This window comes from Anolis carolinensis, chromosome 6 (assembly GCF_035594765.1).
Source record: "Anolis carolinensis isolate JA03-04 chromosome 6, rAnoCar3.1.pri, whole genome shotgun sequence".
NCBI classification, from domain to species: Eukaryota; Metazoa; Chordata; class Lepidosauria; order Squamata; family Dactyloidae; genus Anolis; species Anolis carolinensis.
This window is the reverse complement of record NC_085846.1, coordinates 5,757,219-5,879,114: the sequence shown is the minus strand read 5'-3', so window position 1 is coordinate 5,879,114 and position 121,896 is coordinate 5,757,219. Positions and strand designations below refer to the sequence as shown.

Below are 121,896 nucleotides of genomic sequence, written 5' to 3'. Positions count from 1 at the left end.
ATAGCCCAATTTGATGTTTAATAGGCTTTTCCTTAACCCTTCCTTATTATCCAAGATATTCGCTTATCCAAGCTTCTGCCGGCCCGTTTAGCTTGGATGTGAAACTCTGCTGTATTTGTACACCACTTTTCCTCTACCAAAGAAGACTCAAGGTAGGTTGCTGTAAGTTTTGGGGCTATCTGGCCATGCTCCAGAAGCATTCTCTCCTGACATTTCGCCCACATCTATGGCAGGCATCATCACAGATTGTGAGGTTTATTAGAAACTAGGTAAGTGGGGTTTATATATCCATGGAATGGCGTCCAGGGTGGGAGAAAGAACTCTTGTCTGCTTGAGAAAAGTGTGAATGTTACAATTGCTCACCTTGATTAGCACTGAACAGCCTTGCAGCTTCAAAGCTGGGCTGCTTCCTGCCTGGAGGAATCCTTTGTCGGGAGGCGATTAGCTGACCCTGATTGTTTCTTGTCTAGAACTCCTTTTTTTTAGTGTTTTTATTTATTTACGCTGATTGTGACTCTTGTTTTTACTGAAATTGCTGCTTTTTTAATTAATGTATTACTGTTGTGTTAGGTTTTGTATGATGTTTTGCACCTTGGTAACCACCCTGAGTCACTTCGGACCCAGTATTATTATTATTATTATTATTAATAATAATAATTTACTGTCCTGATTTTAGAGTTTTTCCTTCCCCCAGACAGGAAGCAACCAGTCTGTGAAGCTGCAAAGCTATTCAATGCTAAGCAAGATGGTCAACTGCAACATTCACACTTGTCTCCAATAGACAAGAGTTCTTTCTCCCATCCTGGACATCTCACAGATATATAAACCGCACTTGCCTAGCTTCCAATATATCTCACAACCTCTGAGGATGCCTGCCACAGATGTGGGTGAAACATCAGGAGAGAATGCTTCTGGAATATGGCCATACAGGCCAGAAAACTCACAGCATTCCAGGCATGAAAGTCTTTGACAACTCAAGATTCAAAGTTTTTAAAACAGGCCTGGGCCAACTTGGGCCCTCCAGGTGTTTTGGACTTCAACTCCCACAATTCCTAACAGCCTACCGGCTGTTAGGAATTGTGGGAGTTGAAGTCCAAAACACCTGGAGGGCCCAAGTTGGCCCAGGCCTGGTGTAGACCCACCCTAAGCGAACTGCAATTCCTTTTATAGTGATCATAAAGGGGACAGTGATAAGAAAGAAAAAGTCCAGACCAAAAAACTGCACAAGAACTTCTATAATCAACAATGTCCAACAGTAAAATTCCACCAACAAAGCTAAGAAACTTTCAGATCGAAACAAAAAAAATAATAGAAAACCAAGAAACCTCCGTTAAAGCTGAAATAGACCACATGTTTCCCCCTTTGTTTGCTCTTTGTTTTTCTGCCGAGGCAGGAAAAGCTTGGCCACGTTTCTTCCCCCCCGCCTAACACACGACGTCCCGCCTCTTCCGGCGCGCGTTCCACGAAACGTCACGAATGACACAAACTGCTTCTCGAAAAATCCACCGGATGTGGCCACGTAAGGAATTCACAGTCACAAACGTCTCCGAACATAAAATAAAATAATAAAGAACATCCCCGTTGATGGTCTCCACCCTCATGTCTTCGGATGATGAGATGGAGAAGGCTGGCCACTGTGTTCGTCGTTCTTCTTCTAGCAACTAAACGAGGAAAGGACCAACGATGGAGAAACAAGCAAGTGAGCTCCTTCCAAAGAGTTGAGTCCAAAACGAGTCGCCGAAAAGTCAACACAGGGATGTTGTACCCAACAAAACGGGGCGGAAGGGATCGTTGCTAAAGACTAGCGTTGGTGGCCACCAAGGACATGAAAACGAACCCAAGGAGAGGTGGTATGATGGAGAACTATTGGTCCTTCAACCCTTTGATTTAATTCAAGGGATGGAGGAGGTCCACAAAAATGGGCACATGCCACCTTTGTGGCAGAATCAATGTTCTTAGATGGAGGAAGGAACCCAGCAATGGAGAACCTGCCTTTCTGTGAACGACTGGGGATGACTCTCCTTCCAGGAGAAGATATCACTAAGAAGGAAATACCAAGGAGCCCAAATTATGGTTGGCACAATAGTGAAGCTGTGTAATCCCTTTCAAGGTTTGAATCCAAGTAGGGGTGGTATGATGGAGAACGATCCGTCCTTCAACCCTTTGATTTAATTCAAGGGATGAAGGAGATCCATAAAAATGGGCACATGGCTTGGCACATGCCACCTTTGAGGCAGAATCAATGTTCTTAGATGGAGAGGAAGGAACCCAGCAATGGAGAACCTGCCTTTCCATGTTCAACTGGGGATGACTCTCCTTCCAGGAGAAGATATTACTAAGAATTTATGTTCTTAGATAGAGAGGAAGGAACCCAGCAATGGAGAACCTGCCTTTCCATGTTCAACTGGGGATGACTCTCCTTCCAGGAGAAGATATTACTAAGAATTTATGTTCTTAGATAGAGAGGAAGGAACCCAGCAATGGAGAACCTGCCTTTCCATGTACGACTGGGGACGACTCTCCTTCCAGAAGAAGATATCACTAAGAAGGAAACACCAAGGAGCCCAACTTATGGTTGGCACAATAGTGAAGCTGTGTAATCCCTTTCAAGGTTTGAATCCAAGGAGGGGTGGTATGATGGAGAACAATCGGTCCTTCAACCCTTTGATTTACTTCAAGGGATGAAGGACGTCCACAGAAATGGGCACATGCCACCTTTGTGGCAGAATTAATGTTCTTCGATGGAGAGGAAGGAACCCAACAATGGAGAACCTGCCTTTCCATGTTCAACTGGGGACGACTCTCCTTCCGGGAGAAGGTATCACTAAGAAGGAAACACCAAGGAGCCCAAATTAGAGTTGGCACAATAGTGTATTCCCTTTCAAGTTTGAAATGTCAGGTTTGAGAGGCACATGGAAGGGGTCAGCCTTGGTCAATGGTGGCTCTGAAAGACAATAACGTTAAATGGAGATCCCCTTGGTGTTTCCACCCTTTTTTGTCCTATTTCCGGCCACACCAGCATGGACCGAGGACTTGGCATAACAAAACAAGAAAGCCAGTGTCCATTACGGCAAGGAAATTGGAGGGTGAAGACCGTGAACGCTGTTTTGTTTCCTAAATTAATTTGAGCGAACGGGCACAGGTCGGTAAGTAAGCTTCCCAGAGAGAGCAAAAGTTTTGCTTTCATTCTGGGTGCTGAAACATAAATTGGTTATCCTTTAATGGCCTTCCTTGCAACTTGTAAGTACCACTAGACTCAATGATGGGGGAGTTTCCTTCTTGCATTGCAGCCACAGTTTCTCTTGTTACATTCCTTTTAGAATCTAATAAGTAACTTTACGTGTGGTTTTCGGCACACAGAAGAAAATAACCCCCCAAATTTGTAAATCTGCGTGATTATGTTTCGTTTTGAATAGAAATGACTTAAAATGAAAACGTTAAGACCAACCACGGTGGACTCTCGTAAAAGCCACTAACTTGGGATGGAAAGCGCAGAAAGGAAAGGATGGGCACAGCCCTATTTTGTTTGTTTTTAAAACCAGTGGTAGGGGGATTTGCCTCCATTAAGCTCACTCCGGTCTGACAGGGAGCGGGTTCGAGTCCTGTCCCTCTGTCCATCCGTCCGTCCGTCCTAGCCGGGCCAAGAATCCATTGAAAGGGGAAGGCCACTGAGCGGTACAAAAGGTCCACGCCTCCGTTACATTGGCAGAAGGGGGTCCGAGTTCGGGTCACCCCTCCTGTGTGGGCGAGGGTGGCCCAGGCCAATGTGCGTTGACCCCATGTGCGCAACGAGAGGGGCATGAGGTGGCGTCGGCGTCCTGTCCGCCCTCCTCGTCTACGGGAGGGGGAATCCAAGACGCGGCCAGAGGGAGCTCTGCCGCCCGTCAGTCCGTCTGTCCATCCGTGTGCCTCCCCCACCTCATACTTTGTAGTAAATGTTGGCGGGGCTCTGCGGAGGCATCTCCTGGACGATGTAGACGGGGTGCCCGTAGTCTCCGCTCACTTTCTCGTAGTGCGGGCAGAAGGCGCTGTCTGAAGTCCTGAGCGGGATGATGATGTCGCTGGGCTCGGAGCCGTTGTTGTTGCCCCCGCCGCCCCCGCCTCCGCCGCGCTTGGGGCTGGTCAGGGTGCTGAGCGATAGCGGGGGGTGGTGGGACTCGCTGTGCTTGGCCCGGCGGTGGCGGTAGCACAGGGCCCCCGTCACGGCCGCCGCCACCAGAAGCACAAAGGCAGCCCCCCCGGCGGCCCCGGCGATGATGGGCACGTTGGACTGCGGGAGGGGGCCATTCTCACCCCGCACTTTCCCCGTGGTGTTTCCCGTTGGGGGTCCTGTTATGTGGGAGAGAAGAGGGGAAGAGGGTTGAAAAGAGGCCTCTTAGAGCATTGCAGTTCAAAAACATCCAACCTAGCAGTTAATAATAATAATAATAATAATAATAATAATAATAATAATAATAATAACAACTATGTGGCCCAAATGATTCATTGGAACTTATGCCTCAAGTACCACCTGCCAGCAGCAAAGAACTGGTGGGATCACAAACCTACAAAAGTATTGGAGAATGAGCACGCAAAGATACTGTGGGACTTCCGGATCCAGACTGACAAAGTTCTGGAACACAACACACCAGACATCACAGTTGTGGAAAAGAAAAAGGTTTGGATCATTGATGTCGCCAACCCAGGTGACAGTCACATTGACGAAAAACAACAGGAAAAACTCAGCCGCTATCAGGACCTCAAGATTGAACTTCAAAGACTCTGGCAGAAACCAGTGCAGGTGGTCCCGGTGGTGATGGGCACACTGAGTGCTGTGCCAAAACATCTCAGACGGCATTTGGAAACAATAGACATTGACAAAATCACGATCTGCCAGCTGCAAAAGGCCACCCTGCTGGGATCTGCGCGCATCATCCGAAAATACATCACACAGTCCTAGACACTTGGGAAGTGTTCGACTTGTGATTTTGTGATATGAAATCCAGCATGTCTATCTTGTTTGCTGTGTCATAATAAAATAAAATAATAATAATAATAAGTTTATTTATATCCCGCCTCCATCTCCCCCAAACGGGACTCGGGGCGGCTTACAGCAAATCAGATACAAAACAATGATAAAATAAAATATGAAACATCAAAGAACAATATTAAAAACCAATAATAATATATACACAGCAGCCGAAAAAACACAACGCAGTATTAAAACATCGAATTAAAAACAATGAGGTTGCAATAGCGGATAAGCTATTTGAAAACAAACGTGAGTAGATCAATAGGAACAGCATTAAAAGCAGGGAGGTATTTCGGCTCGGCGTTTGATCAGAAAAAGGAGGAAATTTGCAAACAAAGAAAGCTCTTCAGCAAGGAGATGGAGCGACAGCACTCCCGGTGGTCGGAACAAAGCACAACCTCCAAAGATGCCGAAAGATGGGAAAGCCTATATATACCTCTATCTGTTGTCTATCTTATCATTGTTATAATTGCCATTGAATGTTTGCCATATACCGTATATACTCGAGTATAAGCCGACCCGAATATAAGCCGACGCACCTAATTTTACTACAAAAACTGGGAAAACTTATTGATTCAAGTATAAGAAAAGGATGGGAAATGCAGCAGCTATGGGCCAAATTCAAAAATAAAAATAGATATTAATAAAATTGCATTATTTGAGGCATCAGTAGGTTAAATGTTTTGAATATTTATATAAAACTGTAATTTAAGATAACAGTAAGACTTTAATAAGATAAGACTGTTCAACTCTGAATACCTATATATTCAAGTATAAGCCGACCTGAATAGAAGCCGGCCAGGACCCTCACTCAAGTATAAGCCAAGGGGAGCTTTTTCAGCCCTAAAAAAGGCTGAAAAACTAGACTTATACTTGAGTATATACAGTATGTGTTCTGTGATCCGCCCTGAGTCCCTTTCAGGGTGAGAACAGAATAATAATAATAATAATAATAATAATAATAATAATAATAATAATAATAATAATAATAACTTTATTCTTATATCCCACCCCATCTCCCCATAAATAAATAAAGATAAATAATAAATAAATAGGGTCCACTTAGTGTTGGCATAGTGAAACTTTGGCCATCCCTCCAGGTGTTTTGGACTTCAACTCCCACAATTCCTAACAGCCGATAGGCTGTTAGGAATTGTGGGAGTTGGAGTCCAAAACACCTGGAGGGAGGGCTAAAGTTGGACCATACCTAGATTTGAAACTAGCTTCAGATTATGGTGAAGAGACAACAAACTTCCATGAAAAGTACAAAGAAAGCTCTTAATGTGCATCAATACTCTGTCATTCGTGTAATCACCATTCGGGCCCCAAATTGGTTGCAAAATGCCTATGTAATCATCTGCCCAGCGAAGTCACTTTATTCCATACCAGTTTGGTAATGATAGTATAGATCTGGTCTTTTCAAAGGCTGAAAAGGAACAAAGGTGAAAAAGCAGAGCAAGAGTTCTTTCTGCACCTTAAATGAAACCATGGGTAGTCAAAATTACTGTTTTAAAGCAATCGTCTGGGCTCTGGGTTAAAGCCAGGTTCAAGGCTGTTTACTTCGGGATGGAGCTGAGAACTGCACTTTTATGGGTCTCAGAACAGAAAGAAACATCTCCCTACTAGTAGAAATAGAGCAAAACAAGGAGATGTCTTAGTTAAATGCTTTTCTTAACATACTAGGGGTTTGAGGGAAGAGGTTGCCCACCATGAAAGAATAGGTTCCCTACTTACAGATATGGCCTGATATAATCAGACCAGAGAAAGCCATGGTTTTGGTCCCATGGGTTGACCTTCACCACGGTTTGAATGTAAGGGTTTTAGGTCACCCAACAGGATAGGATAATGGTAGGATAATAGAATGGACAACAAGGTTCATCTAGTCTGACCTCACTGTTATTCCAGAATACATATAAACTGAAGGTGCCCACCCAACCTCTCCTTTAAGACTTCCAAAGAAGGAGAGTCCACCACCCTCATCTTACATTGAGGTGGAACCCTTTTGACTGTAAGAAGGTTGCTTGAAGACCTCCAAAAGAAGGAGAGCCCACCACTATTCAAGTTCTTACTGTCAAGAAGTTCCTCCTAATGTTTTGGTAGAACTTCTTGATGGTAAGAGATGTATAAGAGATGTGTAGTCATGAAGTTCCATCTTAAATCGGGGTGTAACTCTTTGACTGTAAGAAGTTTGCTTGGAGACTTCCAAAGGAAGGAGATTCTATGATTCTATGAGAGTCCACCACTCTTCTAGTTCTTACTGTCAAGAAGTTCCTCCTAAAGTTTAGGTAGAACTTCTTGATGGTAAGAGATGCCCACCCAACCTTTACTTAAAGGTCTCCAAAGAAGGAGAGTTCACTACTCTCCATGTTCTTAAAGTTAAGAGGTTCTTACTAACATTTAGGTGGAACTCTTTGACTGTAAGAGATGTCTAACCCAACCTTTGCTTGAAGACCTCCAAAGAAGGAGTGTCCACCACCCTCCAAATTCTTACAGTCATGAAGTTCCATCTCACATCTGCTTGAAGACCTCCAAAGGAGAGTCCACCACCCTCCAAGTTCTTACAGTCATGAAATTCCATCTCACATCGAGGTGGAACTCTTTTGACTGTAAGAAGGTTGCTTGAAGACCTCCAAAAGAAGGAGAGCCCACCACTATCCTAGTTCTTACAGTCAAGAGGTTCTTACTAATGTTTAGGTGGAACTCTTTGACTATAAGAGATGTCTAACCCAACCTCTGTTTGAAGACCTCCAAAGAAGGAGAGTCCACCGCCTTCCAAGTTCTTACAGTCATGAAGTTCCATCTCACATTGAGGTGGAACTCTTTGACTGTAAGAATTTTGCCTGAAGACCTCTAAAAGGAGGAGTGCCCACTATTCCCGTAGTTCTTACTGTCAAGAAGTTCCTCCTAAAGTTTAGGTAGAACTTCTTGACTCTAAAAGATACCCACACAAGCTCTACTAGAAGACTTCCAAAGAAGGAGAGTCTACCATCTTTTAAGTTCTTACAGTCAAGATGTTCTTACTAACATTTAGGTGGAGCTTGCTCCTCTAATGTTGAGCTGGAATGTCTTGGCTCTTTTCTTGTTTGTGCCTCTCTTCATAAGTTGTAAGCTGGACCTTACAAGAAAATGTCATCTTTCTAAGCTGCCTCCTATCAGCAAGGAGAAATGTCAGAAGATCGCGGGCCTTGTTCCTTCAATGTGGATCAGGTTGAGGGGCATCAAACGAATGAGCTTTTGCTCCAAACCACCTACTTTTTGCATGCAGGACCTACCAAGCTTAGCATATCCCCTCCATCCCCATTTGGAATACTATAAGAGGTCCATGTGTCAATTTCAGAGTATTAATACACCCCCTCCAAGAACCCGTTGGGTGCCGCCGTCTCCAAGCTGCAAAGGAATCCCAGCTTAGCCAAGGAAGGTGCTCGTTAGTGTCTGTCGACTCTCGTTAGTGGAGCTAATTGCCTCCCCAATACCTCCCCTGGCCCAGCTTGGCAGGGTTCAGCTCAACCATCAAGATCAATAAAGCTCAACTTAGGCAGTTCATGGAGGGCGCGGGGGAGAGAAGTTGCTCTCAGCTCCTGCTATCTGAGAAGAAAGACGGGATGACAAGGCTTTCTCCGTCTGGACCTGCTGGTCTGAACCAAGACTCCCTACCCAATAGCCTCAGTATCAACTCCTGTAGACGTGGCTTCTTACTCTTGTGACCCTTTCATGGGTTATGGGCTGGATAATTAAGGAAATAGTAAAGAAGAATAGCTATGGGGAGGCACTCAAAAGGCCCAGGTGGTTTCATAAATGGGATGCAAGAAATGGCCATCTGCCAGGAAAGTTTTATAGTGTCTTCCTGCATAGCAGAATGGGATTGGATTAGATGGCCTTTGGAGTCCCTTCCAACTCTGTGGCGCTCTGGAATGCCTCAGTTTTGTGTCTGTTGAGTTGATGATTGTAACGAATCTTGCCTACCTTACAGGGTTGGTGAGTTGCCTGCCATGCAGGGCTGGTGTGGGGCCATTTGCAGGCCTTGCTTGCAATAGCTCAGCAGAGAAAGGGGAGGAACAATCAGGCAGCCATTACAGTAAGTGTAGTCTGATTGGCTGATGCAAACGGGAGATTGGCGGAGCCAAAGTGACAGTTGGAGCAAGGCAGCCAAAGAATTATTTTTCAGTTAATCAGTTGGTAAGTGGGAGTTTGAAGTGTGAAGATAAGTTTTGGGAACTGTGCTTTTAAAAAGAAACCTCTTTGAGGAATATAGTTAAAAGCCTTCAGGAAAGGAAGGGCTGAAAACTATATTGTGACTCTATAGTCTAGAGTGTTGGTGTTGAATCCCAGGGGAAGTGGATTTAAAAGTTGAAGTTGTCCTGTTTGTGTTTCCTGTGTGAAGGAACATATTTCCACAGAAATCATGTTATAAAACCATCATTTGTAAGAGGAGAGCCTAACTTGTTATTGAAACCGCTACACATCTTTACTGTTCAAATATAAATAAGCAACAACTTCTTGTTTCCCTCGTATAAAGTGTCTCTTGTGACTCTCTTAATATCCTAATATAAAAGAGGCTCTTGAATATAACAGTGGTTGAACCATTAGTAGAGGAGGTGGGTTCGAATCCTCCATATTTTTGGTGACAGCTGAAATCAAAGCCCCTGCAGTTTTGGCAGATCTGAAAAATCCTCTAAATTCATTATTTTGAACACCAATCTTCTTTGATCTTCTTGCCTACTCTTTGACTTATAATACCTTGGCAATCCCATTTTTTCCAGTTCCTATATTGAAAAAGATCGAGTATTTATGTAGCCTCTCAAATCCATGGGAATTCTCTTCCCAAAAAGTAACTTTTACAAGCTCTGGTTCTCATTGAATGGTGGTTATGTGATGAAGAAAACAGAAAAATGGTCAAGGATTGGGAGGTCTCTGGAAAAACTATGTGTGTTTGGGTGGAGTTTTAGCTCTAGCTAATACCGTTTGAGACCACTTTAACTGCGATAGCTCAGTGCTATGGAATCTTGGGAGTCATAAAATGGATCTACACTACCATATAATACCGATGATCAAATCAAATAATCCAGATTATTGGCTTTGAACTGGATTGTGTGAGTCTACACAGCGATATAATCCAGTTCAAAGCAGATAAGAAATAGTTGCTTACCTGTAACTGTGTTTCTTCAAGTGGTGATCTGTGAAATTCGCATATATGGGTTTCCTTTTGCGCTTGCATTGTGCAAGCGCAAAGGGAAACCCATATGTGCGATTTCACAGACACCACGAAGAAGAATTCAGATTTTATATGTCAGTGTAGTTGAGGCCATAGTTTCACAAGGCTTTAGCATTCCCTGCCAAAGAGGGCTTGTGCCTCGCTGAACTACAACTCCCAGGATTTCATTGAGCCTGGACAGTCAAAGTGGAGTAAAACTGCATTCATTCTATAAGATTAGATGCATTAATTCTTGGGCTGGTCCTACCCTGACCATATCATGCCGTTCAACACGCTCCAAGCTGCATGACGTGGTCAGGGCTGAGCTATCCTTGCTCTAAACTAAGGGGGGCAACCTCACACTATGGGGCAGCGGAGGGGCATGATTAAGGGCCGTACCTGGGTTCATCTCCTTGTTGGGCTCTCCGCCGCCTGACGTCCCTCGCTCCTTCTCAGCAGGTGAGTCTGGGATGGACTTCTGGGATTTGGAGCCTGTGTTGGGATCTGGGGGGCAAGGGCAGAGAGAGAGCGGCGGTCTTATATAGGGCTGGCACATGGCCTTGGGGCGAAGGACCCCGATTGGAACACGGACCCCAAAAGATGCCCTGATCTTGATCCTCCGTCCAAACGTTTACACCCCGATCCTGTAGCATTTCCCAACCTCTGGTCTTCCAGATGTGTTGGACTTCATCTCCCAGAATCTCTAATCATTGGCCAAAGAGGCAGAGGCTCCTGGGAGTAGAAGTCCAAAACATCTGGAGGGCAAGAGTTTGAGCATCAAACAAAGTCTTCAAGTAGAATGTGTTGTCGAAGGCTTTCATGGCCGGGATCACAGGGTTGTTGTATGTCTTTCGGGCTGTGTGGCCATGTTCCAGAAGTATTCTCTCCTGACGTTTTGCCCACATCTATGGCAGGCATCCTCAGAGGTTGTGAGGTATGGATAAAAGTAGAGCTTCAAGTAGAGCTTGTGTGGGTATCATTTAGAGTCAAGAAGTTCTACCTAAACTTTAGGAGGAACTTCTTGACAGTAAGAACTAGGGGAATGGTGGACTCTCCTCCTTTTAGAGGTCTTCAGGCAAAATTCTTACAGTCAAAGAGTTTCACCTCAATGTGAGATGGAACTTCATGAATGCAAGAACTTTGGAAGGTGGTGGACTCTCCTTCTTTGGAGGTCTTCAAGCAGAGGTTGGGTTAGACATCTCTTAAAGTCAAAGAGTTCCACCTAAATGTTAGTAAGAACCTCTTGGCTGTAAGAACATGGAGAGTAGTTAAACCTTCTTTGGAGACCTGTAAGCAAAGGTTGGGCGGGCATCTCTTACTGTCAAGAAGTTCTACCTAATCTTTAGGAGGAACTTCTTGACAGTAAGAACTAGGAGAGTGGTGGGTTCTCCTTCTTTGGGAGGTCTTCAAGCAATCTTCTTACAATCAAAGAGTTCCACCTCGATGTAAGATGGTACTTCATGACTGTAAGAACTTGGAAGGCAGTGGACTCTCCTTCTTTGGAGGTCTTCAAGCAGAGGTTGGGTTAGATATCCCTTACAGTCAAAGAGGTCCACCTAAACATTAGTAAGAACTTCTTGACTGTAAGAACATGGAGAGTAGTGAACTCTACTTCTTTGGAGACCCTTAAGTAAAGGTTGGGTGGCTCTTACCTTCAAGAAGTTCTACCAAAACTTTAGGAGGAACTTCTTGATAGTAAGAATTAGAGTTCAAGTCCAAAACACCTGGAAGGCCCAAGTTGCCCATGCCTGAACTAAAGGCTTTGTAGAACTACAACCCCCAGGATTCCATTGCATTGGGCTGTAGCAATTAAAGCAATGTCAAACTGCATCAAGTCTACATTGTAGATGCACCCATGGTCATGGGTCAACCTTTCAGTGATACAGAATTCTGCATGGTTTGGGGCATCTAATAGTATGGCAACATTTAAAATAATCTGTGGGCAGATACTACTTGGAAACTGGATACTGGAATGACAATATGGAAAATGAACAGAGGTGATGGGAATCTGGGTTGTTGTCCCTTATAGGAAAAACTAGCTCCTTTTCTAAGACAAACAAAAAAGATTCTGAGACCCCATCTACGCTGGCATATAAAATCCGGATTATCTGCTTTGAACTGGATTGTATGGCAGTGTAGACTCATATAACCCAGTTCAAATGTGGATTATCTACCTTGATAATCTGGATTATATGTTAGTGTAGAAGGGGTCTGTGTTTGCAGTTGCTAATGCAGTGAGAGAGCTAGGAAAAGTTACTTTATTGGACTCTAGTTTCCAGAATCCCCCAATTAGCCAAACAATTGCACCTTCAGCCACTAGGTGGCAATAGTTGTGAAGCATGGCCATGATTTTCCAACCTTTGGTCTTCCCAGTGTTTGGGACTTCACTTCCCATAATCCCCAAAATTGAGGAAATCTGGGAACTGAAGTCCAAAGCATCTGGAAGGCCAAAGGTTTTTTGGGGCCCAAGTGATGGCTCTATATACATTGTTCTCCAGGTGGCTGAATGCACTGAATCTCTCTCTCTCCAAAAGTTCCTTCTGCTGGGAGGTTCTGTTCCTGATCCTATCGCGGACATGTGCTCCGACAACTCCAGGCCTGCCAAATGTTTTCCCTCTCCGCCCACACGCGCATTTTAATACATGATATAATTCCACCCTCGACAATTATTTAAATCACCCTGTTTTCTGGCCACAGGGTTTGAGGCACCTTAAAAAACTTTCTTCTGGAGCGGAGGCGTTGGGAAGGGAAACTATCTCCTCGGTGAACTCCATGAACAACAGGATCCGAATCCGAGGCTCCCACCCCCAAACTCCTTGGGGATCATCTACACTGTGGAATTAATGCTGTTCCACACCACTTTAACTCCCATGGCTCCATGCGATGGAATTGAAGGTGTTGTAGGTTCACGACATCATTAGCTTTCTTTTCCAAAGAATGCGAAAACCTCACCAAACCACAACTCCCATGGTTCCACAGTTCTGGCAGTTAAAGTGGTGTCAAACTGCATTAATCCACCAATGTGGATCCCAAAGGCAGGTTAGAGCTGTTCTGACTTACGTTGCCCGACTTTCAGGACCACTTTCATGCCTTTGGAGAGGCAGGCACCTCCTTTCATGTTCTCCAGACCTTCCTGGGTCCCATCAGACGTTGCTGCAAGAGAAGACAGAAACAGGAAAGAATGAGATTTGTGTATGGGATGCAATAATATCAGAGTAGGGAACAGGCTGTTAGGGATGGTGGGAGTTGAAGTCCAAAACACCTGGAGGGACAAAGTTTGCCCATAGTTTCAATAGTTATTTACCAGAAAGCCCCCAATGCTCAGAAAAGTTTGTTACAGAACCCATCAAAGTACAAATCCCAAGGTCTGGATGTAAAAGTGGAATCAAAGTGTTATAACTGTGCAGTGTGGACACAAGTTGAAGTCATATTTTAGGTCTGCCACCAAAAGAGGAAGAAGAGGGTTTTTTTTGGGGGGGGGGGGAGTTAGTCGCATTTCGATAGTGATCCCTCTTGGCTGGAGCTCCCTTGCGACAGCTTATGCTAATTGTTCCGCGGGGAGGCAACAGCTTTTTAAATTACTATTTGACCAAGTTTTTTCCATTGTCTCGACAGACGTGGGTTTTCTTCGCTGCCGGGTTTTATCCGACCGCCACAAATTCTTTCTCTTGGTAGCGGCGCATGATTTCGCCGGTTTTAATTTCGATTGTATAATCCACCCGGAGAATACTGAAGGCCGGCACAGACGGATCCAAATAAGTACATATATATATAAATAAATAAATAGTGGGCTGATCAAGGTGGAGACCAGAAATGGATGTCTCAAGGAACATGCTTGATTTCTCCTCCACGTAGGATGGCATGAATGGAGACGACAAGGGGAGGGATGCATCTACACTGCGGAATTATTGCAGTTTGACACCTCTTTAGCTGTGGTGGCTATGCTATGGAATCTTGGGAGCTGTAGTTCTACAAGGGGTGTATCAACACTGTGGAATTAATACAGTTTGATACTCCTTACTAGGCATGTCCGATTGATGGAAAAAAAATGTTTCAATTCTCGTTTCTAAAGTAGAGGGTGCCGGCACTTTGATATAGAAAGTATTTCCGAATTTTTCACCCAAAAATTTTGGATATTTCCAAAAATTCATAATGATTCTAAATGTTTCTAAAATGGCAGGCGCGCATGCGCAGTCGCAAAAAAAAAAAAGGAAACTGGAGGGGACTTTTATAGGGCTCTCCCGCCCTCATTTCTTGAGCTATCCTCATCAAATTTTGTACAGTGGGAGATCACATTCAATAGTCTTTGCTCAACAAATTGCAGAACATTTCCTATCTTTTATGATTTTTTGGGGAAAAGATTTAACGAAACATTAAGACACATTTAGAGAATGGGCCAACGATGGTTCAAATTACATTGCTGGTTGCGCCCAGGGACAATGTCTCGGAACTCGATTCAAAAAGTGAGAACAACCCGAAATAATTCCGACATAAGAATCAAAATGATTTTTTGGACAACCCTACTCCTTACGTTGTCATGGCTAAATGCTATGGGATCCTGGGAGTTGTAGTTTTAATAATAATAATAATAATAATAATTTTATTTTTATATCCCACTCCCATCTCCCCCAGGGGGACTCGGGGTGGCTCACATGGGGACAAGCCCGATATCAACATACATTAAAACAATCATAAATTAAAACCAATATAAACAATAAAACCATAGTTTTGCAAGGTAGACTGCGTTGGATAATACAGAACGTTGGATGAGCGAAGGCTGGATCAGCGAGATTCTACTGTATTTGCTAAAGGTCTTGCAAAACTGCAACTCCCAGGATTCCGTAACGTTGAGCCGTGGCAGTTCAAGTGGGGCCAAACTGCATCCCTTCCCCTGTGTGTAGATGCACCCACGGCCTCCCCGCCCAGACATGCCGCAAAATGCTCCGCAGGGTCATTTAATATTTAAACAAGACGCCGAATGTTTGCACAGACAAGGTTTCCCTCGTGACTGGGTTAATATGCCAGACACTGCGGAGATGAGTAAGGAGAACGCCTCGCCAAGGTCAGGAGAGGGTGCGTCTACACCGCAGAAGGAACACAGTTTGACCCCACTTTGGACCGCCCTGGCCCAATGCTATGCCATTACGGGAGGGGGAGTTCAGTGCCCTCTTTGGCATAGAAAGCTGAAAACAATATCTCAGGAATCCATGGCAGCGAAAGTGGCATCAAACTGCATTAATCCGGCAGTGCAGGTGTGCTCCTGCCCAACGTGAAGCCCACAGAGATGCAAAGGAAGGAGACGGCACAGAACAAGCAATTCCAGCAACTTGCAACTGACCCAGATCTGTCCAGCTGCAGGCGAGGACGGTAGCTGCATCTACACAATAGATAGAATTAATGCAACTTGACACCACTTTCGCTGCCATGGCTCAATGCAATGGGATCCCTGAGAGTTGTAGTTTCACAATGTGTTGTCGAAGGTTTTCATGGCCGGGATCACAGGGTTGTTGTATGTTTTTCAGGCTGCATGGCCATGTTCCAGAAGTATTCTCTCCTGACGTTTTGCCCACATGTGGGTGAAACGTCAGGAGAGAATACTTCTGGAACATGGCCACACAGCCCGAAAGACATACAACAACCCTGTCATTTCACAAGCTCTTGAGTATGTATTTTAACCTGTTTTGGTATGATTACCTGGACTTGGCCCATGTTAGCCGCCCCAAGTCCCTTCACGGAGATGGAGGCAGGGTATAAAAATAAGTATAAAAATAAAGTAGTAGTAGTAGTAGTTGTTGTTGTTGTTATATTATTATTATTATTATTATTATTCTCTCCCATAGAACATTTAGAATGATGATGATGATGATGATGATTATATGTATATCCTGCTTCTTTTCCATTTATTATTATTGTATGACACAGCAAACAAGATAGATATGCTGGATTTCGTATCACAAAATCACAAGTCGAACACTTCCCAAGCGTTTAGGACTGTGTGATGTATTTTCGGATGATGCGTGCAGATCCCAGTAGGGTGGCCTTATTATAATAATAATTATTATTTTCTCTACCATAGAACATTTAGAATGATTATGATTATGATTATATGTATATCCTGATTCTTTTCCCCATATGTTGTTGGTGTTGTTGTTGTTGTTATTGAGCCTTCTCTGCTGGTGCCTCACCAAGCTACAAATTCCAGGATTGCATAGCAATGCACAGTTCAAAAAATTAACCCTTGATGCTGGATTTACACTGCCAAATAATCCAAATTATCACATCAGATAATCCACATTATCTGTTCTGAACTGGATTATGTGAGTCCACACTGCCATATAATCCAGTTCAAAGCAGATAATTTGGATTTTCAATGGCAGTGTGGAAGGGACTCCACTTTGTGTTACATACTGGATGAAAGGCTGGTATTAGTGATATATATATATATATATATATACACACACACACACACACACACACACACACACACATACATACACATACTGCATTTGATCAACGGTATAGATCAGTCATGGGCAAACTTGGGCCCTCCAGGTGTTTTGGACTTCAACTCCCACAATTCCTAACAGCCTACCGGCTGTTAGGAATTGTGGGAGTTGAAGTCCAAAACACCTGGAGGGCCCAAGTTTGCCCATGCCTGATCTATACAGTTGATCAAATGCAGTTGGACACTTCTTAAACTGCCATAGCTCCATGTTATACAATCCTGGGAATTGTAGTTTGGGGATTCACTAGCACTCTTTGGGAGAGAAGGCTAAAGACCTTATAAAACTACAACTCCCACAACTCCGTAGTCTTGAACCATGGCAGTTCAAATGGTATCGAAGTGCATTCCTTCTTCTTCCAAAGGTCCGGGGCTTTTTCATCCCAGCCTGGAAAACTACGAATTCCTGGGTTATAAACCAAAAACTCCATGCAAAATTTCAGGAATAAATGAGCCCATCCCACTGGGGATTTGGGTCCTGCCGCCGGCAGAGAAAACTCAGCCCGTTGCTAACTTATCCTGAAAAGCAATTGGCTCCGATTACAAAGGGTTGGAAAGTTGGGTTTAGGGATGTAATTCTTCACTAATTTAATTCCCCAAGGAAGCAACAAGTTATTTTAGCAATTTCTCCTCCACCGGTGAAAAGGTCTTTAAGAAACAGTACCATTTTCAAAGACTATTTCGACCCTGTGACTTAATTCTACCCAAAAGAAGTGTTTGTTTGCTCAGAAAACAAAATTTTCTGTACAGAAAACAAGTTTGAATGCAATCAATCCTCTTTCCTGCACAAAAAGAAAATTCTGCAGAGAAGAGGTTCAGAACTGTGAAGATTGGCCCCTTCTACACTGCCAAATAAAATCCAGATTATCTGCTTTAAACTGGATTATATGGTAGTGTAGACTCATATAATCCAGTTCAAAGCAGTTAATGTGGATTATTTTCTTTGATAATCTGGATTATATGGCAATGTAGAAGGGAGCCTTCTCTTCTATCCAGGAGTGCATCTACACTGCAAAATTAATGCACTTTGACACCAACAATATTGTTGTTGTTGTTGTTGTTGTTATTTATATCCATTATTATTATTATTATTATTATTATTATTATTATTAATACAGTAGAGTCTCACTTATCCAACACTTGCTTATCCAATGTTCTGGATTATGCAACGCATTTTTGTAGTCAATGTTTTCAATATATCATGATATTTTGGTGCTAAATTCGTAAATACAGTAATTCCAACATAACATTACTGTGCATTGAACTATTTTTTCTGTTAAATTTGTTGTATAACATGATGTTTTGGTGCTTAATTTATAAAATCATAACCTAATTTGATGTTTAATAGGCTTTTCCTTAATGCCTCCTTATTATCCAACATATTCGCTTATCCAACGTTCCGCCGGCCCGTTTATGTTAGATAAGTGAGACTCTACTGTAATAATAATACCCCTCTTTATCTCTCCCGAAGGAGACTCAAAGCAGCTTACATTAAAACGGTAGCTGAGAGTTTTTCGGACTGTATGGCCCTGTTCAAGTAGCATTCTCTCCTGACGTTCGCCATACGTCTGGAAAAACTCACAGCAACCCAGTGATCCCGGCCATCAAAGCCTTCGACAACACATATAGCCAAATAATTTAAAATATACAGATACGCAAACATTAAAACAGAATTAAACATAGCAGTCTTAAAAATTCACAGTTAAAATTCATATTCAAAGCTAAATTTGAACTGCCGTGGCATTGAGCATAGTGGGAGTTATAGTTTGGTGAGGCACCTGCACTCTGTGGATAGAGGAATATACTGCTGCCTGGATCTAAACTGCTCCTTCTTTGGAGGCTTTGAAGCAGAGGCTGGATGGCCATCTGTCAGGGTTGCTTTGAATGCAATTTCCTGCTTCTTGGCAGAATGGGGTTGGATGACCCATGAGGTCTCTTCCAAAGTAAGTAAAGACTTTCTGTATATATTTCAGATTTCAATATCACTGTCAAAAATACATAGTATGGTTTTACATAGGATTTGAGCTACATTAGAACAGTAAAGACAAATATCACTTAAGTAAAACAACATTAAATATTAAATAACAAAAAAATTCTATTCTATAAAAATCCAGATTATTTCCTTTCAACCTGGGCTGTGGCGCAGCTGGCTAGTAACCAGCTGCAATAAATCACTACTGACTGAGAGGTCATGAGTTCGAAGCCCAGGTTTGGTTAAGCCCCCGACCATTAAATAGCCTGGCTTGCTGTTGACCTATGCAGCCCTGAAAGACAGTTGCATCTGTCAAGTAGGGAAATTTAGGTACGCTTTATACGGGAGGCTAATTTAACTGATTTACAACATCATAAAACTGCCAGCAAAACACGAGGAAAGGAATGAGGAAGTACAGCCACTATTGGACGGTGAAGCAACAGCTCCCCCTGTGACCGGAATTGTGAAGCTGGAAAAAAAAAGTTAAATGCCTCTGTGTCTGTCTATACTGTATGTTGTTTGTTTGTTCGCATTGAATGTTTGCCATATATGTGTTCATTGTAATCCGCCCTGAGTTCCCTTCGGGGTGAGAAGGGCGGAATATAAATACTGTAAATAAATTAATAAATAAATAAATGGCAGTGTGGACTCAAATAATCCAGTTCAAAGACAAAAATGTTGATTATCTGATTTGATTATTGGACTGTTTGCTTTGATAATATGGAATATATCAGGGTGTAGATAAAGCCTGGGTGTTTGGCAGAGTCTCCATCTCCAGAGGTTCTCAAGCAGAGGCAGGATGGACATCTGTTGGGTGGGTTTTGTATGTGCCTTCCTGCCTGGCAGAACGGGGTTGGACTGGATGGCCCTTGGGATCCCTCCAACTCTAGGATTCTATGGTTCTGATGGTGAATACGCGAGAAGGAGAGGCAAACGAGAGGGGGTCGCGTGCGGGAGGAGTGCCGGGCTCTCTCTCGCTGGCAGATGCCGGGGGCGATGGGAAGCCGGGCCTGTCGGTTCGGTTTAGACGCGCTGCGATGAGCCTTCACAAAGAACACGGCGGGCCAGTCGGGGTCCACCCTTCGTAGAAAAGGCTGCAGACGGGACCGGGCCCATAGCTCCTCTCCCCAAAAATTAGGAGCAAGCATCACTGTTCGGACTGGTCTTGCTTTTCTCTCTCCTCCTCCTCCTTCTCTTACGTTGCTTCTCCACTGACCAGTATAATCATAGCATCATACAATCCCAGAGTTGGAAGAGACCACAAGGGCTATCCAGTCCAACCCTCCCGACAGATGGCCATCCAGCCTCCAGAGAAGGAGACTCCACCGGACTCCCAGGCACCATATTCCACTGCTGAGCAGCTCTTGCTGTCAAGATGTTCTTCATAATGTTCAGGTGGAATCTCTTTTCTTGCAGTTTGAATGCATAATGAATCTATATACAGTAGAGCAGGGGTCCTCAAACTTTTGAAGTGGAGGGCCGGTTCATGGTCCCTCAGACTCTTGAAGGTCCAAATTATCATTTGAAAAAAAATACAAACAAATTCCTATGCACACTGCACATGTCTTATTTGTAGTGCAAAAATCCCCCAACAACAATTATTTATTTTTTATTTACTACATTTATATCCCACCCTCTCTCACCCCGAAGGGGAGTCAGAGCGGCTTACAAGTTGTATGTACATACAATATATTATATTATTAGCATAGCACAATATTAGCATTATATATTACTATATTGTACTATACCACTATATGGTAATATTATTAGAAATATTAAATTTAATATATAATGTATAATTAATATTATATTGTATTATTATTAATATTATTATATTGTATGACATTATAATATTATTAATAATATAATATGTATACACAATATATTATATTATTACTATAGCACAATATTGGTAAATGAAAGAACAATACAATATTTAAAAATAAAAACAATTTTAACCAACATAAACCTATCAGGATTTCAGTGGGAAGTGTGGGCCTGCCTCTGGCCAATGAGATAATCAGGTTAAGTAGGATTGTTATTGTTGTGTGCCTTCAAGTCATTTCAGACTTTGGGTGAGCCTAAGTCTAAAACTGAGGGTGGGGGCCAGGTAAATGAACTTGGAGGGCCACATTCGGCCCCCGGGCCTTAGTTTGGGGACCCCTGCAGTAGAGTCTCACTTATCCAAGCTAAACGGGCCAGCAGCAGCTAGGATAAACAAATATCTTGGATAATAAGGAGGGATTAAGGAAAAGCCTATTAAACATCAAATTAGGTTATGATTTTACAAATTAAGCACCAAAACATCATGTTTTACAACAAATTTGACCGAAAAAGCAGTTCAATGCGCAGTAATGTTATGTTGTAATTACTGTATTTATGAATTTAGCACCGAAATATCATGATACAGTAGAGTTTCACTTATCCAACACTCGCTTATCCAACGTTCTGGATTATCCAAGCCATTTTTGTAGTCAATGTTTTCAATACATCGTGATATTTTGGTGCTAAATTTGTAAATACAGTCATTACTACATAGCATTACTGCCTATTGAACTACTTTTTCTGTCAAATTTGTTGTATAACACGATGTTTTGGTGCTTAATTTGTAAAATCATAACCTAATTTGATGTTTAATAGGCTTTTCCTTAATCCCTCCTTATTATCCAACATATTCACTTATCCAACATTCTGCCGGCCCGTTTATGTTGGATAACTGCATTGATATTCTTGTTGCTATTATTATTATTTATATCTTGACTGGCTGTGCCCGGCCACACGTTGCTGTGGCGTAGTCCTTCGTGACTTTCAAGGTGGCCTAGAAGGAATTCCCCTGGGTATGAAGCAGCCAGGCTTTGAAGTTGCAAGGCTATTCAATGGTATTCAAATTGGGATTTTTCTGGCCTTGTCTCTGTTTTCTTTCCTTGGAAAGTGATGAGTATTGTGTCCAAATTTGGTGTGATTTGGCCTAGTGGTTTTGTTGTTAACTCAGTCCTACAAATGTACATTACATTTGTATAGACAGTAGAGTCTCACTTATCCAAGCCTCGCTTATCCAAGTTTCTGGATTATCCAAGGCATTGTTGTAGTCAATATTTTCAATATATCATATTTTGGTGCTAAATTCGTAATTACAACATAACATTACTGTGTATTGAACTACTTTTTCTGTCAAATTTGTTGTATAACATGATGTTTTGGTGCTTAATTTGTAAAACCATAATGTAATTTGACATTTAATAGGCTTTTCCTTAATCCCTCCTTATTATCCAAGATATTCACTTATCCAAGGTTCTGCCGGCCCGTTTCGCTTGGATAAGTGAGACTCTACTGTATTAACTTTTCTTATTATCTTATTGTGTTTTAACCTGTGCATTTTGTGCTAATGTATTTGTGTTGTTATTTCTGTAACATTGTGAGCCGCCCTGAGTCCCCGCATGGAGATGGTGGTGGAGTATAAATAAAGTTATTATTATTATTATTATTATTATTATTATTATTATTATTATTATTATTTATTATGACACAGCAAACAAGATAGATATGCTGAATTTCTTATAACAAAATCACAAGTCGAACACTTCCCAAGTGTCTAGGACTGTGTGATGTATTTTTGGATGATGCGTATTATGATTATTATTATTATTATTATTATTATTATTATTATTATTATTATTATTGTATGACATAGCAAACAAGACAGATATGCTGGATTTCGTATCACAAAATCACAAGTCAAACACTTCCCAAGTGTCTAGGACCGTGTGATGTATTTTTGGATGATGCGTATTATTATTATTATTATTATTATTATTATTATTATTATTATTATTATTTTGTATGACATAGCAAACAAGACAGTTATGCTGGATTTCGTATCACAAAATCACAAGTCAAACACTTCCCAAGTGTCTAGGACTGTGTGATGTATTATTATTATTATTATTATTATTATTATTATTATTATTATTATTATTATTATTATTATATATGACACAGCAAACAAGATAGACATGCTGGATTTCGTATCACAAAAATCACAAGTCGAACACTTCCCAAGTGTCTAGGACTGTGTGATGTATTTTCGGATGATGTGTGCAGATCCCAGTTGGGTGGCCTTTTGCAGTTGGCAGATCGTGATTTTGTCAATGTCTATTGTTTCCAAATGCCGGCTGAGATCTTTTGGCACGGCACCCAGTGTGCCGATCACCACCGGGACCACCTGCACTGGTTTCTTCTTCTTATTATTATTTACTATTATTTTTATTATCATCATTATTACCTTTGCAGGTGGAGAAGTGAATAGGTTTCGCTGCCCATAACGTTGACAAAGGAGCCACTTGCAATGTTGGGACATGCACACCCTTGTCATTTCCTCTTCCATCACTTCCTGTCCAACGCGGAACCCCAAAGCCGCCTCCCTCCTCCTTTTCCCCTTCTATTTCTATCCTTTCTTTCTTCCTTCCTTCCTTCCTTCCACTCAGCTGTCTGGCGCATTCCCCTCATGCTTGGTTGGGCATAAAATCATTTGACGGGGGAGAGAATAAAAAGGGAAAGGGAAAAAAAACGAGAGAATATCTGGGTCAACGAACGCCTTCTTGCCACCACCGAAAAACCCACCGCCTCGGCCCCGACGCCCCTCAATAGTTTTGCAGGAAGAGGGGCATTTATTGGGGCTCAAACGCCCGACGACGACAACCTTGAATTGCATCTCCTTCCGAAAAAAAAATAAAGAAGAGGAATAAACGATAATAATTGCGCTTCCAGATGGGCCCCGCCTGCCCCATAGGAGAGGCAATGGCGGGCAAAGAGCGGGTTCCTTTCAACGCGAGTGTCTCCTTGCCCAGGGGCATCTGCCAGGCTACAAAGCGGAGGCAGAACTGAAGATGGAAGAAAGGCAGGAAGTGGATGGAAAATATATATATTCATACCGTCTGTTGCAGACTTCCACATGCACAAATACAGTCTCTCCAGAAATGTATATATATAATTCTGGAATTATCATATTTTTTGCATTAAAATGCATAGTAGACTCCCAAGCCCCATCTATGCTGCCATATCATATGATGCAGTCTAACTGCACTGAAATGCATTATGTGAGGCCACAGATTGCAGTTCCACAATGCAGCTCAACTACATGGAAATGCATTCAATGACAGTGTAGATCAGGCCTGGGCAAACTTTGTTCCTCCAGATATTTTGGACTGCAACTCCCACAATTCCTAACAGCCGTTAGGCTGTTAGGAATTGTGGGAGTTGAAGTCCAAAAAAGTTGCTGCTGTACCTCAGCAAGTAGCTGACGATTTTTCTGACATTTCAGAGGACGAGGGATTTGATGGGTTCCAGAGTGATGAGTCTGTCTATGCTAGGAGAGAAGTGCATCCAGATGAAGCTGATATTCTGGATTCAAGTATTTATTCACAGGCAACCAGAAACAAGGGAAAGTGAAAGTCCCGGGTCCCCTCGGAAACAGCCTTCCTCTGATTGATAGGGAGTTCTCAAGAGAAGCCAGATTAGGCTTGAGAACAGAGGGAGTGAAAAACAGACTAATTAGACACTCTGAGAGAATCCGTGAGAAGACCTTGAAGCCCAGGTGCGTTAGGCACGATCTCATGGCTTCTTGGTCAGACTTAAATTAGATTTATTAATCAAAATTGCACTATGAAACTGCATTGTACGGCACTGTACATGGGATCTTGGATAACCAGATGCCAAGCAAACGGAACTCTCAAGTAACCAGCATAAGGAAAATCAAAGAAATAATCGAACTTCTTGACAGTAAGAGCTATTCAATAGTGAAATATGGGAATCTGATGGAGTCTCCTTCTCTAGAAGTTTGTAAGCAGAGGCCGCATGGCCATCTGTTAGGAGAGCTTTGATGGTGTCCTCCTGAGTGGTAGAAAGGGGTTGGAGTGGATGGCCTTTGGGGGTCTCTTCCAACTCTATGGATTGCCAATCACTTAGCACTTTATATCTGCATTCTGTTCATTCAGAATGCAGAATTACATGGATTTTTAACTGATTCTGTTTTAATAGAGGTTGTTTTATCCAATTTATATCCCTGGTTTATGTAATGTTATTATTGTTTTCATGTTGATGTATTTTATTTTATGTATTATGTATTCCTTGTATGGCATCTTTGTGTGGTATTTTGTAAGCCGCCCCAAGTCCCTATGGGAGATGGTGGGGGTATAAATAAAGTATTATTAACACTATGATTCTAACCCTTTAAATAAAAATCTGGTCTTGTAGTTCAGTAAAACAGGAAAACTGTGTTAGGTATGTCTTTTAATAGATTTATTTCAAAACTAATCTCAAGTCAATACAGAGTTTATGGTATAGTATAGGATGGGGTATAGTATTAGACCTGTTTTAATGGTAACTCTCAAGTAACCAGAAACTACATTGATCAGTGTTAGGGATTCCTCTTCTTCAGAAGAGGAAGAGGAGCAGGAAAGTGTTCATGAATCTGAGGGGCAATTGGAATCTGAGGAGGAGATTTTGCAAGTACCCACATTTCAGGAGAGGCGAAAGGAAACAGAGCAGAGACGTCGTTCAGCTAGAATAGCTGCCAGAAATGCATCTGAGTAATTAGGAACTGCCCTAGCAGCTGTGAGGGGACTCAGGGCTATAAAGCAGAAGCAGGTGCAGCCAGCTCTTGCTAGTAACAAACGGACTCTAATGCCTAAGCCTTTGCTCCCCTTGTGCCTGCTTCAAGTCTGCATCTGGGAAACTGCTCCTAAGGATTTATTGCTGTGTCTTTGTCTGAAGTAAGACTGCTATTTGATTTGGGAATTTATCAGAGACTAAGAACTGTGTTTACCCTAAGACTTCCTTGCTTCATTTTGCATTGTTCCAGTGAATGTGCTGTTCTTTATGTTTTGCTGACGTAAAGCAGTTTTCATTGACTTACCACAGTGTTTTAAGGCTGCTCTTGAAAGACAAAAAGTGCAATGGTTCCTTGGAGGAATGGTAATAAGTAACTATATGTTTTAAGCTTGACTATTGTATTTTATGGATTATTGTTAATGGTTTTAGATGTGCTGCTGTTTTTATTGATTTGCTTGGCATTAAATTTGCTGGTTGTTGTAAGCCGCCCTGAGCCCCCTTGGGTGAGAAGGGCGGGGTAGAAATGTTGTAAATAAATAAATAAATAAATAAATCTACCAATCCTCATGAGTGCCACTGGTTAACAGAGGTACCATCAACAGTTTGAAAACTACACTATAGGGTCAGTGTAGACTTGTATAATGAAGTCATTTTGTGTGTGTGTGTGTGTGTGTGTGTGTGTGTGTATGTGTATGTATATATGTGTGTGTGTGTGTGTGTGTCCGGCCACGTGTTGCTGTAGTGAAGTATAGTGGTATGGGAAATAAAGTATTGAGGAATTGGTGGTAGTTAAGGTAAAAGGTAAAGGTTTTCCCCTGGCATTAAGTCCATTATAAATGGGTTATACAGCTGTGTGGAAGGGCCTTGAGTCTACACTGCCATATAATCCAGTGCAACTTAGATAATCTGTGGAAGAGGCCTAAGTGAGGCATAACTCGGCCTGTCCCCTGGGCTGAGTGGGTTGCTAGGAGACCAAGTGGGTGGAGCTTGGCCTTCTAACTGGCAGCAACTGGATAAAAACAATTATTCCTCTCCCTCTAATTGGACTTTATTTTTCTTTCCTTTTTGTTGTATGAACGTAGAGGCATGGATGAGGGGTTGTGCTGCCAAGTTTAGTGTTTCTGGAATGTGTAGTTTTGTTGTTTTGTCCTAGGTCGAAATTTCATTACCCTTTTATATATATAGATAAACACACACACACATACATACATATACACACATATACATATATACACAAACACACACATATGGGATTGTGTATACATAGACATGCCGAAGTCTGTAAGAGACACTGTGATGAAAACATTGCTTCCTAAAACTCTTTACATCCTTATATCCAAGCTGGTGCTATTTTCCATAGTGGGATATAAATAAAGTAAGCAAAATAATAATTAAATGTGCGTATAATCCCATACACAGCGATATGGGGCAAAGGGACTGGTTCCCCACTTGTCCCTTGCAAACAGAAGCATCTCGGGGACAATCCACTGGGGTCCAAAGATGCCCATATAATTACTAGCAACTCGTAAGCCATGGAGCGGGAATGGAGCTACGGAAAAAGTACGGCGAGGCAAGCAAGATGGGCCCTCGGCCACCCCACCACGGTTGCCACGGCAGTGTAGTCAAGTTGCCAGCTCGCCCCGCTTTGCCAGGAGACAGTTGCCACGGCAACAGATGAAGGACCACCCCGGGTAGCTGGAGCAAATGGACGGGAGAGGGATGCTGTGGGGCGGAAGAAGAGCCAAAGGACCCTTGCGGAGTCCATTCAAATACTATTCCCAATTTTTTTAATTAATTAAGAGTGGGTTTCTTCCATGAGCCACATCTCAAGTCCATGTTGTCCATGGGATTGGTCAGAGCGGCCAGCATTAAACACTCTTCTCTAGACATATCATAGCAGTTTGGTACCACTTAAATTGCCACGGCTCAAGGCTAGGGGATGCTGGGAGTTGTAGTTTGGTGAGGCCCCAGCACTCTTTGGCAAAGAAAGATTGTAAAACTACAACTCTCAGGACTCCAAATAATTGCGTTGTGGCGGTTCAAGTGGTGCCGAACTCCACTCATTCACCCCTTGGCAATAGCTTGCTATGCGTAATTTGAGCTTGGGCTCCCAAGGTTCTGTTTGGCAACACTTTTCACCCCTCTTTCCTGTTCTCCTGACTTGGCCTCGTGCCTTTCCTGACGTCCCGGAGAGAACAACTGCTGAGGTGGCTCTGAAAACCAAGAGTCGGCCACCTACAGACACCCCGAGGCTGGGGAGTGTCGCTTTAAATCCGGGGAACAGAACAGAGCTTCCCGAAAGAGAGGCAAAGGGTGCTTCTACCCTGCAGAATTAATGCAGTTTGATGCCACTTGAACTGCCATGGCTCAATGTTAGGGTAATCGTGGGAGTCGTAGTTTAGCAAGACCCCAGCGCTAACTGTGATTGTTATGTATTTTATATTGTTGTATTTTATATTGTGTATTTTATACTGGTGTATTTTATACTGGTGTATTTTATATTGTGTATTTTATACACAATAATAATATTTTTGTGTTATACACAATAATAATATTTTTGTGTATTGTGTAAAATATTTTATATTTTATTGTATGTTGTGAGCTGCCCAGAGTCCCTTCGGGGAGATGGGGCGGGATATAATATATAATAATAATAATAATAATAATAATAATAATAATAATAATAATAAGGAAAAACTCAGCTGCTATCAGGACCTCAAGATTAAACTTCAAAGACTCTGGCAGAAACCAGTGCAGGTGGTCCCGGTGGTGATCGGCACATTGGGTGCCATGCCAAAAGATCTCAGCCGGCATTTGGAAACAATAGACATTGACAAAATCATGATCTGCCAACTGCAAAAGGCCACCCAACTGGGATCTGCGCGCATAATCTGAAAATACATCACACAGTCCTAGACGCTTGGGAGGTGTTCAACTTGTGATTTTGTGATATGAAATCCAGCATATCTATCTTGTTTGCTGTGTCATAATAAAATTATTATTATTATTATTATTATTATTATTATTATTATTATTATCTGATGGAGGAGGCTAAAAACTGTAAAACTATGGCCCCATCTACGATGACATATAAAATCCAGATTATCAGCTTCGAACTGGATTATATGGTAGTAAAGACTCGTATAATCCAGACAAAGCAAATAATCTGGATTATCTGCTTTGATAATCTGGATTATACGGCAGTGTAGAAGGGGCCGAGAACTCCCAGGATTCCATACCATTGAGCCACAACAGCTAAAAGTGGTATCAAACCGCATTCATTCTTCAGTATAGATGCGCCTTGTATTAATTCGACAGTGTAGATGCAGCCAACGAAACCCAGAGCTACCAAATTTAGGTTGGATCTAATTCACATTATCAAACCAGACAATACATATTTTCTGCTTTGAACTGGATTATATGAGTCAACACTGTCATATAATCCATGAAGGGCTGCATTCATTCCACAGTGTAGATGCAGCCAAAGCGACCCAGGACAACCCGACTTACTGATGATGTAATAATCCTGGTTGGTCTTGAACTCGTGTCCCCAGAGGTTGGGGCTGTACTCCTGGAACTTGATGGTGAAGCGCATGTCGTGCTCGGGGCGGTCGCAGGTGAGGAGGAGGTTCGGGGTGCGCAGGATCTCGCAGCGCTCGGCTTGCTCCGTCTGGACCAGGTAGAGCTTGTAGTACTCATAGTCCTCGGTGGAGAACGGGCCCAGCGGCACCGAGCGCGGGCAGATCAGGTCCAGGCGGTCCCCGATTTGGGGGTACAAGACATAGCCCCCCTCGTTCTGGAACCTGAAAGAGGAGCGAGACCGGAAACTTAGCCAATGGCAGCAGGAATCACTATTTAAAAAAGGCATCAAGATTCAACAACAACAACAACAACAACAACGTAACACAAATTTTGTTCCTGGGTTATAAATGTCATTTCCTAATTGGTTCTATCATAAAAACATGGGAAAAATTTATTAAATTTCACAAACTTTTTGCTAGAGGGACATCCTGCAACACATTTTGTTATAGTTTTTCCAATGAATATCTCAAAGTCTCAACCAATTCGACCTAGTTTGTGGCAGTTACAAAAACAAAATTTCTGGAGTAGAACAACTCCTTTCAAAGTAAGTGATGCACAATTAAACAGGAAATAATGCTTACAAACCAGGAACAGAAAAAATTCAAATTGTGTTACATAGTTTAATAATAATAATAGCAATAATAATAATAATAATAATAATAATCACGCAAAGATACTGTGGGACTTCCAAATCCAGACTGACAAAGTTCTGGAACACAACACACCAGACATCACAGTTGTGGAAAAGAAAAAGGTTTGGATCATTGATGTTGCCACCCCAGGTGACAGTCGCATTGATGAAAAACAACAGGAAAAACTCAGCCGCTATCTGAGTTTGAACTTCAAAGTCTCTAGCAGAAACCAGTGCAGGTGGTCCCGGTGGTGATGGGCACACTAGGTGCCGTGTCAAAAGATCTCAGCCGGCATTTGGAAACAACAGACATTGACAAAATCATAATCTGCCAACTGCAAAAGGCCACCCTACTGGGATCTGCACGCATCATCCGAAAATACATCACACAGTCCGAGACACTTGGGAAGTGTTCGACTTGTGATTTTGTGATACGAAATCCAGCATATCTATCTTGTTTGCTGTGCCATAATAATAATAATAATAACAAAATCCAGCATATCTATCTTATTTGCTGTGTTATACTATGTCATTGTGCCTGCCATAGATGTGGGTGAAACGTTAGGAGAGAATGCTTCTGGAACATGGCCAGACAGCCCAGAAAACTCACAGCAACCCAGTGATTCCAGCCATGAAAGCCTTTGATAACACAATTTTCAGTCTGTAAAACGGCACGTCGATTGGCATGTTCAGTTTTCACCAAAATATATTGTTTCAAAATTTCCAGAGGGGAATACACTCCATTTGTATAAAAGCACTGATATATATATATATATATATATAATTTATATCCCGCCCTCTCTCACCCTGAAGGGGACTCAGCGTGGCTTACAAGTTATATTTACATACAATGTATTATATCATTAGCATAGCACAATATTAGCATTATATACTACTAGATTGCACTATATTACTATACTGTAATATTATTAGTATTATTATGTATAATATATAATTAATATTATATTGTATTATTAGTAGTATTATATTGCATTAAATTATAATATCAGTATCAATATTACATGTATATACAATATATTATTTTATTACCATACCACAATATTATACACACACACACACATCCAATTCATTGCTGGATTCGGCTTTCATCTCTTAAAAGTTTTAATAACTTTTTGCACACGGGAGCCTGTGCGATTTGAAGAATGCGCTGAGTGCTAGCAAACGTGTCGGGACAATGAAACGGCAGCTTTCTCCCAAAATAAAGAAGTTATTTGGCTGTTCGTCAACTGATTGAATCTGCATCTGTGCTTTAAGGAAAAAAGGTCCAAAGCGAGAGGAGAAACGGTTCTCTTGGACACTATAATATAGCAGATATTTCCCCAAAGGAGACGTTGGTATCATGATCTTCTTTTTCTCATTCGCTTGTGATGTTTGAACTGCATTATAATGGTCAGTGTAGACCAGGCGTGGGCAAACCTGGGCCCACCAGGTGTTTTGGACTGCAACTCCCACCATTCCTTATAGCTTCAGGCCCCTTCCTTTTGCCCCTCATCATCGGAGGTTCTGAGGAAACCATGAAAATGAACAAAATCTGGCTACCAGTATTTGAAAACTCTAAAATCAGGGCAGTAAATAAAGAACAACACTCATTAAACAGGAGAATTCCAGACAGGAAACAATCAGGGCCAGCTAACACCTCCCAACAAAGGATCCCCTCAGGCAGGGAGCATCCAGGCTTTGAAGCTGCAAGGCCAATCAACGCTAATCAAGGTGGCCAACTGCAACATTCACACTTGCCTCAAACAGACAAGAGTTCTTTCTTCCAACCTGGACATCATTCCAGAGATATATAAACCCCACTTGCCTAGTTTCCAACAGACCTCACAACCTCTGGGGATGCCTGCCATGGATGTGGGCGAAACGTCAGGAGAGAATGCTTCTGGAACCTGGCCCGGAAAACTCACAGCAACCCAGATTGTAAATTGCTTTGTCACTTTGTAGCAACACAAAGCACTTTGTCTGGCATAACATCCTTACATTCATTTTAAAATTAAAAGTACACAGTGTATTCAGAATGTAATTGCAAATCAAACCTCCCTTTGACAGAATTGTATCTTTTTGTTGCAAATGAAGTTACTAGAAAAGGAAGGAAGGAAGGTCTCAACTTTAAGAAACTTTTTGTTTTGTTTCTGCCAGTTTTGAGAAGCAGGTAGAAAAACCAAAACAAACACAAGAAACAATAGAAACCATCAACAAGAGTAAAACAAAGGGCGTAATTTTGTTTCCACTAATTCTTCATACTGTTAAGCAGGCACAACACAATCAGCCCCAGAGGGAAAAAACACAGAGAAAAAGAAAAGAAAATCAAGAACTTGAACGGTTTGATATTGTACAGACTTCTAAGGAAAACTCTCCCTCTTATATAGCCCTACCACTGGTCATAAAGCCAGAACTGTCTATCGATCTATCTATGTCTTATTCTATTATCTTCCCATATATTTTAAATTGTAAGACACCATTGATTGCAAGATGCACACTAATTTCAGTACCATCAACACCAAAAATACAGAAGATACACCTATAATTCTAAGATGTTTATAAAGGGAAAAAGGCATCTTAGAATTGAAAAAAATATTCAGTATGTATGTATCTATGTAACGGCGCTCCATGCAGTCATGCCGGCCACATGACCTTGGAGGTGTCTACGGACAATGCCGGCTCTTCAGCTTAGAAATGGAGATGAGCACCAACCCCCAGAGTTGGAAACGCCTGGACTTAACGTCAGGGGAAACCTTTACCTTTACTATGTATCTATCTATCTATCGTTCTGCGATGTGTCTGTCCGTTTATCCATCCATTCTTCTATGACCAGTGCTATGGCAGCCTATTCTCTTACATATCAATATATCTCTATCATTCCTCTATCTATCTATCTTGCCTATCTATCTATTTAACCCATTGTGCCACTGTGACCTCTATTTATCATGCCTGTCGGTCTATCTATCTATCTATCGATCGATCGATCGATCTATCTTTATATCTTCTGTCTGTCTGTGTCTATCTGTCTGTCTATCTTTCTAGATATTTTCCTATCTATCCATCCATCCATCCATCCATCCATCCATCCATGACCAGTTCTATAGCAGCCCATTCTCCTATGTATCACTACGTCTATCTCTCTATCATTCTGCTATATCTATCTGTCTGTCTATCTATCTATCTATCTATCTATCTATCTATCTATCTATCTATCTATCTATCCATCCATCCATCCATCCATCCATGACCAGTGCTATGGCAGCCTGTTCTCCTACATATCACTATATCTATATCTATCATTCTGCTATCTACCAATGTATCTGTCTGTCTGTCTGAGTTCTAGTGCTATGGCAGCCCATTCTCCTATGTATCACTATCTCTATCTCTCTATCATTCTGCTATATCTATCTATCTATCTATCTATCCATCCATCCATCCATTCATCCATCCATGACCAGTGCTATGGCAGCCCGTTCTCCTACGTATCACTATCTCTATCTCTCTATCATTCGGTTATATCTATCTATCTATCCATCCATCCATTCATCCATCCATGACCAGTGCTATGGCAGCCTGTTCACCTACATATCACTATATCTATATCTCTCTATCATTCTGCTATCTACCAATTTATCTATCTGTCTGTCTCAGTTCTAATGCTATGGTAGCCCATTCTCCTATGTATCACTATCTCTATCTCTCTATCATTCGGTTATCTCTATCTATCTATCTATCTATCTATCTATCTATCTATCTATCTATCTATCTATCTATCCATCCATCCATCCATCCATGACCAGTGCTATGGCAGCCTGTTCTCCTACATATCATTATCTTTATATCTCTCTATCATTCTGCTGTCTACCAATTTATCTATCTGTCTGTCTCAGTTCTAGTGCTATGGCAGCCCATTCTCGTATTTGTCTGATTGTCTGTCTATCCGTCTATCTATGACCAACACTATGGCAGCCCATTTCATATTTCTATTTATGACTAGTGATTTGGCAACCCATTCTACACTTAGGGCAATACTACATCAAGAGTTCTAAAACACAGGTCTGTACTTCCCAATTGCCCGGTTTGTTGCTGCAGAATTCTGGGAAATATCTAGATATATAAATATAGGAAAATGGACTGCCATATGGGTCATAAAGCTAGAGCTGAGATAGATAGATAGATAGATAGATAGATAGATAGATAGATAGATAGATAGATAGATAGATAGATAATAGATTATAGATAGCTTTTCGTGTGTCAGGAGCAACCTGAGAAACTGCAAGTTGCTTCTGGTGTGAAAGAATTGGCTGTCTGCAAGGACGTTGCCCAGGGGATGCCCAGATGTTATGATGTTTTTGCCCTCCTTGTGGGAGGGTTCTCTCATGTCCCCGCATGAGGAGCTGGAGCTGTCAGAGGGAGCTCATCCGCGCTCTCCCCGGGTTGGATTCGAACTGGCAACCTTCAGGTCAGCAACCCAACCTTCAAGTCAATGGGTTTATCCCACTGCAGTACTGGGGCAATGATAGCTATCATCATCCTATATATATATATATACTAGCTTGGAAACCTGGTGGTGCCTGGGTTATTTGAAAAAGGCATTATTTGTCTTTGATCGTTAGGTATTCTCAGTTTGGAGTGGGTGAACTACAATTCCTAGAGTTGTGGGTCAATCCTCCCAAAACCCTGCCAGTATTCAAAGTTGACATTTTGGGTCTGTGTACCAAATGTGGTTCAGAGCAGTGCTCTCTGGATGGGGGTGAGCTACTACAACTCCCAGATTCCCGGGGCAATTGTCCCAAAACATCTGTCAGTATCCATAGTAGGATATATTGTGTCTATGTGTCAAGTGTGGCCCAGATCCGTCGTTAGCTGAGTTCAGTGGTCTTTAGATGCAGGTGAACTACAACTCCCTAAATCAAGGCCTATTCCCACAAACCCCTGCAGTATGTTCAGTTGGTCATGAGGCTTCTCTGTGTGAAGTTTGGTCCTGGTCCATTGTCGGTGGGGGCCACTGTTTCTCTGGATGCAGGTGAACTATAACTCCCTTTTCCCCAAACTTGTTCAATATGTTCTATTGGTTATGGGGACTCTGTGTGCCAAGTTTGGTCCTGGTCCATCATCGGTGGGGTTCAATTGCAGGTGAACGATAAATCCCAGTATACTACTACTCTCAAATGTCCAGGCCAATTCCCCTTAAAACCCACCAGTATTCAAATCTGGACATATCAGGTATGCATGGCAAGTTTGGTCCAGACCCATCACTGTTTGGGTTCACAGCATTCTGGGTGTAGGTGAACTACAACTCCTCTACATTCCCCAATAGGAGTGACAGTGCTCTGATTTGATGCAGGGTGAACTACAACTTCCACCATGTGGACTCAATCCCCCAAACTCCTCCAGTAAGTGTAGTTGTTGCTCAGTTCTGCTGTGTTTGTTCTGCAGACAGATTTGAAAGGGAAGGGCAGTGGGCGGGGTCATGCAAATTCCACCCCAATGGAGAACCCTGGGATGCCTGCCTGTGGTGGAGGACAATGCAAAAGCTAGGATGAAATGGTCCCCAAATGAAAGCATTCCTTGGGTGGTGGGCCATAGTGTTTGGGAAGGACATTGGCAGGGGTTGGGCTGCATGTTCATGGAGCTTGCTGTCACCGAAATGTCAGTGGAAAGGAGTGACTGGGTGGCTACTCAGCCCTGGGAACTATAGCCTGTTCATGGAAGCCGGGGGCTGTCTGCGTGAGCCCCCATAAACAGCTGCATTCTCTGATGAGTCTCCTTTGGGGTGACACCTTCTGCTGTCAGGAATTCAGTGACTGCATGTATCTTAAGTCGCATTGACCAACCGCCTGAGCAGGGTTCCATACTTCGCACTTTAACAACACAACTGTTCAATGCTAAGGCTTCCCACCAAGTGGAACAGGAGAGGAGAGTCTACTGAACAAGCCAAGACCTGCCGCAGACCAGGACTGCTATCTGTTGAGGATTTACGAAGGTGGAGGCATTACTTTTCATTCAACCCTCACATTCTTAGCAGGGAAGGGGTCAAGACCTGTGCCACATACACACATATGAGTTTTCACTTTTTTTATGGAAGGATTGGATAGGATAGGATAGGATAGATGGGATAGGATAGGATATGGATATGGAAGATAGAAGATATAGATCAGGGGTCCTCAAACTTTTAAAGCCGAGGGCCGGTCCACAATCCTTCAGACTGTTGAGGGGCCGAATTATCATTTGGGGGAAAAAAACCAACAAATTCCTATGCACACTGCACATATCTTATTTGTAGTGCAAAACAACAATAACAATGAAAGAACAATACAATATTTAAAAATGAAAATAATTTTAACCAACATAAACCTATCAGGATTTCGATAAGAAGTGTGGGCCTGCTTCTGGCCAATGATATAGTCAGGTTAATTAGGATTGTTGTTGTTGTTGTTGCGTGTCTTCAAGTGATTTCAGACTTTGGGTGAGCCTAAGTCCAAAATTATTTATTTATTCATTTACTACATTTATTTACTACATTTATATCCCACCCTTCTCACCCCGAAGGGAACTCAGAGCAGCTGTATGTACATACATACAATATATTATATTATTAGCATAGCACAATATTAGCATTATATATTACTATATTGAACTATACCACTATACTGTAATATTATATGTAATATATAACATATAATTAATATTGTTATATGGTATTATTATTAGTATTGTATAAAATGATAATATTATTATCAATATTATATGTATATACAATATATTATATTATTAAAACTGATATAAAAATATTATATTATAAATGAGGACGGGGGCCAGGTAAATTACCTTGGAGGGCCGCATCCGGCCCCCGGGCCTTAATTTGGGGACCCCTGATATAGATATATGGATATGGATATGGATATAGATATAGCAGTCCATTCTTCTGTCTATATCTATGTCTCTCTGCATACAAACACATTTGCAGCCTGGAACCTGGAGAATCCCTGGGGAAATGCATTAAGAAATACGAACCGCAGACAGAAAACTTTCCTTTCCGAGGAACCCAAGCTTTCCAAGATGACAACTTTCCCCAACCACAAATCAGAGCCTTTTTCTCTCCCACATATATATAATGCAAATGCCACACTTGCTGACCTAGCGCTGTGACCACACATATATATTTTTGCACGAGAAGGGAGGCACGGATGCTTCCGATCTCCACCTCCACGTTTCCCACCTCCAGGTATTTTAAGGCACCAAACGGAGACCTTCTGACTGGACCAGATTCAAAATACACAGATCCATCATCCCGTTCCAACACCAAAAGGAGATTCTCTACTCTGAATCCTTCTTTACACCTTATATAATAGGTCTGGGCAAACTTGGGCCCTCCAGGTGTTTTGGACTTCAACTCCCACAATCCCTAACAGCCGGTAGGCTGTTAGGGATTGTGGGAGTTGAAGTCCAAAACACCTGGAGGGCCCAAGTTTGCCCAGACCTATTATATAAGGTGCATCTACATTATACAAATGCAATATGACCCTACTTTAAAGGCCACGGATCAATGGTATGGGAGTCATAGTTTTGGCAAAACCACTTTTTAGCAGGGAAAGGGTCAAGACCTTGCAAAACCACAATTGAGCCATGGCAATGAATTAAAAAGCGGTGCCAAACTGCATCAATCCCACAATGTAAACGGATCGGTCGGTAGGCTGTTAGGAAAACTGCAAAATATATGCCTGCTATATACGAGAGTTGAATGAAAAGTAATGCCTCCACCTTCGTTACTTGGGTTTGGATGGGAGTATTTTGATAAATCAAACACAGAAATAATTATTAGAATGTGCTGTTTAACCACCACTATTCACTTTTCCACATAATCACCAGACGATTGGATACATTTCTGCCAATGATGAACATGTTTTATGAAGCCATCACAGAAGAAGTCGACACGCGGTTTCCGCAACCGCCGTCTCACAGGACCCATCGTGCACAGACCTTCCGAGAGCCAAGCAAAGCAATAATGTGACCCATACATTCTTGTGAAATGCCGATTATGCTTGAAATGTCTCTCTGAGCGATACGACGATTGTCCTGAATCAATCTGTCAACCTTTTGCTTGTGTAACTCGGTGGTTGCTGTCCCAGGACAGCCAACTCTTTGCCTGTCACGCAAGTCAGATGTTCCCACCTCAACATCATTAAACTTACTCGCCCAACGACACACAATCACCATAACCACAATCACCATAAACAGCTTGCAGTCTTTGAGGAATTTGCTTTGGGGTGACACCTTCCGCTGTCAAGAATTCAATGATTGCACGTTGCTTAAGTCGCATTGACCAACCGTCTGTGCAGGGTTCCATACTTCTCCCTTTAACAACACAACCGTTCAATGCTAAGGCTTCCTCGTCTGCGCAGGGTTCCATACTTCGCACTTTAACAACACAACCATTCAATTCTAAGGCTTCCCGCCAAGTGGAACAGTAGAGGAGAGTCTACTGAACAAGCCAGGACCTGCCGCATACTAGGACTGCCATCTGTTGAGGATTTACGAAGGTGGAGGCATTACTTTTCATTCAACCCTCATATTTTTGCAGGGAAGGGGTCAAGACCTTGCAAAACAACAATGCCATAGCACTGAGCCATAGCAATTAATTAAAAAGCGGTGCCAAACTGCATCAAATTATGTCTAACTATACTTTGGTCACTATTTTATTTTTACTATGTTAATGTATATAATTGTATTTTTATTTTCATGTGTATTTATCTTCTGATTACTGTAATTACCCAAGTTTGGTCCCATGTAAGCCGCCCTGAATCTCTTCAGGGAGATGTAGGCGGGGTACAAAAATAAAGTTGTTATTATTATTGTTGTTATTATTATTACAGTAGAGTCTCACTTATCCAACATTCACTTATCCAACGTTCTGGATTATCCAACGCATTTTTGTAGTCAATGTTTTCAATACATTGTGATATTTTGGTGCTAAATTCGTAATTACAGTAATTACAACATAGCATTACTGCGTATTGAACTACTTTTTCTGTCAAATTTGTTGCATAACATGATGTTTTGGTGCTTAATTTGTAAAATCATAACCTCATTTGATCTTTAATAGGCTTCTCCTTAAGCTCTCCTTATTATCCAACATATTCGCTTATCCAGCGTTCTGCCAGCCCGTTTATGTTGGATAAGTGAGACTCTACTGTATTATTATTATTATTATCAACCCTATGGTGCAGATGCATTAATCGATCACTTTAAGAGGGTTTGTGTGTCTGGCTCCTAAGTCAACAAAGAAACCCTTGTCCTTTTGGACCGCAAACTTCCCCAAATCCCTTCCATATTTGAGCAAAGAAAATGTCATTTTTCCACGCTCCGCTCTTTAAAGAAGCCGGACTTGTATAACAAACAAAACACTATTGGATTTTTTTTTGTCTTTAAAGAAAACCCAATTGACCTATGCTTGGAGGCCTTTGCACGTGGATTTTAAAAAGCCTGGGCTCCGCTCCTCCCTTTGCCAGGTTTGGTAGTATTTTTCAGAAAAAAAAGGAAAATTGGGGGGGGGGGGGGCATCATGCCTACCGTTGCCATGGCGACGCATGCCAACTAGGGATGAAGGGGCTGAATGAATGGAGGGAGGGGAGGCGGTGGGCATCTCTCTCTAGGACCCAGAAGGAGGGGAGGATATTGCATTACTATTATTTCTTTTGCAAATACTAATGCAATTTTAGCCCTAATGGTTGACCTGCGGGGGCATCAAGAAAAGGAAGCCCAGTTCTTTACCAGCAGGACTTGTTGCTTTGCAAGCAGCAACAGCATCCTCCTCCTCCTCCATGCATGTATCCCTCCACCCCCTTCTTTGGAGACCCCTTCCCCATCTTTGCTGGCCCCCTTCCAAGGCATTCTTATCCCAAATGCCATGGGGTCATGGGCTCAGCTGGAATCGGGGGAACAGGGGAGAGGAGACGGAATGGAAAGTGACAGTTCAGGAAAGGAGCTAAGGAGCAAAAGGGGAACCCCATCAGGGGAGGGGGGCCCGGACCCCCTCCTGAACCTCCAGTTCGACTCAGCAGGGCTTTGGCCTTGCAGAAATTCCTCTCCCAGACACACACACATCATATAAATGCCAAAACCCATGTAATCAACGGGTGGAAGGGAACGGAATTAGAAATATGCAATAGCAATTCCCAATGTTTAAATATTGCATGTACAGTAGAGTCTCACTTATCCAACATAAACGGGCCGGCAGAATGTTGGATAAGCGAATATGTTGGATAATAAGGAGGCATTAAGGAAAAGCCTATAAAACATCAAACTAGGTTATGATTTTACAAATTAAGCACCAAAACATCATGTTATACAACAAATTTGACAGAAAAAGTAGTTCAATACGCAGTAATGCTATGTAGTAATTACTGTATTTACGAATTTAGCACCAAAATATCACGATGTATTGAAAACATTGACTACAAAAATGCGTTGGATAATCCAGAACGTTGGATAAGCGAGTGTTGGATAAGTGAGACTCTACTGTATATTCATAACTGGTACAACTTTCAATAGGGAATGTATAAGGTAAAGGTTTCCCCTGATGTTAAGTCCAGTCGTGTCTGACTCTGGGGGTTGGTGCTCATCTCCATTTCTAAGCCAAAGAGCCGGCGTTGTCCGTAGACCCCTCCAAGGTCATGTGGCCATAGGCATGACTGCATGGAGCACCGTTACCTTCCCGCCGGAGTTGTATCTATTGATCTACTCACACTGGCATGTTTTCGAACTGCTAGGTTGGCAGAAGCTGAAGCTAACAACGGGCGCTCACTCCGCTCCCAGGATTTGAACCTGAGACCTTTCGGTCTGCAAGTTCAGCAGCTCAGTGCTTTAACACACTGCACCACCACCAGGGGCTGTGTGTGTGTGTGTGTGTGTGTGTGTGTGTGTGTGTATATACACACACACAGTAGAGTCTCACTTATCCAAGCTAAACGGGCCGGCAGAAGCTTGGATAAGCAAATAACTTGGATAATAAGGAGGGATTAAGGAAAAGCCTATTAAACATCAAATTAGGTTATGATTTTACAAATTAAGCACCAAAACATCCTGTTATACAACAAATTGGACAGAAAATGTAGTTCAATACTCAGTAATGTTATGATGTAATTGCTGTATTTACGAATTTAGCACCAAAATGTCATGATATATTGAAAACTTTGCCTACAAAAATGGCTTGGATTATCCAGAGGCTTGGATAAGCGAGGCTTGGATTAGTGAGACTCTACTGTATATATATATATATATATAGGTTGAGCATCCTTGACCCAAAACTCTGAATTCCAAAAGGGTCTCCAAAGTTGCATATGTACCACATTTCTTTGACACCACCAATTGTAAGACACACACTAATTTCAGTACCAACAACAGGGAAAAAGGTATATCTATACAAATAATATAGTGAAAATATTATATATATATATATATATACACACACACACACACACGCACACACAAAATAATAAAAGTGAAAATCTGTATGTGTGTATGTAGCAGGGGTGTCCAGTTACACAAACAGGCTCCTGCCTCCACAAACAGCTAGAGCTCCCACTACTCAGGAGACACCAATGGCTCTCCCTCCAGTGACATGGCAGGTTACGGCGAGTGCCATGAACATGCCCAAGAGCCCTCCCAACATCCTCCACAAGCACCATCCTGCCCACCACCCAAGTGAAGGCTTTCATACAGGGACAATTTCATCCTAGATGTTCTATTTTTCCTCCACCACAAACATCCCAGTGTTCCTTACTCTCTCCATTGATGTGGAATTTGCATGACCCCGCCCACTGCTTCTCCCATAACCCTTTCCTATTCTTTTCTATGGCACACAGCAAATAGAGGAATTGTACAGCAACTGAACATACTAGAGAGGTTTGAGGGACTGACTCCACATGATGGAGGTTGTAGTTCACCCTGCATCAAGGAAAAGCACTGTGACCCCCTTTGATAATGTACCTGGGCCCCATTTGGCACACAGAACCCCCATGGCCAATGAGAAATACTGGAGAGGTCTGGGAAGAATTCACCTTGATATATAGGAATTGTAGGTACTGGGATGTATAGTTCACCTGCAATCAAAGAGCACTCTGAACCCCACCAACAATGGACCTGGAACTAACTGGGCACAAAGAGGCCCCATGACCAAAAAAAAAAAAAAATACTGGAGTGGTTTGAGGGGACTGAATCACCATAGTGGGAGTTGTAGTTTACCCTACCGCTAGAGAACACACTGAACCCCACCCATGATGCATCCAGAGCAAACTTGCCCAGCAGAACAAACTTTAAGTACTGATGGAGTTTCACCTGGCATGATGTGAGTTGTAGTTCACCTGCAGTACACAGGGGCCAGGCTGTGGCGCAGGCTGTTGAGCAGCTGCAATAAATCACTCTGACCATGAGATCATGAGTTCGAGGCCAGCCCATGGAAGGGTGAGCACCCGTCAATTAAAAATAAAAAATAGCCCATGCTTGTTGCTGACCTAGCAATCCGAAAGATAGTTGCATCTATCAAGTAGGAAATAAGGTACCACTTATAAAAAAGTGGGGAGGCAAGTTTTAACTAATTTACGACCTGGAATGAGGAAGTGCCATCAGAGTGGATGATGAAGCAGCTGCTCCCCCCTGTGGCCAGAATCGAACATCCCCTCAGAAGAAGGTTAAATTGCCTCTGCGTCTGTCTGTCTCAGTCTCTGTTTGATGTGTTTATGGGCATTGAATGTTTGCCCTATGTGTGTATAATGTAATCCGCCCTGAGTCCCCTTCGGGGTGAGAAGGGCGGAATATAAATACTGTAAATAAATAAATAAATACAACTTTATGCATTTTAAACAAGTAAAAAATTGACTTTTTAAAATAACCTGGGCAACACCAGGTACCCAAGCTAGTGTGTGTGTGTGTGTGTGTGTGTATCTCCACGATTCTAAGATACAGCCCATTTTTATAAATGTTTATATGGGGGAAATTAGGCCTTAGAATTAAAAAAAAAACAATGGATATACAAGATGAGCATCCCTTATCCAGAATTCTGAAATCCAAGAAGGTCCAAAATTGCAGATATAGATACATCCAATAAACCTTTGGTTGGGGAATATGTATATATAGGTTGAGCATCCCTTATTATTGGGGAATATTGAGATCCAAAATGGTCAAAAATTGTACATACTATGTAACATTCAGTTGACTTTTGGTTGAGGATATACGTATACATTGAGCATCCCTCATCTGGAACCCCAAAATGGTATACAAGGATTTGATGTTATGTTTATGGAGTATATACAGTACATTATTTAAGCTATTGATGCCTCAATTAATGTAATTTTATTGGTATCTATTTTTATTTTGAAATTTACCAGTAGCTGCTTCATTTCCCACCCTCGGCTTATACTCGGGTCAATAAGTTATCCCAGTTTTTGGTGGTAAAATTAGTTGCCTCGGCTTATATTCGGGTCAGCTTATACTCGAATATATGTGGTAAGCCACAGCGAATCCATTCGGGGAGATGAGGCGGGATATAAGAATAAAGTTGTTATTATTATTATTATCGTTGTTGTTGTTGTTGTTGTTGTTTTCTAGCCTGGAAATAAATAAATAGATAAATAACTGGCAGTCTAGAAAAAGATCCCTGTTTTGTAGAAACCAGCACTCTGTTTGTTCTCCTTAGCCCCTCACTCAATATTCCCCTTTGGCCCCTGCTCTCCAATTCCTGGCAAGTGAACCTGATTGGCTTTTTCTTGGTTAAACATTAGAGACCCCCGCCCCCTCCTTCCTCCCTCCTGTGTGACCCTCCTGCCTATGGCTCGCTCTGTTCTGTTCCGGCTCAATGGAGAGAGACGCTTTCTGATTCCTATCATCCTGACGACCCGGTTGCTGCATGCAGCACCTCCCTCTTAATGAAATCATTAACTCCCCCTCCCCACCTGGACCCCAAGGAGGCCTGCGTCACATCATCCTCCCCTTGTTTCCAGCAGAGATGCAGCTGCTGCAGGTGGGAAGAGCATCCCTGCAGGTTGAGCACCAAGAGAGTGCAATACAGGGTGGAAAAGAATGACATGCACAGATATAGAAAGAGTGACACTTGGCTGGAAAACTTTTCATGTGAAACAGAACTAGGAAATGTGAACATGAGCCAACGGCGTGATGCAGCAGCTCAAAAAGCCAATGCGATTCTGGGCTGCATCAAGAGGAGGATAGTGTTTGGATTAAACGAAGTCATAGTCCTACTCTATTTTGCGTTGGTCTGCAATAGCACTGTGTCTAAAGCAGGTATGCAAAAATCTTGGTCCTCCAGGTGTTTTGGACAATAACTCCCACAACTCCTAACAACCGGTGGCAGAATGAGGTTGGACTGTATGTGCTTTGGGGTCTCTCTCAATTGTATATGTATGATTCTATGATTAAAAAGGACTAGACCAGGCATGGGCAAACTTTGGCCCTCTGGGTGTTTTGGACTTCAACTCCCACAATTCCTAAAGACTTTGCCAAACTACAGGCGCATGTACTCTATTATTATTATTATTATTATTATTATTATTATTATTATTATTATTATTATTATTATTTTATTATGTCACAGCAAACAAGATAGATATGCTGGATTTCGTATAACAAAATCACAAGTCGAACACTTCCCAAGTGTCTAGGACTGTGTGATGTATTTTCCGATGATGCATGCAGATCCTAGTCGGGTGGTCTTTTGCAGTTGGCAGATCATAATTTTGTCAATGTTTATTGTTTCCAAATGCTGGCTGAGATCTTTTGGCACGGCACCCAGTGTGCCCATCACCACCGGGACCACCTGCACTGGTTTCTGACAGAATCTTTGAAGTTCAATCATCATCATCATCATCATCATCATCATCATCATCATCATTATTATTATTATTATTATTATTATTATTATTATTATTATTTGATACACAACAATATGTGTACACAGCAAACAAGATCACTATGCTGGCTTTTGTATTGGACCACACTTCCAAAGTGTCTACAACTATGTGATGTATTGGCAAATAATGCGTGCAGATGCAAGTATATTATTATTATTATTATTATTATTATTATTATTATTATTATTATTATTATTATTATTATTATGTTTATTTACATTCCACTTTTTCTCTCATAAGGAGACCCAAAGTGGCTTTTTGCAAGGAAGGCTAAAGGCTTTGGCAAACTACAGGCGCATGTACTCTGTATTATTATTATTATTAGTAGTAGTAGTAGTAATATTTAATACACAACAAGATAAGTACACAGTAAACAAGATCACTATGTTGGCTGTTGTATTGGATCACACGTCGCACACTTCCCAAGGGCTATGTTGTGTATGGGCGAATAATGCGCGCAGATCAGATCCGAGTTGTATTATTATTATTATTATTACTATTATTATTGACACAACGATATAGTCTGAAACAGCAAACAAGATAGATATGCTGGATTTCATATCACAAAATCACAAATTGAACACTTCCCAAGGGTTTAGGACTGTGTGATGTTTTTTCAGATGATGCGTGCAGATCCAGTAGGGTGGCCTTTATTATTATTTTTTTATAATCTTATAAATAATATTATTATTATATTATTATAATATAAATACAATTATTATTATTATTATTATTTTATTATGACACAGCAAACAAGATAGATATGCTGGATTTCATACCACAAAATCACAAGTCGAACACTTCCCAAGTGTCTAGGACTGTGTGATGTATTTTCGGATGATGCGTGCAGATCCCAGCAGGGTGGCCTTTTGCAGCTGGCAAATCGTAATTTTATCAATGTCTATTGTTTCCAAATGCCGGCTGAGATCTTTTGGCACGGCACCCAATGTGCCCATCACCACAGGGACCACCTGTACTGGTTTCTGCCAGAGTCTTTGAAGTTCAGCCTTGAGGTCCTGATAGCGGCTGAGTTTTTCCTGTTGTTTTTCGTCAATGCGACTGTCACCTGGGATGGCGACATCAATGATCCAAACCTTTTTCTTTTCCACAACTGTGATGTCTGGTGTTCCAGAACTTTGTCAGTCTGGATTCGGAAGTCCCACAGTATCTTTGCGTGCTCATTTTCCACGATCTTTGCTGGTTTGTGATCCCACCAGTTCTTTGCTGCTGGGAGGTGGTCCTTGAGGCATAAGTTCCAATGGATCATTTGGGCCACACAGTTGTGCCTCTGTTTGTAGTCTGTCTGTGCAATTTTCTTACAGCAGCTGAGGATATGATCAATGGTTTCGTCAGCTTCCTTGCACAGTCTGCATTTTGGGTCATCAGCTGATTTTTCGATCTTGGCCTTAATTGCATTTGTTCTGATGGCTTGCTCCTGGGCTCCGCAGGTGCCACCTTGACGTGGTGGGGGGGCTTAACTGCTCCAATGATGACTGAGGGCTGTGCTGGCGGTAGTGTAACTACCGGCAGGTCCAACCAAGCCAGAGAGGCCTCAGCTGAGGAGCAGAACTAAGAGCACCTAACCCATTAGCATTATGGAGAATCAAACCCAAACGAAGTCTATACTGGCTCGGTCGTCGCCCAGGATAAAAAGGACCGCGGTGGATGCTGCTGATTCTGGACATCCATCGACAAGTGGGCTACGGAATCATCAAAACCCAAATGAACAGTCACAGAAGCGGCAGAAATATACAATGCCAGAAAACCGCACTATTATTATTATTATTAATATTAATATTCCATTTTTTATCCCATAAGGAGACCCAAAGTGGCTAATATTAAAAGCATCACAATACAACTTAAAATATACAAATAGAATGAACAAATGTCACTGTAGTGGCTCAATGTTATGAAATCCCGGGAGTTGTAGTTTGGTGAGGCACCGGCGTTGTTTGCTGGCAAAGGTTTGCCGTTGCGAAACTACAACTCCCACTTAGCCATAGCAGAGAAAAGTGGGGTCAAGCTGCATTCATTCTCGAGAGCAGATGTACCGTACCCTCGTACAGGGAAAGCGACGGATGCATACAAATGCAGTTATGCATTCGTAATCAGTCCTATTTTGGGCCAGTGCGGACGCATGATTTCTTGGCACAAACTCAGCTGCAGCGAGCGGCCTTTGGAGAGGAACCAGTAAGTGCTTAGAAAGCAAATGGGAGGCGGCGGGGCGGAGGGATGTTTTGCAAGACCCCTGGGCCTTCTGTGCTGGTATTTTTCTCTCTCTCTTGCTTTCGCTGAAAGAGCCTCCAAACTTTTTTCCAGGCCACTGCCTTTGGATCGCGGAGAGAGAGGTTTGCGTCTTCTGGCAATAATTAACGGGGAAAGGCTGGGCTGGCAGGGTCACCGGCCTTGGCTCCTCTGAACTGGAGGAGATGGATCAGAAACAGAGAATTGAAAGCGGTCTGGAAGGAGTTTTAGTTTCAGGGAGGAGGGGAATATTTACGGCACTTCTCACCTGACCGCACAGAAACCAAAGTCCTGCACAAATCCCCAGGTTAATTGCAGACGGCCTCCAAAAAAAGAGGAGCAAAGAAAATCAACTCTTACTTTTTGTTTTTATGTACTAATTCCCAGTAGATAAGGATGCATCTAGACCAGGTATGGGCCAACTTAGGCATTTCAGGTGTTTTGGACTGCAACTCCCAGCATTCCTAACAGCCTCAGGCCCCTTCCTTTTGCCCCGCAGCCGCTTAAGCGGCTGCGGGGCAAAAGGAAAGGGCCTGAGGCTGTTAGGAATGCTGGGAGTTGCAGTCCAAAACACCTGTATGGAGGGCCCAATTTGGCCCATGCCTGGTCTAGACTGTAGAATAAATGCAGTTGCAATTGACCACCTTGATGTGCATTGAATAGCCTTGCATCTTCAAAGCCTGGCTGCTTCCTGACTGGGGGGATCCTTTGTTGGGAGGTGTTATCTGGTCCTGGTATTTTCTCAACCTTTCCTCCTTCTAGCTGGAAGTCTTTTAGCACCATAGGCACTGGCTGGTGACGGAGTGCTGGAAAACTTGAAAACTTTTGATTCAAGCTGAGCACCAAAAAGAATAGTCATGACGCTATGTGTTTTATGAATGTGATTTTACTGTTATGGATTTAATTTTATATATACCATAGTCAAAGGTAAAGTTTTTCCCCTGACATTAAGTCCAGTTGTGTCCGACTCTGGGGGTTGGTGCTCATCTCCATTTCTAAGCCGAAGAGCTGGCGTTGTCCATAGACACCTCCAAGGTCATGTGGCCACTGGCATGACTGCATGGAGCGCCGTTACCTTCCCACCAGAGCGGTACCTATTGATCTACTCACATTTGCATGTTTTCGAACTGCTAGGTCGGCAGAAGCTAGGGCTAACAGCAGGCGCTCACTCCGCTTCCCGGATTCGAACCTGCAACCTTTCGGTCTGCAAGTTCAGCAGCTCAGCGCTTTAACACGCTGCATCACTGCGGGTTCTTAATTTTTATATATATATATATATATATATATATATATATATATATATAACTTTATTTTTGTACCCCACCTCCATCTCCCCAAAGGGACTCGGGGCGGCTCACATGGGGCCAAGCCTGGGGATTCACAATAAACAGAGAATAAAAACCACATCAAAATAAAATACAAAATTAAACACAATTAGCATATTAAATCAAAATGGTGACCATAATATAGTTAAACATAATTTAGGCACCAGAGTAAAAGTCATAAAAACAAACCAGGCCAAAGTACAGTCGTCATATATGCTGTCGTCATATTGTTTTAACTTATGTTAATTTATGGGATTATTGATGCTCGCCCCCCGATTGGAAGCTGTTGTATTATTATTATTGATTGTTATTTTTAGTGTAAAGGTTTTATTTTGTGTAATAATGTGTTTTTTATACTGTTGTGTGCTGCATGTTGTTGTATTATTGTTGGGAACCACCCTGAGTCCCTTTTGGGAGATAAGGCAGTATATAAATAAAGTTTTATTATTTTATTATATTATTACTAGCTGTGCCCGGCCACGCGTTGCTGTGGCAAAGTATGGTGGTATGGGAAATAAAATACTGAGGAATTGGTGGTAGTTAAGGTAAAGGGTAAAGGTTTCCCCCTGACATTAAGTCCATTATAAATGGGTTATGTAGCTGTGTGGAAGGGCCTTGAGTCTACACTGCCATATAATCCAGTTCAAATCAGATAATCTGTGGAAGAGGATTAAGTGAGGCCTAACTCTGCCTGTCCTCTGGGCTGAGTGTGTTGCAAGGAGACCAAGTGGGCGGAGCTTAGCCTTCTAACTGGCAGCAATTGGATAAAAACAATTATTCCTCTCCCTCTAATTAGGACTTTATTTTTCTTTTCTTTTTGTTGTATAAACGTAGAGGCATGGATGAGGGGTTGTGCTGCCAAGTTTAGTGTTTCTGGGATGTGTAGTTTTGTTGTTTTGTCCCTGGCCGAAATTTCATTACCCTTTTATATATATAGATTGTTTTATCTGTTGAGCGAGTTTGGTCCCCTTGTGAACTGCTCCGAGTCCCCTTGGGGAGATGGAAGCGGGTTATAAATACAGTATTATTATTGTTGTTGTTGTTAGTGAAAAGAAGAGAGAGAAACCGGGATATTTGAAAAGACTGCTAAAAAAGTGGAATAGCTGAAGATGGATCTGGAGTGTTCTTTTCAAACTATTGGAGACACAAGATGGGAACGGATGATGCAAAGAGCCGACGGAAGTGAACATAGAGTCCTAGCATTTATCGATTGCATTTCCAACTCTCCGCATCTATCTGGTCAACCCACTCTGTGCGTTTGGAACTTAAGCATATGGGTCTATACCAGGCATGGGCAAACTTTGGCCCTCCAGTAAGCTGTTAGGAATTGTGGAAGTCCAAAACACCTGGAGGGCCGAAGTTGGCCCATGCGTGCAAAGTTTAACCTGTCGCTTCCAGCAGCCTTTCCAGGAGCAAGGCTTCCATCATGGGATGGGAATGTGGAAAGCCAAAAGGGAGCAGGGAAGGTGGCATTGCCCGGGCACCGCCCTGGCTTTGTTCTTTTGCACAGATGCCTTCTCTTTCTTTCCCTCTCCTCCTCTCACACACACCTGTGCTAAAAAAAAAAATCCCTCGGATTTTCCCAGCCCGAACTTGCCTCTTTCTCTGCCAACTCCCCCGCCTCCACTCCTGCTCCCCAGGCCACATTCCCAACATTTCTTCGGTGTTGTTATTTTTTTAATTTCCCAGCTTCTGCAGAGCGTTCAGATGGAAAAGACAGATGGGCCTCGAGGTGGGGCAGCCCGGCAGCCCAGAACGAAAACCCAGGACTCAGCCGCCCACCAACTCAGCAATGATGCAGGGATAAGCAAGCCTAGCCATCCAAAGGCCCCATAAAACTAAGTCACCCAACCTGAGTCAGGCTTAGAACCATACAACCATCAGGTTGGAAGGGCCATCTAGTCCAACCATATTCTGCATGGCAGAAAGACACAATGCAAGCCCTCCCGACAGATAGCCATCCAGACTCTGATTTAAAAACTCCAGAGAATGAGACATTGCCAGACTCCAACCAGCTCTAACAATCACAATGTTCTTCCTAACGTTTAGGTGCATCTCGACTCTATTGCACCATGTCGTAAGTCTCCAGAGATTCTCCTCTGCTTTGCAATTTTGTGGAAATTATTGCACAAGAAACAGTGGCGTAAAGCAACATATATCGCCTCCAAACAGCTCTAACAATCAGAATATTCTTCCGAACGTTTAGGTGCATCTCGACTCTATTGCACCATGTCATAAGTCTACAAGTATTGCACAAGAAAAAGTGGCGTAAAGCAAAATATATCGCCTCCAAACAGCTCTAACAATCACAATGTTCTTCCTAATGTTTAGGTGCATCTCGACTCTATTGCACCGTGTCATAAGTCACCCAGGGCTCTCCTCTGCTTTGCAATTTTGGGGAAATTATTGCACCAAAAACAGTGGCGTAAAGCAACATATATCGCCTCCAAACAGTTCTAACAATCACAATGTTCTTCCTAACGTTTAGGTGCATCTTGACTCTATTGCACCCTGCTAGGTCTCCCAAGACTCTCCTCCTCTTTGTAATTTTGGGGAAATTATTGCACAAGAAACAGTGGCGTAAAGCAACATATATCGCCTCCAAATAGCTCTAACAATCACAATGTTCTTCCTAACGTTTAGGTGCATCTTCTCGACTCTATTGCACCGTGTCGTAAGTCTCCAGAGACTCTCCTCTGCTTTGCAATTTTGGGGAAATTATTGCACAAGAAACAGTGGCGTAAAGCAACATATATTGCCTCCAAATAGCTCTAACAATCACAATGTTCTTCCTAACGTTTAGGTGCATCTTCTCGACTCTATTGCACCGTGTCGTAAGTCTCCAGAGACTCTCCTCTGCTTTGCAATTTTGGGGAAATTATTGCACAAAAAACAGTGGCGTAAAGCAACATATATAGCCTCCGAACAGTTCTAACAATCACAATGTTCTTCCTAACATTTAGGTGCATCTCGACTCTATTGCACCGTATTGTAAGTCTCCCAAGATCCTCCTCTGCTTTGCAATTTTGGGGACATTATTGCACAAGAAACAGTGGCCGGACAACAACAGCACTGGATTCATCGGCAGGTTCTTCCCATCGATTAACAAAGATGATTGATAATAATTCAAACTTAATATAACTATGGAACAAATACAGCTTCATGCAATAAGCTCCACCAAAGGTGCTTTCTTCCTGCCATAATTGTGCGATAAATCCATCACTCGGTTAGGCTGGATCTACACTGCCATATAGTGCAATTTGCACCTGCATTTTATAGCCAGTGTAGACCAGACATGTGCAAACTTCAGCCGTCCAGGTGTTTTGGACTTCAACTCTCACCATTCCTAGCAGCCGGGAGTTGAAGTCCAAAACACCTGGACGGCCGAAGTTTGCCCATGTCAGTTTAATGGTTCCAACCTTCTTCTTCTTCTTCTTCTTCTTCTTCTTATTATTATTATTATTATTATTATTATTATTATTATATTTATATTTATTTATACCCAACTTTATCTCTCCTGCAGGAGAACTCAAAGCAAGCTTAACATAAAAGCATCTGCATACAATGTAAAATATGCAAATATGCAAACATTAAAACAGGATTTTAAAAATTCCCAGGATATTATTGCGCAATAAACACTAGTTCACAACAACATTGGATTCATTCACTGGTTGTTCCCAACGATGAAAAGGGATGGCCAATAATTAATGATTAATGATTTATTATTATTATTATTATTATTATTATTATTATTATTATTATTATTCATACTGCAAGTCACTTCTTGTGTGAGAGAATCAGCCATCTACAAAGTCAGGGTTTTTGTGTGTTTTCCAGGCTGTCTGGCCATGTTCCAGAAGTATTATCTCTTGATGTTTCGCCCACATCTATGGATGTGGATGGCTGCCATAGATGTGGGTGAAACATCAGGAGAGAATGCTTCTGGAACATGGCCATACAGCCTGGAAAACACACAACCCTGTGATCCCGGCCATGAAAGCCTTCGACAACAAAATAAAACATTATTAATAAATAATTATTCAAGTTCACGACGACTATGGAACAAATACAGCTTTGTGCAATATGCTCCATCCAAGTGTGCTTTTCTCCTGCCATAATTTGTGCTTTTATCAACCTTATGTGATAAATTCTTTAGTCACTTAAACTGGATCTATACTGCCATATAGTGCAATTTGAATCTGCATTATATGGCCAACGAAGACCCATATAATGCAGTTTCACAGATGCTACGAGATCCCTTTGCAAGCGTCAGATGGTTCATTAGTCGTGTGGAATCCTTTCAAAGGCACGAGAGTGTCCTGTATTTTTTATCCTTAATATAAATACCGTATATACTCAAGTATAAGCCGACCCTAATATAAGCCGAGGCACCTAATTTTACCACAAAAAAACTGGGAAGACATTGACTCCCGTATAAGTCGAGGATGGTAAATTTCAGAAATAAAAACAGATACCAATAAAATTACATTAACTGAAGCATCAGTAGGTTAAATGTTTTTTGAATATTTACATAAAGCTCTAATATAAGATAAGATTGTCCAACTCTGATTAAATCATTATTCTCATCTTCTTCAATGTAAATGTGCTTATGTATCCTTTTAATAACAATAGAGGGAAATAATACATGTAATAATAATAATAATAATAATAATTAATACAGGAAAATAATACATGTAGTAATAAATAGAGTAAAATCTATATATATAAAAGGGTAATGAAATTTCGGCCTAGGACAAAACAACAAAACTACACACCCCAGAAACACTAAACTTGGCAGCACAACCTCTCATCCATGCCTCTACGTTCATACAACAAAAAGAAAACAAAAATAAAGTCCTAATTAGAGGGAGAGGAATAATTGTTTTTTATCCAATTGCTGCCAGTTAGAAGGCTAAGCTCCGCATACTTTGTCTCCTAGCAACTCACTCAGCCCAGGGGACAGGCAGAGTTAGGCCTCACTTAGGCCTCTTCCACACTGCCTATAAAATACAGATTATCAGATTTTAACTGGATTACAGTATATGGCAGTGTAGACTCAAAGCCCTTCTACACAGCCATATAACCCATTTATAATCTTATATTATCTGCTTTGAACTGGATTATCTGGACATATAATCCACTTTAGTGTGCATTTTATACAGCTGTGTAGAAGGGGCCTCATATAATCCAGTTCTAAGCAGATAATGTAAGATTATAAATATAATATGTTACTGTGATACAGAACAATATAATCTCTAAAATCAAGACAGTAAATAAAGAGCAACACTCTGAAAGCATAAGCCACAGCAACGCGTGGCCGGGCAAAGCTAGTAATATATATATAATAACAATAAGATCAGAGTGAAATAATAAATGTATTATTAATAATAAAAAAATATAGTAAAATAAATGTACAGTAGAGTCTCACTTATTCAATACTCGCTTATCCAACGTTCTGGATTATCCAACGCATTTTTATAGTCAATGTTTTCAATGTATTGTGATATTTTGGTGCTAAATTTGTAAATACAGTAATTACTACATAGCATTAATGTGTAATAAACTACTTTTTCTGTCAAATTTGTTGTATAACATGATGTTTTGGTGCTTAATTTGTAAAATCACAACCTATGTTGATGTTTAAGAGGCTTTTTCTTAATCTCCCCTTATTATCCAACATATTCACTTATCCAACGTTCTGCCGGCCCGTTTATGTTGGATAAGTGAGACTCTACTGTACCGGTATACAAACATGCAACAATAATAGAGAAAAATAATAAATGTGAGACTCTACTGTATTATTATTGGCAATATTACATTTATTATTTTTCTCTATTATTGTTGCTACTATTACAGTAGAGTTTCACTTATCCGACATAAACGGGCCAGCAGAACGTTGGATAAGCGAATATGTTGGATAATAAGGGGAGATTAAGAAAAAGCCTCTTAAACATCAACATAGGTTGTGATTTTACAAATTAAGCACCAAAACATCATGTTATGCAACAAATTTGGCAGAAGAAGTAGTTCAGTATGCAGTAATGTTACGAAGTAATTACTGTATTTACGAATTTAGCACCAAAATATCACGATGTATTGAAAACATTGACTACAAAAATGCGTTGGATTATCCAGAACGTTGGATAAGCGAATGTTGGATAAGTGAGATTCTACTGTATAGAAAAATAATAAATGTACCATATATTCTCGAGTATAAACTGACCCAAATATAAGCCAACCAGGACCCTCACCCGAATATAAGCCGAGGGGGGACTTTTTCATTCTTAAAAAAAGTGCTGAAAAACTAGGCTTATACTCGAGTATATACAGCACTTAAACATTATTGTGTACCTTTGAAGATTAAGGACATTTTAATATGACATTAACTGTTTCAACCATTTATTTTATAAGCGAGCTTTTAGCTTTATCTTGGCCTGGTTGTAACTCACCCTGGGTCCCAAATCAGGGGGAACTTGGAATAGACCTAAAATACAGTAAAATAAAATAATCTTTCATCCCATACATTAAAATTCCGGAGTCTAGACTCCATCAGGTGATAGAATTGGAGTGGGAAGAAAGTAAAGACGGAGTCGGTAAAGGAGGAGAGAGAAGAGGAGAATATTTGCTGAATCAATGGCTCCGGCGCGGATGTTCTTCCTTTTAGCAGCCTGGGTGGCACGCATGCCCCACAGCCCGGCCCCAGTGCCTTGTTTTGTGTGTGCGGTTTTAAGCCCTTAAGAGGTTAAATGGATGATGAAGGCCTCGGAGGAAGCCGAGATCAGAGCCGGGGAGGTGGGCATGTCGGATCTTGAGAGGCGCAGATGATCTCAGGGGTGTGGAGGGGATGATAACACTTTGCAAGAGATAAGGCAGACTGGGAGCGGAGTAAGAAAGGGCGGCTGCTGTTTTTCTTACCTGGAGCAAAGCAACCGGGTGCAGGTTCACACTTTGCACAACAGAAGCCCAACGCTTTGGCACGAAACACAGGGAACGGTCTTTCTCTCTGACCAAGCAATACCAAGCAGTGTTTTTCTTTATCGTGACTGATCGTGACTCTTCTTTTAACTGAAATTGCTGCATTTTTAATTAATGTATTATTGTTGTGTTAAGTTTTGTATGATGTTTTGCACCTTGGAAACCACTGAGTCACTTCGGAGAGATAGCACGGTATATAAATAAATTATTATCATTATTATTATTTTATTATGACACAGCAAACAAGATAGATATGCTGGATTTCATATCACAAAATCACAAGTCGAACACTTCCCAAGTGTCTAGGACTGTGTGATGTATTTTCGGATGATGTGCACAGATCCCAGTAGGGTGGCCTTTTGCAGTTGGCAGATCGTAATTTTGTCAATGTCTATTGTTTCCAAATGCCGGCTGAGATCTTTTGGCACGGCACCCAGTGTGCCCATCACCACCGGGACCACCTGCACTGGTTTCTGCCAGAGTCTTTGAAGTTCAATCTTGAGGTCCTGATAGCGGCTGAGTTTTTCCTGCTGTTTTTCGTCAATGCGACTGTCACCTGGGATGGCGACATCAATGACCCAAACCTTTTTCTTTTCCACAACTGTGATGTCTGATGTGTCATGTTCCAGAACTTTGTCAGTCTGGATTCGAAAGTCCCACAGTATCTTTGCGTGTTCATTTTCCATTACCTTTACAGGTTTGTGATCCCACCAGTTCTTTGCTGCTGGAAGGTGGTACTTGAGGCATACGTTCCAATGAATCATTTGAGGCACATAGTTGTACCTCTGTTTGTAGTCTGTCTGTGCAATTTTCTTACAGTAGCTGAGGATATGATCAATGGTTTCATCGGTTTCCTTGCACAGTCTGCATGTTGGTTCATCATCTGATTTTTCGATCTTGGCCTGAATTGCATTTGTTCTGATGGCTTGCTCCTGGGCTGCAAGGATCAGGCCTTCTGTCTCCTTCTTCAGGGTCCCATTCGTGAGCCAGAGCCAGGTCTTCTCCTTATCAGCTTTTCCTTCAATTTTGTCAAGGAACTTTCCATGCAATGTTTCGTTGTGCCAGCTGTCAGCTCTAGTTTGTAGTGCGGTTTTCTTGTACTGGTTTTTTGTCTGCTGTGTTTTGAGGAGTTTCTGATTTTTGACTTCAATCAAAGCAGGTTCTTCACTTTGCTTTCCATATTCTGCCAGGGCATGTTCTTCTTCTTTGACTGCTTGTTTGACTTGTAAGAGTCCTCTGCCCCCTGATCTTCTAGGCAGATAGAGCCGGTCAACATCACTGCGGGGGTGCAGGGAATGATGGATGGTCATGAGTTTTCTTGTTTTTCTGTCCAAATTGTCCAGTTCCACCTGTGTCCAGTTTATAATGCCAGCAGTATATCTTATGACAGGTATGGCCCAGGTGTTTATGGCCTTGATGGTGTTGTCTCCATTGAGCTTGCTTTTGAGAATTTTTCTGACCCTTTGTGTGTATTCTTTGCTGACCACAGTTTTCACATGTTCATGCTTGATGTTGTCTAGCTGTAGTATGCCCAGATATTTATAGGCCTCTGGCTGGCGACACTTTATTGTTTGGCCATTGGGCATATTGATGCCCTCACTTTCAATGATTTTTCCCTTCTTCAATGCCACTGTCGAACATTTGTCCAAACCAAACTCCATGCTGATATCAGTGCTAAAAATTCGGACAGTGTTGGTCAGAGACTGGATTTCAGTTTCCATTTTCCCATACAGCTTCAGGTCATCCATGTACATCAGATGTGAAATTTTGTGAGATTTCTTAGATGTTTGATAGCTGAGATTTGTTTTTTGTAAGATTGTTGACAGAGGGATCGTGGCAATAATTATTAGACTCCTCAGAGATGGTGAACTCACTCTGTTTTTCTTCTGGACTCGCTTTGCAGCAATTGAAGCCAACTCAAGACAAAGGACGAAGGTGGGAGACATGGAAAGAAACCAGGACATTTTAAAAGCAACTAAAACAATGGAAAACAACATCAGTTAGGACTTTCCCTACCAAATCAGTCAGAAGGTATGTTTCCTCTTTCATTTCTAAAATGTTAACATATTGTCTACTGATGTGTGTGTGTGTCAGCAACGATTTTTCCTCTAAACGTTGCAGTGTCTACCATTTCGGCCAAATGGCCCCATTCCATCTCAAGGGCCGGATCTGGCACCAGATCCATTAACCTGCCAAATTCAGTAACCTGTGCACCATGATGCAAGTTAAGTCTGTTTTTGCTACATTTGCATGCTTTGGAGCCAATCTCCACGGTGAAAAAGGACTGGAATTTCACTTTTCCGGGGCGCTGAAGTCTTAATTCGCCGTCCATCTCCAGATCCCACATTTCAGGCCATATAATCTTGGAAACTGAAGCTACGTCTTTGCTTGGATTTGGGCCCTGGTTACGGTACAATAAAAAAAATCACAAAGCAAAACAAAAGTAGTGTATATTTATTGCTAGGCAAGTGGGCAACGCACCAAAGGTAGGAGGACAGGCTACTGAGTGGAGCAGACCATCTTGCTTTTATTGCACAAAGAAAAGGTTGCCAGAAAAGCTTAAATCCACTCTCAACTTTATAGCTGGCACCGTCCTTATTGCATTTTTAAATTGTGTTCTCAGTGACTTTTTAGTGGTATTTTATATATCTGGTTTGTTTTTTTTTTATACTGAATTATTAATTGCTCGAGACGCTTGGACATCTGACAAGGGTATAAAAATAACAAAGCTCACCATATTGCCTCTTTGTGCAATCTGGACCGAAGGCTAATCCTCCCTCTTTGTTCGGAGGTTTTGCTAAAGGCAGTATAGAAACCGCATGATACGGTCAGTATAGATTCAGATTGGTGCATTATATGAGTCTACACTGAATATATTGCGCAGTTTCAATGTGCATTACATGGCAATGTAGACGAGGCCGAAATGACGCTGCTCTAACCCAATATTGTGGACTACATCTCCCACCATCCAGGCAAGGTCTATTCGAAGTCCATCAGGTTTCAGGAAAAGGAACGCGAGTTATGCTTTGGCACAAAATGAGGCCATTATTTCTCCTCCGATTCCCCTCCCTCTCATAGAGAAGGTAATTTTGCTCTCCACCTACCTACCTATGCCTTTCTCCGAGCGCATTTATTGCAATGGGCAGACATCTGAAAGTACCTGAACACACAGATCCCTATCGATTCGGCAAGCAAATTATTGGTTGCCTGGTCACCACCTGTCCGTTTCAGATAGGAGGGGGAAACCGCTGGCACCGGAGCCTGGAAATAAATGGACCGTTTCAAATCTGTAATCCGAATTCGGAGCTCGGTCGGCGGAGGAATGCCAATCGGGAGCCGGGTCCCATTCTTCTCCATGTCTGTTTCCATTATTAACTGGCACACAAATGAATTATTTTGGTATCAGGTTCATGTGCTTATTGCTCCAAAGTGAAATCGACACCTTAGATTTCATGCAGTTTGACTTGACAACATTTTGGGTCCATCTACACTGTGGGATTAATGCGGTTTGACACCACTTTGACAGCCATGGCAGCATGCTATGGAATCGTGAGAGTTGTAGTTTAGTGAGGCACCTGCACTATTTGGTAGAGAAGGCTTGCAAAACTACAGGTCCCCATATTCCATAGCACTGATTTTCGGCTTTTCTAACTTCGATACTTAAATCAGTGCCAAGAGAAGTGGCTTTATGGGCCCATCCTTATTAATACATCTTCCCTTCTTGCTGCATGGCCACATACATTATTATTAAAAGTTAAAAGTAAAGCTTTCCCCTGACATTAAGTCCAGTCGTGTCTGACTCGTAGGTTGGTGTTCATCTCCATTTCTAAGCCAAAGAGCCGGCGTTGTCCGTAGACACCTCCAAGGTCATGTGGCCACTGGTATGACTGCATGGAGCGCCGTTACCTTCCCGCCAGAGCGGTACCTATTGATCTACTCACATTTGCATGTTTAACTGCTAGGTTGGCAGAAGCTGAGGCTGACAGTGGGTGCTCACTCCGCTACCCAGATTCGAACCTGCGACCTTTCAGTCCGCAAGTTCAGCAGCTCAGTACTTTAACCCTCTGCGTTATATTTATTTATACCCTGCTTTATCTCTCCCGAAGGAGACTCAAAGTGGCTTAACACCAAAGACTTCGCATACAGTTTAAAATACCGGTATACAAACATGCAAACATGAAGACAGAATTTAAAAATCACTTTGAACCACACTCTGATATTCACGATTCCTGAAATATTGGAAGACATAGAGCTCCCCCCAAAACCTGACACAACCTAAGTTTGGGGCAAAATAATAGATCTGATTGCAGGACCAAATAAGGACCAAAGGTCTATAGAGGGCATTGGGAAGGGTTGTATAGACTGAAAAGTGCTCCTTTTTGTGGCTGGGGCTAGACTACTGCAAGTGTTCTGCATGGGGCGGCCCTTGACGATTCACATGAATCTTTAGCCATCCAATATTTCACTTCCAGACTTTGAAGAAATAATTAATATGCAGCTCAGGACCCAATTTGCTCTGCATTTGTTACCTGTTTACTTCCAAACTCAAGGCAAAGTGCTAGTCATAACCTTTGAAGCAAGAGGTGGGAACTGAGCTGAATTTCAGCCAAATCCTTGCTGCAATTGGACAGAGCCAAAGGCCAAAAGCACAGGACCAAAAACAACAGGACAGCTCAGCTGAAAGCTCTTACCTGCCTTAAGGAAGGCACTTCCATTGCTAGCAGGAGGGAATCACAAGACGGGATTCCAATTTAAGAATGGAGTCAAGGAAGGTAGTGTTGAAGTGGGAATGATTGTATATAGAGTTGTTTAAATGTAATTGAGTTATAGTGATGCAATGTGAGCTGGAGATTGCATCATGCACTGTCTGCTGTCCACTATGCGAGTGTGTAAAGAGTTAACTGTGTATTGCATCAGACAGCAGAGGTGGTTATAAATAGCTCCCTGTGTTATCTCTCTGCCCTCTGCTCTTTGCCTCTCTGCACTCTGTATGTATATATCATCTTGAGAGTTTTCCGTTTGTTAGTAAATCTTTTGTAGAAAGCCAAACAAGCTTCAGCCTATTTATTGGTGCCAGTGATTCTTCGTTGATCTTCCGCTGCATGTGTGTTTATCCAAACCGCGCGCTCTGACAGGTAGCAACCTGTTAAGACCCAGAGGGAAAGAAGGAAGACACCAGGAAAGCCATATTTGACCCTGACTTTAAGTCATCTGGATTCTGACCACATTGCAAAATCCATACTTCTATTGGCTAACCAAAATGCTTCTAAAAGTCTATCTATCTGTTTCAGAACTCAGCATAATACAGTATGCATTGCAAAACCCTTGCTTTTTGGATTTCCCCACCAAATATTTCCGAGCCTTGCTTGTTCTGAATCCGTGGATACGGAACCAGTGGATACGGGGCACCAACGGTAAGTGCCTTCCAGACTGGCACACATGGCTTCTTAAGGAGGCATTTGAGAGAAAGCATTCGCAGATCCTCTTTAAAAATAAAAGTCTCCAAGCGAGCGGGCTTTTCCTGGATTGCTGTCGTCTGTTCCAACTGCTGGTTTTGTAATTTTATTATCTCACTTTGATATTATTCTGATTATTTGTTTGATGCTAGCCAGCTGGAGCTCTTTGGTAAAAGAAAAGAAGCAAAACACGGGAAGGAAAAAAGACCCAAAAGTGACAGTAGTGATGGATAGTGTGGGCTTCTGACCCATATATTTCCTCTTTGAAAAAATTAAATACAAAATACAATGAGATCTCCATAACCATGGGTTCTGCAGCCATGGGTTCAACCAGACAAGATCCTGAAGCTTCGGGGTGAGAAGGGCGGAATATAAATGCTGTAAATAAATAAATAAATAAATAAATAAAGGAAGGAAGCAGATAAGCTCTTTGAGCTATGGTGGAACCAGGTAAGACCCTGAGGTGATGAAGGAACCAGGAAAGATCCTCAAGCTATGAAGAGATAGCATCCTGAAGGAACCAGACAAAATTCTGAAGCTATGAACAGATGGGATCCTCCCAACAAGATCTTGGAGGAACCAGACAAGTCTCTGAAGAACCCAAACAAGATCTCGAAGCTATGAAGAAACAAATACCTTCCTGAAGAAATCAGACACGATCCTGGAGAACCCAAACAAGACCCTGAGGGAACTAGACACAGTCCTGAAGCTATGAAGGAATGGATAGCATCCTGAAGGAACTAGGCAAGATCCTGAAGTGATGAAGAAACCAGACATGATCCTGAAGCTATAGCATCCTGGATGAATCAGACAGGATCCTGCAGGACCCAAACAAGATCCTAACAGAACCAGACATAATCCTGAAGATATGAAGGAACGAATAGCATCCTGAAGGAACCAGACAGAATCCTGAAGGGACCAGACAGGAATCTAGAGGACCCAAATAAGATTCTGGGGAAACCAGACAAGACTCTGGAGAACCCAAACAAGATCCTGAAGTTATGAAGGAACAGATAGCATCCTGAAGAAACCTGACAAGATCCTGAAGGAACCAGACAAGATCCTGAAGGAACCAGACAGGATCCTGGAGGACCCAAACAAGATCCTGGGGGAACTAGACAGAATCCTGAAGACACCAGACAAGATCTTGAAGATATGAGGCAACAGTAGCATTCTGAAGGAAAATGGCAAGATTCTAAAGGAACCAGACAAGATCCTGAAGGAACCAGACAGGATCCTGAAGCTATGAAGAAACAGGTAACATCCTGAAGGAACCAGACAAGATCCTGAAGGAACCAGATAAAATTCTGAAGGAAATAGACAAGATCCTGAAGCTTTGAGAGAACAGATAGCATCCTGAAGGAACCAGACAAGGTCCTGAAGAAACCAGGTAGGATCCTGAAGCTATGAAAGAACAGATATAGCATCCTGAAGGAACCATATACAATTCTGAAGGAACCAGACAAGATTCTGAAGGAACCAAACAAGATATTCCCAAATCATCCTGATAATAATTCGACCATGGGGTATAAAAGGACTAAACATGGGATTTGGAACAAATCGAGCCTGAGGTCTTCCTAGAAGCCAAGATGACCAAGCTACGGCATTTGTACTTTGGACATATCATGAGAAGGCAGGACTCGCTAGAAAAGTCAGTAATGCTTGGGGGAAAAGCAGTAGAAAGAAGTAGATGGCAATCCAGATGGATAGACTCAATCTAGAAAGCCATGGCTGCTTTGCATCTGGGCAGTGGATGATGGGCTGACTTGGAGATCTCTCCTTTGTAGGGTTGCCATGAGTCCGAGTTAAGGGCAGTTAACAAGAAGCCAGCGATGGGAGCTGAAAGAAGAATTGTGCATGTATGTTATTATTTTGTGTGTGTGTGTGTGTGTTCCTTTTGTTATCTAATTGGGAGGGAGGCGAGGCATACATGGAATGCCTGCGTGCAGCGCATTTTGCAAAGCCCTCTCCTCATTTTGTTCTTGGATCCCCCATCGAGCGGCCTCTCGCATTTCCCATTTTTAACATCAAACTGTTCCAAATTGTTCCTGACCTAATTAACAAGAGCGGCCCCAGCCCTCCCGGCCGGCTTGTCAGCAAAATCTCCCCAGGAAGCGCGCTGGGCCGTCTCCAGCCCACCTTCGCAGCTCCTGGCCTTGTCTGGCAAAGCGGCAACCCAAAATCCCCGGCTGAAAAGCTTGGGACAATGCACGACATAATTGACCATTTATTCCCTTGAATGGCAATACACACAGCTGCTTAAAATATGCCATTTAACCTCCGTTAACAATAGGAACGGGTGCCATGGTTTTTATGCACGGACCACCCCCTGAGAAACCGCTGCAAGTTAAAAAACACATTATTCGTACAGGTTGAGCATCCCTTTCCAAAAATCCAAAATACTCCCAAATTTGTCCTGAGAGAGGGAACCCTTCGCTTTCCAATGTGCCCAGACTTTGTTTCCGGCACAAAATTATTAAACATATCATGCATACTATTACCTTGAGGCTATGTGCATAAGGTGCATATGAAACAGCAGTGAACTTCATGTTTAAACTTGGATCCCAGCTCCAAGAGATCTCATTAAGTCGATGCAAGTGTTCCAAAATCTGGAAAAAAAACCCCTCAAAATTATGGAAAACTGGGTTGCTGTGCATTTTCCGGGCTGTACGGCCATGTTCCAGAAGCATTCTCTCCTGACTTTTCACCCACAACTATGGAACACTTCTGGTTCCAATAATTTCGGATAAGGGATGCTCAAACTGCACCAATAATATAGTAGAGTCTCGCTTATCCAACATAAATGGGTCGGCAGAACGTTGGATAAGTGAATATGTTGGATAATAAGGAGAGCTTAAGGAGAAGCCTATTAAAGATCAAATTAGGTTATGATTTTACAAATTAAGCACCAAAACATCATGTTAAGCAACGAATTTGACAGAAAAAGTAGTTCAATGCGCAGTAAGGCTATGTTGTAATTACTGTATTTACAAATTTAGAACCAAAATATCACGATGTATTGAAAACATTGACTACAAAAATGCGTTGGATAATCCAGAACGTTGGATAAGCGAAAGTGAAAATGTTGGATAATAAGGAGGGATTAAGAAAAAGCCTGTTAAATGTCAAATTACGTTATGAGTTTACAAATTAAGCACCAAAACGTCATGTTTTTCAACAAATTGACAGAAAAAGCTGTTCAATACATGGTAACGTTATGTAGTAATTACTGCATTTACGAGTTTAACACCAAAACATCTCAATATATTGAAAACACTGACTATAAAAACATTGACTACTAAAAGGCAGACTGCATTGGATAATACAGAATGTTGGATAAGCAAAGGTTGGATAAGCAAGACTCTACTGTATCTTATTTCTTTGTTTCAACAACACTTCCCCCCCTAATATAAACATCTCCAAAAATGGGTACACATCTAAGAATAGCAGGTGTGTATTTGATATATACACTGTAAATACAGCTTTTTTCAGTCAGTAAATTAATGTGCATCTTTACCATTGTCTTTGAATCGAAGAAATCGAAGTATATATTTCCAAAACTGCAATAAAGCTCTACTAATTCTGCAGCTACAAGGCCATGCAAGCTGATTGTCACAACTTGGTATTTTTCCATTTATTTTGCACGTTTTAATGTGAAGTTGACATGTGCCCAAACACTGTTTTAATGCAAAAGTCAGTCTAGCAACAATCGAGGCATGTTCACGTCAATGCACGCACAGAATTGGTGCATGTTCCGGGTTTATTAAAATGGCTGGAATAGCCATGTTGACATTAAAATAAAATCCCAACACTGGCCGCATCTGCACTGCAATACAATGCAGTTTGAAATTGAGTTAAATATTCAGTGTAGACTCATATACTGTGGTTTAACTACATTTAGGTGCATTATATGTTCAGTGTAGACCAGGCCTGGGCCGACTTTGGCCCTCCAGGTGTTTTGGACTTCAACTCCCACAATCCCTAACAGCCTACCGACAATGTCGCAAAGGTGCAGGACGATAATGACTAGTCAAAATATCTCCATAATATGGACTTCAAGCATGATGTGCTCTGATTGCATTATATGGCAGTGTAAGTTGGCAACGTTGTGAAGGTGCATGCCAACAACGACTAGACAAAATACCTCCATATTATAGACTTCAAGAATGATGTGCTTGTGAACGATGCTACATTTTCAAATTGCATTATATGGCAGTGTAAGTTGGCAACGTCATGAAGGTGCATGCCGACAACGACTAGACAAAATATCTCCATAATATGGACTTCAAGCATGATGTGCTCTGACTGCATTATATGGCAGTGTAAGTTGGCAACGTTGTGAAGGTGCATGCCAACAATGACTAGATAAAATATCTCCATAATACGGACTTCGAGCATGATGTGCTTGTGAACGATGCCGCGCGTGAAAGGCACCTATCTTCTCTCCAAAACGACTTGAAGGTGCATGCCAACAACGACTAGATAAAATATCTCCATAATAAGGACTTCGAGCATGATGTGCTCTGATTGCATTATATGGCAGTGTAAGTTGGCAACGTTGTGAAGGTGCATGCCGACAACGATTAGACAAAATATCTCCACAATACGGACTTCGAGCATGATGTGCTAGTCAACAATGCTACATTTTCAAATTGAATTATATGGCAGTGTAAGTTGGCAACGTTGTGAAGGTGCATGCCGACAACGACTAGACAAAATATCTCCATAATATGGACTTTGAGCATGATGTGCTCGTGAATGATGCTGCGTGTGAAAGGCTCCCATCTTCTCTCCGAAACGACTTGGAAGGTGCATGCCGACAACGACTAGACAAAATATCTCCATAATACGGACTTTGAGCATGATGTGCTTGTGAACGATGCCGCTTGCGAAAGGCACCTATCTTCTCTCCGAAATGACTTGAAGATGCATGCCGACAATGACTAGTCAAAATATCTCCATAATACGGACTTCGAGCATGATATGCTCGCGAATGATGCCGCTTGCAAAAGGCACCCATCTTCTCTCCGAAATCCGGGTCTTCCATCCTCCGCCGTGCCGTAAACACCCTTCTCCCAGCCTCCCACCGACCCGCCTCCATTAGTGTGGCGAAGCATGCGCCAGGCGAACAAGTTGCCTGTTGATTTAACAAGAGGGGACTGATTTTTAAGTGCCTCGGGAAGCATTGATCGGCGGCTGGGCCTTCTCTGCCGCCGCACAGGTGACAAGATGGCCCTCCACCAGCCCCTTCTTCCCGCTGCTCCGGTTTCCAAGGGGGCTCTTGAGCCGCACAAAAGCAAGGGAGACACACACAAAAAAAGCACCGAGAAAAATGTCTCGTGCAAATAAAGGTCCCCCTTTTTCCCCCCCTTAACCATTCATCCCGCACAATAAGTGGTGATTTGACCAATCGGACACAATGCTGAGATGATTTGCCTCTCTCTCTCGGCACATTAAAAAAAAAAGGACGGGGGGAAAAAGAAAGCATTAAGGCCATAATGGGGAAAACCAGCTAATTTGGTAAATCTCCAGTACACCGGGCAATTGGAACCTTAGTTTCGATGCTTTAAATCGAGACAGCGCGATGGACCGCCTTTCGCGAAAACGGACACCCGTTTCTTTACTCTCTGGGTGCCCAAATAGGGTGCAGGGTGGCCACGGAGAATTACATTTCCTTGGTAGATTTGTTTTGCTAATCCTTTCCCCCGACAAAAGTGCATTTCGGTTTCCGAGCGAAGCCTCGGCTGCTCGTTTCGACGGATGCGATTGTATCGCGGCGGCATTATCGTTTTATGTAAATGGTGCATTTTTCTCGGCACAATGTGGCTTCGGGTTAGTTGTTAAAAGACGTCTCGTGAATAAATAAAAAAAACACCGACTCGGGATAGGAATGCGATCATTTCTGCAGGCAAAGGACTAAATTCAATTAAGTTTGAAATGTGGTGCAATGGTAGGTGCATCTGCACAAGGCATGGGCAAACTTTGGCCCTCCGGGTGTTTTGGACTCCAACTCTCACAATTCCTAGCAGCCTACCGGCTGCTAGGAATTGTGGGAGTTGGAGTCCAAAACACCCGGAGGGCCAAAGTTTGCCCATGCCTTGTGCAGATGCATTGGACTCCATGGAAACCGAAAGGCTCCTCCGTTTATTATGACAGCCTTATCTCCATCCCTGTGCAGCCAGATGTGTTTGGAACATCTGGATCCCCCAAGGAAGTCCCGGTGGAAGCGGCCGACCCATTAGCTGCAAGCATCTGGTTGTGATCTCAGAGATATATCACTTAGGAGGCCATCAGCTCCATCCCTTTATCATTACCTCTCTCTCCTTCATGCTATTATCTGGTCATCCTTTTAACAGGCAGGTCCAAGAAGGCGGTCACCATAACACAAAAACTATGACCAAGATACAGTTGGATATCTTCTGACCTACCCTATAGCATTGCATAGTTTACAACAGTGTTTCTCAACCGGGAGGTCGGGTCACGATAGGTCACCAAAGACCATCAGAAAACACATATTTCTGATGGTCTTAGTTTGGTCCAGATCCATCATTGTTTGAGTCAAGTGCTCTCTGGATGTAGGTGAACTATAACTCCCAAACTCAAGGTCAATGACCATCAAAAAGTTCCAGTATTTTCTATTGGTCATGCGAGTTCTGTGTGACCAGTTTGGTTCAATTAATAATAATAATAATAATAATAATAATAATAAACAACTTTATTTATACCCCGCCACCATCTCCCCACCGGGGACTCGGGGCGGCTTACAATTCCATCGTTGGTGGAGTTCAGAATGCTCTTTGATTGTAGGTAAACTATAAATCCCAACAATTACAACTCCCAAATGACAAAAATCAATCCCTGCAACCCTACCAGTATTCAAATTTGTGCGTATTGGGTATTTGTGCCAAATTTGATCCAGTACCGTAAATGAAAATAATAATAATAATAATAATAATAATAATAATAAGCCTAACCCTAACCAACTTAGGAAGTGTTCGACTTGTGATTTTGTGATACGAAATCCAGCATATCTATCTTGTTTGCTGTGTCATAATAATAATAATAATAATAATAATAATAATAATAATATAATAATAATAATAAATCACACAGTCCTAAACGCTTGGGAAGTGTTCGACTTGTGATTTTGTGATACGAAATCCAGCATATCTATTTTGTTTGCTGTGTCATAATAAAATAATAATAATAATAATAATAATAATAATAATAATAATACATCACACAGTCCTAGACACTTGGGAAGTGTTCGACTTGTGATTTTGTGATACGAAATCCAACATATCTATCTTGTTTGCTGTGTCATAATAATAATAATAATAATAATAATAATAATAATAATAATAATATAATAAATCACACAGTCCTAAACGCTTGGGAAGTGTTCGACTTGTGATTTTGTGATACGAAATCCAGCATATCTATTTTGTTTGCTGTGTCATAATAAAATAATAATAATAATAATAATAATAATAATAATAATAATAATAATAATAATACATCACACAGTCCTAGACACTTGGGAAGTGTTTGACTTGTGATTTTGTGATACGAAATCCAACATATCTATCTTGTTTGCTGTGTCATAATAACAATAATAATAATAATAATAATAATAATATAATACATCACACAGTCCTAGACACTTGGGAAGTGTTTGACTTGTGGTTTTATGATATGAAATCCAGCATGTCTCTCTTGTTTGTTGTCTCATAAAATAATAATAATAATAATAATAATAATAATAATAATAATAATAATAATAATACATCACACAGTCCTAGACACTTGGGAAGTGTTCGACTTGTGATTTTGTGATACGAAATCCAGCATATCTATCTTGTTTGCTGTGTCATACAATAAAATAATGATAACTTTATTTTTGTATGCCGCCTCCATCTCCCCGAAAAGACTCGGAGCGGTTCACATGGGGACAAGCCCAACCAGATCGCAACATCATAAAATAATCACAACATCATAAAATGAGCAATTTAAAACACAACCATCATACTTAAAAACAGAATAAACAAATTGTAGTTTAAAATATCATAGAACTATAAAAACATAAAGAACAATCTTAATCAATCTTAAACAATCTTATAAAAACATAAAGAACATCCTAGATATCAGATATTTACATTACGATTCATAACACTAGCAAAATTACAGTTATGAAGTAGCAACGAAAATAATTTTATGGTCGTAAGTCACCACAACATGAAGAACTGTATTAAGGAATTGCGGCATTAGAACGGTTGGGAACCACTGGTTTGGAATAACTTCCTTAATCACTTCACTTGTAGGAACACCTCAGCAAGCAAGAGTCCAAAAGTGGCAGGCTAAAACCCGGAACCTCAGTCAATGGCTGATACCAAATGAGAGACTCCCTCCTGGACACAGAAGATGGGACAACTTGGAAGGTGCTGAACAGACTGCGCTCTAGCACCACAAGATGCTGGCAGGGGATGATGGAGTTGTAGTATGCAACAAGAAGTGCTAGTAAAATAATAATAATTATTATTTTATTGTATGACACAGCAAACAAGATAGATATGCTGGATTTCGTATCACAAAATCACAATTCGAACACTTCCCAAGTGTCTAGAACTGTGTGATGTATTTTCAGATGATGCGTGCAGATCCCAGAAGGGTGGCCTTTTGCAGTTGGCAGATTGTGATTTTGTCAATGTCTATTGTTATTATTATTATTATTTATTTGTCGAGGGGCGTTGCATTATTTACCGGGGATTTCAACGTCACAAAAAAGGAGAACTTTTCAGAGACGACAGCTGAGCCATTCCTGGCTCCAGGACACAGAACTGTCTATTTTAATAAACGGAGAGAGAGAAAAAGCTCAGATGGACTGGGCACCTCAGCAGATATTTAAGTGCGAACATGGCGGAAAGAAGGATGCACAAACATGCTCGGAAGGAAAGGAAAGAAAGAAAGACTTCTCTTCCCTTTTGCAATCGTTTGCCATTATTGCAAATTCCAGAACCCCGACGCAAACCAAAGCACCGTCTCCATAACCCAGAACCAAACAAAGCACCTAAAAAGGGATATTTTTTTTAAAGTGCGCCTTGAATCCTTCACCTCCACCATTTTGCACAATCGTGAGCGCACGGGTGGGGGAAACATTAGCGCATTGTGGTTTTTATAAACGGGCAGGAAACCAGCTTTTAAAAGCGGTCGAGGGCCGGACAGGGAGGTGGATTTACGGTCACATGTCGAAGCTTCATGCGCTTCCCGCGACACCTGTGAACAGATGTGCCCCACCTGAGGCACACGCTTGCGCTCCCAGCCATCACAGCCACCCCAGGCCCCGGCATCCCATGCGCTCCTAAAAGGTTTCCTTTGTGTTTGGGTGAGGGGAGAGCTCTATTAAAAGGGGGATGAATTATTCAGAAATACTGCAAGAGATCCTCTCGTTTTGCTGGATGTGCCATTAAGAGATGTCCTTCCCCATAAGGGAGGATGCGGAATAATGTTTCGCACATAATAATAATAATAATAATAATAATAATAATAATAAAGAGATGCACCTAGGAAGGGAATTAATGCAAATCGAGGCGGGCGGCGATGACATCAGAGATTCACCGGAGACAACAAAAGCGGGTTTCTGAGAATTTTTCGGGCTCTATGGCCATCTTTCAGTAACATTCCCACCTGCATCTGTGGCTGATCTTCAGAGGTTCAGAGGAATAATGTTTCATACATCATAATAATAATAATAATAATAATAATAATAATAATAATAATAATAATAATAATAATAATAATAAAGAGATGCACCTAGGAAGGGAATTAATGCAAATCGAGCCGGGCGGCGATGACATCAGAGATTCGCCAGAGACAACAAAAACAGGTTACTGAGAGTTTTTCGGGCTGTATGGCCATCTTTCAGTAACATTCCCGCCTGCATCTGTGGCTGATCTTCAGAGGTTCTGTTGGCAATGAAGCAAGTGGAGTGTATATATGTGTCGTCGAAGGCTGTGAGTTTTCAGGGCTGTCTGGCCATGTTCCAGAAGCATTCTCTCCTGATGTTTTGCCCACATCTATGGCAGGCATCCTCAGAGGTTGTGAGGCATAATGGAGTGTATATGTATCTGTGGAATAATGTCCAGGGTGGAAGAAAGAACCCTTGTCTGTGTAACGCGAGTGTGAATGTTGCACTTAGAAAGTGTGAATAGTATAAGTAGCCATTTTGCTGCACAGTCCATCAGTGAGGGTAACTGCATAGAGGTAGCCTGGCTTCTGTGGCCTGGTGGCATCCTCTGTTTGGAAAGTGTCAACTGGCACTTGCTTGTTTGCTATCTGGAGTTCTCCCGTTTCCGAATTGTGTTTTTTATTTACTGTCCTGATTCCCATGTTTCTAAATACTGGTAACCAGACAGCAAACAGTCAAGTGACAGTTAACACTCCCAAACAGAGGATACCTCCAGGTAACAGAGGCCGGGCTGCCTCTATGCAGACACCCTCACTGATTGACTTTGCAGTTGCAAGGCTATTCAATGCTATCATCGAAGGCTTTCATGGCTGGAATCATTGGGTTGCTGTGAACTTTCCGGGCTCTGTGGCCACGTTTCTCCCACCCTAATAGTAATAATAATAATAATAATAATAATAATAATAATAATAATAATAATAATTTATTTTTCTATCCCGCTACCATCTCCCCGAAGGGACTCGGGGTGGCTAACATGGGGCCAAGCACAGATTAAAACAAGTTAAAACCACCCTGGACCTTCCACAGATATCTAAACCCCACTTGCCTAGTTTCCAACAGACCTCACATCCACTGAGGATGCCTGCCATAGATGTGGGCAAAACGTCAGGAGAGAATGCTTCTGGAACATGGCCATACAGCCCAGAAAACTCACAGCAACCCACTACTCAATGCTATTTGAGCTTCCTAATTGAAACATTAACACTTGCTTCAAACATGTGTTCTTTCTCCAACTCTGGACATTATTCCACAGAATAATAATAATAATAATGCCAAGAGATCTCAGCTGGCACTTGGAAACGATAAACATTGACAAAATTACGATCTGCCAACTACAAAAGGCCACCCTACTAGGATCTGCGTGCATCATCCAAAAATACATCACACAGTCCTAAATGCTTGGGAAGTGTTCGACTTGTGATTTTGTGAAACGAAATCCAGCAAATCTATCTTGTTTGCTGTGTCATACTATGTCATTGTGTCAATAATAATAATACAATAGAGTCTCACTTATCCAAGCTAAACGGGCCGGCAGAAGCTTGGATAAGCGAATATCTTGGATAATAAGGAGGGATTAAGGAAAAGCCTATTAAACATCAAATTAGGTTATGATTTTACAAATGAAGCACCAAAACATCATGTTAGACAACAAATTTGGCAGAAAAAGTAGTTCAATACGCAGTAATGCTATGTAGTAATTACTGTATTTACGAATTTAGCACCAAAATATCATGATATATTGAAAACATTGACTACAAAAATGGCTTGGATAATCCAGAAACTTGGATAAGCGAGTGTTGGATAAGTGAGACTCTACTGTAATAATAACTTTATTTATATATGTTTACAAATGGTAAACATAAATACACAACATATGATCCAAAGAATGAAAAATAAAATATACATTCCACTTGCTTTATTGCCAACAGAATCTCTGAAGATGCCATTAACCACAGATGCAGACGAAACACCAGGAGGGAATGCTACTGTAATGTGGCCATACAGCCCGAAAAACTCATAGAAAATTGAAGTGTTAAATTGAAGTGTGTAGAAAAAGACCAAATTGCTCAAACTATCCATAGTTCCGATTTTGCAAGATCTGGGCTTTGGGTGATAGGAAGACTTGGATGTCTCGCATTCATAGAGTCGCCGTTAAGTCGAAACCGACTTGGCGGCAATTAGTAAAAAATGGCATCTTCTGCCCGTTCATTCGCTTGGGATGCCTGGCATTTCTTCGCCTTGGGCAGCAATATCTCTCCTTTCCCGGAGGCAAGAAGACCCAAGCCTGGGGGCAGAGATCGCGGTGGGAACCGCTCGCACCGAAGGCTCCGATGCGTGCCAATTTTCCACCCGGTTTTCGGATGACTTCTTAGCGGAACAACACCAATGTTAATTGGGATAAAGTGGAAATGTGTCATTTGGATTCTCTGTGTCTGTCAACTCCGCTTGGGCCCCAAACGGAGACAAAAGCACAGCCAAACGCCTTGTTTACATCAGCTTTTCCTTCTATCCGCAGCCTCGAGTGTTTTGCTCCCTTTCCTCTCCAAACCTTCATTATAAAAATCAGCTCTCAGACACACACGCTGCCCTGGAAATTAAGGCTGCGAAGCAACTGAAATGTTTTTTCCACCCCAAATCAATTAATTATCTAGCTTCCAATCGATTACTTAATAGACTAACCTGCGGCAAAATTTAACCTGTGATTAAAAATGTAGTCGATTAATCACTTTGGTTCATTGAGCAGAGATGTTGAATATATCCCAGGTTCTGGATATACAGTATTGTTATCACTTTCCACTGCTTTGAGTCTTGTTAAAGGCGAAAAAGTAGCATATAAATAAATACAACAACAACAACAACAACAACAACAACAACAATAATATAGGTAGCTGTATTCTGGTTTTAGTAGTGCGAGTTGCTGTGAATCTCATTTAGGAAAAGAAGATGGAATAATAATAATAATACTAACAACAACAACAACAGCAACAACAACAACAACAACAACAACAACATGGCCATACAGCCCGAAAAATTCTCAGCAACCCAGTGATTCTGGCCATGAAAGCTTAGACAATAATAACAATAGCAATAATAATAATAATAATAATACAGTAGAGTCTCACTTATCCAACATTCGCTTATCCAATGTTCTGGTTTATCCAACGCATTTTTGTAGTCAATGTTTTCAATACATCGTGATATTTTGGTGCTAAATTCGTAAATACAGTAATTACTACGTAGCATTACTGCATATTGAACTACTGTTTCTGTCAAATTTGTTGTCTAACATGATGTTTTGGTGCTTAATTTGTAAAATCATAAGCTAATTTGGTGTTTAATAGGCGTCTCCTTAATCTCTCCTTATTATCCAATATATTCACTTATCCAACATTCCGCCGGCCCGTTTATGTTGGATAAGTGAGTCTCTACTGTAATAATAGATTGCTGTGAGTTTTTTGGGCTGTATGGCAATGTTCCAATAGCATTCTCTCCTGACGTTTTGCCTGCATCTGGGACCAGCAACTTAATAACAATAACAACAATAATAACAACAATAATAATGTGTTGTTGATGGCCTTTATGGCCGGAATCACTGGGTTGCTATGAGTTTTCCGGGCTGTATATCCATGATCCAGAAGCATTCTCTCCTGACGTTTCGCCCACATCTATGGCAGGCATCCTCAGAGGTTGTGAGGCTTCTGTGAACCTCACAGCCTCCGAGGATGCATGCCATAGATGTGGGTGAAATGTCAGGAGAGAATGCTTCTGGAACATGGCCAGACAGCCCAGACAGCCCAGAAAACTCAAGAGACACCCCATAATAATAATAATAATAATCATCATCATCATCATCATTTTATACAGATAAATTCCAGAAGATTTCACATAGGGCCATATTTTTTTCCTGGTGAGATTGCATGTTATATCTTGCAGTGACACATATATGAATCGGAGTCCCATCTGTCCCTAAATGTCGCAACCAATGGAGAATTTTTCTTAAGATGCATTTCCCAATGGCAATGGGGAATGCAATCTTCCGAAAGGCACTTTTCTTTTAATGCATAAATATCTTTAAGGTTGGGCCACAAAGAAGTGGTTGGGAAGCTTTTCGACGCCGATGTCGAAATCTGGAAAAGTTATTTATTTATTTGAAACCAAGAGGCACAACAAACCAGTTTGGCTTGACTGCTCCGGAGGGAAAGTGGCAGCAGGGAGAAGCACCATTTCCATTTGAAATTATATATATCTATCTATCTATCTATCTATCTATCTATCTATCTATCTATCTATCTATCTCCTTTTATCTCAATGGCCTGGAGGCAGATGACTGTATAGGCGGGGAAGCTGGAAATGCCAATGTCCAAAGGCACAGGGTATTGTTGCTAAACATGAACAGCACTTTGCACATGCTCAGGGAATATTTTTCACATCATTTCATGCATTAGGGCAGCTTGGAACACCTTTGGCTCTCCAGGTGTTTTGGACTTCTGCTCTATCTGCCTAGAAGATCAGGGGGCAGAGGACTCTTACAAGTAAAACAAGCCGTCAAAGAAGAAGAACATGCCCTGGCAGAAGATGTAAAGCAAAGGGAAGAACCTGCTTTGATTGAAGTCAAAAATCAGAAACTCCTCAAAGCACAGCAGACAAAAAACCAGTACAAGAAAGCCACACTACAAACTAGAGCTGACAGCTGGCACAACAAAACATTGAATGGAAAGTTCCTTGACAAAATTGAAGGAAAAGCTGATAAGGAGAAGACCTGGCTCTGGCTCACGAATGGGACCCTGAAGAAGGAGACAGAAGGCCTGATCCTTGCAGCCCAGGAGCAAGACATCAGGACAAAGGCAATCAAGGCCAAGATCGAAAAATCAGCTGATGACCCAAAATGCAGACTGTGCAAGGAAACCGACGAAACCATGGATCATATCCTCAGGTACTGTAAGAAAATTGCACAGACAGACTACAAACAGAGGCACAACTGTGTGGCCCAAATGATCCATTGGAACTTATGCCTCAAGTACCACCTCCCAGCAGGAAAGAACTGGTGGGATCACAAACCTGCAAAAGTATTGGAGAACGAGCACGCAAAGATACTGTGGGACTTCCGAATCCAGACTGACAAAGTTCTGGAACACAACACACCAGACATCACAGTTGTGGAAAAGAAAAAGGTTTGGATCATTGATGTTGCCATCCCAGGTGACAGTCGCATTGACGAAAAACAACAGGAAAACTCAGGACCTCAAGACTGAACTTCAAAGACTCTGGCAGAAACCAGTGCAGGTGGTCCCGGTGGTGATGGGCACACTGGGTGCCGTGCCAAAAGATCTCAGCTGGCATTTGGAAACAATAGACATTGACAAAATTACGATCTGTCAACTGCAAAAGGCCACCCTACTGGGATCTGCTCGCATCATTCGAAAATACATCACACAGTCTAGATACTTGGGAAGGTTTCGACTTGTGATTTTGTGATACAAAATCCAGCATGTCTATCTTGTTTGCTGTGTAATAATAAAATAATAATAGTAATAATAATTTTATTGTATTATTATTATTATTTTACTAGCACTTCTTGTTGCATACTACAACTCCATCACCCCCTGCCAGCATGACTACTGGTGAGAAATGCTGGGATGTGCCATCCACAAACATCTGGAGAAGCTCATGGTTTCCTCCCATGAGCTGAGCAGACACATCTACGAAAATAAGTTTAAAACCCGAAACTTCATCCAGGGCCTTCTTCTCTCTAGCCAGACTGCTTTCCCATTAGTCCAGTATTGTCTGTTCTAATAGGAAACAGCGCTCTAATGTCCTTTCCCCACGGTTCCCGTTACCTGATCCTTCTCGGCTGGAGGTGCCAGAACTGAACCTGGGCCTTTGCTTCTTCTTAAGGAAAAAGCCAAAAATTGAAAGGCACTGCAAAGCAATCGTGGGGGGATCACGAAATGGGAAATGGATAGCACCTAAAAGATCAAAAACCTGAAATTCTGAGCTGGGATCACTTTGCAGGTCCAATCTTGATGCATCTGAATTATTTGCAGATTTGATTAATAAGGTTTCTCCAAGAATCTCTAGGTCCTGTGATGCAACTCCACGGCCAACTTCTACCAAAGGTTTATGGTTTTGATTATTTCCAGATGTGATTAATATGGCTTTTCTTGGAATCTCTTATGTCTTTTAGTTTTGCAGGAGTCCCATACCCCTAATCCCAGCAAATATGGAAGCCCCATCTACAGTGCCATATAAAATCCAGATTATTATTTGCTTTGAACTGAGGGGGAAATGTACAGTCATAAGAATTGTCGATTTATGTTTTATATATGTCTATAAAGGTAAAGGTTTCCCCTGACGTCAAGTCCAGTCATGTCTGACTCTGGGGGTTGGTGCTCATCTCCATTTCTAAGCCGAAGAGCCGGCATTATCCATAGACACCTCCAAAGTCATGTGGCCAGCATGTCTGCATGGAGTGCCATTACCTTCCCGCCGGAGCAGTACCTATTGATCTACTCACATTTGCATGTTTTCAAACTGCTAGGTTGGCAGAAGGTGGAGCTAACAGCGGGCACTCACTCCGCTCCCGGGATTTGAACCTGGGACCTTTCGGTCTGCAAGTTAATCAGCTCAGTGCTTTAACACACTTCGCCACCGGGGCTCTATATGTCTATATAATTGTAAAATAAATAGATAAAATTAAATTTGGGGACATATAAAAAAAGAACGGGATTATATGGCAGTGTAGACTCATATAATCTAATTCAAATCAGATAATCTGGATTATCTGATTTGATAATCTGGATTATATGACAATGCAGTAGGGGCCAGAGTGTATATTGCATGAAATGGTGCTCCATGTTAGGGTCACATACTCTCAGCTTCAGAAAACCTTATTTGGCTTAGGATCATCATCATCATCATCATCATCATCAGATACATCTTCATTCTTTTCAGCCCTTTGTGTATGATATAGTGACATCAATGAATGCTATTCAAGTGGAAGTCCTCTACATTCAAGGGGGAAAATTAGAGAAACTCGATGGGTGTGTCTACACTGTCAAATTAATGCAGTTTGACCCAACTTTGATGACCATGGCTCTATGATATGAAATCCTGGAAGTTGCAGTTTGACAAGGTCTTTTGCCTTCTCTGCCCATTTCTTCCAAACTACAACTCCCAGGATTCCATTCCCTAGAGCCATGGCACTTAAAGTGGTGTCAAACTGCATTAACTTGACAGTGTAGATGCACCATATGTGTCCTTTCCTACCTCGCCTTGACTGGTTCCTGATCCCTCGATGCATTGTCCCGATTATAACTATGTCTATTTTAACTGAACTGTTTTTAGCCTTGTTATGATGTTGTTTTATTATGTTTGCTGTGTTCAAGTTGTTGTATAATGTTTCTGACAATTGACTGTTTTGTACACATGTTGGAAACCGCCCTGAGTCCTCTCGAAGAGACAGAGCGGTGTATAAATAAAGTTTTATTATATTTACTATTATGCCCTGCTTCAGAAAGAGAACGTTTACAAAATGGAGGAAACTCACTAGCATTTAAAGGCATAACAAAACCACAGCTTTCCAATAGCTTTGGAAGAAAGGTGACAAAGTACTGTATATACTTGAGTATAAGCCTAGTTTTTCAGCCCTTTTTTTAAGAGTGAAAAAGCCCCCCTTGGCTTATACTCGAATGAGGGTCCTGGTTGGCTTATATTTGGGTCAGCTTATACTCGAGAATCTATGGTACATTAATTATTTTTCTCTATTATTATTGCTACTATTACATTTATTTTACTCTATTTTTCTTATTATTATTACTATTAATACATTTATTATTTCACTCTGATCTTGTTAGTATTGTTATTATTATTACAGCATTTATTATTTTACTCTATTTATTATTACAGTAGAGTCTCACTTATCCAAGCTAAACGGGCCGGCAGAAGCTTGGATAAGCTAATATCTTGGATAATAAGGAGGGATTAAGGAAAAGCCTATTAAACATCAAATTAGGTTATGATTTTACAAATTAAGCACCAAAACATCATGTTATACAATAAATTTGACAGAAAAAGTAGTTCAATACACAGTAATGTTATGTTGTAATTACTGTATTTACGAATTTAGCACCAAAATATCACAATATATTGAAAACATTGACTACAAAAATGGCTTGGATAATCCAGAAACTTGGATAAGCAAGGCTTGGATAAGTGAGACTCTACTGTACTTGTATTATTTCCTGTATTTATTATTATTATTATTATTATTTATTGTATGACACAACAAACTATCTTGTTGGATTTCGTATCACATGCTGGATTTCGTATCACAAAATCACAAGTCAAACACTTCCCAAGTGTCCCACAGTATCTTTGTGTGCTCATTTTCCAATGCTTTTGCAGGTTTGTGATCCCACCAGTTCTTTGCTGCTGGGAGGTGGTACTTGAGGCATAAATTCCAATGAATCATTTGGGCCACACAGTTGTGCCTCTGTTTGTAGTCTGTCTGTGCGATTTTCTTACAGCAGCTGAGGATATGATCAATGGTTTCGTCAGTTTCCTTGCACAGTCTGCATTTTGGGTCATCAGCTGATTTTTCGATCTTGGCCTTAATTGCATTTGTTCTGATGGCTTCTTCTTCTTCTTCTTCTTCTTATTATTATTATTATAAATAATAATAGTTTTTGGTCTGTGGGGGACTCCAGAGGTCATCTATCTTGACCTCACCATACAAACTGGCAGGATCTACACTGCCCTATATCCCAGGATCTGATCCCAGATTATATACTTACCCTAGACTCATATAATCCAGTTCAAAGCAGATAATCTGGGATCAAATCCTGGGATATAGGAAAGTGTATAGGGCAGCCTGAGCGGAATTGGAAGAAGAATAAACGGGTTCTCTAAAATTGCACTTTTTTTCCCAGAAGCAAAGCAAAGGGATGATAAAGGCAAAGCCAAAGCCAGTGGTTTCTTTAAAGCCGAGAATCCAGAGTTTTATTGGGTTTGTCCCAATGGCAAAAACAGATGCTGTTCTGTGAGCACCGTCGGAGGCAGAAACGTGGGATTCGTACCTATGGGAAACTGGCACATTTCAGGAAAGGAAGGGAAAAGGCGAAAATAATATTATTCTCCGTGCACCACTGGCACGACGGAGCGAGATATGAAGACAAACACCTCGAAAGGAGTTGACATCTGTCTCAGAATCCCAGGCAACTCCCCAAGATTTGAGAGAGAGAAAGAAAATATTTTTACGGGGCGACAAACCGCTGCAAACCCCGACTCGGCTTCTGGTTTGCAGCTTTGACAACTGCCAACCTAAAAACAGGTACGAGGATTGCTTTCGTTGGACCGGAATCAGCAAAACAAAGTGTCTAGGACTGTGTGATGTAAAGTGTTTGACTTGTGATTACTCACTTATCCAACATTCACTTATCCAACGTTCTGGATTATACAACGCATTTTTGTAGTCTTTGTTTTCAATACATTGTGATATTTTGGTACTAAATTCGTAAATACAGTAATTACTGCATAGCATTACTGTGCATTGAACTACTTTTTCTGTCAAATTTGTTGTCTAACATCATGTTTTGGCGCTTCATTTGTAAAATCCTAATCTAACTTGATGTGTAATAGGCTTTTCCTTAATCCCTCCTTATTATCCAACATATTCGCTTATCCAACATTCTGCCGGCCCGTTTATGTTGGATAAGTGAGACTGTACTGTATTATTATATTGATCCATCTGTAGGTACAATTTTCCAGTTTGCTTTGCTATCTCTATTAATACCAATTCACTATCTCCATCTTGTTGAGATAGAGATCATGGTTAACGTTGGCTCTCCATATCCATGGATTTTGCATCCATAGCTTCAAAATATTCCCAAAATGGCATTTGAGTATCTACAGATCCACAAAAGGTCCTGGAACCAAACCCCATGGATATAAAAGACCCAATGTATTCCTCTCAGGGGAAACCGAGGCAGGAAAGAGGAGACTCCGAGCTCACCATGTTCTCAGTCTAAATAGGTTTGTAGGCTAAAGGTGAGGGACCTTGGATTCATCCAATGGGTCTAAGTTGGCTCAAAAGAGCATCTGTCTTATGATCCTGCCAGAAAACATTCAAACACAGCCGGCCTTTGGCTGCAAACCCCAGCGAAAACTTTGCGGCTGGAAGGCTTCCACAAACCGCCGAATCGACTTCTCTTTGGAGAGGGATCTTTCATGGACTCGGTAGTCCTCGAAAGCTTGTGCCACGTTTTTAAAAAAGCCTTCCAGGTGCCATTGTTGGGTTTCATGACGCATGAAACATGGAAAACTTGTAGGAAATTCTTCCTTATTAATATTGGGTGGCTGGGAAACACTGGATCGGCACTGTCTTAGAAGCATTATCTAAATATAAAAATACTACTACTATTACTACTACTACTACTACTATTATTATTATTGTTATTAATAATAATAATAATAATAATAATATACAATAATAATAATGCAAATTATATTATTGGGGTGTTTTGTAGTTTCTGGACATAATAATAATAATAATAATAATAATAATAATAATAATAATAATAATAATAATAATAACACACTTTATTTATATGCTGCCCTATCTCTTCATGTTTTCCAACAATAAGATAATGACAATAATAATAACTATAATAATAATGAAAATTATATTATTGGGGTGTTGTGTAGTTTCTGGACATAATAATAATAATAGTAATAATAATAATAATAATAATAATAATAATAATAATAATAATAATACACTTTATTTATATGCTGCCCTATCTCCTCGTGTTTTCCAACATAACAGAAAACCATACAACAACTTAAAACCATACAACTAAACATAATGTAATAATAAACATAAGTACACAAGACATATAATCAGTCAATTAACACAAATTTAAAAACTAATGACAAAATACTCCATCAACGAACCAAGATACAGTGACCAGAGTTGGAGTAGCCATCTATAAGGTGCAATTATGATGATGATGATGATGATTATTATTATTATTATTATGTGTGTATGTGTGTGTATACATATATACTATCATCTATACACATAATAAAAGTGAAAATATGTATCTATATGTGAGGCTGGGGTGTCCACTTACACCAGTGGTTCCTAATCTGTGGGGAGAATTCACCATGATTTATAGGAGTTGTAGGTACTGGGATGTATAGTTCGCCTGCAATCCATGAGCACTCTGAATTCCACCAAAGACAGAATTGGACCAAACTTGGCACACAGAGCCCACATGACCAGGTAAAAATGCTGGAGGTCTTTGGGGAAAATTCACCTTGTATTTTGTATAATGGAGACTCCACCTTGTATTAGGTGTGTTTGAAAACCGCAGCGGTATTTTTAGGCGTAGGGACGAGCACATCAAAAAAATGGTTGAAAAGTTTTATGAAAACAAAACATGTGAAAAAGGATCAGGGAATCTTAGCTGAACATGAGTCAGCAATGGGATGCACCAGCTAGAAAAAACAATGTGATTCTAGGATCCATCAGGAGGAGAATAGTGTCTGTATCGAGGGAAGTCATCGTCTCAGTCTTTTCTACTTTGGTGAGACCAGGCCTGGGCAAACTTGGGCCTCCAGGTGTTTTGGACTTCAACTCCTAGAAATCCCAGCCAGCCTACCAGCTGTTAGAAACTGTGGGAGCGGAAGTCCAAAATCCCTGGAGGCCCAGAGGTTGAGAACCAATTATCTATATGTATTTGTGTCTGAATGTCTGTCTATCTATCTATCTATCTATCTATGTGTATATGTGTCTGAATGTCTTTCTATCATCTGTCTATCTATATGTATATGTGTCTGAATATCTATCATCTATCTGTCTGTCTATCCGTCTATCTATGTATGTATGTGTAAATGTATCTGAATGTCTATATCTATATCTGTCAATCTATATGCATATGTGTCTGAATTTCTTTCTATTATCTATCTATCTATAGGTCTATGTGTATATGTGTCTGAATGTCTTTCTATCATCTATCTATCTATCAATCTATGTGTATATGTGTCTGAATGTCTATCATCTATATCTGTTGATCTATGTGCATATGTGTCTGAATGTCTTTCTATTATCTATCTATCTATCTGTCTGTGTATGTGTATATGTGTCTGAATGTCTATCATCTTTCTTTCTTTCTATCATCTATCTATCTGTCTGTCTGTCTGTCTATCTATGTGCATATGCGTCTGAATGTCTTTCTATCATCTATCTATTTATCTGTCTGTGTATGTGTCTAAATGTCTTTCTGTCTATATGTCTATCTATCTGTCTTAAGGGTTTGGGCTGGATGATCCTTGGTGTCCCTTCCAGCTCTATGATCACCTAACTGTCTCTGTCTATCTATCTTCTATCTGTCTGTCTATCTATCTATCTGTCTGTCTATTTATCTATCTATCGTAAGGGGTTGGACTGGATGACTCCTGGATAACTGTCTCTATCTATCTATCTATCTATCTATCTATCTATCTATCTATCTATCTATCTATCTTCTATCTGTCTATTTATCTATCTATCATAAGGGGTTGGACTGGATGACTCCTGGGGCTTCCTCCAACTCCAAGATTATCTGATGATCCTGAATCCCACCTAGATACCTTTTGTTTCACACTAGTGGTATGGAGATCACCTGTTTCTGAAGTACAGAAAAGTACTTCCGAACCCAAATTGCCCGTATTTTTCCAGTTTCCGTCCTGCAAGTCAATCTGCCACCGAGCCCAATTCTCAATCTGGAGCCTTGGTCTGCCTCTATCTACCCACCACAGATTTAAGCCATGAATTCTAGTGGGAAGAAAGATAAGAGATCTCAAAAAATTCAACACTTCCAAGATGCTTTGTGGAGAAATGCCCATCGCAATTTCCCGATAGATATCTTTAACAAAACAGATGACCCATATCTCAAAAAACGAAGCTAATGATGCCCCAAAAAGGTCATGGAAGCTCAAGGATGGCCGTTACCAAATAGGACTGGATGGCACAATTAATTATCTTACGCTTTTTTGTGCCCACTTTTGACCTTGCTGAACCAGGGCACACAATGATATTACATTCAGGCCAAATGTAGAAACCGGACTGACCTATAATGGGGATTTTTTTTTGCAAACTCAAGGGCCAGAGGTGGAGAGGTCATGCCAATTGCGGGGATTTAAACTCATTTTGGGATTTTTCAGGATCAAATCTCAAACGAGGACATTCTTTGAACACAGGAAATGTCCTATGTAACGTCTACACTGTAGATTTAATGTTGTTTAATGCTTACTTGAACTGTCATGGTTCAATATGAGCAAACCTGGGCCCTGGAGGTGTTTTGGACTGCAACTCCCACCATTCCTCACAGCCTCAGGCCCTTTCCTTTTGCCCCTCAGCCGCTTAAGCGGCTGAGGGGCAAAAGGAAAGGGCCTGAGGCTGTGAGGAATGGTGGGAGTTGCAGTCCAAAACACCTCCAGGGCCCAAGTTTGCCCATGTCTGCTTTAATGTGATGAGGTCCTGGATACTGGTGGGGTTGGGATTTTGTCATTTGGGAGTTGTAGTTGCTGGGATTTATAGTTCGCCTACAAAAAGAGAACCCTTTGAACCCCACCAACTATTGAATTGGGACAAACTTCCCATACAGAACTCCCATGGCCAGCAGAAAATACTGGAGGGATTTGGGTTCCTAAGACCATCAGAAATATGTGTTTTCTGATAGCCTTTGGAGACCCCTCTGAAACCTCCCAGGGGTCCCAACCCCCAGGTTGAGAAACACTGACATAGGGAATCCTATAAGACCGTAGACAAGGAGGAAGAAAATACTAATTTTGAGCCGATGATACCTTTATATGTACTATTCAAATGGAAAACTGTGACCCCTTAAAGATAATATTACTGACTATTGTGATAATATTTCAGTTTTATACTGTACTGCTGTTTATACTGTTTGTATTCTGAATAGTGCATTTTATTTTATTTTGTTAATTTTATCAATATTTGTATGTATGTTTTATCCTTTACAATTTTATCTTGTAAATCGCCCAGAGCATCTTGGATGGAGGGCGATTAATAAGTAATTAAATGATGATGATGATGATGTTCGGACCTTGCCTCATGTAAGCCACCCTGAGTTCCCGCTGGGAGATGGTGGTGGGATATAAATAAAGTTTTATTATTATTATTTATAATAATAATAATAATAATAATAATAATAATAATAATAATAATATGTCAGAAATGATACTGAAACACTATTAGCTGGAAAATATTGCACTGTCTGCAACAAACACAAATGTATAACTATTTTAATAAATAAATAAATTTTAAATTTTAAAAAAAGAATTAATGCAGCTCGATTCCACTTTAACTTCCATGACTCAATGGAATCCTAAGATTTGTCGTTTACACTCTTTGGCAGGGAAGGTGAAAGATCTTGCAAAACTATAGCTCCAAGGATTCCATAGCATTGAGCCATGGTGTTTAAACTAGCGTTGAACTGCATTAATTCCATAGTGTAGATGCACCTCTAGCATCTACAGGGATAAAACAACCTTGGATAAACTTTGCCAAGAAAACCCTCACCATAACTCCATGTACAGATAGATAGTAAACAATAACAGCTAATGTATTCTCAAATAGCGAGCCATGATTCTCTTGTTAAGCTTCTCTGTGCAGCAAAAGGGACTGGAAACTTGTTTCCCAAAACATGCAAAAAAATTGGAATAAAGATCCCGTTCTTCGATTGTTCAATGCCATGGTTCAATGTTATAAAAGGTAAAGATTTTCCCCTGACTATAAGTCCAGTCGTGTCTGACTCTGGGCGTTGGTGTTCATCTCAATTTCTAAGCTGAAGAGCCGGCGTTGTCCATAGACACCTCCAAGGTCATGTGGCCTCCAAGGTCATGTGACCTTCCCGCCGGAGCAGTATCTATTGATCTACTCACATTTGCATGTTTTCGAACTGCTAGGTTGGCAGAAGCTGGGGCTAACAGCGGGTACTCACTCCACTACCTGGATTCAAACCTGTGACTTTTTGGTCCGCAAATTCAGCAGCTCAGTGCTTTAACACGCTGTGCCACCGGGGGTTCCTGCCATAATGTTATAGCAGTGTGTTAAACATGGGTTGCATTGCCAATTGTGCTTCGGGCAACACAGCCAAAGCACCAACTCAACAATGACACAGGTGCTGTGATTCTGCTCCATTTGTGTCACCAGCACATGACTCCTTCTCTGCCGTCATCTGGAAATTCATTTCTCTTAAGGCGCATATCGTTCAGGTTTCTCAGAGATGGGCGCATTCCCACCCATGTGACGTACGGGGATGGAAATCATTTCGGAATTAATTCCTCCGGAGTTGAAAAACAAGATTTTTTGGGAGACGAAGTGGGTGGGGGCACTGAACAGCTTTCAATGTGGAGGCAGAAAAGTCCGTTCCCCATAACAAAGCACATGTCAGGTCCGCAAGCAAGTTCTCTCCTCTGTGGCTGTGTTTGCACATGATTATTTTAATTAATTAATCCATTAATATCCCGCCTTTCCCTTAGAGTGAGATCAAGTGCTGCCCACACACAGCTGGCTAATGTGCTCAGTGTCAATAACCGGCATGGCAGAATGGCTCAAGGATCCTGGAGATTTGGGATTTGAATCCCTACTCAGCTGTGGAAGCCCATTGGGGGACCTGGAGCAAGTCACACTCTCTTGGCCTCAGGGAAAGGCAATGGCAAGCGTCCTCTGGCCAGTAGGTTTGCCATGTTGACGTTCGCATAAAGGCACCACAACAGACCAAGGCTTCCCTAAATATGTGTGAAAATGCCACTTAAGGCCATCGAAATCTGGTTTTCACACTTTTCAAAACCAGATGTCAACAGAGAAATCAATCTTCATGATGTCTATGTGATGGTGTATATGTGTGATATCTATATATGTAAGCTCACGTTAGCATGTAAAGTTAGATTTGATTTCTTTTTCTACCTGGGTGTGAATCCATTAGCATCTATTTTGATTGCTTTTCAGCAAAGCAAGTACAGTAGAGTCTCACTTATCCAAGCTAAACGGGCCGGCAGAAGCTTGGATAAGCGAATATCTTGGATAATAAGGAGGAATTAAGGAAAAGCCTATGAAATATCAAATTAGGTTATGATTTTACAAATTAAGCACCAAAACATCATGTTTTACAACAAATTTGACAGAAAAAGCAGTTCAATATGCAGTAATGCTACGTAGTAATTACTGTATTTACGAATTTAGCACCAAAATATCACTATATATTGAAAACATTGACTACAAAAAAGGCTTGGATAATCCAGAAATTTGGATAAGCAAGGCTTGGATAAGTGAGACTCTACTGCAGTATATATATCTATATGTATAAAAATGTAATGTGCATAATTAGGACTGAGTTAACAACAAAACCACTGGGCCAAACCACACCAAATTTGGCCACAAAACTAATCACTTTCCAAGGAGTGACCAACAAAAAAAAAGAAAACAGAGACAATGCCAGAAAAATCCCCCGAAATTAAAAAAAAAAAAACACCATGTGCATGCGCCAGAAGAAAACAGCCAGGCTTTGAGGCTGCAAGGCTATTCACTACTATTCCACCTGGCCAAGAAAGGATTCCCATACGCCACAGCAATGCATGGCCAGGCACAACTAGTATAGTAGAGTCTCACTTATCCAACATAAACGGGCTGGCGAATATGGATAAGCGAATATGTTGGATAATAAGGAGAGATTAAGAAAAAGCCTATTAAACATCAAATTAGCTTATGATTTTACAAATTAAGCACCAAAACATCATGTTATACAACAAATTTGACAGAAAAAGTAGTTCATTACACATTAATGCTATGTAGCAATTACTGTATTTACGAATTTAGCACCAAAATATCACAATGATTGAAAATATTGACTACAAAAGTACGTTGGATAATCCAGAACGTTGGATAAGTGAGACTCTACTGTATATATACACACACACACACACACAAACTGCAGCTACACTGTAGAATTAACGTAGTTGGGTACCACCTTAACTGCCATGGCTCAATGCAATAGAATCATGGGATTTGTAGTTTGGTCAGGCATTTGCACTCTTTGCCAGAAAAAAAAAACTAAAGAGCTTGTAAAATGGCAACTCCCAGGATTCCATAACATTGAACCATAACAGCTGAAGTGACATCAAACTGCATTAATTCCACAGTGTAGATGCACCATATATACATGTATGTGTGTGTATGTATATATATGCATGCAACATGCACACTACTCTTTTTGTTGAAATGCAATCAGAATGAGAAGTAATGGATTCATAATTATGTAGAGAGAGAAAATATCACACCAACTTCATGTACCGAAATGATCTTACATACATATGATCTTACATATCAATGATAAACGTAAACATCACCACACTGGTTGATCTCCATGCAGCCTGGGTGGGCCAGTGCTGGAAACGGAGCTCACCTTCTTCCAAGGAGTCTCTACACCTGGGGGATACTTGGCCACCCAGTTAATTGATTCGTGAATTGATCGCATTGCAATATTCACGTCCGTTGCCGAAAACCTCCGCGAAAAAAACGTGACGGCGAAGAAAGTGTGTGGCAACTTGTAATTTAATCACGGAAAGCAACGGTAGGAAGAAAAGGCCATTTTTAATTAAGTTCCGTTCCCTTGTTTTACTCCCAAAGCAATATTGCCCTGAAAATCAGCACGGGCCTTTCAACACCCACAAAGTGACACTAAATCAACCAAAAAGCTTTCTTTTCACAAGTTGTTTTTTTTTTTTTTTTTGGAAGAAATGAAGAATTAAAAGACAAGAGACACACAAAGAAACACCAGTTTTCATTAAACCCGATGCTGAAAAATATATATGTATCCAACTCCGTAACTCATTTTGTTCTGTCTCTATGCGATAAACCAAATGGTGACGATTATTATTATTGTTGTTGTTGTTAATATTATATCCTGCTTTGATCTCTCGATTTAGACGCAAAACGGCTCACAATATTAAAAAAAAAACAATGGCAAGAAGAGAAGAAACCTACAACTGGGTGGCTGGGAAAGACATCCTTATCCGACCACATTCACAACCATCCCTTGTGCTGAACAGGGCAGAAGAATCTGCAAAGCGGCCGCTCTGGAAATAACTTTCCTTGGGAACCGTCTTTGCTTGCGTGGTTTTAAACAATCGAGGGCAAAGGCAACAGGTGTGGCTCCATTCCTCGATTCAAGGTGGGGTGTCCAGGTAGAAAAAAAGGGGTTTGCTCTGGTTTCTGAATGTTTACACCAAGAAGGAAAACTTTCTGGACCTTCTTCCTCCTACTAACCCATCATTATATTTCAAACTTATGCATTAAAAAAATCCAAATGTAGCCAAAACAATAACCTGATTTTTTAAGTCTCCAACTCCCAAGAAAGCCATGCTCCTATCACCGATAGTATCAGGAAACACAATCTACAATGAAGTTTTTATTCATTTCAGTGGGGAGTTGTGCAAAGGAGGGGTCATCCATGGGCACCTCCCATTCATTTCAGCAGGGTGTGTGACCCCAAATACCTATATCAAATTACCGGGAAACACAATCTGGGATTGTTATTATTCATTTTAGTGAGGAGTTGCAATGGAGGGGTCATCCGTGGGCATCTCCCATTCATTTCCACAGGGCTTATGCCAACACAGAATCAAGATCCCATATCAAACTCAAATCCGTTTGGTCCAGAATCTCCTTTTAAGACATGTATATGCATGCCGGCCACATGACCTTGGAGGTGTCTACGGACAATGCCGGCTCTTCGGCTTAGAAATGGAGATGAGCACCAACCCCCAGAGTCAGACATGACTGGACTTAACGTCAGGGGAAAACCTTTACCTTTTTACCTATATGCACATACATGTATATGGGTATAAACTTCAATTTTATAGTATCCTTTAGAGTTGATTAGGTCCTTTTGAATAACTCTGGACGATTGGACTCCTGAACCTCGCCTGATGGAGTTTCGATGTACAGTAGAGTCTCATTTATCCAACCTTCGCTTATCCAATGTTCTGTGTTATCCAACACATTCTGTCTCTTAGTAGTCAAATATTTTTGTAGCCAATGTTTTAAATACATTGCGATGTTTTGGTGCTGAATTTGTAAATAGAGTAATTACTACATAACGTTACCATGTACTGAACTGCTTTTTCTGTCGATTTGTTGTAAAACACGATGTTTTGGTGCTTAATTTGTAAAATCACAACATAATTTCTGTTTAATAGGCTTTTCTTTAATTCCTCCTTATTATCCAATAATTTTGCTTATCCAACGTTCTGCCAGCCTGTTTATGTTGGATAAATGAGACTCTACTGTACAAGGTTATATATTATTGTTGTTGTTTGTGTATGTGTTATTTTAACTGTGTTTTATCGGAGTTTTTGTATTTTAAGGGAAAAGGTAAAGGTTTCCCCTGACGTTAAGTCCAGCCATGTCTGACTCTGGGGGTTGGTGCTCATCTCCATTTCTAAGCCGAAGAGCCGGCGTTGTCTGTAGACACCTCCAAGGTCATGTGGCCAGCATGACTGCATGGAGCGCCGTTACCTTCCCACCGAAGCGGTACCTATTGATCTACTCACATTGGCATGTTTTTGGACTATTAGGTTGGCAGGAGCTGGAGCTAACAGAGGGCGCTCAAGCCGCTTCCGGGATTTGAACCTGGGACCTTTCGGTCTGTATTTTATGATGTTTTTTATTTTATTTTTATTTCTTTTTTAAGTCTTCATTTTATTTGTCGTTGTTTTGTGTATTAAGTTACAGTTAGGTTGTTTATATTGTCTTAATGTGCTCTGTCTGTATGGTTTCTTTGGGCATTGAATGGTTGCCATATGTTGGAAACCACCCTGAGTCTCTTCAGGGAGATAGGGCGGCCTATAAATAAAGTTTATTATATTATTATTATTCTGGTTTATTATTATATTATTATCCAGGTTCTGAAAAGAGTCCTATTCGTTCTTTCCTCAGCTGTCCACGATTTATGCACAGGGAAAGAGTAAATATATTTTAAATATGAATTAAGGGAGATGAGCGTCAAGATGAGAGGCCGGCCTTGGCCAAAAAGTGACCGAGGGAGGAGGTATCATTCTGGTAATATGCCCTTCTTTGAGAGATCATTGTGAAGGTGCGGAAAAAGAGATGAAAAAAGGTAAAAGGGAGGCAAAAACACACAGAGAGAAAGAGAGACGCGCATAAGCGCACACTCACCGTGATTTAAGCAAATAGACCTATTAAGCTCTAATATATATTTCTGTTGCTAGGGAGCGTCTCCTCGCATGGCTACAGAGCACAAATTGTAGCACTTATGAATCACAAGATGTATTTTCCCCCCACTATAGTACGTGAAAGAGGATTTTTCTGATAAACAACCCCCATTCTCTCCCCTCCACACACCCCAAAAACCCCAGCCTGCTAGTTTTTTTCTCTCCCCCCAAAAAACTGATGTAATCTCAGTTTCTCTTTCAATTATTGCCATCTAGCCCTTGCCTTCTCCTCCTTCTCCTCCTCTTGCTGCTTTTGCCTTTAAAAAAAATGTGCAAGGCGCACTTGGGTTTCAGAAGTTATTGGGGTATTTTTTTTTCTTTAAAAAAAGCCACAATTGTTAACAGATGGGAGTCAGCTCTGGACTCCTTGCTGCAAAAGCGGAGAGAGGCAGACTTCTGGAAAGAGGGGAGTCGTGCCTTTTTCTTATCCCATCTTGGAAACACCTCTCCAGGCATCTCCAGGGAGGAAAGGGGCAGGCAATGGGGACTCCACTGGAAGACAAAAAGAGAAGCCAGCAAAAGCAACAAGCACAACAGCAAAACTAAAAAAATTGCTCAGGGCTTAAGCTATTGGAAAAAAATCAATGTGTCCACGAGCGCACACGTTTCCAAGCCAAGGACAGCCAAGAAGTTTCTCTCCAGCTTTCATTCATTTTGAGGCAAGAAAACTTCCAAGGGGACGATGATGCCCAAAAGTGTGGATGCCTTTCTTTCTTTTTTTCTAACAAAAGGAAGGAAAGAAGGAAGAAGGAAGGGAACGGTGCTGCCTAGAAGTACACAAAGGCACCCACAAACCCCAGAAAGCTGCAGAATGCAATCCAGACAGACCCACCCAGGTCGCAAAAGTGGGAGTGAAAACCATCCGCGCAGACACACCTTTCGGGGCTTTTTTCACAAACCAAAAAGAAAAAGTGTGTGTTACAATGTATAGATTTCTTCCAACTGACCAAAGGCCACCATAAGCAATCCTACTTTATTCTTGAGACTCACTGGCCATGATTATTTTTGAAAATTGTGAACATCAAAGGCATAAACACACACCAGATATTGCACATGCAATGAGGATTCTCACTGGAAGCAATTTTTATCTCTGATCAGGGTGTGAGGCAACAACCTCTTTCTTTCACACAGACTTGACAACTAACTTCAGGAGAGTATACTATAAAAGTCACACCAGACACACACACACTTCACATGCACACAAGTATTTTCCTTCTCTGGATTCAAGTCCAATATTTCCACCAGTCACCAAAAGGCCCTCCTTTCTCTTCAAAGCACAAGGAAGGCTTGGCTTTGCTTTGCTACCAAAAACTATTTCAATGCTGCATCCATAGGAGTTCATGGGAGGGAGTACTCCATTTTTGCCCCTTCTTTCCAAAATATTTGAAAGAGAGAAAGAGAAGGAAGAGGAAATTGAGACTCCAGAAATCTGCAAATGAAATAAAGGGGCAAAGAACTGTATTCAGAATATTTTTAGCAGTTGGCATCTTGGATGGTCGCTTCCTCCAAACATTGTCTCGGAAAAAATATTGGCATTTCAAACAAGGACTTCTTCAAAGCTCTCTCTCCCTTGCAGTTTGCTTCCAGGATTTGCAATGAGAGAAACCAAAGATTTTCCCACATATACAGATATATTTATATATATTTACATACATTTTTTTCTTTCTTTCTTGGAAAAGTCAATAAATATATACATACATATACATTCCTTCTTCCTTTCTCCAGATTTGTCCTTTTATTATTGTTTTGATTTTGGAAACCAAACCCGAACCAACTTGGAAAAGTCGATAAATATATACATACATATACATTCCTTCTTCCTTTCTCCAGATTTGTCCTTTTATTATTGTTTTGATTTTGGAAACTAAACCTGAACCAGCTTGGAAAAGTCAATAAATATATACATACATATATACATCCCTTCTTCCTTTCTCCAGATCTGCCCTTTTATGATTGTTTTGATTTTGGAATTCAAGCCCAAACCAGCTTGGAAAAAGTCAGTTGCCAGACTGTGCACTTAATAAACTTTTATTTACAGACCGCCCTATTTCCCCAAAGGGACTCGGGGCGGTTTCCAACAATATGGCAGTGCCAAAAAGAAAACCAATACCAAGAGTTTGCATCAAGACAAGGTACACTGGACAATAAAAGCTGGGCAACTTAATAAACAAAGTGACGACAAATAAGATAAAGACTAAGAAATAAATAAAAACAAAATAAAAACAGCATAAAATACCCCACCAAAACTAAAATATATATTAAACCAAGTACATTGAAACTCCATCAGGGGAGATTCAAGAGTCCAATGGTCAGGAGCTCTTGTTACCCATATCAGCAAGACTTTGGATCCAGGATCTCACCCCACTATAGAGATGTATAAGCAATTTTTGACCCTCCAGGTGTTTTGGACTGCAACTCCCACCATTTCTAACAGCCTCAGGCCCTTTCCTTTTGCCCCTCAGCCGCTTAAGCGGCTGAGGGGCAAAAGGAAAGGGCCTGAGGCTGTTAGGAATGGTGGGAGTTGCAGTCCAAAACACCTTGGAGGGCCCAAGTTTCTGCACTAGAACTTGGATCCACTTTAAATAGGTCCTGGGCCTCGCCAAACTACAAACCCCAGAATTGTGCAAGAGGCAGAAACCGGATTCAAAGTGGATCCATGCTCTTCTAGTGTGATGAGACAGTCCAGAGTCTGTGCAAAGGAAAACACCCTCCTTTTTTTCTACCTTTTTCCCAACCAGACAAGACTTACTTTTTGTTGGAGGTGTTCCAGTAGATGGGCTCCAAGCTGAGTCCTTCGATAAACCAGAGTTCCAGCAAAGCGAAGAGCAGACCTGTATAGAATCCAAGCAGGGAGATCCCAAAGGCCACCATCACTGCAGGAGAGAAATAACTCCTTTAAAGGTGGTGGAGAGGCTTGGCTTTGGGAAGGGTGGGGGGAGAGAAAGCCAAGCAACTCCCCTCCAGTCTTTTTCTTCTTCTTCTTCTTCTCCTCCTTCTTCTCCCCTTTCTCTTCCTTTCTTCTTTTGTTTTCCTCCTTCCTTTTTTGACAAATTCCAAGAGGAGAGAGGCAGGAGAGTCGCGCAAAAGCAACAGGGAAAGCAAAGAAAGAGATTCAAAAAAAGACTTGGAAAAAAGGGGAAATTTTTTAAAAAGGGGGGTTCAGAAAGAAAGCTGGTGAGAAAAGGGACTTAGGGGAGTAGGGGAGCAACCTCCTTGGGTCAGTAAAGTTTTATAAATCCTCTGCTTTTTTTCGCCACGGGTCCGGAAAGTTTGAGGCGCTTGGAGAGACCCAAAGATGGAGACAATCTTTGGAGAGGGAACTGCATCTTTTTGGGGGTGGTTTCGTTGGGTTTTGGGGTGGTTTGGGCTTCGAGGAAAGGAAGAAAAAGGGGGAAAGGAAGGGAAGAAAGAGAGGAAAAAGGGGGGGAAAGACCAGGACGACGACCAAGAAGAATAAAGCCAAGGATGCCCAGAAAAAGGAGCACAAAAATTCGCCTCCAGTTCTGAGCTCGCCTCTGTGTGTCTCTCTGTGTCTCAATCCCTGCGCCCAGGGATCTTTAGGGGGGTGTTGAAAGGAGGTGGAGAAAAGTCTGCCAGAGACAAGAGGAAGGGGGGGAAGAAGGCATTTCCAAGCTCTCCTCCCTTTTCTGCCTCTTTCTTCCTCCTGGTTTCTTCTCTCCGCCCGATATTATTTTGCGCCCTGGCTTGCTTCTTTGCGCCTTGCTCTCCTTTGCGCAATGAAGGGAAAACTCCAACCACCAAGCCAGGAGAGAAAGAAAGAAAGAGAGAGAGAGGGGAAAAAATCCCCCTCTTTCTTCCCCTTCTTTTTTTTTTTTAAGTGAAAGGGAGGAGAAAAGAATTGGTGAGCGCGAAATACTGGAATGAATTGAGACTCCGAGAAAAAAAGGGTTGGCTTTTTTTTCTTTCTTCTTCTTCCAGGGAACCGGAGTCAGAAAAGAGATGAAAGAAGATACGGACTCAGGACTCCAAAGGAGAGAAAACACCAGCAAAGAGAAGAGAGAGAAGGCAGAAAGGAAGGCAGGCGAGAGAGAGAGAGAGAGAGAGAGGAAGGGAAAACACACCCACAGTTGCCCAACCTCCAGTGAAAGAGGGAGAGAAGAAGGGGAGAGGAAGGAGGAGGGGAATGGAGAGAGAGACACACACACAGAGACACAGAGATGCCAACTGAATGCCAGCAGAATAGATTCATTTCTTTGCTCCCCAGTTTTGACACCTCTACGAAGAAGGCAAAGAAGCAAACAAATCACAGGCTGTGTTGTGTCGAAAGCACAGCCACAGCCTCTGAGGATGCCTGCCACAGATGTGGGAGAAACGTCAGGAGAGAATGCTTCTGGCACATAGCCAGACAGCCTGGTAAACTCACAACAACCCTGTGATCCCGGCCATGAAAGCCTTCGACAACACAACCCATAGACGGTGTTGTCCAAGGTTTTCATGGCCAGAATCACTGTGAGTCTTCTGGGTAGTCTGATCATGTTCCAGAAGCATTCTCTCCTGACGTTTCACCCACATCTACCCTGTTTCCCTGAAAATAAGACAGTGTCTTATATTAATTTTTGCTCCCAAAGACATGCTAGGTCTTATTTTCAGGGGATGTCTTATTTTTCCATGAAGAAGAATACACATTTATTGTTGAACAAAAAAAGGAACATTTATTATATACTGTACAGTAGTAGTCATCACAAACCAGCATAACCAGACAAACTGAAATCCTATCAAGAATTTCTTGTGACTACCATTATTTCCATGTACAATAATGGTTCAATGGTACATACATTTACCGATCCTGCATGCTCTGGTGTTTTGTTTGGCGGGCATGCTTCCAAACAAAAACTTTACTAGGTCTTACTTTCAGGGGAGGCCTTATATTTAGCAATCCAGCAAAACTTCTACTAGGTCTTATTTTCCGGGGATGTCTTATTTTTGGGGAAACAGGGTATGCCAGGCATCCTCAGAAGTTGTGAAGTCTGTTGGAAAACTATGCAAGTGGGGTTTATATGTCTGTGGAATGATGTCCAGGGTGGGAGAAAGAACTCTTTGTCTGTGTGAATGTTGCAATTGATCACCTTGACTAGCGTTGAATAGCCTTGCAGCTTCAAAGCTTGGCTGCTTCCTGCCTGCGGGAATAATAATAATAATAACTACTTTATTTTTGTATCTTGCCTCCATCTCCCCAAAGGGACTCGAGGCGACTCACTTGGGATCAAGCTCAACAACGCAAGTTTAAATACAGAACAATTAATTAAAAACGTTATAGGGTTGTTGTATGTTTTCAGGGCTGTCTGGCCATGTTCCAGAAGCATTCTCTCCTGATGTTTCGCCCACATCTCTGCCAGGCATCCTCAGAGGTTGCTAGGTCTGTTGGAAAACTATGCAAGTGGGGTTTATACATCTGTGGAATGATGTCCAGGGTGGGAGAAAAAACTCTTTGTCTGTGTGAATGTTGCAATTGATCACCTCGACTAGCGTTGAATAGCCTTGCAGCTTCAAAGCCTGGCTGCTTCCTGCCTAGGGGCAGAGCCAGCCCTAGATATTTTTCAAGTGTAGGTGAACAGAATTTTGGTGCCCTCCCCAAAAAACAATCACTGAAAAATAAAAGCGTTGGATAAGCAAAAATGTTGGATAATAAATAGGGATTAAGGAAAAGCCTATTAAACATCAAATTACATTAAGATTTTACAAATTAAGCACCAAAACATCATGTTTTACAACAAATTGTCAGAAAAAGCAATTCAACACACAGTAATGTTATGTAGTAACTACTGTATTTACGAATTTAGCACCAAAATATCACGATATATTGAAAACATTGACTACACAAATGGCTTGGATTATCCAGAGGCTTGGATAAGCGAGGCTTGGATTAGTAAGACTCTACTGTACTGTATTTACAAATTTAGCACCAAAACATCCCAACCTTACTACAAAAACATTGACTACTAAAAGACAGAATGCGTTGGATAATACCGAACGGTGGATAAGCGAAGGTTGGATAAGTGAGTTTCCAACACACCTCACAACGTCTGAGGATGCCTGCCATAGATGTGGGTGAAACATCAGGAGAGAATGCTTCTGGAACATGGCCATACAGCCTGGAAAACTCACAGGAACGCAGTGATTCCGGCCGTGAAAGCCTTCGACAACACATAGAATTTATTTATTCCTTTGCTCCCAGTTTTGACACCTCTACGAAGAGGGCAAAGAAGCAAACAAATCATAGAATGTCTCGGTTTGATGTTGATTCCTTGTTTTTTTGAAACATCCTTCATTAAAGGACGTACTGATTGCAATTTCTTTTCTCCCAGGTAAATGCAAAAGAAAAAAAGAGAGAGGCTGATGAATGGAGAGGTTGGTTTTCTTGGAGTCAGCAATAATTATATTTAGAAGGAATTGTTGGGCCTGGAAGAAGGGAGAGGGAAAGAAGGCAGAGAGAGGGATATCAGCCAAATATATCCAAAGGTTTTTGGGAAGATGAGACAGTGGACTTTAGAACAGGAATTGGCAAAGTTGGGCTCTCGAGGTGTTTTGGACTGCAAATCCCACCATTCCTAACAGCCTCAGGCCCCTTCCTTTTGCCCCTCAGCCGCTTAAGCGGCTGAGGGGCAAAAGGAAGGGGCCTGAGGCTGTTAGGAATGGTGGGAGTTGCAGTCCAAAACACCTCGAGAGCCCAACTTTGCCCATACCTGGTCTAGAACATTTCCTTCTTCGTGGTGCCAAATCCTTCGGCACAAACTCAACAGAAAAGTGCGATAAACTTTTTGCATTCCCAAAAATAGCGTCTTCCTGAAAGTTAAACTTTGGATAAAGATGTCCTGGACGGATGGCCATTATCTCCAAAATTTAGCATTTGAAGGAACCAAACTTGTTGAACTTCAGCCTTTCCGATGGCAACTAAAAAAGTTTTACCAAACGCAGAGAGGAGACAGTCTGGCACGTTAGCATTAGATCCCAACTTAGTCATGCTTTGGAGGCGACTCGGCGAAATTAGTGAAGCCGACATTAGTCACGATTAATTTAGATCCACTTTAATTTGGGTAGGTGAGCACATCACGGATGACTAAAAATCCAGAGATATAATGAGTAAGGCCTAGCAGGTTGTTTACTGGAGATGACTATGGATTGGTTATTCATTCAACAACAACAACATGTGTTGTCGAAGGCTTTCGTGGCTGGGATCACAGGGTTGTTGTATGTCTTTCGGGCTGTGTGGCCATGTTCCAGAAATATTCTCTCCTGACGTTTCGCCCACAACAACATGGTTGGAAAGATATATTTTTCTGCCACTTTGGAAACTCATAGAACACTTTGGATGCATCTACACCAGGTACGGGCAAACTTTGGCCCTCCAGGTGTTTTGGACTACAACTCCCACCATTCCTGACTGACTGCAGTTTGACAACAACAACAAAAACAACAACAACAACATGGTTGGAAGATTATATTTTTCTGCCACTTTGGAAACTCATAGAACACTTTGGATGCAGCTATACCAGGCATGAGCAAACTTTGGCCTTCCAGGTGTTTTGGGCTTCAACTTCCAGCATTCCTGACTGACTGCAGTTTGACAACAACAACAACAACAACAACAACAACAACAGGATGGTTGGAAAGATATATTTTTCTGCCACTTTGGAAACTCATAGAACACTTTGGATGCATCTACACCAGGTACGGGCAAACTTTGGCCCTCCAGGTGTTTTGGACTACAACTCCCACCATTCCTGACTGACTGCAGTTTGACAACAACAACAACAACAACAACAACAACAACAACAACATGGTTGGAAGATTATATTTTTCTGCCACTTTGGAAACTCATAGAACACTTTGGATGCAGCTATACCAGGCACGAGCAAACTTTGGCCTTCCAGGTGTTTTGGGCTTCAACTTCCAGCATTCCTGTCTGAGTGCAGTTTGACAACAACAACAACAACAACAACATGGTTGGAAGGATATATTTTTCTGCCACTTTGGAAACTCATAGAACACTTTGGATGCATCTACACCAGGCACAGGCAAACTTTGGCACCCCAGGTGTTTTGGACTTCAACTTCCACCATTCCTGACTGAGTGCAGTTTGACAACAACAACAACAACATGATTGGAAGGATATATTTTTCTGCAACTTTGGAAACTCATAGAACACTTTGGATGCATCTATACCAGGCACGGGAAAACTTTGGCACTCCAGGTGTTTTGGACTTCAACTCCCACCATTCCTGACTGAGTGCAGTTTGACAACAACAACAACAGCATGGTTGGAAGGATATATTTTTCTGCCACTTTGGAAACTCATAGAACACATTGGATGCATCTATACCAGGCATAGGCAAACTTTGGCTCTTCAAGTGTTTTGGACTTCAACTCCCACCATTCCTGACTGAGTACAGTTTGACAACAACAACAACAGCATGGTTGGAAGGATATATTTTTCTGCCACTTTGGAAACTCATAGAACACATTGGATGCATCTATACCAGGCATAGGCAAACTTTGGCTCTTCAAGTGTTTTGGACTTCAACTCCCACCATTCCTGACTGACTGCAGTTTGGCACCACTTGAACCGCCACGACTTGAACCCCAGGATTTCATAGCACTGTGCCATGGCAGTTCAAGTGGTGTCAAACGGAATCAAATCTCCAGTGCAGATGCATCCTTTGTCAGACAATGCACAGATTGCAGCCGTTCGAGGCCAAGCGGCATGCTATTCTAGGCTGCCCAAGTTACTTTGGCACCCGAGGCAGAACCATCTCCAAATGTATGTTCCCTAGCAGTACAAAAGAGTGTCCAAAATAGCTTTTTTGTGTGTGTGTTACTGAGGATACTGGTCCTATCATAAGGACACAGGCTTCGGCACCTGCCAAATTCCATTCAGTGAAAGGACAGCCATTGCAAGCCTTTGGGTTCCACAGAGAACTTCATTGTGAAGGTTTAAAAAATGGCACGCATTTGTACAATGCAATCTGGACCTCAAGGGTCAAATAATTGTTTCTGCTCAGTCATTCCAATGAGCACCACACTTTTTAGGCCTCCAAATCGAGGGCCAACATCTAAAATGTGACCAAAGCCACATTATTGGCACCACATTATTGGGTGCATCTACAATGTGGATTTAATGCAGTTTGACACGACTTTAGCTACATGGCTTGATGCAATGGAATAACAGGAGTCGTAGTTTGGCGAGAGCCCCGACACTCTTGGGTAGAGAAAGTGAAAGACTTTGTAAAACTACAACTCCTATCATACTTTGGCGCAATGGGTTAAACCCTTGTGCCAGCTGAACTGCTGACCTGAAGGTTGCCGGTTCAAATCCGCGAGACAGGGTGAGCTCCCGTCTGTCAGCCCTAGCTCCCCATGCGGGGACGTGAGAGGAGCCTCCCAGCAGGATGGTAACAGACCCGGGTGTACCCTGGGCGATGTCTTTGTAGATGGCTGATTCTCTCACACCAGAAGCAACTTGCAGTATGTTCCCTATTCTTTTCTGACAAGATAAAAAAATCCCATTTCGTCGAGCCACAGAATTGGATCCATTCAAAACAGAAAAGGATTCGGTGCATTGTGTAGCCATGTTCCAGAAGCATTCTCTCCTGAAGTTTCACCCACATCTATGGCAGGCATCCTCAGAGGTTGTGAGGTCTGTTGGAAACTAGGCAAGTGGGGTTTATATATCTGTGGAATAATCTCCAGGGTGGGAGAAAGAAGTCTTGTCTGTTGGAGGAAAGTGTGAATGTTGCAATTGGACACATTGATTAGCATTGAATGGCCTTGCAGCTTCAAAGTCTGGCTGCTTCCTGCCTGGAGGAATCCTTTATATAGCAATAGATGTATTAAGAATACCTCCAATGCAAGCAGTTGGCCAATGCAGTCTTTACAATGCCAGGAACACACATATATATATATATATATATATATATATATATATATATATATTTGTATAAGTGTAGGCTTCAAAAGACATCTAAAACATGACCTATTCAATAATAATGCAGAGAAATAGGCAATGCAATTTATTTTGATTGTTTTCAAAAGAAGGTGGGATAAAGGATTAAAATGCAGAATAATAGGATTAAAACATAGCTTTCATCGTCTCTATGAAATAAATTGTTAGTTTCGATGAGGCTACAACATACTGAATAATAGATCATACGCAAAGTGCTGGCTAAACCAAGTTTAAGTATTGATTAAAACAAGTCTAAACGTTGTTTAGAGTAAGTTGAGGTCTGTGATTAAAACAAGTCTAAATGTTGATTTAACCAAATATGTTTAAAACTAGTTCAAATGTTGATTAAACAAGTTTAACTTTTGTTGAAGTAAGTATCCGTGTTAAGTAAAGCAAGCTGAAGTGCTGATCAAAACAGGTCTAAAGGTTGACTAAACCAAGGTTAACTATTGATTAAGAGAAGCTATTTATTGAAACGAGTTCAAATGTTGATTAAACAAGTTGAATTGTTGTTAAAGTAAGTTGAAGTGTTGACTAAAGTTTAACTGTTGGTTATGATAAGATTCACTACTTGCGCAAACAAGTTTAAACATTGATTAAACAAGTTGTTAAGGTCAGTTTTCATGTTCACTAAACCAAGTGTAACTGTTGATCAAGGCAAGCTGAGGTATTGATTAAACCAGGTTTAATTGTGTAGTTACAGAAGTTGAACTATTTACTAAAGTAAGTTGATTTAATCAACATATAAACTTAGTTTACTAGATAGTTACGATTGGTTTACTTAACATATAAATGTTAACAACAGTTGCATATGTTTAATAAACAGTCAAATTCTTGGTAAAGTTCATATGTTGATTAAACCAAATTGAACTGTCTATTAAACTAAGCTTATATATTTATTAAACCAAGTTATTATACTAAGTTTATATGTTGCTTAGACCAAGTTTAACTGTTCACTAAAGGAAAGTTTAAATGTTGATTAAACCAAGTTTAACTGTCTATAAAACTAAGTTCATATATTGATTAAACCAAGTTTAACTGTCTATTAATCTAAGCTTATATGTTGTTTAGGTGACATTTAACTGTTCACTAAAATAAGTTTAAATGTTGATTAAACCAGATTTAAATGTCCATTAAGTTACGTTTATATGTTGTTTAGATAGCTGTCCATTAAACTACATTTGCATGTTGCTTAGGACTATTTTAACTGTTTTCTAAAGGAAGTTTAAATGTTGATTAAACCAAGTTTAACTGTCTACTTAACTAAGTTTATACATTGTTTAGGCCAAGTTTAACTGTTTTCTAAAGGAAGTTTAAATGTTGATTAAACCAAGTTTAACTGTCTACTTAACCAAGTTTATACATTGTTTAGGCCAAGTTTAACTGTTCATTAAAGGAAGTTTAAATGTTGATTGAACCAGGTTTAACTGTCTATTAAACGACATTTATATGTTGTTTAGGCCAAGTTTAACTGTGCACTAAAGGAAGTTTAAATGTTGATTGAACCAGGGTTAACTGTTCTTTAAACTAAGTTTATATATTGATTAAATCAAGTTAAACTGTCTATTAAAATAAATTTATGTACTGATTAAACCAAGTTTAACTGACAATTAAACTAAGTTTATATGTTGTTTAGGCCAAGTTTAAATGTTGATTGAACCAGGGTTAACTGTCCTTTAAACTATGTTTATATATTGATTAAACCAAGTTTAACTGACTATTAAACAACATTTATACATTGTTTAGGCCAAGTTTAACTGTGCACTAAAGGAAGTTTAAATGTTGATTAAACCAGGTTTAATTGTCTATTAAACTAAGTTTCTATACTGATTAAATCAAGTTAAACTGTCTATTAAAATAAATTTATGTACTGATTAAACCAAGTTTAACTGACAATTAAACTAAGTTTATATGTTGTTTAGGCCAAGCTTAATTGTTCACTAAAAGAAGTTTAAATGTTGATTAAACCAAGTTTAACCATCTATTAAACTACGTTTATATGCTGTTTAGGCGACGTTTAACTGTCAATAAAACTAAGTTTATATAGTGATTAAACCAAGTTTAACTGTCAATAAAAGTTTAACTGTTCACTAAAGGAAGTTTAAATGTTGATTAAACCAGGTTTAAATGTCTATTAAGTTATGTTTATATGTTGTTTAGATAACTGTCCATTTAACTACATTTATATGTTGCTTAGGACAAGTTTAACTGTTTTCTAAAGAAAGTTTAAATGTTGATTAGACCAAGTTAAACTGTTGGCTGTTTTGGACTCCAACTCCCATCATTCCTAACAGCCTCAGGCCCTTTCCTTTTGCTTAAGCGGCTGAGGGGCAAAAGGAAGAGGCCTGAGGCTCTTAGGAATGATGGGAGTTGGAGTCCAAAACACCTGGAGGGACCAAGTTTGTCTATACCTAGTCTAGACAATTTAAATCAAATGTATTATTTATATTTGGAAGAAATCAAAATCCAAGCACATTGAAACTGGAGAGGCAACACAGTGCCATCTAGAGGCGGAGAAGGGGAAGGGCGGCCCAGCTGGCAGGAACAAAGATGCATAAATTAGCATTGTTGTTCTGGAAAGAGAGGCAGCAGGAACATTTTATACAGGGCAAAGAAGAGACCTGAACTGAGTGAGACACTGACACCGAAGAAGGCTCTGCATTGCATTAACCAAAAAAAAAAATCTCACTTTGTAGAAAGTGGAAATATTGCTTAGGCAGGAGCGGAGATATATATATATTGGAGGGAAAGGGTAAACAAGCACACCTGAGAAGCATTTTGTTATTTAGTTGAGATAACAAGTATTTATATTCATATGCATTTTTTTGTCTTGTATCCGAGGCGGATACAAGGCCAAGGCAGGAGTGCCTCTGTGCATGCGCAAAGGGCACATCAATACTCCCCAAGGGATGCTCCATAATTGTATATAGCCTATGAAAGATAATAGGGATGCATCTACACTGTAGAATAACTGCTATGGGCTTCATGGTGCAGAAAGCAGGGAGTTGTAGTTTGCAGACGGGGCTGAAGACCTTGCAAAACTACAACTCCCATATTGGGTTGCTGTGAATTTTCCAGGCCAAGGCCAGGGCCAAGGCAGGAGTGCCTCTGTGCATGTGCAAAGGGCATGCCAATCCTCCCAAAGGGATGCTCCACAACAGTATACAGCCCAACACTGCTATTAAACATATATATTACTAGCTGTGCCCTGCCACGCGTTGCTGTGGCCAATTGGAATTGCAGTGAATAGCCTTGCTGCTTGAAAGCCTGGCCGTTTTCTACATAGGGTATGCTTGCTGGGCCAGGTTGAATGAGATGGAGTAGCCTCGTGGTTTCCAAAGTCTGGCTTTGAAGCTGCAAGGCTGTTCAGTGTTAATCAAGGTGGGCCACAAAGGGGTTGATATATGTGTGGAATAACGTGCAGTGTGGTAGAAAGAACTGTTGTCTGGTTGAGGCAGGTGTTGCCATGGATCTCCTTGATTAGCATTGAATAGGCCTGCAGCTTCAAGGTCTGCCTGGTTAGTACTTGGAAGAATCCTTTACTGGGACGTGTTAGCTGGGTGTGATTATTTAAGTTGTTTAGCACTGAATGGTCTTGTAGCTTCCAAGCCTGGCTGCTTCCTGTGTGAGGGAATCCTTTGTTGGGAGGTGTTAGCTGGGCCTGGTTGTTTCCTGTGTGGAATTGAGGCGGGAGGTTAAGGAACCCCAGGAAATACCATATATGGGCAGAGATGGCGACAGCTAGCGACCCGGGTGCATAAACTCACAGAAACATGTGACTTCTGGGAAATCATGTGTTTCTGAAGAAATGAAAGCTAAAGATAAACAAACAGCGCATGCGTACGCAGGCGCTCTGAAAGATTTGTGAGCACGGCACAAAAGAGTGCAGCCGGCCTGCTGGTCAGCATTGATTGGGCAGCGTCACAACTCTAAGCCAATGAATTTGCTTGTGGGCGGGCATAACCCGAACCCTGTAGTGTGTATAAATGTTTACTCAGCCTGCCACTGGGCGTTCTCCCTGGAGAGGCACTTACTTTGTGCTAGGGGGAACCCTAGTGGCCATTAGTGAAATAAAACTGCTTTCTTGGAATTCCTTCAGTTGTCCGTCTTCAAATTCCTCCACTGCGCCAACAAGAACCGTAGCACGAAGGTTCCGCTACATTTTCTGGTGACCCCGACGTGATTTTCCTATAAGACGGGCCAGGAGATTTGGAGACGGATCCCGTTGGCGGGACGGCCTCAACTCAGCGGTGGGGGCCTGAGGCAACTACCGTGAGACGAGAAGGGGCCCCTGAATATTACACGACCGGCTGCGGTGCTTGCCTCTGATGCCAACGCCGACTGACGGTGAGAGCTGCAACATCAGCGAGGTTCCACAGAAACCGGCTAGGAGGAAAAGGATCCAGGGAAAAAAGCCCAGGGGCGAAGGTTGGTCCGACGTCTACAGAAATCTGGCAAGTATAGGGGTTTGCATGAGATATTAAGGGAACGCCAGCGCTGGGAGGGACAAAAAAAAGTTCCCAGGGAGGTAGAAAGGGGTTCTGTCTTGTGTTTCCTGACGCATGCCATTGAGTGGCCAGGTGCCCAGGCCAGGACAGTCCCCTCTATTAGGCAGGATGGGAGGGAAAAATTCAAAGAGCTCCACTCCCTTACAATGCATCTTAGATAATTTTGGCTCTTTTGCTATCAGAGCCGTAGCAGGGAACCCAAGGGACCTAAGAGATTATAGACTGAGGAATTTGTGTCAGGGAGAATGGCCAGAGTTTGGTTTAGGTTGGCAAGTAGAAGGAACGTGGGATCTGAAACTGATCCGAACAGTGGAAGAATATTGTGCTGTGAATCATCCGAACCAGTGGGTCTATATTGCTACGTGGGAACGGGTAGTTAGAGAAGATCCAGGTTGGGTTCGACAGTGCAGGAATGGCAAATGCATGGTGGTGAAGAAGGAGGGGAAAAAGAAGGAAGTTTTCCAATCCAATGAGGAGGACTACCCAGATTTACAGTTGAGTGTACAGGCTAGACAACAGGAATTATTGCCGCCACCCTTGCCACCGCCCCCCCCCACCCCAGGGAACAGCCCCCGGTGCACCTACACTAGGAACGAGACCCCCACCCTACTCTTCGGAGTCAACCGAAGCGGCCAAGAAACACTATCCTAGCCTAGAAAAATATCAGGAGGAAACAAAGGAAAAGAAGAAGTCACAACGGATGCCCAGTGATGCTTCTCCGGCACAAACTCGGAGACATGGAGCTCCGGTGTGGTCTGGTGATTCACCGACCGGACCGGCCCTCCAGATGCCCTTGAGAACGGTGCCTGTGATAAACAACAGGAATGAGATAGTTCAAGCATACCAGGTAGTGCCTTTCAGTAGTAGTGACATTTTGAATTGGAAAAATAATACTCCACCTTATAGTGAAGAACCCCAAGCTATGGCTAGGCTATTGGAAGGGATTATGGCAACCCATAATCCCACCTGGCAAGATTGCAGACAATTGTTGAATATGTTGTTCACATCAGAGGAGAGAAGAGCAGTGTTGAATAATGGGGTAGCCATGGCCCAGGTTGGTGCCCCACAAGATGGTGATGCAGCCGAGTGGGGAGCACAGAGGTTTCCTGTGGAAATAGATCCCCAATGGGACACCGCAGAAGAAGGACATTTGCAGAGACTGAGAGGATTCCAGCGTATATTGGTAGAAGCGGTAAAGAGGGGCCCGCCGCGACCCGTCAACATTGTAAAAATTCAGGGAGTGGTACAGGAAAAATCTGAGTCACCAACAGCCTTTTTGGAAAGGCTGGAGGCAGCATATAGAAAGTATAGCCCGTATAATTTGGAGGATGAAAACGGTAGGAGGGCGATTCAACAGTCTTTTATCAGTCAAGCGGCTCCTGACATCCGGAGAAAGATTCAAAAGCAACCAGGATTTCTAGGAAAGACTATGAATGAATTGTTGGCACTCGCAGATCAAGTTTATATGGCGAGGGACCAGGTAGAAGAAGAGAAGAAGGACAGGAAGAAGAAGCAGGAATACCAAGCATTAGTTACCATGATGGAACAAAGTGCAAGTGGACAGAGAGGAAGAGGAGGATATGCCAGAGGGGGACAAGGAGGAAGAAGAGGGCCCCCTCGGAGGTTAGGTCGAGACCAATGTGCTAAATGTAAGAAGTTTGGACACTGGAAAGGTGAATGCCCAGAAGGAAGAGAAGGAAGTCAGGAAGGACCGAGAGAAAGAGGAAGGCCTGAGAGAGGAAGAAACCCAGGAAGGGGAAGAGGGCGTGGGAACTACGTACCTTTTCCTGCAAGAGAGGTGATAGCTGCAGCAGCTGTGATGGAAGAAGAATGGGAAGATATGGATGGAGGAGAGGAATGAGGAAGCCAGGCTCTTGTTTTGTTGGACCCCGGGGAGCCGATGGTCACACTTGAAATCGGGGACCAACAATTGGACTTTTTAGTGGACACAGGTGCCGAAAAATCAGTAGTAAATACAAAAATTAGTCCACCAACTCGGGAAACTACGAAAGTAATAGGGGTGTCTGGGAAGACCCAGAAGTGCCCCTTCCTTAAGGAACGCACCTGCAATCTGGCCGGACATCAGGTCAAGCATAAGATGTTATATCTCCCAGACTGCCCAGTCCCTTTATTGGGAAGGGACATTTTATCAAAATTACAAGCACAACTCCAGTTCATGAAGAATGGACAAGTGGAGCTATCATTTCCCATGGAAGAGGAATGGAGACTGTTTCAAGTTAGGATTTTTACTGAAGAAATACAATGGCCATGGCATGAGACTCCTTTAGTGTGGGCAGAAGATAATCCTCCAGGATTAGCTAAATATGTTCCACCGGTGGTGGTGGAAGTGAAAAGAGGAATGGGGCCCATATGCAAGCCACAGTATCCCGTCAGTCGAGAGGCAGTGCAGGGGATCAGAAAGCATCTAGAGCGACTTCTGCAGCATGGGATATTGGTACCATGCAGTTCCCCATGGAACACGCCCCTGCTCCCAGTCAAGAAACCAGGAGGACAAGGAGAATATCGCCCAGTCCAAGATTTGCGGGCTGTAAATCAAGTCACCGTTCCCCTAACCCCGGTAGTGCCAAATCCATACATCATGATGAGTCTAGTACCAGCATTTGCCAAATGGTTTACTGTATTGGATTTAAAGGATGCATTCTTTTGCATTCGATTGGCCCCTGTATCCCAACCGATCTTTGCTTTCCAGTGGGAATCTCAGCAGTCAGGGCAAAGGACCCAGTATGTTTGGACACGCCTTCCTCAGGGGTTCCGGGACAGCCCGACCATTTTTGGTCAAGCCCTGGCCAAAGACTTACAGGATTTTGTAATACCTAAGGAAGAGGGAATTTGGCTTCAATATGCAGATGACCTGCTTATCGCTTGCCGGACACTAGGGGGCTGTAAAGAGCATACTTTGAGATTTCTCAAGACATTGGAAGAAAAGGGTTACAAAGTGTCAAAGAAAAAGGCCCAGTTGTGCTGTCCCACGGTGAAATATTTGGGGTTCCATCTGACCGAAGGAAAGAAGATGTTAGGAGCTGAAAGAAAGGAAGTTGTTTGTGCCATCCCCACTCCCAGCACCCGGCGACAGGTGCGGGAATTTTTGGGATCAGCAGGATATTGTAGACAGTGGATCCCCAACTACGCCGTGTTGGCTAAGCCACTGTACCAGGCTACGAGAGGTGGAAGAGAAGATCCATTTGAGTGGACAGAAGAATGTCAACAGGCATTTAAGGCATTAAAAGAAGCATTGATGTCATCTCCAGCATTAGGACTGCCCGATTTGGAAAAACCATTCACTCTGTTCGCTGCAGAGCGGGAAGGAACAGCGGTTGGAGTATTGACTCAACCACTAGGTTCATGGCAAAGGCCAATTGCCTACTTGTCAAAGCAATTGGACACAGTGGCTCGTGGATTGCCACCTTGCCTGAGGGCTGTGGCAGCATCAGTAGATTTAATCAAAGAAGCGAATAAATTGACCCTAGGACAGCCACTGACAGTTAAGGTGCCCCATAGCGTTAAGGCACTGTTAGACATTAAGGGACCGCGCTGGCTCACAAGTGAGAGGTTAATGAAATATGAGGGATTGTTGTGTGACAACCCACTGGTGACCCTGGAGACTTGCTCCACTCTGAATCCGGCCACCTTGCTCCCGACTCCAGGAGACACCACGATCCATCAGTGTGCCCAGGTGATGGATGAGGTATTCTCCAGTCGACCGGATTTGAAGGATGTGCCACTAACTAAGGTGGACGACACTCTGTTCACAGATGGAAGCTCCTTTATGGAAAATAATCAAAGACACTCAGGTTATGCGGTTGTCCGGTGGGGGGGAGAGACGCTGGAAGCAGAGTCACTGCCCCCGGGGACTTCTGCCCAGAAGGCCGAATTGATTGCCCTGACCCGAGCGTTGGAATTGTCAAGCGGAAAGCGGGTCAACGTCTACACAGACTCAAAATATGCCTTCACCACCCTCCACGCACATGGAGCACTGTACAAGGAGCGCGGGCTCCTCACGTCTGGAGGAAAGTGCGTGAAACATGCTGGAGAGATTGTGGATCTCCTGGAGGCGGTTTGGAAGCCAAGGCAGGTGGCTGTGATGCATTGTAAAGGGCACCAACGTGGAGACGATCCCGTAGTGCAAGGAAATAGGCAGGCTGATCTGGCAGCCAAAGAGGCAGCTAGGCTGCCCTATATTGAACATCAGGTAATGGCCCTACAGGTAGAATTAACTGAACATAACATTACATATACACCAGAGGAAGAAGAATGGGCCTTAAAGGAGAAGGGTCAGTGGACAGGAGAACTCATAGTGATGCCAGACGCCCGTGTCTACGTCCCTAAGGACTTGGCATGGCACTTAGTCCAACACATGCACCAAAACACACATTTAGGAAAGATGGCATTGGCAAATCTGCTAGGACGACAGTTGTATATCGATGGATTACATAGCCTAACGGCAGCAGCAGCCCGAAGATGCTGGACATGTATAAAAAATAACCCCAGAGAAGGACCCCTCAAGCCACCAGGAGTCCAACATGTGGGTGGGGTACCCTTTGAAGCTTTAGTCACTGACTTTACAGAAATGCCCCCATACAAAGGATACAAATATTTACTGGTGTTCGTGGACACATACACAGGATGGGTGGAGGCTTACCCTACAAGGACTGAGAAGGCTGTAGAGGTGTCAAGAGCTCTAATGAAAGATGTTATTCCCAGATTTGGCATACCCTTAGAAATTGGATCAGATAATGGCCCCGCATATATTCAACAGGCTGTGCAAGGATTATGTAGAATTTTGGGCATAAAATGGAAGTTACATTGTGCATATAGACCCCAATCTTCTGGAAAAGTGGAAAGAATGAATAGGACATTAAAGGCTCAGCTTGGGAAACTTTGCCAAGAGACAGGATTGCCGTGGACGGTGGTTTTGCCCATGGCATTATTAGGAATCAGATGTACACCACACAAACGGACAGGACTCTCCCCTTTTGAAAGACTCTATGGACGACCCCCTTTGAACTTGAAGGGAGCCTTAGAGACAGGAGCTGAGCAGCACCTCATAGGAGAGAAACAGACATTGGCCCAGGTTCAGGCTTTGGGCAGACAAATGCAGCAGTTAGAAAAATACATTTCTGAATTGAACCCACCATTCCCTACCACACCTCTACATTGTTTTTCACCAGGTGACGAGGTTCTGGTCAAGGATTGGAAGATTGAGCCATTGGGACCCAAGTGGCGAGGACCCTATGTTGTGCTCCTGTCTACCCCCACTGCAGTGAAGGTGAAGGAGATTAAGCCGTGGATACATTACACCCGTGTAAAACTAGCACCTGAGGAGTGGCGGACGGAGCGAGTTCCTGGTGAGGACCTGAGACTCAGGATCATCCGGCAACTCCCTAAGGGGTCAACAAGGCCATGAAGCTGATCCCTTCGGGTGCAACGGAGCGTCGGTGGTCAAGTATGTCGCAGCATGGCCCAACAAAGGCGCTCTCCGGGAGATGGTGGCTAGACATTTTGAGAGGAAAAAGTGGGAGACAAGTTATGAGGAGGGGAGGAAAGCGCACTGTGTTTGGTATATTATTTGTGCTGAGTTTTATTCTCTCTTTTGGAAAAAGAGCACATGGGAATTGGATAAAAGAACATGCCAATTATATGTTTGAGCAGCACGGGAAAGAGGTAGCATTAATATATGAACACCCCCTCACCGTAGGAGATTTTTCATTTCTTCCCGATTTAATTGATGAACCACAGATTGTGTTGGAGGGATTGTCCAAGGCTCAGGAGGGTCCACCTACCGTGTTTTCTAGCATACCGCAAAGGATAAATAAAACTCGGTTTCGAAGGTTTAGATACCATACCTCCACCAGGGGTTTGTGCTTCTGTTGTGGAGGATCGGGAATATGGAATTCTGAGTGGAAACACTGGGGAACTAGGCAGGCGTTCTTTTCCCGATTAGGCAATTATTCCCATTGTCGAGACCGGTTCTATCTACATGGACGATTTAATACATCTTATGTCTCACGATTAAATCTAACCGCAACCGAGTGGGCTAGCATGTATCCAGATTATCCCACATTTAGTGTGAATGATTCTATTGAGGGCCTAAAATCTTATATGAACATACTGCAACAATTAACCCAACTGAGCCTAGGTAAAAGCCTCTGTCCGTTATGGCAAATTAGGGATCCAAATCTATGGTTTTTCTTTGATAAATGGGCCACAAATTATCACCCCGGCAACTACCAGTGTGTCGGTGTGGGTTATTTGACATTCCCAGTTCAGGTCTTACACAAAAGGCATCAGCGCCTGAAACGGGACATTGTGCAAACAGGCCCTCTAGGACCAGAATGCTCGGATGAGGTCATTATTAACAAGGCTCTGTCAGGTTCAGAAGCCTCCCGTGTAGGAGGAGGCCTGATCACAGGCTTGTTGACACTGGGTGCTTACCCAGGGATTGTAGCTCAAGCAAACCGTAGAAGTGTTCTAGGCCTGACTTGCCGCCTTGAAAAGTCCATAAATGCCACTGGTAAAATTTTCCGGGAAATCCAGTCTGAAGTAGAAGAAATCAGCCAGATGGCCCTACAGCATAAGTTGGCCCTTGACTACCTACTGGCGGCCAGGGGGGGGTTATGCGCCATGGTTAGAGGGCGTTGTGTAGTGAAATTTCATAACTTGAATAGTACTATTGAAGATGACATCGAGTCATTACAAAAGTTAATTTACAATAATGTCCAGGAGATAGAAGGTTGGTCTCCCTTCTCCTGGGTGACTAGCTGGTTACCCTCAATAGAATGGTTGAAGAACATATTGTTGGTAGGGATTTTAGGATTGTTCATTGTTCTCATAGTTATGTGTTGCACTCCAATAATGATGCAAATGTGTACTAGGTGTGTCACACAATCTTTACCTGAAAAAAAGATAGCCATACTCCAAGCCAAGCGGGATTGGATGGAACCATAATGCTTTGCTTCAGCTTTTGTACATGCGCTTCGCAAAAAGAAAATGGGGGAGTGAGGCGGGAGGTTAAGGAACCCCAGGAAATACCATATATGGGCAGAGATGGCGACAGCTAGCGACCCGGGTGCATAAACTCACAGAAACATGTGACTTCTGGGAAATCATGTGTTTCTGAAGAAATGAAAGCTAAAGATAAACAAACAGCGCATGCGTACGCAGGCGCTCTGAAAGATTTGTGAGCACGGCACAAAAGAGTGCAGCCGGCCTGCTGGTCAGCATTGATTGGGCAGCGTCACAACTCTAAGCCAATGAATTTGCTTGTGGGCGGGCATAACCCGAACCCTGTAGTGTGTATAAATGTTTACTCAGCCTGCCACTGGGCGTTCTCCCTGGAGAGGCACTTACTTTGTGCTAGGGGGAACCCTAGTGGCCATTAGCGAAATAAAACTGCTTTCTTGGAATTCCTTCAGTTGTCCGTCTTCAAATTCCTCCACTGCGCCAACAAGAACCGTAGCACGAAGGTTCCGCTACAGAATTCCCCTGTGTTCTGAATGTTGTTGTTTATTTAGTGTCCTGATTTTAGAGATTATATTGTTGTGAATTGTTATTAGAGCACAGTAATTATTATACATTATATTGCTAATGTTATATGATTTGCCTGGAACAGGATTATATGAGGCCCCTTCTACACAATGGTTTAAAATTCACACTGAAGTGGTGTTTTTTGTTGTTGTTGTTGTTGTTTTTGCTGTGGCCTAGGAGGCAGCCTGGCTTTGAAGCTGCAAGGCTGTTTAGTGTCAATCAAGGTGGGTCACAAAGGGGTGCATTCCGGTTTTTGGGGGTTTTTTGGCCCCATGGAGGTTAGGGATGTGTAGTTTGTTTGTAAGAACGTAGAGACATGGATGAGGGGTTGTGTTGTCAATTTTCTAGGTTGGGGGGCCTTTAGTTTTGTTGTTTTGCCCGGTGGTGCGATGCCATTCTCCTTTTATATATATAGATATATAATTTTTATCCTGCCACCATCTCCCCAAAGGGACTCAGGGCGGCCAACAAAACTAAATGAAGTACCATTTAATGTTGATAATAATATTATAATGTAATACAATGTTATACTAATAATAATACATAGTAATAATAATAATTTTATTTTTATACCCCGCCCCATGTCCCCGAAGGGACTCTGAGTGGCTTACATGAGGCCAAGCCCCGTCCACAACAATAAAACAAAGCAATAAAACAGATAATGACAATAAAAACAAGTCATAAAATCACATTCAAGGACAAAAGGTAAAATCTTGGATAAAATCTAGAAAAAACCTGGGCCAAAGTGCTAGTTTGTCAAAATCATCAGGAGGGGAGAATTATCCAAATTGTCATCGCCTTCACTAATAATATTACCATATAATGATATAGTACAATATAGTAATTTAATGCTTATATTGTGCTATTCTAATAATATATTGTATGTACATTTGATTTGTAAGCCGCTCTGAGTCCCCTCCGTGGTGAGAAGAGCGGGATATAAATGTAGTAAATAAATAAATAAATAAATAAATAATATGATAATACATAATAGGGCTAAAGGTGCATCTACACTGTGGAATGAATGCAGTCTGGCATCACTTTAACTGCTATGGCTCCATGGTGCCGAATGCAGGGAGTTGTCATTTGCAGAAAGGGCTGAAGACCTTGTAAAACTACAAGTATTAGTTTTACCAGTACCAGCATTAAAAAAGACTCTTGAAATCAAGACAGTAAATAAAGAACAACACTCAGAAAACAGGGGGATCCCAGACATGAAATAATCAGGGCCAGCTAACACCTCCCAACAAAGGATTCCCCCAGACATATTTGGAATCCATTGGGGTAAACTGTAAGGTTGATGCAGATATTTGATCTAGATCGGGATCTAGTTAACAACTTGTTTGTTTTAACTTCTGTTGTATGCCTATGTGTTAAATGTTTTGATACGGCCGATGGGCTAATCAATAAAACGTATGATGTGCAATTAAACAAGAATCACCTCCCAACAAAGGATTCCCCCAAGAAGGAAGCAGCCAGGCTTTGAAGCTGAAAGGCCATTCAATGCTAATCAATCACACTTGCCTCAACAGACAAGAGTTCTTTCTCCCACCCTGGACATCACTCAACAGATATATAGACCCCACTTGCCTAGTTTCGAACAGACCTCACAAACTCTGAGGATGCCTGCCACAGATGTGGGCGAAACGTCAGGAGAGAATACTTCTGGAACATGGCCACACAGCCCAAAAGACATACAACAACCCTGAGACCTCACAACCTCTGAGGATGCCTGTCACAGATGTGGGTGAAACGTCAGGAGAGAATACTTCTGGAACATGGCCACACAGCCCAAAAGACATACAACAACCCTGAGACCTCACAACCTCTGAGGATGCCTGTCACAGATGTGGGTGAAACATCAGGAGAGAATGCTTCTGAAACATGGCCACACATCCCGAAAGACACACAACAACCCTGAGACCTCACAACCTCTGAGGATGCCTGCCACAGATGTGGGCGAAACGTCAGGAGAGAATACTTCTGGAACATGGCCACACAGCCTGAAAGACATACAACAACCCTGAGACCTCACAACCTCTGAGGATGCCTGTCACAGATGTGGGTGAAACATCAGGAGAGAATGCTTCTGGAACATGGCCAGACAGCCCGGAAAACTCACAGCAATAATAATAATTATCCACCTCTCCTCATAGGTCAGAGTGGGGTACAATACATAAAAATAAAAAGCTCAAACAAAACTATTAAAATATATATAGTAGAGTCTCGCTTATCCAAAATAAAACGGGCTGGCAGAAGCGAAAATGTTGGATAATAAGGAGGGACTAGCTGTGCCCGGCCACGCGTTGCTGTGGCAAAGTGGTGGTGGTATTGGTTAAAAATTGTTGTGTAATTTTTATTTGACGTTATTTGCAATTTTTTATTAATTTTATTGTAAGTTATATTTTTATTTATTATATTTCATTATTTTCTTGTATTATTTTTAGTTATTTTCTGTTGTTATAGTATTTTATCGTATTAATTTTTAGTGTTTTTTATTATTTTTTTATTGGGTTGCTAGGAGACCAAGTTGGAGGAGCTTAGCCTTCTAACTGGCAGCAATTGGATAAAAGCAATTATTCCTCTCTCTCTAATTAGAACTTTGTTTTTCTTTTCTTTTTGTTGTATCAACCTAGAGGCGTGGATGATGGGTTGTGTTGTCAAATTTCAAGGTTGGGGGGCCTGTAGTTTTGTTGCTTTGTGGGTCGCCGTGATGCCATCACTCTTTTATATATATAGATAGATTAAGGAAAAGCCTATTATGTTATGATTTTACAAATTAAGCACCGAAACGTCGTGATGTTTTGCAACAAATTCGGAGTGCATTTCCTTATTGGAAAGTAGAAACTGTCTGCCTTCATCTTTGACTTATTTGTCTCCTTTGTTTTTTTTTCCTTGTGCGAAAGCAGGCATGCATGCATTAAACATGGTTTTCTCTATTTCTATCCAAAGAAAAGGGGGGAGCTTGTCTTTCTCAGTGGGGTCCGGCGGGTTTTTATGCCTCCACCCTGGGCCGCCAGCGGGGAAGCCTTTGCCAAGCCTGCCTCTGAGCATATTCATGGCCAATTTGCATCCAAATGGCCCGGCGCCCCGAGGTGAGCCCAGGTAAAGGACAAAGTTAATCTTCCAAACTGGGAAGAGGCACTGACGACAATATATTTCATTTTATTTTGCAACTCCCACCATTCCTAACAGCCTCAGGCCCCTTCCTTTTGCCCCTCCGCCGCTTAAGCGGCGGAGGGGCAAAAGGAAAGGGCCTGAGGCTGTTAGGAATGGTGGGAGTTGGAGTCCAAAACACCTGGAGGGCCCAAATTTGCCCTACACCATTCAGATCAACATATATACATTCCTGGGAGCAGTTGCACAGACTCACACAATGTCCTTTTAAGAGAGATTCAAATAGTCCTTAGATGTCCATAGGAAATGTCTTCCAGTCTAGGATCAGGGATCTAGATCTAGGATCTGGTCAGTCTGGGCCCATAACCAAAATGTCAGAGTAATTTGCAGCGCAGCAGTCGTTGGATGGAATCAGTGGAACGCAGAACAAAGAGACACCCAGCGACGTTGGTAAAACTATACACAAGTTTTACTGTAAGCAGTAATCATCAAGACAAACAGACTTGCAACCCTAACCCATACCTCACTTTGCAATTGAAGAGCATTGCCTCCACAACTCGACAACAACATGCCCTAACTCACCCAGGCACTGCAGACTCACTCAACCAGAGAAATCAGCCATAGCAGAGCACTCGATGAACCAACCTGGACACAGGATATTATTTGAGAACACAGAAATGCTTGACCACTCCAACAACTATCATGTCAGACGACACAGAAAAGCCACTGAAATCCACAAGCATGTGGACAACTTCAACAGAAAGGAGGAAACCATGAAAATGAACAAAATCTGGCTGCCAGTATTAAAAAACTCAAAAATCAGAACAGTAGATGGGAAGCAACACTCTGTGGGCAGAGGAGCCCCAAGGACGGCTAATGACTCTGAACAAAGGATGCCCCCCAGGCAAGAGACGAACCTTTCCAATGCTAATTAGGGTGATTAACTGAAACATTAACGCTGGCTTCCAACTAACAAAGGACTCTTGTCACACCCTGGACTCTCCACAGATATATATTTACCTTCCTTGCCAAGTTTCTCCATGCCTCACAACCTCTGAGGATGCCTGCCATAGATGTGGGTGAAAAGTCAGGAGAGAATACTTCTGGAACATGGCCACACAGCCCGAAAGACATACAACAACCCTGTGATCCCGGCCATGAAAGCCTTCGACAACAGACTTGCAGACGAACACAGGACTTGACACTCACTCAGAACTGAACTGAACTGCACACACACTTGTGTCTGGACACTCCCCAGTTCCAGCCACACATCAAGGACATCACAGCTTCTTAGCAATTAACTCCTTCCAGACTATAGCACACTCTGGATGATGCAATCAGTATGCAATACAGGCAAGACACAAATTTCATGTAAACACTATCAATACACAAATCCCACATTAACAAACCTTTGGCCAACTCCTTTCCAAACCTGAGCTCCAGCAGAAAACTTTTAACTGTTGCCAAAACTCCCAGGCTGAGTTGGATCCCCGAGTGTGGCCCAACCAAACGACTGGGTGCTTTGCATTTGCCTGTTCATGCACACCAACTGATTTTTACATACTGCAACAAGCTTCTTGTATGCTTCTGCAAAGAGTGGCTTGTAGGTCATCTTCTGAATGAGCACAGGCTACGTTATCATCGGCATATTTGAGTTCTATAACAGCAGTGCACAAATGGTAGGCGAAAGGGAGAAACTGATGTCCTCACTGTGGAAGAACATGTGAAACGTGCCTTCCTCTTGGCACATTTCTCTCTTTCGCCCTCCATTCGTACACTGCTGTTATAGAACTCCAATATGCTGACGATATCATACTCTGTGCACATTCAGAAGAAGATCTAGAAGCCAAGAATAGGGCTCCACAGTCACCTACATATCCATCACCAGGACACTGCATTTGGAAGGCCATCATACTCGGATGAAAGATTGCTGTTATAGAACTCCAATATGCCGACAATAACATACTCTATGTGCATTCAGAAGATCTACAAACCAAGAATAGGGCTCCACAGTCACCTAAGTATCCATCACCAGGACACTGCACTTGGAAGGCCATCATACTCGGATGAAGGATTGCTGTTATAGAACTCCAATATGCTGACGATAACGTACTCTGTGCACATTCAGAAGAAGATCTAGGAGCCAAGAATAGGGCTCCACAGTCACCTACATATCCATCACCAGGACACTGCATTTGGAAGGCCATCATACTCGGATGAAAGATTGCTGTTATAGAACTCCAATATGCCGACGATAACGTACTCTGCGTGCATTCAGAAGACAATCTACAAGCCAAGAATAGGGCTCCACAGTCACCTACGTATCCATCACCAGGACACTGCACTTGGAAAGTCATCATACTCGGATGAAGGATTGCTGTTATAGAACTCCAATATGCTGATGATAACGTACTCTGTGTGCATTCAGAAGAAGACCTACAAGCCAAGAATAGGGCTCCACAGTCATTCACGTATCCATCGCCAGGACACTGCACTTGGAAGGCTATCATACTCAGATGAAGCATTGACTATCTAAGTAAGTAAGTAAGCATCATCATCATCTCCAGAAATCCAGAAATGTTCCGTACCTGTGCTTTGGAATATCATCATCTCCTCCAGAAATTTCTAGGTCCTCCCGAACTATTGGAAGACGATGGTCATAGCAAATAAGACTAAAGATCTTGTAAAAATACAACTCCCAGGATCCCATAGCCGTGGGAGTTAAAGTGGTGGCCAAACTGCATTAATTCTGCCATGTAGATGTGCCTATTGAGAACATTTTGCAGATTTGTGTCACCGGTTTTTACAGCTCTGCAAAATGCATTGCGCTTTTTTTTAAAGTGATAATTTATGCAAAATAGTGCCATTTCTCGTTCCGTTTGGCACAGATTGTGGGAAGGAAATCATGCAAAGCCTTATCATGCCTGGAGTCCAATGCAGTATCGACTTAAAAGAGGCAAAGCGTAGTGGTTTGAGATCAGGGTTCAAATTGCTATTCAGACATGGAAACCCAAGAGGTGACACTCTTGGAAAACAAAAGCAAAACCTCTCCAAATAATTCTGGCCAAGAAAACCTTGAGAGAAGGTCAGCATAAGGTTTGCAGGCTTTTCCGAAATCATATTTGGAAGGTGAGAGTGTCCTTCCCTATATTTATAAGTGCATGCCTCTTCTCTTGGTGCTTGCAGAAAAAGGAAAATAACATATATTTCTGCCTAGACAAGGCCACCAGTGCCATGCGAACTCTGGATCTCCAAAACTATCAACACTATTCTCCAGGGCTTTCGAACAAGAATGGCAGATTTCAGTCCTGGAAGAAGGAGAAGCCCGCTGAGATATCTAAGCAACAATCAAAATAAAAGATTAGCCTCTGCTGTGCCCAAAAAGACAACAAAGTGCCAATTCTGGCACCTAATGAAGCAGAAGGAGGAGAGGGAAGGAGACGCAGAGGAACGAGGGGACACAGAGCAGGGTGGAGTAGGATGAGCTATACAGATTTGGAAGGGACCCCAAAGGCCATCCAGTCCAACCCCCTTCTGCCAGGCAGGCATCTTAGTGCTGGGGAAAGGAATGGGCAACCTATGGGAATTACATGTGGTGGTTTGGGCCCTTTATACCCTCCAAAGTGTCGTTATTTTGCACTTTGCAATTGAAGAGCATTGCCTCCACAACTTGACAACAACATGCCCTAACTCACCCAGGCACTGCAGACTCACTCAACCAGAGAAATCAGCCATAGCAGAGCACTTGATGAACCAACCTGGACACAGTATATTATTTAAGAACACAGAAATGGTGGACCACTCCAACAACTATCATGTCAGACTACACAGAGAAGCCAGTGAAATTCACAAGCATGTGGACAACTTCAACAGAAAGGAGGAAACCATGAAAATGAACAAAATCTGGCTACCAGTATTACAAAACTTTTACAATCTCTCAGTTTTAATCCATGTTTTTATTAGTTCTTGTTTTTTATTGGCTAATGTTTAATTTTTTTTTTTATTGTGCAAGTTGTTGTCTATTGCTGTGTTTTATACTGCTACTGTTTTTATTCGGGCTTGGCCGCATGTAAGCCGCCCTGAGTCCCCTCCGGGGAGATAGAGGCGGGGTATAAAAATAAAGTTATTATTATTATTATATTATAAAACTCCAAAATCAAAACAGTAGATGGGAAGCAACATTCTGCGGGCAGAGGAGCCCCAAGGACGGCTAATGACTCTGAACAAAGGATGCCCCCCAGGCAAGAGACAAACCTTTCCAATGCTAATTAGGGTGATTAACTGAAACATTAGCGCTGGCTTCCAACTAACAAAGGACTCTTGCCACACCCTGGACTCTCCACAGATATATATTTACCTTCCTTGCCAAGTTCCTCCATGCCTCACAACCTCTGAGGATGCCTGCCATAGATGTGGGTGAAACGTCAGGAGAGAATACTTCTGGAACATGGCCACACAGCCCGAAAGACATACAACAACCCTATCACCCAGGTGAGTTCAGAATAGAATAAGCCTATGGCTTTGCTTGATTAAATTTATTCATTTGGACAAGAGCTTCCAGAGTGCTTTCATTTGGAGAAGTTGAAAAACAAGGGGAGGCAGATAATACCTTTATCATCATAGTCATTGTTTGTTGTTGTTGTTATTGTTGTTGTTGTTAGGAAGCTTTCCCAAGCTTTGCAAGCTGTGCATTGGGAAAACATCCAAGATATGCTATGAAGTCCTGGCTCAGTCCAAATGTTTATTTACAATTTTAAGAATTAAATCTTTTCAAAGTCTGATGGAATATTATTTCCAAATTACAACCAGCCACTGCCGGAAGGGACAGAGAGTTTCATCTACACTGACGATTGTGCCATCATCGCTCAAGCAGGGAAGTTTGAAATGGTGGAACAGAAGCTCTCCAAAGCTTTAGTTGCTCTTACTAACTATTACAAGCAAAACCAGTTGATTCCCAATCCTAATCCTGAAAAAGCCCCCCTCGGCTTATACTCGGGTGAGGGTCCTGATTGGCTTATATTTGGGTCGGCTTATTCTTGAGTTTATATGGTACATTTATTATTTTTCTCTATTATTATTGATATTATTACATTTATTATTCTTCTCTATTATCATTACATTTATTATTTTACTCTATTATTATTGTTATTATTACATATATTTTACTCTATTTTTATTATTGATACATTTATTAGTTCACTCTTATATTATTATTATAATTACATTTATTATTTTACTGTATTTATTATTGTTGTTATTATTACATATATTTTACTCTATTTTTATTATTGATACATTTATTAGTTCACTCTTATATTATTATTGTTATTCTTACATTTATTATTTTACTGTATTTATTATTATTGTTATTATTACATATATTTTACTCTATTTTTATTATTGATACATTTATTATTTCACTCTGATATTATTATTGTTATTATTACATTTATTATTTTACTGTATTTATTATTATTCTTACATTTATTATTTTCCTCTATTATTATTAAAAGGCTACCTAATTTATTTATTTATTTGCTACATTTATATGCCGCTCTTCTCACCCCGAAGGAGACTCAGAGCGGCTTACAGATTAAATTTACATACAATATTATATTATTAGTATAGTACAATACTGGTAATAAATTACTATATTGTACTGTATCAATATATTGTAATAATATTAGTAATATTACATGTAAAATATAATATATAATTAATATTATTAAATTGTATTACAGTAGAATCTCACTTATCCAACATAAACGGGCCGACAGAACGTTGGATAAGCGAATATGTTGGATAATAAGGAGAGATTAAGGAAAAGCCTATTAAACATCAAATTAGGTTATGATTTTACAAATTAAGCACCAGAACATCAAGTTATACAACAAATTTTACAGAAAAAGTAGTTCAATACGCAGTAATGCTATGTAGTAATTACTGTATTTATTAATTTAGCACCAAAATATCATGATATATTGAAGACATTGACTACAAAAATGCGTTGGATAATCCAGAATGTTGGATAAGCGAGACTCTACTGTATTAGTATTATATAATATGTAATATATTGTAATATAATATTATGAATATTATATGTATATACAATATGTTATAATTATTATATACTATTATAAATTATATTGTGTGTGTGTGTGTATGTATATATATATATATATATATATATATATATATATATATATATATATGTACTAGCATAGAAAGATGGAACTCTCTTCATTGCTCCCTCTTAGCACATTTACATTGAGGAAGATGAGAAAAATGATTTAATCAGAC

The 121,896-nt window shown here is 41.6% G+C and overlaps 1 protein-coding gene across 2 annotated transcripts; it reads right to left on the bottom strand.

Annotated features, from left to right (window-relative positions):
• Positions 1 to 1,220: 1,220 nt before the first annotated feature.
• On the bottom strand, positions 1,221 to 94,660 carry efnb3 (ephrin B3). 2 transcript variants are annotated; one of them, XM_062983822.1, is made up of 5 exons: positions 93,215 to 94,655; positions 28,796 to 29,088; positions 13,263 to 13,355; positions 10,602 to 10,706; positions 1,221 to 4,329 (listed from the first exon to the last, which is right to left on the bottom strand). In XM_062983822.1, the coding sequence occupies exons 1-5, from the start codon at positions 93,334 to 93,336 to the stop codon at positions 3,920 to 3,922; spliced, it is 1,023 nt and encodes a 340-aa protein (XP_062839892.1). In that variant the 5' UTR covers positions 93,337 to 94,655; the 3' UTR covers positions 1,221 to 3,919. The 2 variants fall into 2 exon arrangements, with proteins under 2 accessions (XP_062839892.1, XP_062839893.1); XM_062983823.1 differs by lacking the exon at positions 10,602 to 10,706 and having other exon boundaries at positions 93,215 to 94,660.
• Positions 94,661 to 121,896: the final 27,236 nt, after the last annotated feature.

Coding starts and splice junctions, on each gene's coding strand:
- efnb3 (XM_062983822.1), bottom strand. CDS start 93,336: ATGGTGGCCTTTGGGATCTCCCTGCTTGGATTCTATACAGGTCTGCTC. Junction 29,089..93,214: donor TGGAACACCTCCAACAAAAA/GTAAGTCTTGTC, acceptor CTCCTCTTTCAG/GTTCCAGAACGAGGGGGGCT. Junction 13,356..28,795: donor CCAGGATTATTACATCATCA/GTAAGTCGGGTT, acceptor CTTCTCTTGCAG/CAACGTCTGATGGGACCCAG.